We start from the raw sequence: 144,179 nt of genomic DNA, 5'->3' as shown, positions 1-144,179 counted from the left end.
AGTATATTAAACATACCAAGACCTGCATTGTCATGTTAAGGTAGCCCCAAACAGTGAATGAAGCCAGCTCGGCTCTAGCTGATCACACACTATAGCTTTATAGCACAGTCCAAACACATTTCCTGCCTCAGAGAATTCTGGGCACTGTAGTTTGTTCAGGGATGCTGGGAATGTTAGCTCTGTGAGGGGTAAACTACAGTGCCCAGAATTCTTTGAGGGGAAGATTGTTCTTTAAACATGCTTTAAACATGCTTTACGCCCATGGAGAAAAGGTCAGTTCACACTGCATTCACAGGTTGTGTACACACTATACCTTTAAAGCATGTTTAAAGAACAATCTTCCCCTCAAAGAATTCTGGGCACTGTAGTTTACCCCTCACAGAGCTAACATTCCCAGCATCCCTGAACAAACTACAGTGCCCAGAATTCTCTGAGGCAGGAAATGTGTTTGGACTGTGCTATAAAGCTATAGTGTGTGATCAGCTAGAGCCGAGCTGGCTTCATTCACTGTTTGGGGCTACCTTAACATGACAATGCAGGTCTTGGTATGTTTAATATACTATATTAAAAAACCAAAGCCCCTTTTTGAAATGAGAGGGCTGCACTTTTCAGCTCTATGGAGTCTGCACCCCACCCCTCAGCTGCAGAGATGGTGGGAAACTGTGACATTAATGTACAGTCTTGGAGCAGCATCACTCTTGCAGCAAGTCAGGCAATGCACTTTGAAGTCCTCACTGAGTATACAACTGGGGAGTCACCTGGCGAGGGATTTATTCAGGAATTTGGTATCTATATTATCGCAGGATGACTATCTGTCGTGAATAAACTTTTGTTTCGGCAGGAGAGGGTTGACAGGGTCAGAAGGACTAACGAGAATCATTCAGTCCTGGCCAAGCTGCAAGCTGCATCTCTTGCAGGAGGGAAACTGCAGCTAAATACCCTCAAATCGCTAAGAAAGAGCAAGAGACACCTTTGAGGGACATGATTTGGCCACCCTGGACTCATGGGCCAAATGGGGAGGTCTGGTGAGCCTAATATAGCTCACAGGTCACACATCCTACAGCACCAGTGCCAGATTGTGCTGAAGCCTAGGGCCTCTAAATCTAGGGGACCTCGCCAGCCCTCTCGCTCCCCAGCAGGCAGTCTCTCCTCTCCCAAAATTGCAAGCCCTATACTTCATGCGAGGGCAGGGCAATTCAGGCCTCTAAGTCTAGGGGGCCTCGCCAGCCTGCCCTCTCCCCAGTGCCGCAGTCTCCCCTCTTCCAAAATTGCAAACCCAAGACTTCGTGCAAGGGCAGGAAAACTCAGGCCCAGCAACTATGAGACTCAGGGCTAGCCAGTGGGGCCCAATTTGAAGCAGTGGGGCGCAACTTGGTTTTTTTTTCTTTTGTAGGGCCCCAGTTCACAGCCAAAGTCTGCAAAATCTTATGGATATAAATAAAATCCATCTAGATTGCCCTGGTGCCGGGGCCCCCATAGGAGCGGCCCGCGGAGCCCAATTTGGCCCAATTGCTCCAATTGCCTTAAGGTCAGCCCTGATGAAACTGTGCAGGGGTTGGATTGACAAGCCCTGCACCTTCTAGGTCCCTGGTATCACCATTCAGAGTACAGACTCAAGGACTTGTTGTGGAAATAAAGGGGGGCACTTATTGGAAATCAGTTTTTTCACCTCTTTCCCTGCAAACCCCGAAACAATGAGCCCAGCCACCTTTTTATTCACAGTCGCATAAGCACTACACTACAGCATGGCCATAAACTTGTACATTCAACCTCTGAAATATACACCCAATATGTAGCAGTGGAGATTTATGTTATTGCTTTATGAATGAACACTGTGTTTTATGAATGGACTCTGTATTTTGTGAACTACCTAAGAGCCACCAATAGGGAGCTGTAGAATCTGACAGCTAACCAATTGGGTACTACCAAACAGTGACCCCTATTGCTGAAAGCAGGTAACCAGCAAGGAATGCTTCAGCTCAGCCTTTGCGCTGTTGACTGAACACCCCCTGCTGTGCAGATAATGGAGAAAGCTCGTAACTTGTATCCCTTCTGACATCCTGGCCAACTCTCTTACGCTGGTGTATACCCTGGTGCACCAGAAACCCAGAATAGCAGCAAATAAAATCTGCTCATACATCATCAACTGATAAGACTTGTCAACCAGTTCTTACAAAGTTTTCCTAAATTATAAGACTCCAAAATACAGGCCAAAAGAGAGTAGGTCTGGGAACAGTGAGGCATACAATGGGCACCACCAGTGAAAAGGCCCTGCTCTGTGTAACTCCTGCCCTATCATTTGATAGGGTGCCCTATCATTTGATAGGGTGCCCTATCATTTGATAGGGTGCCCACTTGCCCTCCTTGACATGGAATGCTCTCTATTGGAGTCTCCAGGTCCAGTACAAAGACCATAAGAAGGGAGAGCAGGGACCTTGAAGTTCCCAACAGTTGTTAATCAACCAAGCAAGCACACAGGTCACTTTTGTCACAGCACAGTCAGGATGCCTATGTCCTGGCCAGACCTGCAGCCAATCTTGTTTTTGTACAATCTTGTTTGTCCTCAGTAACAAAAATTAAATTATCAACCTATACAAGCAGAAAACTTGTTTTCCTTCATTTGCAAGGAATCATACAAAGCAAAATGGCACTAATAAAGAAAAGTTCCAGGGTGGCAACAGAAAGCAAACTAAAAATGCTTTTGCAGTTCATCAAAACTATCCAGCAATATCAAATTATAGGAAAACTGGTGCTATTAACAGTAATCCTTCTAGTTGGTTAATTGGTTCGGCAAGTTCCATGCACATGACGTGTGATGCTAATTATTTTCCCCAAGAGTTAAATGATAGCTCTCCTGTAGCTGCCTCTGATTAGTTATCAGATTCAGATGAGGGTGAGATGCCTTGTCAATCCCAGCAGGTATATAAGAGGACGACCCAGCCTGTCAAGGCCTGCAGTCTGCCCAGCTTCCATGGGGTCCAAAGTTTAACTTCAGAGGATGCTGAGCCATGGTTAAATGCCATGAAGGCTGAACTTGATTCCTTAGAGAGGAACAAGGCATGGGAACTAGTTCCGGGCCTGCCTGGGCCACAAAGTCACAAAAACAAACAAAAAAGAGCTGCAAAAACAAAAACGCAAAATAAACAGCAAAAACAGACAAACCTCAGCATAACATGCAAAATGGAAGTGTAGCACTCAAAACGGAGCATGTTCAGCTTCCAAAAAAAAGTTAGCAAACCGGAACACTTACTTCTGGGTTTGCAGTGTTTGGGTTCCAAGTTGTTTGAGTACCAAGGCATTTGAGAACCAAGGGTACAACTGTATATTTTATCTTCAGGGGGTTTTCCCGTAGGTATGGGGATAACTATGTTTCTTTGTGGGCCGTCTGCACTGGATGAAATGCACATTGAATTCTGACACAGAGTTCAATACAACATTCTGTATTCCCACAGCACACACACACACATTGATTTTTTTTCAAAGGAGGAGATGATAGGCCTTTTCCACATTTCTCCTAGCAAATCCCAGAGAACTATTTCAGTGTTAGTTTCCTTTAGGATTGTGGGGAGAGGCAAATGTTTGATGCATATTAGCCTTTGTTTGTTTGTTTGTTGAACTGATATACCGCCCTATACCCACAGGTCTCAGGGCGGTTCACAGGGTAAAATCAGAATACAAAACCATGAAATACATAATCAAATGCAACAATATTTAGCATTAACAAGTGAATACAGCCTTGTAGCATTGCATAGTGTCATTTTGATAGGAAAGTCACGTGCAGATGATCCCCACCACTTACTAAATTGTTTATTGGGACTGTTGATCAATTCAGGAATATTGAGTTGATCAAGCAGATCTGTCTTTTAACCTGGAAATAAATCTGCCTCTTATCAAAAACTTCAATACAAGTGCCTTTTGAAGCTACTGAAGACAGCTTGCAATTTAATAAACACTGACATTCATTTGGGGAGGAACAGCCACCTCATTTCTCTCTCCTCCTCCCCTTTAAAAAATTCCTTATTACAGTTAATCAGCCTCAAAAAATAGACAAACAATCCACTAAGTTAAACTGTTCTGTAGTCAAAAATTGCCCTCACCTGCTAAAATTTGTTTTAGATTATTAATATACTGAATGTATGAAGTTCTATTTATTTACCACATTTCATAGAATCAAAGCGTTGGAAGGGACCATGGAGGTCTTGACCTCAAATAAGATATTGTAGAGCTGGAAAAGGTTCAGAAAAGGGCAACCAGAAATGATCAAGGGAATGGAGCGACTCTGCTCTGAGGAAAGGTTGCAGCAGTTGGGGCTTTCTAGTTTAGAGAAAAGGTGAGTAATAGGTGACAAAACAGAAGGCTATAAAACTATGAATACTGCATACAACACTAATGTCTCACAACAAGTGTAACTGATCTGTAGAAAACACAACCTGAAAAAAGAGAAAATGCACGTACAGTGGTACCTTGGGTTACAAACGCTTTGGGTTACAAACGCTTTGGGTTACAAACTCCGCTAATCCGGAAGTAGTTGCTCCAGGTTGCGAACTTTGTCCCAGGATGAGAACGGAAATCGCACGCCGGCAGCGGGAGGCCCCATTAGCGAAAGTGCGCCTCAGGTTAAGAACGGTTTCAAGTTAAGAACGGACCTCCGGAACAAATTAAGTTCATAACCCGAGGTACCACTGTACTTTTATTTTATTTTATTTTATTTATTTTTACAAAAGTGACTAGGGAAAAGGCTTCCTCCCTCCAGTTGGACTCCTCTTAGTCTTATCTAATCCAACCCCTTGCTAAATGTCAAACCTGGCAAATTTACAAGTCAGAATATTGACTATTCCCAGCAACGAATCCCGCAAAATAGCAACCTAATTAACAAACAAACAAAAAACCAACCACCCCAATTGCTTCCATAATAGAAATACACCACCACCCCTGATCATACTGATTTGTTGAGAATCCATTGAAGTAAATGAAGAAGGCAACGCTTGCTGAAGCTTCATGTATAAAAAGTACACATGGTGCTCTGGACTGGAGCATTCCTGTTAAAAAATCTCAGAAGAACAATGCAGGGGGTTGAGATCCCTTTGGGTCCCTTCCAAATCTGCAATTCTGCGATTCTGTGATTCTCTGATTCTTTGCAATCAGCTAGTTTATCTCATCCTGTGCTGTGCCATTGCTTTGCCCTTCTATACTTGTTTTCCTGGTCACATGAGTTGTCTCAGACCTCTCAGAACATGTGCTTGCAGTAATCTCACGTTGCCAGGGTCAGGGTAGTGACTCACCAGTCTGGCCTCGGCACTCTAAGCTACAGAAAAGCAGCCCCTTGAGGATTTTGATTATTTGGGATGTGAAGGGAGAAATGCAAGCTGCTGGGGAATTCCTGAGCTAGAACATGCCAAGTGACTTGTCCAAGCTAGGACCATTCAGAAACAGCATAGGGTCGTTGAGGGCCATTGACGATGCAAGAGAACTGTCCTCCCCCCTTGCCCTGAAGCGTGAACAGGGACTGGGGGTTTGGAAGGTTGCCAGGGTAACTAGGTGTGGGGTGACAGGAAAAGAGAATTTTAAGCAAAGTGTTCTGGGAAGGAGAAGGAAGAAGAAGGAGTGGGATCCATCTTGGGCAGGCTGGCTGAAGGCAAGGCTGGGAGAGATGCCTTGGACTCCATGGCTGCACTGCTGTGGGGGCCAAGCCTCTCTTGAAATGACCACTCTGTAAGATCTGGACCCCCTTCATGCAGAATGAAGGTATAAATAGGTGAATAGACCATATTTCTTAAAGCTATGACAGTCTCTGCCATTTCTCCATTCTCCAAAGGAACACAGACCCTGGGTGAGTGTCTGGAACCCCCAGGAATCTTACAGAGAGTGAGGGGTGGCACACAACTTTTGTAAGAGTATTTTATTGCTTCTTCACAAAGTTGAAGCCAAATTTGAGTTCAAACTTGTCCCTTGGTGAACCACAGACTTGGTTTCTCCCTGGATTTTAAAAGAAGAGGGACTTCCGGGTCGGCGCCATCGCCGAATGGCGGACTCCCTCCGAGCTCCGGAGGGAGTTGGCTGGGTAGGGGTCGGGTCCTGCCGTGCCGGCGACGCGGGGACCCTCAAAAACCATGGGTGGAGATGCCCATGGACTTGGTCACTCAGCGGGCACCGTTTGCGCTCCCCCAACCCGCGAAGGAGCCTTTTTAAAGGCTGCAGAGCGGGTGACGGGGTGGTGGTGCTGTGAGTCCAATGCTTCCCCTGCCCAGCGAAGCCGCATGCCATTCGGCGGAGAGCAACGACTTCTTCTTTGAAAATTTCGGATTTGGACTAAAAGGAACAACCCGTGAGTAAATTGATTGGACTTAAAAGGGAAATTTGATCTTTGAATTTGGAGCGAGCGGGGGGAGTGCAAAAAGGAAGTCCGCCCCCCCCCGTTGTAGATGGCTCAACGCAAGGATTTGACAACTAAGATCGAGAGATGAACTTGTTTACCTGAAAAAAAAATTTAACTTCACGAAGGGAAATTACAATAATTGTGCTGGAGGAGAAGACTGATTTGTGGGAACTAAAATGCAACCCCCCCGGGAACCGGGAACGATCCGCTATGAGAGACTGGTGAAGAGACACAGAAACTTTGACAGCTGTCAAAGTAGCTGTCAAAGCAGGAAAATAAAAGAGAACTTTGTTACGATGGCTTTGCTGGTTAGATTTGTTACAATTTGGACATAAATTATTGGAAATAAAGGCAACAAGTTATTTGACTTTTGGGTCTGATTTTGAAAGAAATTAAGTTACCATATTCCCTCTAGAGGGAGGCTGGGACATTGCAACAGTAGCAGCAAGTGGAAAAATACTATGAATTTGAGCAGGATCTGTTATCTCTTGGGAAAGCTGCAAAAACGAAGCATTATTTTGTCTACAGAGGTTTCTATACTAAAGGAGACAATGGATTTATCTATTGAAGAAAGGAAGGGACTTGACGCAAGTTATGTTCCTGAATAACAAAAGCCTCTGTGGAGAACAAGAAGTTTCTGAATTAGAAGGTTTCTGCAGCAGAACAGGAAAAAGCAACCTGAGGAATAAGAGCTGGACCAAATTTGAAGCCGGAGTATTTGGAACATCCAGACTTTAAAAGGACCAAGAAATAGAATTTAAGTTAGACTCTTAAACATAGAGGTCTGGATGGAAGAACAATGACTTTTTCTGAGAGTTTTTTCGAGATTGGACTTTCTGAAATTAAAAGCTATCAAAAGACGGCAAAGTGGAGTTGAGATATAGACGTGGATATACCAGGCTGGCAGTAGACAATGGATGAACTTTGGGGATTGGAACCGGGGAATGGGGGGGGGGAGAGATTTGGAATCCAAAGGCTGTAAAATTATATATTATTTCTTTCTTTTCTTTTTTCATGTTTGTTGTTTGAAAATAGGGGAATTCGTGGAAGGGAAATGGGGTCGATCTTAGGGAATTATATAAAATATAAGGAGAAATGGTTCATTAAGATAAATAAGATAAATTAATTTGGAATAAATGGGTTATTTAAAATTACAAATAAGGTTTTAAAATTTGGGGTAAGAATCTGTGAAATCAATTTAAGGGAAATGGAATACAAGAGGGGGAGGGGGGGAAGTCCGGGAAAGATGCCACTGAAACCAAGTGTAAATCATATTTGTTTTTTCTTTCTTTCTTGCTATCTTTCCTTTTTATTCTGGAAAATTTTTAATAAATATTAAAAAAAAAAAAAAGATTTTAAAAGAAGAAGCCCCAGTTCTGCGGCCTCATGGTGACATGGTTGATCGTATTTCTTAAGTACTTTATTAGCAGATTGATTTGTCTCCCTCTGTTATGAGTTACTGGCCACAGCCTTATCTGGATGTGATCAACAGCCCCCAGTTCTGTAACAAAACTGAGTACCACCACCGAGACTCCTTCAGCTCAGGGTCCCTGTATACAGTCCACTGGCAAAACCTCCATCCTATGCATCTCTTTTTCTTATTTTCAATAAACACTTTCACCTTCTGGTACCTCATGAAGGGAGGAAAGCTGCCTTTAAAAACCAACAACAATTTGTCCATTTCCCTTGCTTGGTATTCCCTGAATGGAGCATTAAAGGACTGGTGATGGATTCCTCCGTAGAGGCCAAAGACCATGACAGCAGCAATCCATTCCCTTCATAGTCCCGGCCCTAGTTACGGCAAATGACTTGGCAACCAGTCGAAAGGATGATGACTACAAAGCCAGACAGTTACCACAGCCCAAACAGTATCCAGTTACACAGCTACAAAGGGGCAATGAGAGAGGAGCCTCTGTGAGAGATTATAGGAGGACTTCAGATGGGAGAACTCCAAGGACCCAGATGAGATCAAAGGCAACCAGCCAGGGAAAAAGAAGAGGCTTGAAAAAGCAACAGTTTTTTTCTTCCCAGGAAAAAAACATTGAGAGAATGACTGATCCCGCTTCCCAAGGGAAAGCCACTTCCTAGCAAAAATCCACCAATCCATTTCCTACTCGTTATTTTAACATTCTCCCACCGTTTGTTATTTAAAATACGAAAGAAAATAAAGAGGCCTGCAACAACAGCAAAAAGTGTGATGTAGAGTACTGCTGCTGTTCAGTTGTTCCATCTCTCTCTCTCTCTCTCTCTCTCTTTCTGACACCCCCTTCACATGCTCAGTCTTCACTGGTCTATTTTGGTGTGTGTGTGTCCCACTTTAGTTTCCCCCCTAAAGAATTTGTGTTCTTCTGCAAATTTCGGGTTACCCTCACCCAAGCCCCAGAATGTGAGGGTTATATTTCAGTTCTCAGATAGCAGTCTTCATCCATGTTCTCAGAGCCTCCAAGTCTCCCTCTTTTCCAGGGACAGTCCTGGATTTACAGAAGACATCCTGGTTTCTGATTTTTGAATGCCCCACTTTTCCTCAGGACATCCCTATTCCCATCAGAGAAATGTTGGAGGGCATAGGCACCAACTCCCTGGGGCCCTGGGTGGTGCCCAAGCACCCACAAAATTCCCCATGAAGGGGCTGGGCACCCACAAATTTAAGTGCCGGGGCCATGCATGCTGCATGGCACCCATGGCTTTGGACACCCATGGTTGTGGGACCAAGCTGGCACTCCTGTTGGAGGGAATGGAATAGGGTGCCCCTAGGGCTTCCCCCCCCCCACCAGAACTCAGTTCCGGCACCTCTCCGGTGGGCACCATTGCCATTTTAAGAGAACAGGAGAGGCATTCATGGTGAGTTCCGGCACCTCTTTTTCTATAAAAAAATAGCACTGGACATCCCTATTTTCATCAGAGAAATGTTGAAATGTGTTCTCCTCACTCACTACATGTGGTTACACTTTAATATATAGTGGTACCTCGGTTCTCAAGCACCTTGGTACTCAAAACAACTTGGAACCCAAACACTGCAAACCTGGAAGTAAGTGTTTCGGTTTGCAAACTTTTTTTGGAAGCTGAACATGCTCTGGTTTGAGTGTTATGCTTCCAATTTGAGTATTACACTTCCGATTTGAGTGCCACACTTCCGTTTTGAGGGTTACGCTGAGATCTGTCTGTTTTTGCTATTTATATTGCATTTTTGTTTTTCCGGTTCTTTTTGTTTTGTTTTTGTGACTGTGCGGAACCCAGTTCAGCTACTGATTGATTGATTTTGTGACCTCAATACATTGTTTATTGCTTTCATTTTATGGATCAATGGTCTCGTTGGATAGTAAAATTCATGTTCAATTGCTGTTTTGGGGGTTGTTTTTAAAAGTCTGGAATGGATTGATCCATTTTGCATGACTTTCTATGAGAAAGCACGCCTTGGTTTTGGAACGCTTTGGTTTTGGAACGGACTTCTGGAACGGATTAAGTTTGAGAACCAAGGTACCACTGTAATTTGCACTGGAAGAGGCTGCTGCTCCACTTTCAGGCATGATTTGAAGTGATGTATCAATTTCCAAACCCTAAATGGGGCACCAAGGTACGTCAAGGACCACCTTCTCCCACATAATGCAGCCTATCTGTTAAAACAGGGATCCCCATCCTTTGGGGGCTTATGAGCACATTTGGCGCCAACATGCTGTGAACACCACCACAAACACTGCCATAGGGGCATGCCCAGTCGCAAAATAACTGCATGGCAGAGGGATGGGCAGCTAGATGCTAAGGATTATTATGAATTGGCAGTCTTTTTGCATGGGAACTCCCCATCCCATAGTTAAATTAAAGCTTGCACTGCTGTCTATAAGATGGCAGTAAAAAACCCACAGAACTTGTGCTTATCGGCATTGCCATGGCACAAAAACATGGAATCCAGGCAGAGTTTGTAGCTTTTACACTGGGCTGCCAGCAAAACAGAGGTGACCTACAATGCAATTAATGGGTTTTTTTTAAAAAATAAAAAATAAAATCGCAAATTGCTGCCAAAATGTTGCAAAGTGCATTGAAGACAGGAGCAGAATGAAGAAACTGAGAGAAAAGAAATGAATATATTCTTCCTATTCCTACCATTTCTTTGTTTATTTAAGAATCACCTTTTGCATGTAGCTCAAGGTGATTTACAGACAAACCATAAAAGCACCTAAAAATAGTTTTAGAAATAACACAAACATGCCTGCACAGGAGCAAAAGCTGGTTGAAAAGCCTCCAGTCCTATGCAAACTTTGTGGTCCCTGGACCAAACGTTTTCACAAGCATAATGAGCAATTAGAATGGGTTAAAGCAGTCCTGCCATATGGAAACAAGCAAGTTCATGAGAACAGATCCCTCTGCAGGATTCCCTTCTCTATGGCTCACTCGAGGTGCAGAATCAGCCTCCATCTCATTTATCAGGCTGCCACTCCCACCCAGAGCTTCTGGGGGCAGAGGAACTACCAATCTCAGCACTCGACAGGGTCAACAAAGGATGAGATGATCTTTCATATATTTAGGGATTTAACCTCTAACACGAGCACCTTGAACGGGGCCTGAAAATGAACCAGCAACTGGGTTATTTGAGATCTGAAGGGAACCCCATCCAGTAATCTGGCCACTGCATTTTGGACCAAGTTTCCAAATTGGAATACACCCAACTAAAGAATGTGCGTGCGTGCATGTGAGCGCACACACACACACAAACACACACACACACACATAACCATCAACGGGAGGGCTCAGCCACAGCTATGGCAATCTTTCTTTAAAGAAAAACCTTTGTAATTATGTGTGTGCCTGGGATTTTTTTAAATCTCATGTGAATTTTCATTTAAGCTATGAACCAAGTCTGTGTGATCCCAGTTAAGTGGGTCTTACCACAAACCGGCAAGGTGCTATTAGTACACAATGCACGCTCTTCACTCTTTTGCTTGAACTGGTAGGCAGTCTTGAAAGGAAAATGGACCTCACCTAAAAGAGTACACACTCAGTTGCCTTACTATGTTTAAAGGTATTTATTTGCCCGTGTCATTTTCTTACTACAATGTGTGTCAGCAGCCCCTCCGGTCCCTCCCATCCCTTGGTGGGCTTCTGAATTCCTCGGGTAATGCACATATTAGATTCTTCTCCGCTAACAAATGACAGAAGAGTTCAATCTTTTAATCACACTATTGGCATATTTTAAAGGACAAGAGCTAATGCATGCAAGATTGGGTCTAAACTTTTCACTGGGAAAGAAATGTGGCAATGATTTGCCTTTTTGAGAACAGAAAGAAAGAGTGAGTGCCAAAAGCCAGACGAAAGGGAACGGACATCTTTTAAAACCCAGGCCCTGCTTTTAATTTCAAATAATCAATGAAACTTCCCTGTGTTATCTGGGCTGCTCTAGCTTCTCAGACGTTCCAGCAGTCCCACTGCTGACAATACTTGGGAATCTCATTAATAAGTCATACAATGAATGCTGTTCAATAACTTGCAATTTCTCATTAGTAAATCAGAATCTGCTGTTATTCAGGCCCAAATGGGAGGGGAGAGAGAAAGATCCAGCAGCCTTTAGCGCATAATTCAGGCCACGCACCCAGAATGAAACCTTTAGCAGCTGCCACTCACACAATTAACATTCTGCAGTGTGCCAAAATGGGACTGTCTGGATGCCAAGGAGCAGTGGAAGGCACCAGCTTGGGGAACCCCCAAGCAAAGAAAGCTCAGAGCCAGGGGATTGGTGGTAGGACAACAATGAGTGGTCAGAGGGAGAAGAGGGAATAGACTGGGAGGAGGTAGTGTCAGAAGCTGAAGAGGCAACAGGGTTTCGTGAGCAGGAAGAGGCTGTGGCAGAGAGCAGTCCAGAATCAGAGGCAGAAGTGGAGGCTGGAGAGGAGGGGGCAGAGACTGGGCAGGCTGCCGAAGAAGCCAGGGAGTCTCTCCCTTCTGCTGTGACCAGCTCCCCTCCCCCCTGGTCTTGGGTTGCAATGAGAAGTTTGAAGCAGGACTGTCATTGAGATGAAGAAGGAATTTGGCGAAGGAAATATTCTCATCAGCCTTACATATAACACAAAACCCCATAACGTATCAGAAAACATCAAGATGAACATTTTAAAAATGGCAAGTTGCTTTTTTGGCTCCTGCAAGCACAGGATTCTGGATTAGTTGGGCATTTGGCAAGATCCAATAGGACTCTTCTTCTGTACTTGTATGCAGACCATGCCTCACATTCAAGGAAATGAGACGTGCTATTTCAGTGCATCGTCTTGTCACAGAAAAAACAAGTAAGGAACTTTGCCATATGCTATCCTCCTACTAGGGACGCGGGTGGCACTGTGGGTTAAACCACAGAGCCTAGAACTTGCCGATCAGAAGGTCGGCGGTTCGAATCCCCGCCATGGAGTGAGCTCCCATTGCTTGGTCCCTGCTCCTGCCAACCTAGCAGTTCAAATCCCCGCCACCGAGTGAGCTCCCATTGCTTGGTCCCTGCTCCTGCCAACCTAGCAGTTCGAAAACACAAAGTGCAAGCAGATAAATAGGTACCGCTCTGGCGGGAAGGTAAACGGCGTTTCCGTCCGCTGCTCTGGTTCGCCAGAAGCGGCTTAGTCCTGCTGGCCACATGACCCGGAAGCTGTACGCCGGCTCCCTTGGCCAATAAAGCAAGATGAGCGCCGCAACCCCAGAGTCGGTCACGACTGGACCTAATGGTCAGGGGTCCCTTTACCTTTACCTTTATCCTCCTACTAGCTTGGGTTGAACTGGCCCACTTCTGCATGTTCGCTTTGAGCTCAACAATCATGAGGACTAGCATGCAAAGAAGAATATGTGTTACGTGGGGCTGCAGAAGTGCAAAGCCCGAGAAAAAGGGGAACAGTGGGGGCTGGGTGAATTTCACAGCGCTGAGCTCTACTCTTAAAAGCTTCCTTAGCCTTTTTCTTTACTGATGCCATCATCTTTTACTGTAACGTTGCTGTAACTTACGAGGCATGAGAAAAACATAAAAGTTACTGTGCGAAATAATAATGGGGAACTAGACAGGCATATCTATAACATTAGGCTTTTGCGTGCTCATAACTTTCTGCAGACACTGATGTTACTGTGCTGTTTGTTTCTACGGTCTGTCTTGCTTATATATTGCCGTTCTGTGCCAACATTCTGTCTCCCTGTTGTGCTCCAAGTGTGACAAAGAAATGGAATACTTGGGACTGGTTGTAGGAGAGAGGTGATGCATTTTATAGCCTCCCATCCCAGGAGCTGGGTGAGAGGGAGGGGGGAAAGAATTTAGGGAGGGGGGAGGGATTAGGATTATGGGTTTTTAGTAGCTAATTTTCGAAGAATGAGTCCTGGATCTGTGTAATCTTAAATTCTTTTTTAAAAAGTGCTGTCTTCTTTTCATTGTCCCTCCCTCCCTCCCTCCCCACCCATCCCATTTTATTTTTTGTGTTTTATCTACTAGATTGTGGGCCTGGGGGCAGAGACTGCCTTGCTTTTTAATCCCTATGCAGCATGTAGCAAGTTGTAGGCAGTTTATTAATAATAACAGCAAGTTTGGGCTTGTCCACATTTGAGCATTATTTAGCTGTTAATCTGCTCCCCGCCCCCATTCGAATTAGACCAGAGCAGTCCACACACGCACATTTTTAATTTATATGAGAGGAGCAACTTTGGTTTTTTTCCATTCATACCAGTTGGCGTTCTCTATTGCGCATGCCCCTGCCTTCTGATTGGTGAAGTCTGTTATGCAAATTCAGCACAGTCAGGGCATGTGCGCAGATAGCTACAGGCACACCTAGTTTCAAATAAAAAAATTAAAAATCCTGGCCAAGGTGGGCAAGAGCTCAGCCAGACAATTGTAAATTTGCTTGTGCGTGTTTCTGGTTTTGTGCAAATCTGGGGGGTCAAACTGTTTGTGGGGTGTCTGAGAGTGGCTGTGGGTGGGTGTCCCCTGCCCTTACTAGCACACTAGAAAATAAATGAAAGCAATTGTAAATTCTCAGCACACACTTTTCAGACTTTTGCCCATAACATCTGGTGTAGAAACTTTCAACTATGCTTTGCTCATGCAGTTTTGGGGTTCTGCGAAAATCTGAATGATAGAAATTGGGGGTGGGGGAGGACCATTCAGGAGCACGCTAGAAATAGTTATGAGCACTGCCAGAAAAGAAATAAAAGCAGTGAGAAAGTATGGGTATGGAAAGGGGACTCCCTCCGCGCAGACTGAAGGTGTAAATAGGTGAATGAACCTGCTATGTACTCAGTTGAACAGGATCCAAAAGGCAGCAGTCTGATTGGTCTTAGAACAATAGGAATCAGAATGCAGCAGTCTGATTGGTCCTAGAACAATAGGATCCAGAATGCAGCAGTCTGATTGGTCCACAGGAGCCACCCAATCCAGCTCCAGGTGGAAGGGAATCCACAACCTGATTGGCCTACAGGAGCATCCCAGAATTAGCCAATCACGTGGGGCCCATTGCGTAAATAATGTATATAAGGCAGATATTCTGGGGGAACTTCCATTCCTCCTCACCACTATGAGCTGAATAAAGAGCATGAAAGCCACTCTCAACTCCAAGTATATTTCAGAACCATACTTCTTAAAGCTATGACAGTCTCCGCCGTGTCTCAATTCTCCAAAGGAACACAGACCCTGTGTGAGTGCCTGGGACCCCCTGAAATCTTGCTGCAGCTTGGCAGAGAGTGGAGGTGACGCCTGACTTTCGTAACACTATTATATCTGCTCTTTCTAAATTCCCCTTGGTGAAAGCATTCACTTTGGCTAGGATTCAGCAGCTGCCACCAGCAGTTTTCAAAGGACAATATGATAATACTCCATTCCGTTGCCTTCATTGTATCTATGGAGATGGTGGTGCTCAGAACATTCCACAATACAGGTTCTGCCGCTTCATTACTGAGGATATATGGATTGTTCTGTCTTCATTATTGGCAAGATTATGTAAGAGTATTTACTTGAGGATATAGAGCAAGCAGAGTAGGGAGGGAGGGAAGGAAGGGTCATTCTCAGCATGGCCAGTTTCACTGTGGTGGCTGCAGAATGCCTCCAGAATTACTCTGACAACCATGTTGTGGTCTGCAGACCAGATTATGGATGCTTTCTAGTGTAATCTGCACTATTGTAAACTCTTGTTATTTTTGGTATACCTGTTCTAATTTTAAAGATAATTTGTTGTAGCTCATGGGTAGCCAGTGTGGTACCTCCAGATGCTGTTGGACCATATCTCCCATCAGTCCCAGCCGGGATGGCCGATGGTCAGGGATGATGGGAATTGTACTCCAATAATAACTGGAGGGCACCATACCGTATCTACTACCTGTTACATAGCTCATATTGATGATGGAGGAAGATGTTAGTGAGGAGGGGGAAAGGGAAAGCAGTAAAAATGAGAGAAGGCAAGGGCAGGAGAAGGATAATGGACAAGGGAATAGCTGGAGACCTTCTTCCACTTCGCCACTGAAATTTCATGAGTCTGTAACTACTATGTATGTATATTATAAAACCAACATTTAAATTTGTGGTCTATTAAAATGGTGATTTCAGACTGCATTTCAAAATCACTTGTAAAAAGCAACATGAATTGCCAGTAAACTTACAGATAGCTTCCAAGAATGGCAGGAAGTCAAAGCAAGGAAAAAGAGCTTATTCCAACCCTGTAGGGCTTTGTAAACATTAGAGGTGCCACCCCTCTCCCGTTGCCTTATCAAGATTCAGCTACAGTTCATTGGCCGTCGTGCAGCCCACCACAGCATCTGAGCACTGACTCAGGACTTGCACAGTGACACCCGATTCAGATGATACTGAGAAAAGGAGTTGGGCATTACTGGTGTACTGATGCTGCTGCCCTTCAAATTTCCTAATGGCCAACAGCTTCATATAGACGTTAAGTAGCAACAGGGACAAAACTGTGCCTTGCAGCACTGCAAAGCATAGCTGCCTGGGGGCAGGGGGGGCAAGGCAACTCTCTAAAATCAGTTCTGGCAGATAGCAGTGGGACCACTGCAAAACAGTGCCCCAACCCACGGACTTGGACCTGAAGTATACCATGGCTGGTGGTATCAAAAACTGATGAGAGGTCCAGCAAGAGGGTCTCATGAAAGGGTAGAGCCCAATGAACACTGAAGTGGGGGGAAGGGGTGCTAAAAGGTAAGACACAATTTAATGCCAGGTGAAAAGCAGCCTGCTCTGCATTTTGGTACACTTCTCATGGAGACCCCAAAATGGAAGCTAAAATCCAGAACCTCTGTTAAGTTGTGGGTAAACATATCAGACGACACAGTGATTCTTCAAACAGCTCTTGTTTATTCACAGGCCAGAACAGAACTGAATTGAAGGGTTCAGCCAGCCTGCTTATATAGAGCTCCACTACAACGCAACAGTAACCATTTTCTGTAACTACCCAATCACTGAACTTTCGATCCCTTATTTGCATATGTGGACCTGAGTGAAAACTATCTGCAGTATCCCCCTGCTGGCCCAGGGTGAGAACTTCAGTACATAACAACCTCAAAGTGTCCCTATTTTCCAGGGACAACCCTCCCAGTTTCTGATTTGATCCCAGAATGTCCAGCTTTTCCTTAGGACACCCCTCTTTTCACTGGAGAAATGTTGGAGGGTATGGAGTTATATGCCCCAAGCTGAGGAGATAAGTATGCAACCTTTAGAAGACAGCCCTGTATAGGGAAAGGGTTTTTTAATGTTTTATTATGTTTTTATATATGTTGGAAGCCACCCAGAGTGGCTGGGGCAACCCAGATGGACTAGGTATAAATAATAAAATTATTATTATTATTATTATTATTATTATTATTATTATTATTATTTATTATTCAGGACATCCCTATTTTCATTGGAGAAATGTTGGAGGACTAGATGATGCTCAGGATCCCTTCCAAATCTACAATTTTATGAATCCTGACCTCCCTTTTCACCTCCCCACTGAACTCTGAAACGACGTTGTCATGCATATAGATACAGACCAGGTGACATTACTTTCAGGGCACATTCTCAAGCTGCGAGTACAGTTTTTGCCTTAAACATCATCCACAGACATTTAACTGGTGTCAAAGCACATGAAAAGCAAAAGAACATTGCCTCCATCGCCAGCGTGCTGCCAGTCTCTCATTGTCTGAATGACAGAATTCACTCTCTGTGACTGCTCTCACCAAACTGACTCCATGTGCCACAGGAAGGGGGGGGAGCATCTACTCTTCCATGAAATTTCATGAGCAGTCAAGCAAGGAGACAAGTGTCACCACTGGAATGATGCCTCAGTGGGTGCCTTGATTTTTTGTTTTTGTCTCTCCTCCTCGCCCCCACCATTGAATGGATGATACCTTTGCTATTTACAAAAATATTTTGATTGAGGCAGCCGAGCTCCGTGTAGCAAAACTAGGAACTGCTTTGGGTGCCTTCTAGGTGGAAATAGGATTGATACATTTTATTAATAAAATATGGGAAAGTTGAGTAAGCTTCATTTATTGATGTTTTGTAAATTCCACTTTAACCCACAACACGGGTGGCGCTGTGGGTTAAACCACAAAGCCTAGGACTTGCCAATCAGAAAGTCGGCGGTTCGAATCCCCGCAACAAGGTGAGCTCCCGTTGCTCGGTCCCTGCTCCTGCCAACCTAGCAGTTCGTAAGCACGTCCAAGTGCAAGTAGATAAATAGGTACCACTCCAGCGGGAAGGTAAACGGCGTTTCCGTGCACTGCTCTGGTTCACCCGAAGTGGCTTAGTCATGCTGGCCACATGACCCGGAAGCTGTACGCCGGCTCCCTCGGCCAATAAAGCGAGATGAGCGCCGCAACCCCAGAGTCGGCCACAACTGGACCTAATGGTCAGGAGTTCCCTTTACCCCTTTAACCTTAAATTCCATGTCAGACCCCTGTACAAATTGCTCTATTCCATTTTGGAAACGGTTTTATGTGTTTTAAAATTGTAGCAATTTTTATCTGCTTTTCCATTTTTTCTAACCCATTGTGGGACCTCACGGGGAATGGAAGGTAATACACAGTGTTAGAAACTGAGATATGAAAGTCAAGATCTAAATGGCACCTTAAACCTAGGTTATGGGTGCAACAACGGAATGTCTAGGCATCCTTTTTTTATAACAAGAATACAAAGCTGCAAATGAATGAACAGCAGCTAAAATCTTATATTTGTTTTTCACATGGTCTAGTCCTCATCTGCAGACTGCAAAAAACAAAGCCATACTTCCCCTGCCCACCCCCCTAATATTCTTAAGAGGGTCTCTTCTCCAGTCTTCAGAGAGTAGCTGGAAATAGGCAGAAAAAGGTCCTCCTTTCCTTCCACTCTGCAGTTTTAATCTGAAATCTTAGGCGCAGTACTGCGCCCAGAGCTTAGATACTGCTCGGGCTAATGAAATTCCCTGTCGCAAAGCACGCCTAGAACAATGGGAGTTTCGAATGCTGGCAATACATCTTATAAATAAACAAAATAAAATAAAGTTTGATGGAGGCTTTTGTTGAGCAAAATCCCATGGATAGCAAGAGATTTATTTAAGCAACCCTTAAGAATGCAGGATATAAAGTCTTTATGTAAATCCTCACCTGATGAGTTAGGACAAATGTGGTTGGTTGATTGATTATTTAATTTCTATACTACTTAATATTTTATAAATACCTCTGTGTGGTGCATGGTGCACAAAAAAACTAAAACAACAACAGACAATGTCAACAAGATATTACAAAAATAAAAAGGTAAAGGACCCCTGACAGTTAAGTCCAGTCGCGAACGATTCTGGGGTTGCGGTGCTCATCTCGCTTTACTGGCCAAGGCAGCCGGCGTTTGTCCGCAGACAGTTTTTCTGGGTCATGTGGCCAGTATGACTAAGCTGCTTCTGGTGAACCAGAGCAGCGCATGGAAACGCCGTTTACCTTCCCACTGAAGCGGTACCTACCGGTATTTATCTACTTGCACTTTGAAGTGCTTTCAAACTGCTAGGTTGGCAGGAGCAGGGACTGAGCAATGGGAGCTCACCCCGTTGTGGGGATTCGAACCGCCGACCTTCCGATCGGCAAGTCCTAGGCTCTGTGGTTTAGACCACAGCTCCACCCGCGTCCTGATTACAAGAATACACAGTTACATATAAAAGTGTTACATTAATACAAATATACGTGTGTGTGTGTGTGTGTGTGTTCATTTTCCAAAAAAACTCTCATCTTATCCACCAAAGTCTCACAATGAGAAGAGTTACTGGAAATAGTGGACATCATCTTTGTGACCTCCAACATCATTTTGACCTCCAACAGATTCCTAACAGAAGCCTCAGGACCTGGAACAAAGGCTAATGAGAAACCCAGGACTGTGGGAGCACAGATTTAGGACCTTCCTTGGTTATAAAAGGAAAAGAGGTGTTCAACATCAGCTCCTGTGATACGTTCACAGTATGAGTCACCTGGATTGGGCAAGCTTGAGATAAATGATGGCCCATTGCCTGGTCAGTCTCCTGTTGTATCGCCTGCCCTCTTGGGTTCCATCTCTGCATCAGTACTAGACCTCCATGGACATTAAGCTGGAGAAACCTTTCCAATCTAGACTTTGGTAGAGCAGCCAGTGGCAGGCAAACATAGCATGGTGTTGTTTTCTTCCTGGGACAAATCCATAAATATTTTCCAAACAGTGGCATAAATTTTAGGAAAGAGGTGTATGCCTCACCCTGTAGTAAATCCCCAGTCGCTCTTCAATATAATTTTATGTAGTGATAATAATGTTGAGATAAGAGAGAAGTTCAACTCTGTACGATATAGTGTTCCTGAATGCTGAGAAATCTTATTGCTTTATGGGGTAAGCACATGCTGCTCTTAAAATAAATTGGTTTTATGTCTGGCAATACACTGTTTCAATATTTGGGTCATCATTTGTAGTAATGAGAAAGGACAAGCACTAATAAAATGTGGTGTACATCATAAATACTGATTAGCTTTTCGACACATTAATAATAATGACATTGCAATGTTACCTCTAGTACCATCACAAACTTGCACACACATAGCAGACACACACTCCACAGAAAACCAATCCTTTACCCTTTTTTTGTTGTAGACCACCTCCTTATGTATGATGTTTTTAGGGTGGTCTTTGGCTAGGGGAGATGGGACGTGGGTAGCGCTGTGGGTTAAACCACAGAGCCTAGGACTTGCCGATCAGAAGGTCGGCGGTTCAAATCCCCGCGACGGAGTGAGCTCCCTTTGCTCAGTCCCTGCTCCTGCCAACCTAGCAGTTCGAAAGCACGTCAAAGTGCAAGTAGATAAATAGGTACCGCTCTGGCGGGAAGGTAAACGGCCTTTCCGTGCGCTGCTCTGGTTCGCCAGAAGCGGCTTAGTCATGCTGGCCATATGACCCGGAAGCTGTACGCCGGTCCCCTCAGCCAATAAAGCGAGATGAGCGCCGCAACCCCAGAGTCGGTCATGACTGGACCTAATGGTCAGGGGTCCCTTTACCTTTTGGCTAGGGGTAGGGCAATGTCAATGGGACGCAGGTGGCGCTGTGGGTTAAAGCCTCAGCGCCTAGGACTTGCCGATCGAAAGGTTGGCGGTTTGAATCCCTGCGGCGGGGTGCGCTCCCGCTGCTCGGTCCCAGCGCCTACCAACCTAGTAGTTCGAAAGCACTTCCGGGTGCAAGTAGATAAATAGGGACCGCTTACCAGCGGGAAGGTAAACGGTGTTTCCGTGTGCGGCTCTGGCTCGCCAGAGCAGCGATGTCACGCTGGCCACGTGACCCGGAAGTGTCTCCGGACAGCGCTGGCCCCTGGCCTCTTAAGTGAGATGGGCGCACAACCCCAGAGTCTGTCAAGACTGGCCCGTACGGGCAGGGGTACCTTTACCTTTAGGGCAATGTCTAAAGTATTTAAAGGGTCTTGCACACCTTTGTTCTGGGTTTCTCTTACCTCCTTTCAAAGGGGGGGGGGGACAGAACTCTGTTGCAACAGAAAAATAAAGATCTGCCTCGCTTTCTCTGGATCCGGCCTCTATCCATAATTCTCTGACCAATCATGGACTTATGGGACTCAGAGTCCCTTGGGGAGTTGGGCATCAAAAGCCACCCCCCAATTTTTCTACAAAGTCAAATTGGTTTGGTGGTGTTGACTGACATACTTTTATTTACTGGTGTCCAGTGATGACAACCTATCAGTTACGGTGTTCTGGCATCATTCTTTTTTCACTATGGGTCCTTTCAGACTGGTGTTTATTGGGAGATTGCTGCTCCTCATTCATGCATTAATTTTTGCAACCCCCCCCTCCAAGAGCACATTTACAGCCCAACCTTTCTGATCCAAAACAGGGTGGGATCACCTATGTTACTTATTCAGGTAGGAGGAATTTTGAGGGGACACACTGGCTCAGAGGAAGAAGAAACAGCATCCACTGGAAAATCACTTGCAAAAGTGAATATTCACACCACCTTAAGTGGTGCCCGGAGGGGGCGGGGAGAAGTTGCTCTGTGGAAATCGCTAACTTCTCTCTGAGAACTGAGGTTTATGAAACCTGGTATAGCCCTCCAACACTCATTATTCAGTCCCCCCCCACACACACACACATTTCAACCCATGTTTTCTGAAATCGAAAAACAAGTGTTTGTCTAATATTAAGACAATATCATCCTAGCAAACATACTGTATGTGAGCATATCTATAGCTGGACCATAAAGAAGGCTGATTGCCAAAGAATTGATGCTTTTGAATTATGGTGCTGGAGGAGACTCTTGAGTCCCATGGACTGCAAGAAGATCAAACCTCTCCATTCTTAAGGAAATCAGCCCTGAGTGCTCACTGGAAGGACAGATCCTGAAGCTGAGACTCCAATACTTTGGCCACCTCATGAGAAGAGAAAACTCCCTGGAAAAAACCAGATGTTGGGAAAGATGGAGGGCACAAGGAGAAGGGGACGACAGAGGATGAGATGCTTGGATACTATTCTCGAAGCTACCAGCATGAGTTTGACCAAACTGCGGGAGGCAGTGGAAGACAGGAGTGCCTGGCGTGCTCTGGTCCATGGGGTCACGAAGAGTCAGAAACAACTAAACAACTAAACAACAACAACATCCTGAATGTGATTTGGTTTATTTCTGGCCATTTTACCAAGGCAGGCCTTTCTAGCCTTGTTAAGTGCTTGCTTGCATCTAATTTCACATTGTGTGTGTGTGTGTGTGTGTGTGTGTGTGTTAGTTATCTCTTTTTTCCAGTATGATGGCTTTCCCCCCTTTCTTTCACATCCCTCTCCATTGGTTCCCTTCCTACCTGTTTGACAAATCATTCAGTGTATCCTGCTATAGAATGATTCCCCCCCCCTCCCCTCACCTGCTCTTTCCCATTGGGTAACCCACTTGGTGGGACTGTCACTCATGCACAACAATACTGCATCATTTATAAACTGATGAAACCCATTTCTTTTTCTCTTTCACTTTCTCTGCACCTTTCTATCTGCCTGCCTCATCTCCATTTGAATTGTTAATTTTGGTACCTTAACAACAAGGGAAATGTTGGGGTTATCACAATCACCTTTTTCTCATTGTATGTGAGTTCTTTTTCACATCATGGGGGATGTTTTGATCACTGCCATTGTCGCGAGACACCTGATGCTATTTTAGATCAGAAGCATTGTCTCTCGCCACTGCAACAGCCCATAACTTACATTCCAACCCTGTATCAAGTTGCCCAAAGGCAGGTAAAAGTGAGGCTACCTTTGATCAGCGAGCCACTGGTCCATGGCTGGTGGAATTCCCCAGGAGTCACTAATCTCAGGGACACTTGAAGGGTCCGCTAGGTAAAGGTAATGGGACCCCTGACCATTAGGTCCAGTCGTGACCGACTCTGGGGTTGCAGTGCTCATGTCGCTTTATTGGCCGAGGGAGCTGGCATATAGCTTCCGGGTCATGTGTCCAGCATGACTAAGATGCTTCTGGCGAACCAGAGCAGCGCACAGAAATGCCGTTTACCTTCCCACCGGAGCGGTACCTATTTATCTACTTGCACTTTGATGTGCTTTTGAACTGCTAGGTTGGCAGGAGCAGGGACCGAGCAACGGGAGCTCACCCCGTTGTGGGGATTCGAACCGCCGACCTTCTGATCGGCAAGTCCTAGGCTCTGTGGTTTAATCCACAGCGCCACCTGCGTCCCAAAAAAACCAATATAACCTATAAAAACTCTTTAGAATAGACTTTTACACATATCCATAAATGTGAGCTTGTCTGGACAGTGCTACATAAATAGTAATTATTGTGGCTTTGATAAATAGACTTGGTTTTACTACCCATTAATAATTTCGCTAAGCTTTCATGGTACATCAGCTTTCCCCAGCCTGGTGTCATCTGGTTGTTTTGGACTACAACTCTCAGCTCCTGATGGAGATGATGCTTTCTAGAGCACCTTAAGCAAAAGGGAACAGATCCAGGTCCAAGGAGCTTCCAGCCTAAATTTTAGCACTGAGGTCTAGATTCAAATCTAGATCCACTTGGCCATGAAGCTCACTGGGTGACCTTGGGCCAGTCACTGATATCTCTCAGTCTATATTACCCCCAGGATTGTTGTGCGGATTAAATGGTGGGGGAAGAATCCTGTACACCAAGGAAGGGGAAACTTGTGGCCTTCCAAGATGCTTTTGGACTACAAATCCCATCATCCCTGGCCACTGGTCATGATGGCCAACCACACCTGGAGGGCCACAGTTTCCCCATTTCAATGTATGCCATCCATAGCTCCAAGGGTGAAAGGTGAGATAGCTTATCATGCAAAGGTCCAAAGTTGTCTCCGGGTACAGCTGGGAACGATTCCTGCCTGAAAACCAGAAAAACCAATGCCAGTCAGTGTAGACAAGACTGAACTAGTGTCAGACCAACGCTCAGATCCTGTATAAGGCAGTTTCTTAGGTTCCTAAATACAGTGGTACCTCTGGATATGAACGGGATCCGTTCCGGAGCCCCATTCGCATCCTGAAGTAAACGTAAGATGCGACTGTGCGACTGAGGGTCGTGTTTCGCCACTTCCGCACATGCGCATGATGTCATTTTGAGCGTCTGTGCATGCGCGAGCAGCGAAACCCAGAAGTAACACACTCCATTACTTCTGGGTCGCTGCAGAGCGCAACCTGAAAATATTCATTCTGAAGCTATTTCAACCCGAGGTATGACCGTAGCTCTGTGTCAGGGACTGAGGAGGAATGGTGGGGACCGCACCGCCCCCCCACTTCTCAGAGAAGAAGGAGACAGTGGTTTGCAGACCAGGTCACAGTTCAGAGGCTGCAGAGGGGAGAAGCTGGGAAATATTGGAAGAGCAGCAGGAAGAAGAAGAAGCGCCAGGGGAGAGACAGCTGACAGACGCAGTGTCTTTAGAGAGCATTCCAGACACTCCCCCCACCCCAAACTCGGCGGGCATTGAAAGTAGGAGATAGAAAGCTCAGAGGCAGAAAGCACAGATCAGCCAACATAGGGATGACGTATAATAGGAGATACAGAGGGGGTGGGACTTTACTCGGAGCAACGCCATTATCCGAGAGACGGCATTTCTACGTCTCTCTCTGAATATTGAATAAAATAACCTTGGTAAGAGCTTCTTGTCTTTCCATTACTGGCAGCCTGCCGTGAAGGAGGGGGATCAAATTCCCGGAAGCCTGACACTCTGGTTTGTTGCTGTGCAGAAGTGTCAGGTGACCCCCAAGATGGGGGACCCTGGTGCATGTCATGCACTGTGTGCATGTGACAACGCACACGCGACGGAGGAGGCCGAGCGCTCTGAAGGAGCTGGCTACTGGACTTGCGACATGCATTGAGCATCGTGCACATGTGTCATGCACGTGTAATGCACGCAGGGCCACCTCAAGATTGAGGGGGCGGCCCCGCCTGCTTAAAACAAATACTGAGGGGGCCAAGGTACCTTTGGCCCCCTAGAGTTGGCACGCCTATTGCTGTGTAATGTGTGAAACGGCCTGCAGGTATCGCAGCACCTGATCCAGATGTGGAGAGGCAGCACCTTTGCCTCGTTGATGAAATACATAGGCACATATAAAGTGAATTGCTAATGGGCGATCCAGCAAGTAATCAAATTTGATGAGGAATTTCAGGAGCACACCCACACCCACACACCCCACCTTGGGGATAAATGAGACCCTATTGTTAAAGACAACGGAAAGTACACAAAACACAAAAGAGTTTTAAATATTACAAGAGCAGCTGGTGAATGCCACGGGGAGAGGATTACAAGGCGCGAGAGAAGAGGAGGATTCAAGAACAAGAGGGAAAAGGTTGAGGTCACTGTGCTGATATTTAAATCACAGAAACTAGAAACAAAAGGCGGAAAAGAAATGGGGTTATTTGTTCTGGAGAAGGGATGGAAGGGTCTGTCTGTTTTGGTTCGCTCAGTTTCTTCTTTTTCCCATCTTAAATTTGCTTCTCTACGTTGCTGCAGCAATTTGCTCTTTTTTAAAAATCTGGGAAAAAAATCTCTTCAGCATTAAATTTCTTCCAATACACATTTTTCTTATGCAGTTTTGACTAATACACACATTTTTGCAAGCATTTTCTCTCAGTATGATTCAATTTGTTACATTGTGTTCACTAATACATTCTTATGCACACTTTCCCCTAACACACACATTTTTGTAAAAAAAATGTTTGGTTGGAGAACTGCCTTGCAAAAATTGGCAAAGCACAAATTTTAAAAGATAGCTGTGTTTTAGTTCCCACATGGTTTCAGAAAGTGCAAAGTCGATAAGAGTCAGCTTTAAATGATAACTGAATAGAATTTATCCTCCATCTTGAGTGAATACTATTAATTGCTCTTGAAAACACCATTAAGAGGCATCGCTGATCACATAACAAAATTAACTAGCAGTTACGAATTATGAAAATAGAGAACTTTATCAGGGCATTGGGAGGGCAGCTGTGGAAAAAGAAGGCTTGCCAAAGCTATTTTAAGGTGAGGATCACTGTAGAGCTGCTGTAATAAAATGGCAAAACCAGGAAGTCATGGGTTCAAATCTTCTCTTAACCATGTGTTTAGTAGCTTTAGATAAGCTGCTATTCTCTCATCCCGCCCTCAGCAATGTGGAAGACACAATGCTGACATCGTTTACATAGTGTCTGTAAAGATATTTGATATAACATACAGTTATAGATTTTAGGGGTGGGACCCCACTAAACCCTAGAAATTAATAAATGGTATAGTTTTGATTATTTGTAGTGCTGAAGGGAAGATTTCAGGCCTGTGGAAAAATACAAGCTAAGCTTTCTTTCCAAACAAGGATTTCACCTAAGTCCTAGGATAGTGCCATTTACATGACCAAATGTGTTGATGGCACATCTGAGAGGAATTCTTGGGCCTGGGCAGACAGAAGGTTGCCAGGGTAACTGGGTGTGAAGTGACAGGAAAAGAGAGTATTGTGCAAGGTGTGCCCGGAAGAAGAAAAGGGAGGTGTCCATCTTGGGCAGGCTGGCTGAAGTCTTTGACTCCACGGCTGCACTGCTGTCGGGAACAAGCCCTGTTTGAGATGACCATGCTGTGAGAGCTAGACTCCTTCCATGCAGACTGAGGGTGAAAATATGTGGATAAATCAAATTTCTTAAAGCTATGACAGTCTCCGCCGCATCTCTTTCAGCTTCTGCCTTCTGGAAGAAGGTACAGGGTTATAAAGACTAGGACTAGCCGCCTGAGAAACAGTTTCTATCCAAATGTGATTTTGGTTTTAAACGCAGTGTAAGTTAGTCTCTATGGGAGTACATTGTATTTACCGGTAATTATGGGGTATCAGAGTTTTTAGGGGGCTAACCAGGCTGGGATAGCTGGGATAGCAGGCTTGTTGGGTTTTGAATGTCTGATGTAGATTTTTCCAATTTCGCTGTTCTGTATGGGACAAAGACAATAAAGATTATCGTATCTCAATTCTCCAAAGGAACATAGACCCTGGGTGAGTGCCTGGAACCCCCTGGAATCTTCCTGACACTCGGCAGAGACTAGGGACGGCAGCCAACTTTTGTAACACTAGGTAGAGGGTTTTGTGTGCTCAGGTAAAGATAAAGGGACCCCTGACCATTAGGTCCAGTCGTGGACGACTCTGGGGTTGTGGCGCTCATCTCGCTTTACTGGCCGAGGGAGCCGGCGTACAGCTTCCAGGTCATGTGGGCAGCATGACTAAGCCACTTCTGGCGAACCAGAGCAGTGCAAGGAAACGCCGTTTGCCTTCCCGCCGGAGCAGTACCTATTTATCTACTTGTACTTTGATGTGCTTTCAAACTGCTAGGTTAGGAGGAGCTGGGACAGAGTAATGGGAGCTCACCCCATCACGGGGATTCGAACAGCCAACCTTCTGATCGGCAAGCCCTAGGCTCTGTGCTTTAACCCACAGCGAGTGCTATATAAAAGCTAAGTAGTGTTATATAATGTGTAGGCTGCCTTTTACTTAACGAAAGCTGGGCTTCATAGAATCACAGAATTGTAGAGCTGAGAGGAACTCTGAGAGTCATCTGGTCCAAGCTCCTGCAATGCAGGAATCTCAACTAGATCAACTAGATCAATTCAACCTCTGCTTAAAAACCTCCAAGGAAGGAGAGTCAACCACATTCCCAAGGAGCACTGACACCTTCCCACCCACCCCCAGATGTTAGAAGTGCAGCACTCACTGTAACAACTTCATCCTAAGAGCCAGTTCCTAGAAGCCAAGGTCCCTTTGCCCCCCCCCCATAAAATATTTGAGTGCCCAGGCCCCCAAGTTGATGGGCATTGCCATTCAAATGGTGTGTGGGTGCCATGTCTTGTGATTGATTAAGTGGAGTGGGATTCACCTGGCGCCCCTATTTTTTATTCTGGTTGGCACCCCTGAAATGCATAGCAAGTACTGAAACCTTTTCTTCTTAAAAAAAAAAAAAAAGCACTGGAGTTATTCCAGCCACTACAGTGGTACCTCAGGTTACATACGCTTCATGTTACAGACGCTTCAGGTTACAGATGCTTCAGGTTACATATGCTTCAGGTTACAGACTCCGCTAACCCAGAAATAGTACCTCGGGTTAAGAACTTTGCTTCAGGATGAGAACAGAAAGTGTGCTTTAGTGACACAGCAGCAGCAGGAGGCCCCATTAGCTAAAGTGGTGCTTCAGGTTAAGAACAGTTTCAGGTTAAGTACGGACCTCCGGAACAAATTAAGTTCTTAACCCGAGGTAAAGGTAAGGTAAAGGTACCCCTGCCCGTACGGGCCAGTCTTGACAGACTCTGGGGTTGTGCGCCCATCTCACTCAAGAGGCCGGGGGCCAGCGCTGTCCGGAGACACTTCCGGGTCACGTGGCCAGTGTGACAAAGCTGCATCTGGCAAACCAGCGCAGCACACGGAAACGCCGTTTACCTTCCCGCTAGTAAGCGGTCCCTATTTATCTACTTGCACCCAGGGGTGCTTTCGAACTGCTAGGTTGGCAGGCGCTGGGACCGAGCAGCGGGAGCGCACCCCGCTGCGGGGATTCGAACCGCCAACCTTTCGATCGGCAAGCCCTAGGCGCTGAGGCTTTTACCCACAGCGCCACCCGCGTCCCACTGTATAAAATGGAGCAGGCATCTCAGATACCAAGAAAACAAGGAGAAATGGGTCACTCATTCAGTTTATGATTTGGTGGGTGGGTGGAGGGGGAATACTAGAAGCTGGAAGAACATGCCTGCAAACAAAGCAAGGGTTTGTTCACATGTTAATTGCAAGAAGGAAAATGTAGCTACGCAGAGAGAAATTGTGGCAGCAAGGAGGAATGCATAAAATAGTTCAAAAGAATGGCCTGGGGAGGGGGGAGGGGGGTGCTTAGGAAGTTGATAATGAGATAAGAAGCCTTTCACCTCTGGGTCTCTGCCTTGAGCACAATCCTGATTGGTAGAATTGCTCCTGAGCAGATGCTCAGTGACCTGTACATCATTAACTTCTGGCCTTGAGGCCATGACCTTGCATTGCTGAAGTCGATAGATCTGCTGTTGACCTCTGTGACCAAAATAAGATACCCCAGTGGAGCCGACCCCCACCTCATGAACCTGACCATCCTGCTTTGCACCAGTTCAGATGCCTACTTTAGATCAGGCCAGCCCGCCTGCATTGTGTTAAGCCGTTGCCATCTCTTAAAAGTTGGCTCTGTAGTCTGCAAACCGACCAGGAAGCCATGTACAGGTGAATCTGAGTCTTGGAAAATCTCATCTGTTCAGTGCTCAAAATCGTGTGCTTTTACATCCTCTGTATTAATAATTAAGTTGCAGTAATGTTTAACCATAAAAAAAAATTCATTCACAGATGGTTTCTGGTATTAAATATATTTCTTTTTCCAGCTAAAAGGTAAGAGGGGTGAAAGTGTTTCTGTGTTTCACCAAGTCAGACCATTGCTTAATTTAGCCTAGTACTGTTTCCTTTGGTTAGCAGCAGCTGCTGCTGTCCAAGATCTCAGGCAGAGAGGCCTTTCTCAGCTCTGTTCCCCAAGATCCTTTGTTCCACTGGGATGCCAAGGATTCAGCTGAACTGTGGACCTTTTGCATACAAACCCTGATTGACCTCAGTTCTCCCTTGCTCTCTCTCTTAAAGGTAAAGGTAAAGGTACCCCTGCCCGTACGGGCCAGTCTTGACAGACTCTGGGGTTGTGCGCCCATCTCACTTAAGAGGCCAGGGGCCAGCGCTGTCCGGAGACACTTCCGGGTCACGTGGCCAGCGTGACATCGCTGCTCTGGCCAGAGCCAGAGCCGCACATGGAAACGCCGTTTACCTTCCCGCTGGTAAGCGGTCCCTATTTATCTACTTGCACCCGGAGGTGCTTTCGAACTGCTAGGTTGGCAGGCGCTGGGACCGAGCAGCGGGAGCGCACCCCGCCGCAGGGATTCGAACTGCCGACCTTTCGATCGGCAAGCCCTAGGCGCTGAGGCTTTAACCCACAGCGCCACCTGCGTCCCTGCGCTCTCTCTCTTACACACATGCAAAGTGCTTTTACTGGCCTTGCACTCCTGTGTCTTTCCGCAGCAGAACCACATGCAAAATCTGAGGCAGGCAGTAATTATTAGCAGAGCTAAAAGTAACCGTAGCTCAGGGGCATAGCATCAGTCTTGCTTGCAGAAGGGTTCCTGGTGCAATCCTTGGTGTCTGAAGATAGGGCTGGGCGATGTCCTTGTCTGAAACCCTGGAGAGCCACTGCCAGTCAGTGCAGTGATGACTGGCCTAGATGGACCAGTGATGTGATTCAGCCTCCTATGCTGGCTTGATAAGCGGCCAAGCTCCCCATCTATTTATTATGGCGTAAGCAAAAGCTCACGTTATCTGTGGTGCAGAGAGTTGCCCTGACACTGCATCACAAATAGCCTTAAAAGTACAAGTGTCAATCCCTATTTCAAAGATTATCTCCTTTGTTTAGCCTGAGCTAGTGAAGCTCTTCTTGACGTAGAGATAAAGAAATGGGAAGAAATGCAAGGCCGGTTGCTGATGCGCACAAAGACCTCCATCTCCTGTGATATCTTAAATACGTACTTCGGCGGAGGGGGAAATTCATGAATGCATCCCCATTGCAGAGGCTTAAGAGATAACTCTCTAAATCAGGAGTTCCCAAACTTTGGCCTGTGAGCTTCGTTCAGGGGTCCATGGTGTGTCTGTGGATTTGTGCCTGAAGACAGGACGTGACCACATCCAAGTCGTTAAATATTCACAATGATTTTTAACTGTATTTTTACTGCATCTTTTATTTTGTATAATACAGTCGTACCTTGGATCCCAAACGCCTTGGTACTCGGACATTTAGGCTCCCAAACACCGTAAACCTGGAAGTGAGTGTTCCAGTTAGCAAACGTTCTTTGGAAGCAGAAACGTCTGACGGGGCTTCCACGGCTTCCAATTGGCTGCAGGAGCTTCCTGCAGCCAATCAGAAGCCACGCTTTGGTTTCCGAACGTTTTGGAAGTCGAACGGACTTCTGGAACAGATTCTATTTGACTTCCAAGGTACGACTGCATGGCATTCAAATTGTAAGGCAATAAAATACAAGAGGTGGGGGGAGGATTGTTAAATGGTCCATGAAGACTCTCAGCAAATTCTTCTTCTTCTTCTTCTTCTTCTTCTTCTACTACTACTACTACTACTACTACTTCTATTTTTTAAGTTTCAACATTTTTAACATAAACAACCAAAACACAATTTCATCTTTTCTCTTATTTTTGTTGTCTCCCTACCCCGTTTTTCTTGTTTCTCTCCTTCTACTGCACCCTATCTTCTATTAAATTATAACCTCAACAGCACTGCTATCTAACTCTGGGATCAGGGAGCTGGAAACCTCAGCTCTGAAGACTGGATGTGCTCCTCAGAGCTCTTCCCAGGCCACACACCTTCCCAGTCCAGAAAGGTAAGAACCACACCTGTTGCTTCACCCACCTTTGCCTCTGTCCCCATCCAGCACTGCCATAAGAAGGTGTGACCCCCCCCCCAGGCTGAAAAAGCTTCCCCCATCCTGCTCAAGACTGTGGGGTTTGGGTCGTCTTCCAAGTGATAAGCCTCCATGCTCAGCCATAGTAACCCAAAGTGTATCCATAAGGGACACCTCTAACCAAAATACGGTATATTGGAACGAGAGAGACAGATGGATTCCTGAAGCACCTCATTATATCACTGTAATAGACACTTTTTTTCTTTTGGCAGAATGCGTAGGAACCTGCATTTTGACATAGCTCACTGAACTGTGTTCACTACCTCTTGTCATTACAATGAGGCTTCTTGCGTAATGTTTCTGTTTAAAAAGAAGCGCTAAATATGAAAAGTCATTTCGCGATCTGACTGGCAATGGTAACTTTGGCTTGTAGCTGCTGAAGCTGTATCTGCACAATTCAGAGCTCATTAACCACGGCACTAAAACACCAAGGCATTAAAATAACATTAATGAGTGCAATAACAGACTCTTGCATTTTTCTCACTGACTGACCATTCCATTAAGGTATGCCTATATTACTTAACATGAACAGAAACACTGTGTTGAATGCTTACAGCTAGAAATGAACTGGCATTCCATAACGAACTTTATGCAGGTAATGGTTCATTCGTTCGTTCATTATATTTCTACGTCACTTTTCACTCGTACGAGCCACAAAGCGGCTTACAAACCATTGTTAGTTTAGTGCTATGGACAGGGCCAGCCCAAGACATTTTGGTACTTGAGGCAAATCACAAAATGGCGGTCCCCTCCCCGCCAGGAAAGAAGGGGTGAGTGAAAATCTACATCAGGAACAAGGTGAGAATAAAGATCTGTATTAGGATCCACTGGCCCTATAAATCTTGTCACCTGAGACGGTTGCCTCAACTTGTCTCATGTATGATCCAGCCTTGGCTAACTGTAGGACTCATTGTGGAGTTAGAATGTTCCATTGCGCCTTCCCAGGATTGGTGGACTCACCTAAAATAGACACATGGATGTAGGCAATGTCTGAGGCAATTGCCTCGCCTCTGGGTGGACTGGCCCTGCTGGGCACTGTAGTTGCTGGAAATCGTAACTATGTGGGGGGTAAACCATAGTGCCCATAAGTCTATGAGGGAAATAATGTGCTTCAAATGTACATTAAGGCAATGGTTCCTGACCTTTTCGGTATGGCATCCCACAAGTCCAAATTTACTTGGTATGGTGACCCGTTGATTTATTGTCAACTGAATTTTGGACCTTAGGGCTCCTCTGCTGCCAGTTGCAAGACAGCAGTTCCCAAGTGTTAAAATAAAATGCATGAGCCTTTCTAAGATTCATTTACAAGTGTCAACAAAGCATTACAGTATAGCATGCCAAGAAAGCAAGAAGCTGTAAGAGGCATTCATCACATCAGTTAAGGATTACAAGCAATAATTTTTCTGGGTCTACTTAGAGAGCCTGCAACCCACTGGCACAGACTTTGTGACCTACTCACAAGTAGGTTCAAAAATGCTGCTTTAAGGTATAGTGTGTACACAGCCATTTTGTCTAGTTCAGGCCTAAGACACTTGAAGGGGAGATTGTTGAGATCAATATCAAGAAGTATCTTAAACCTGGGTCTTTCACAACACTAGCGCCCATCCTGCACTCAATGTTGTGTGCCTTGCCACAAAATGGGGTTGTTGTGGAGGCCACACCCCTGGAATCAGGCATTGGTGTGGATGCATCAAGTGACAAAGCCCATGTACAATCACACATGGGCTTGCACACAGATGGGGCACCCACACAATTAGGCAGAGGCTTTGTCAGTTCAAAGGGACGCAGGTGGCGCTGTGGGTTAAAGCCTCAGCGCCTAGGGCTTGCCGATCGAAAGGTCGGCAGTTCGAATCCCTGCGGCGGGGTGCGCTCCCGCTGCTCGGTCCCAGCGCCTGCCAACCTAGCAGTTCGAAAGCACCTCCGGGTGCAAGTAGATAAATAGGGACCGCTTACCAGCGGGAAGGTAAACGGCGTTTCCGTGTGCGGCTCTGGCTCTGGCCAGAGCAGCGATGTCACGCTGGCCACGTGACCCGGAAGTGTCTCTGGACAGCGCTGGCCCCTGGCCTCTTAAGTGAGATGGGCGCACAACCCCAGAGTCTGTCAAGACTGGCCCGTACGGGCAGGGGTACCTTTACCTTTACCTTTACCTTTGTCAGTTCAAATGGCTTCCAATGTGCTTGATGAACAGGGATGGGACCAACAGGGCAGCCCCGCTCTGTAATAATTGTGCAATTTCCCCTCTTGATGTGATTCATAAGTGCAGGGCAATACTGAAAGCCTTGATCTTGTTAAGTTCAAAGTTATTTTGGCATTGGGGAGTTCTATTATAACTGGAAATATTTCATATTATAAGATTTGACAGGAAAGTAAGAAAGGTTGTCTATCTTATAGAGGATGGCAATTCTTACTTATTACCTTTAAAAGCTATAGCATGCTTAATAGACACGCTGTATTCTTCCTTCAAAATCCTGCAGAAGACTCCTTTATGGAGACTGATTAAACTGATATTCTGGTTAAAAGCTTGAAAGTTATTTGATTCCTGTCTAGGTAGATCTCATTAAAAATTCATTCCGTTAATGAATTCGTAAGTTTCACTAAATATCCACCACCGAATAAAAGCAAGCTGTAATGTTAGGGTATGCTACTAAATCTAGTATTAAGGCAATATTTTGGCAACAGATCAGGGTAATTTAGTACACTGTCACAGCCTAGCCAAACATTTCAGTTTTGTGTTCTTAAGCAAAATTAACTGTTTATTTTTCAAGACACCTTTTCTGATTGATTTTGACAGCGGAACAGGGCATTGCTGAACTAATTAAACATCTGGGATTATCAACTGAAAATTAATCTTCATGTTCAGACTCTGCATTGGTTGTGCAACCTCCGGAGACACCACAGAAATCCCAGTGGCCATTCCAAGCCTTAGAAATTCCAGACTCTGAAGGCAACTAATTTGCCTGACAATCGCAACAGTGTCTGAAAACTAGTATTAACTAACCAATTAAACAAGCCTAATTTATTTGGAAAATAAAAATAGATCAATTTTCTAGCTCTCCCCCAATTCACACCACCATCTCTATGAAGCAACCAATCTCTTTCTAATCCCTTTTATAAAATTGTATTTATTAATCATTTTGCTTTGTGTTAAATCTCAGTTTGCATGACTGTTCTGCAATATAGGGGGAAGACTGAGAGGAACTTCCAAGTAAATGTGTTTGGGATTCAGGCATAAAGTTCAATGGTTTGAATGCGTTGTATAGCTGCAGAGGAATTTGAGTGTGACATAGGATATTCCCCAAACACAGGTATATACAGCTGAATCCTCTCCATGTTTATCCAGAAACAACTCCCACCAAGTTCAGTAGGGCTTACTGCCAGGTGCAAATGTCTGCAGCCTGCCTTAGCAGGAAGTCCCATAATTCCAGTCCTATGCACTCCCAGTTATGTGCCTGGATGCCCCCAGATTCATGCTTCCAGACAGCAGCATTTGAGCAATGAAGGCCACATAATTAGCACTAGTTTTTAATCAGGGCTTTTGGGGGGCGACGGGGCTACTCAGGAAGTATTCAAGCTCCTTCCCAGCGCTTGTTGTCGGCGGCAGGTCTGCAGCATGGTTGCCAGATGTTCCACCCATGAAAGGGCTGTCCAAAAACCATGACAGCCTCGCGCAACGCACTTGATTCGTCCTCTTGCGAGGCGCAACCCTCCCCCTTCTCTTCCTTACAGGCCTCCGGAGCGTCCCTTCCTCTATTTTTACGTTAAACCCGCCGCCAAGGTAGAATTTAGCAGCGCTGGACGGAAAACACACTGCGCACTAAGGTTTCCTTTAAAAACACAAACAGCTGGGTCGTGCGCCCAGGCGTGCGCAAGCAAGCAAGCAGACCATCCAACGAGCAAGCAATCGGGATCGTAAAAGCTCCTTGTTCGCGTTAGGCAGAGTTGCTGCTCTCTTATTATTATTATTATTGCTATTCTTGTTGTGAAGTTGCGGGGAGCCCAGATCAAGATTCGTGATTGACAACCGCAGTGGCAAGCTGTGGCCACGCCGCCTGCAGTCCCTGGAGCTGCTCTGTGCTAGTAAATAATAGATCCCTCGATTTCTCTCCTCCTCCAACGTCCCCCCCCCGCCCCAATTCCTCCTCCTCCTCCATCAGTCAGATCCCCAGCTTTGTCCGGGCAGCTCTTTCATCCCCTGCTTCCCACACTGCTTCCCCTCCTCCCTCCCTCGCTGTCCTCAATGCATGATGGATGGAGAGCCAGCCCGGGAGCTGGAGCGATCAAGCCTCGTGCAATCGCCCGGCCGTCCAATCGATTGCACCACCAAAAAAATATAAATAAAATAAAATGCTATTTGTTTCACTTCCTAGCACCGGGGAGGACGGCTTCCCGAAAGAAAGCGTGTCTTAAATTTAAAAGGAGGCGGTGGGCGAGGGCGAGAAACAGGATCCATTTCCTCGCCAAGTGCGCACCAGGAAGGAAATTCGTTGCTATTAATTAAGGAATTGCAACGAAACCAAACACCCCCAGCCCTGTCTTTCCTGCTTGCAATGACACTTTGCGCTTCCTTCCACGAAAGGAGAGCCCTTTCCTTGCTGAAGAAGTGCCAGAAGGCCAGCAATGGGGCAGATAAAGATTTATTATTTTTTTCAAGGCCCCCTGGTTGCTTGCGTTCCCCTTCCCGCCCACTCCTCCCCCTAGATCGCCTGGAACAAAGAAGGGGGAAAGCGTCTGGGAGCTGGGGGGGGGGGGTTGAGGATGATTCCGGGTTTGGCTCGTCGGGTCTGCCTGAGGCAGAGCTCTCCAGCGCTATTGATCTCTGCACATTTCACCCCCGTGGTCGCCAAGAGAGGTTTCCTGTCTCTGTGGAAACTCTGTCTCCGGATCCCATGTGTCAGAGCTCATCTGGGAGAGCATTTCTTCCTCGAAAACGGCATCAGCTGGAGAGATGCGAGGCCGCTGTTCCCCAGCCTCTGACAGTTAACTCATTTCATGCAGCCGTGCAATCAGTCACATGCACGGGTGCAATATAAGACCATCCCCCCCTTAATTATGCAATGTGCGGATAAACACACACCTACTATAATAATATTAAATAAATGTTCTGTATTCCAGTCCATTATAGCCACGGAGAAAACACAGCGACCCTCGTTTCATTTTATTTTTAAAAAGCAACTCTTAACAAACACGTGCAAGGAGGGAGGAGAGAGGCGCTCGGTTTGTTCCCCTTCTCTGCCTTACAGTACTTTCGGCACAAGCTCGGGGTTTTATAATCCGAATTAATTAATCCGGAGCAAGTACCGCCGCTTGGTTCCGTTTACACACTCGCAAACGTGACTGTCTTCACTCCACCCATACTTCTCCGTTGAGAGTGAGAAATATCCGCTCTTGCAGCAACCCTGATGATGCACCGGGATGAGTAAAAGGGCGTTAAGGGCCGGTCGGAGCAGGTGATGCGGATTGTGCGCCCTTAGTGGTTATTGGCAGAGTTACAGAGCTGAATAAGTCACCCTTGCCCAGTCCTCACACAGCATCTGGAGGTAGGAAACAGACTCTGCACTGCAGGGTTAGTTTTGTGGATGTAGGAAGCCCCTATAACAGCCAGATCCGGACTCTCTTGGCACCTAGGACCCTTTAATGTCTGGAGCTGCTAGTTCGCTCGGATGCAGTTGCGACGAAGAAGAGGTGCGGAAGAAAGGAAAATCGGGAAGAGGTCGAAAAGGCGGCTATTTCCATAGGAAGGGGAACTGCACGCGGGCGCAATCGATCGCCGTCTCTGCATGAGTCCCTGTTCTGATACAGTTCTGCAAACACGCCGTTTCCTGTTTCTTCCAAGCGGACGGGGCTGGTCCCGAAGTGAGAAAGAAAAAAAATAAGAAGCTTGTTGACAACAACAACACCCCCCCCCCCATTGCATAGTTTACGCGGCGCTTTTGAGGCCGGCGTCAGCGGAGCTGGGAGGGAGGGAGTTTCTCATTCGGGGTCTGCAGTAGCAGTAGGCGAGAAACTTCTTTTCCCAGGGATACAAAAAGGAGACGGCGGCCGGCACAAAGGCAGATCCCGATCTTATTTCTTGCAAACGGGCGCGCACGCTCTCTGCTCTCCGCCGCCTCCCAGCTCCACACCGGATGTGAATCGGGAGTGGATTTCGCCGCTGTCCCGCCAGCATTTTGGAGAGGAGGGCCCAAGGGTGTGTGTGTGTGTGTGTGTGTGCGCGCGTGTTTAGAAATCCGCTGCGTGGGTGCCCTTCGCTTTCCCTCCCCCTGACGGCGTGCTGCTGCTGCTGCTGCTGCTTTTGCAAAGAGGCGGTGCTGCTGCTGCTGCTGCTGCGAGCAGCAGCTGCGTTTCCTGGGGAGATCGGCTACCTTTGTTTTTCTCTTGCACCGAATTACACCCCCACGAGGAACACGCTCGTGGGCCGGGCGTGGAGGAAGCAGTTTGGGGGGGGTGGATACAAGCCAGGGGCAGCTGCCGCTTCTCTCTCTCTCCTCCCCTCCTCCCTCCCCTCCGCTTCCCTTCCACCCCCCCCCCCCGGTGTACTTTGCTCGGCTGCTCCTCCTCCTCTTAAGGAAGTTTCCTCCCCCTCTTCTTCTTCTCTTCTTCTTCCACGAGCGCCGCCGCCGCCGCACTTCCCCATATTTCGCAGCCTTGCCTAACCGCCCGCCCCAACTACTCCCGGGTTGGGGGGGGAGAGAGAGAGAGAGAGGAAGGGCTTTGGCCGGCGGACCCCCCCCCCCCTTTCCTCCAGCGCGGTGGGGCTGAGCCGGGCACCGGCGCCCCCCCGGCCCCTTCGCGAGGCCGAATGCCGGTGGCAGCGGCGGCGGCGGCGGCGGCGGCCAACTCGCACCCCCGCGCGGCGGTGCAGCAGCCCGACGCCCGCCCCTTCGCCGCCTCCGTCCGCCTCCGGGACCGGGACCCCGCCAAGCAGCACCAAGGCGCCGAGGAGCGCCACGGCCAGGCCGCCGGGGAGGCAGCGGCGGTGGCGGCGAGGGCAGCCGGCGGCAGAACGGCGGCTCCTTCCGGCGCTGCTTCACCGCCCGCCCTGCTGGCTTTCTCGCCGTCTTCTCCGCCGGGCCCGCCGCCGCCGCCTGAGCCCCCACGGACTCGCTCCCGCTCCCGCTCCGGATTCTTCAGCCTCCTCGCCATGAACGGCGGCGGCGGCGCCACAGCCACGGCAGCTGCTGCCGCCGCGCACTTCCAGCCACCGCCGCCGCCGCCTCCTCCGCATCTCCATGGGCCGAGCCTGCCCGAGTTGGGCGCCCGCAGCCAAGGCAGAGGGAGCCCCGCTGGACACGGGCACCCCAGGGCCCCGCCGGGAGCCAGGGCGCCTGCGCCAGGTAATGGCGGGGTGGGGTGGGGGGGTTGGGCGAGGGAGTGTGGGGCGCTGGGGGGGCGGCGGCCATGTGGGAATGGGGGGGGCGGTTGTGGGGAGTAAACATGGGGGGGGGGTCTCGGGTTTGGGGGGAGGAAGAGGCCGGCGGCGGAGCGGGGAGGCAGCCTCTGAGGGAACGGGAGGTGACAGGATGTTTGTGAGGTGACTAATAAGTGGGTGCTGAGGTGAATTCCGCGTGAGGCGCCGAGCAAATGTTCCAGAAGGCGGGGGCCGGGAACAAAAAAAAAGGGGGAACACCCCACAAAAAGGGGAAAACGGGGGGGGGGAAGGATAATAAAACCAAAAACTTGGGAATGCCTTGGCCCAGCCTTCAACTTTAATCCTGTTTACTTGGGAGTTGAAGTCCCACCGAGTTCAATAGGGCGCAACTTCCTCGCGAAGTGCGCTGAGGATGCCCGCCTCGTCCAAAGAGCGCTGGCTTTTAAAAGGATGCCTTCATTTGCCAGCTGCGGGGTCTTCTAAAGAGAAGCCATAATAAACCGAGGAAATGATCAAAAGCCAGAGACAAAGAGTACCAAAAAAAACAACAACACCCCCCCAACCACCAAAAGCACCCCCCCCCTTCAACAACATGTGTTAGGCAGGATGGAAATGGAAGCTGCTTTTCCTCAGAGGGGTGGGTTGGGGGGCTGAAGGTCCACCCCCACAAAAAAACCCAGCATTTTGATTTCCCACAAAAGTTGTCCCATTGAGCGCTACTTCTCCATCACCCCTTCCGCTTCTCAGTGGTGCTTTGCTCTTCCTCTGTGTGTTTGTGGGTCCTGTTAAGTGTGTTAGTGTGTGTATTCTCTTTTAATATGAAGAGCATTAAACATGCTGACTTTTTTTGTGCAGAGGGGCAGAGAGAGAGAGGGGAGAAGGCCTTGGACATTGGGAGGACTTTTCTTGTGCTTTGGCGACACATGTGCATCTTCTGGGCAAGAGGCTCCTGATTCTTTAGTAATAAACTTGGTGTAGTAGCCTGTGAATTGGTGTGGACGATTGTCGATTGTGTTGTCCCCTGGAATTGGAAGCTGGGAGACTGTCTTTGGAGGGAAATGGCAATAGTGTACATATGGAGATGAGAAAAACCAAGTTGGCTTTGGGGGGGAGAGAAAGCTCACAACTAAATAACTTCAACAATTTTGCAGCTGGTGATTTTCAGAACAGCTAAAACTTTTAAGTGCATTGAAGCTAGAAATAATGTGACGAAGTTCAGTGTGGCGTTGAACCTAACAAGATGCTGCGGTGGGAGATGAGGGGGGGGGGGAACTTTTCACCTTTCACAGATATCAGAATTTGTGACTCTGGAAGACCTGAAATGCCTGCCAAAGAAAACTCTAGACCCGTGGTTCCCAACTTAGGGCACACACCCCACAGAGGGGCAATTTGATTTTTAAGGGGGGCAATTTGGAAGCTTGTTTAGACCAAGTTAATGGCCTTTTAGGCTTCCTCCATGTGAATAGGAGTTCACTTTTTGAATAATAAGAATTATATGTCACCGGGGGGTGGGGGCATCAGGATTTTAGAGATGCTTAGGTGGGGCATGGCCAAAAAAAGGTTGGGAACTACTGCTCTAGACCCTAGAACAACCACTGTCACATAACATGCACTATATTATACAATAATATCAATACCAAGTAGATATCTGTACAGCAAGTATACATGGTATATAATTTTTTTTTAAGGGAGTATTCTGGATTTTATTGGTTCCATAGAAAGAATCATATCATTGACAGGGGAACTTATAGTTGCGAGTGCCCATCTATTTGTAAATTAATTAAAATATTTTTTTTTCCTTTGAGCCTGTGATTGTAATTGCTTTCTTGACTGTTCAAAATCTTATTGGTTCTGCTTTTGACATGAGGTGTTCAAACTATCCCGTGGCTTTAAGAATAATAACTGATACAGAAAGGCATTATTTTCAGGTGTTTCATGACTAGTATCACTTTATGAATTAATAGTTTGGAATAAATTAGACGTGCCAGAGCTTTAAGTCTTCTTGGAAGTCACTCCCTCTGCCCTTGATGATCTTCCTCCTAATTCCACATGTACGTGGGCTGGTTGTGGTTACTCACTAGTGAAGGAAAGGCACTCTACAAGTTGCATTGCTCATATGAGCACTTCTTTAAAAATCAGGTATCAGGTATCCATGAGTTCAGTATCAGATCAGGCTCTTGAACTACATTGTGATAGGTTCAAGTTTTGTCTAAATTAAGCAACTTTTTCTGGGTGCTGGAGATAATAATTTTCTGCACTGCACCCACTAAGTAATATAAAAATGATCAATGTATTTTATTAAATGTCAACTTTCACCTCAGTAAGATAATCTTAGATATGATTTCTATTTAAAATAAGAGTTGCTTGTTAATACTTGAGGACATGAATTCTATTGCTCTCCTGAAAGTTCACATGTAATAAACCCCCATGAATTTGCATTTGTGGGGCTGGTATGATCTGAAAGATACCTGGTCCTGATTTCTTCAGAAACCTGTAAACCTAGTATGCTGATGAAACAGCAGAGAAAACAGTACTTGTGGGCTGAATGTGTATTTCTTTCAGCTGGGCAAAATCTTTTATTTATTTTTTAATTGTGGTAGCTGAATTTCAGATAACCAAAAAAAGTTAAATACATCTTCTTTTATTGAATTGCCTTTGTGCTGAGCGGCTAATACCTGATTTTGAACGTTAGGCCGATGTCCTAATGCAGGCATAGGCAAACTCGGTCTTCCAGGTGTTTTGGGACTACAACTCCCATCATCCCTAGCTAACAGGACCAGTGGTCAGGGATGATGGGAGTTGTAGTCCCAAAATATCCAGAGGGCCGAGTTTGCCTATGCCTGTCTTAGTGTAAGGGATTATTTACAATAGTATTCAATGAGAGATACATCTTTTTCTGTTCAACTTTAAGAGCTGCAAATATTTTTAAGAATCTCAATTCTAAACATTCTGGCAGACCCTTTGTTATTCCATTTTTATTTAATTTGAATACTTTTGAAGTCATTAAATGGAGTAATGTGGAATAAAGAGCAAAATATGTGACATAATTTGTAATGTATAGAGAGCATGCTTCAGTACTAGGTTATTTTTAATGTTTAGCTAAAGTGACTGATGTAGTCCTGGGGCAGAGCCAGTAATGATGGTACATGTAATACTTTCAAATAAAGTGTTAGTTTTACATTGGGCTGTAGTAATTCAAAATGGTTTCAGTTCTTCTTTTCATTAGAGTTATTTCTTAGACCTGAAAAATTCAAACTTGCATATTTACACCTGTACATGATTACTCAAGAAAACCCACTGAGATGATGGGACTAGTTTCAAGTAAGTGTGCATAGGAATTGTCATAGGAAAACATAAAGCACTCCCATTACATCTTGGAGACAAGTATTAGACTTCATTGCATTTTATTTTATTTTTAAAAATAAATGGAATAGACTTCCAATTAATGATGTCACTCTAAACCAAGAAGAGGTTAGTTGTAGATTATCAATCCCTCCTTTTTCACACAACAGTGGCTTATCCTCGCATAGTTCTGGTTGAACTATTGCTTCAATGGAGAGTAAAGCAATTGGGAGTTCATACTTTGGCTGACCTTTGTAGCAAGCCATTGTCATCATTGATACAACCTTTTACCTTCCCCTGTCCTCTTCCTATGTGTGCTCTGCACAATCTTCAAATCTGCTCTGAGGGGTTGGGGGAACCCTCAAGACAGATTTAGGAGGCACATTATTCAGTTTATTCAGTCATTGAATAAACTCGTTATATAAATTTTAAAATCTGTGGTAAGCTTTCAAGTTATCCAGAACTCTTCTTCAGGCAAGATGGTAGACAAAGCAGGGGTTGAAGGTGGGTGGGAGACAAAGGAAAACAAGGTTCAAACATTAGGATGATGTTGTAGCTGTGAGGTTAGCTTGTTCTAAGATTGCAGGCTGGATAAGTCCCTCTCAGGTGCTATAGAAACCAGGTTACATATGTAGAATTCTGGGATAAAAAAGCAATGACTGCTACTCATTTCTGAGAAATTAAGGTCTAATTTGTAACCCAGATCAATCCCAAACCTTAAATGGAACACACAGGTTGCTGGGTAGGCAGAGACCAGAAGTAAAGGGAAACATGGCAGCCTTTAATTTAGCAAAGCCACTGATTAATTTTGATGTACTAAGTAAAAAAACCAAATGAAGCCAAATTGTATAGTATTACCAAGCGCTTTGAGGGGATGTCCTTGGCTGTGCTAAATTAAAGAGACCTTGTGTAACACCTTCCCTGATGAAGAGTTCTAGAGAACTCAAAAGCTTGCCACACTTTGGTGACATTTTGGCTGGCCCTACTAAAGGCATTGCCCAGCTGTGACTGTTGGGTAAGTGAGGTGTCTTGTATCATGCTGGGCTTGGAGAATTTGGGAGAGGAACAAGTCTGCAGCTGCATACATCTTACCATTTATTCTGAGTATAAATCTGTATTCAAATGTTGTTACTAACAACCCTGTACTGTAGTTCAAAGCTTTCCAAACTGTGTCATAACATATTAGTGTGTTGGCTGCAGTGTGTAGGTGTGCCACGCACACACCATGTTTCACCAATATGAAAAGTTTAGAAAGCTCTGCTGTAGTTTCTTTAGAAATACTGCTGTCTGATGCTTTTTCTCTCAAACCAGCTTCAACCTGGAAGGAAAACTTAAGCCACATTCACTTTGCAGTTAAGCTGAGGTGTGCACATTGGAGACAGCCATTGTGCATGTGTGGATGACAGCTTACGCACAGATGAGATCTTCATGTTTTGGGGAAAAGGTTGCAGGGGCAAGGAAACCAAACAGGTAACATGCATCGGTGAAGACATCCCCACATCTTCTGTAGTGTGCACATGCAACTTGAAATGCAGCAGGGGAAAACTTATTTCACTGTGTTTTAAGCTGCTAATGTGCACATAGCCTGACTGTCTTGTCCAGCAGAAGCTGAGAGACTCCTCCCTTCTCAGATTTCTGTGATAAGGGGGAAGGGGGAAGGGTCTCTTGCTTTGTGCTGGGCTGCCAGCAGAAGATGATCGTCAGTAATAGACTTGTGGTCATTGCTGTTGACCACACAAATGGGCCTCTGTAACCATTGCTGTTCCTCCCTACTTTGTTTCTATGCTGATACGATGGCATAGTGGAGGTTCCACACTCGCTTGTATTGTGTGTGAGGGTGTAAGTGCTTTTGAAAAGGGTGTTTCAGTGTAGAAGAACTAATTTTTGTAGTTTCAGCTTCTCATGCTGCTGGAATTCCCTCTTCTACACAACAGTTGATGATAAAAAGAGTGTTGTCCTCTACTGCATCTGATGGTATTCCTCTCCCCTTCCTTAAATAAACAGGTGGGAATCCTACTTGTGGATTCTCCTGATCAATACTCTATCAAACTATTTCTGCCTAGAAATAGACAGACTTACACTCTCCTTTCAAATCACACTGTCTAGCTATTTTAAGCAGCCCAGAGGACACAGTAGTAAACTACTGCTGGTCAAGTACAAACTGTACAGTGATTCAAGCATGCAGTAAACCAGTAGTATAGTTGTAGGTTGAGCATATCTATATGCAGCTGGAAATTGGTATCTTTTGTGGGGGTTATTTTTAAAAATAAAAGATTGAATTATTAGCATTTCAGTTGTGCATCTTTTTAAAAAACCTGGTTTATGAAATTTAAAAATCTAACATATTTTAAAGCCTATATTCTTCTAATCTTAATCTGTAATCATGATCCTTTATCACTCAAATTGAGTTGAAGTCTGCTTTTTCTGTAAAAATAGAAAAAGAAAACCAGGTTAAAAAAAAGACATCTGAGTCAAACATAAAAATATGACCTAGTTATATGACTGTTATTACTGTGGGCTTTTTCTTGAACCAAAAAACAAGCAAACCATCAAACCTGCTAGGATATAGGATCCAGGAGATGTAATTCTGTATTTCCCTAGGATCATCCACTGGACCTCACCTGGGTGAACTTGTTTTTTCGTTTATGCCTTGTAACTCCCTGAGATCTGCAGTGTGTTCAGTTCTGAATATTTTATTACTTTACTAACCAAACAAGGAGGATATTTACTTTTGATTTCATGAAGAAACACTGTTTTGCTCACTAACAACCAGCAGTTTTTGGAAAGTGATAGGCACTCAGTGATCTTGCTTTGTGTCCTGCATGTGGACAGAGACAACCAAACAGAAATCTTGTCTGTCTGTCTGTCTCTCTCTCTCTCTCTCTCTCTCTCTCTCTCTCTCTCTCTCTCTCACACACACACACACACACAGAGAGAGAGAGAGAGAGAGAGAGAGAGAGAGAGAGAGAGAGCGCGCCAGGGGTATCCAATGTAGTGCATGCCAGATAAACTACATTTTTCATCAGCTCCAGCATTGGTCAGGGATGATGGGAGCTGAAGGGTACTATCTAAGCTTAAAATAACTATAGGAATATCCTCTTATGATGGTTAAGGATGTCTTTATTTACAAATCAGTGTTTTACTATTTTATAGTAGCCAGTTAGTATGCAAGTGTACTCAGGAAATGTATGAACTACAGTTTTACCTGCTACTGGTGCATCAGGTACAGCTATTCCTAGTCAGGGATAGCCTGGCCATGGGGATCCATGCTTTCATAACCTCAAGACTTAATTGTTCCAATGCACTGTATGTGGTGCTACACGTGAGCCTAGTCTGGAAGCTCCAGCTGATGCAAAATGCAGTGGGCAGATTTTTTTAATGGGGATATGCCAGCACATAACTGAGGTGCTTAAAAGCTTGCACTGGCTGCTCATATGTTACCAGGACAGGTTCCAGGTTCTTGTATTTTTACAAGGTTTTTAACAACTCTGGTCCAAGATATCTTAAGGGCCACCTGATCTCTTTTATTCCTGCTTGAGTACAAAGAAATTTGGGGGAGTCTCTTGTTTGTGGTTCCCCACGTCTCAGATTCACAGCTTGCAACTACTTTGGAAGCTGAGCATTCAGTGTTGTGCTGGCCTAGTCCTGTGAAAGTCCCCCCTGAGATTAGAAAGACACCCTCCTTACTGAATGTCAGGCACATGACAAAGACTTTCTTCTTCCACCAGGCATATTACTGTAGTGTTTGGCTTAGTGATGCCTTTTTATTCTCTGTGTGGTTTATTTTTACTCTCACTGCTTAGAATTGATAATGATCAAGCGGTATATAAATGCCTTAAATAAATCTTACAATATGGAGTAATGTCAGATTGTTACAGTAAAGGCAAACTAATTTTGTGGCACGTTAAAAGACAAATTTATTGTGGCATAAGCTTTTGTGGGCATGAACCACTTCATCAGATACATGGGAGGTGTGATTTAAATTGGTCCACCATGCCTCCGTATTTGGAATGTCACTCTGTAGAGAGTAAAAATAACATTGAAAGTAGCCTCAAAATATGCACCTGTCCATATCAAAATGACATAGTTTAACTCTTGATGGGGTTAGACTCCCTCTGAAGTGGGCATGTAGCTTGTGGGTATATCTGGATCCTTTACTGTTGCTCAAGGTTCAGGAGGCCTCAGTGGTATAGAGTACCTTCCATCAGCTTTTGCTTGTGGCCCAGCTGCACCCATATCATATCCGGACTGGGATAGCATAACTTAGGTCATCTGGCAACCTCTAGCTTTGATTACTGCAACACATTATATGTGGGGCTGCCTCTGAAGATGATTCAGAAACTTCAGCTGGTGCAGATTTGGTGGCTAGGTTGCTCACTGGGGCAAGACAGCTTGAGCATATTGCACTAATCCTAGCCCAATGGTTCTGGGTGCCAGTTAAGTTAGACCAATAAAAAGTGCTGGTTTTCGACTATGAAGCCCTAAATAGCTCAGGAACGCAATACCTCAAGGACAGCCTTTCGCCATATGAACCTATCCTGTGATCATTATCTGAGGCCCTTTTTCTCCACAAGAGGTCTGAATGGTGGAGACACAAGAACAGGCATTTTCTGCAGTGCTTCCCTGTTTGGAATGCTCTCCCCAGGGAGAGGCCATATCTTTAGATGCCAGGTGAAAATGTTTCTCTACAATCATGTGTTTAGCTAATTAACATTTTATGTGGAAGGGAATTTATTGGTTTGGTTTTTTAAAAAATGTATTTTGTATTTTTCTGTTGTGAACTGTCCTGGGATCTTTGTATGAAGTGCAGTATACAAATTAAATAATAATGATAACAATAATAAAGTTGACTCATTGTGTGTTACGTTAACATTGGAGGGATAGGTGGGCCAAAGGAGTGTCAACATGGTATTTTAAACTGTTGCTCTTTATAATCCCAAATAAGGTAATTCATTTAGGCTGCAATCCTATGCACAGTTCCCTGGGAACAAGTGCCTTCCTCCTGAATTTTGAGAACCTATATCTAAGACTAAACACATATAGGATTGTGATACTTGCAAGGGAACTATAAATATCTGGGGTGTTAGAAAAGTATAATTATGGAGTTTCCGCATTTAGAATTGTTTGGGCCAGATCTTCAGAGTGCTCTTTATTTATTGAAATTGGCTATCACAAAAGTACCGGCGAATAGTAAGATGGGACAGTGAATTTCTGTGCTTAATCCCCCCCCCCCTGTTTTATCAGCAGTCTTGGCCAAGTAGAGTTAAAGTGTTCTGTGAAATTTATTAGTCAAACCTTTTCCCTATTTCCTCACTTTTTAAAATGTAATCTGAGATCACTACACTTAATACATGATTGAAGTGTCACTGTGGTTCAGTGTTAGAAACTGAGATGAAAGTCAGGAGCTAAATGGCACCTTAAACCTAGGTTATGGGTGCAACAATGGAATGTCCAGGCTCCCTTTTTTATAACAAGAATACAAAGCTGAAAATGAATGAACTGCAGCTAAAATATTAAGTTCATTTTTTACATGGTCTAGTCCTTCCCCTGCTCACCCCCCTAATATTCTTAAGAGGGTCTCTTCTCCAGTCTTCAGAGAGTAGCTGGAAGTGGAGAGGCAGAAAAGAGTCCTCCTTTCCTTCCACTCTGCAGTTTTAATCTGAAATCTTAGGCGCAGTACGGCACCCAGAGCTCAGAAACTGCTTGTGCAAATGAAATTCTCTGTCACAAAATGTGTCTAGAACAATGGGAGTTTCGAGCACTGCTGTGGTTTAGAAATTAGTGTTCCCAGTACTGACTAGGCAAATCTGGATTCAACTCCTGTTCATGAATCTTCTGGATTGCCTTGAGCAAGTCATTCTGTCATCCTTGGTATATCTATGAAAATGGTATTGCTAAATACCAAGTTTAAAGGACTGATGTGCAGTTTAATAAAGTGAAAACACTTTCCCCAGATGAAATCAGGAAGTAGAAAAAACTGTGTATGTCAAATGTTATGAAAATCATTGAGGGGGTATATACATTTTGTTAAATAATTAAAATAAATGTTTGATATGCATAATTCAGTTTTTCATCAGTATATTCATAATTAATGCCAAAGATACGTACCACAATTTCATATGTATGCTTATTTGATGGCGAATGTGCATAGGATTGTAGCCATAGGTTGTGTACATACTGACTTTGAAGCACATTCTTCTCAAAGTAATCCTGGGCACTGTACGTTACTCCTCACAGACTTACAATTCCCAGCAATCTGTAGCAAACTACTGAGCCCAGAAAAAATGTTTTTAGAATGCTTTAAAGATAGTGTGCATATTTGGCCTTAGTCCTTGAATTAGCAAAGCAATATTGGGATGGGACATTTTGCTGAGCAACTTAACTTCTCTTTCATACAAGGACTAGATACTAGAGACACAGAGGCAAAATGAAGAGGAAAATAGTCTTTAGCCATATCTCTGTCTTGTAGGAGATAAAGAGGGGAGCAGCTTGGGCAGGTTTGCTCAATATGTGAGCCAGCCCATTTATTGTGGCCTGCCAGTAGCTTGCAGTCACTATTCGCTTCATGTTTTGCTGTCCTAGACAGGCAGAAAAAACCCAGGAGGTTTACCATACATAACTGCTGGTTGCATTTGGCTTGGTGAGTCAGAATTTGTACAGGCCTTGGCTAAAGACAGGTTTCTCGGTTGGGGGGTGAGATCTTCCTTGTAATGGAACATTTTAGCTGGCGAGTTTATTTATAAGTAGATGTTTTTGGCTTTATTAAGGGAAACTTTATAAAAATAAGTTTTGAATATGTCAAGGCAGTTTTTGGGGTACCCTTCCATGCTTGCTAATACCTCAGATCTCTCATGGTATTTAGGATTGTTTTATTAACTGTACTAAGATCTTTAGGGTTAGTCTTCAGCATGCTTCAGTTTCATTTTTTTTTAAGGCAGTAAAAGTGTTCATAATCAAAAGGCACATATTCACCAGTTTTACCATCAAATACTGTGATGAGAGGTTATGAAAAGCTGTCTTCTAAACTGCTTTAGTTTGAAAGAATTCAGTCTGAGGGATCTACGCCTTTTTTTTGAATATGCAAAATTCATCATGTGAAGGTTATAAACCATGTAAAAAGCAGTGAATGAAAAACCGCTAGTTCACAGCAATCTTGACAGATGTTGTACATTTTCAGTAGTGTGAATCTTGAATTGGCACAATATTTTTTTAAATTGTTTTAAAGCAGTATGTTTTGCCTTGTAATTGAAAAGCATGTACTGTAGCTTTATACCAAGTTGTATCCTTAAAATTGACATTTCATGATACCCTTAAATAAAAAAAATTCAGGGTTTTCATAAGTTATTATGAGCAAGTTCAATAGTTTCTTGGCAATTAAAAAAATTGTGATTGATTTTTGGTAGATGAAAACTGGGCTTCCATATTTAGTGTGTGCCTCATTTTAATACCTTAAATTAGGTTAGTCTGCAACACATCCTTAATGAAAACTTGGACAGCAGAGGTTTACAGTATTTAATGGAGTGCAAACATGCAGAAATAACTCAGTACCTCTGCTAAGTGACATTTCTCTTGAAGCTTCTGAATTAATTACTAAAGACTTGGAAAGTACAGTTAATAAAGGAATTAAGTCTCAATAAATAAGTAAATATATAAATGGCAATATTTAATAGCCAGAAGCACATAACTTAAACATTTCCCCATTTCATGTAGCTGTTGAGAGCTAATATTGGACTGGGAAGAACTTGCTCAGTGAAGTTTACTGGGTGGCATGGAGTTGGTCAGTATCTATCAGCACAAAACCTTCCTCATGATGGCGGCTGTTTGAAATAATTTCTAGACCACCCTTTATTTTTTTAAAAAAATCCCAAAGCAAAACACATCTGAAAAAGACCATGTGACAAAAATGAACCCATAACCTAAGTTTAAGGTGCCATTTAGCTTCTAGCTTTCAAGGTGGTAGGATGCTACAGTAGATAGTTCTCATTTAGCAAGTCTAGCAAGGTTCTTCCTATAACTTGTGTGAGTCAATGAGTCCTTAGATAGAACTTTCATATGTTCTCATGTCACCTCAAGAGACACATACACAAAAAAGAAATACAGTACAATACCCAAACTCAAAAGTAAGCTGAGGTACAGAAATATGTATGCATAGAAATGTGTAGATTATACTCCCCCCCAAAAAATATGCATGCATGCACACATGCAGCCCCCCTTTATGCGTGTTCAATATATTCACAACCGTGCATACATGTATTGTGCTGAACCTGGAAGTGACCTAGAAACGTCATAAAGATGTCACTGAAACATCACTAAAAAGGCGGAAGCCTGTTTGCAGGCTTTTTCAATGGGCTTCAGTTATACACGATTTCACTGATGCATGCAGTGCCTTGGAACATAACCCCCATGTAAACGGGGGCCTGCCTGTATAAAATATTCATATTAAAATTTCTGACAAAACTGAAAGTCTTGGTCTGAGGGAAAAAATATTTACAGGAAACTTACCTATCTTATCTGTAGAAAATCTGAGTACATATGACAAGTCTTGAAATATGAAGGTTGATATGAAGGTGTTTTTCTAGTGCCCAATTTGTAAATATAGATAATGCCAAATTCACCTCATGTCACTTTAAACATGATGCATTTCAATTGAGTTGTTTCACTCATTTTGTTATTTGTCAGCTGCTGAATAATCAAATGATGTATGAGAATATGTGAACTACATCAGTTATCTTTACTGGGAACTTATCTATCCACCCTCGCCCCCCATTTGAATAAATTATTGTAGCATGAAGAGCCTGGGTGAATTTAGTTGCATTAACTAAACTTTGTAAAGGATTATTAAGGCATGGAATAATATTAGGCCAGAGGTTTGCAATGCTGCATTTTTAAATATGAGCAAAACACTCATGGATGAAAGATGGCAAATGGTTGAAATAATTTATAAGTTCATCTCATGTATTGCTAATCATGTTACCAGTTTTGAGAGCATACTTCTGCTAATGAAAGTCTGCATCTGAGACTTTAGGCATTTGACAGATGTAACATAAATTGCACTGTTAAACTAGCTGTGTCTATGAATAATAAAATCTGCAGACAGAAAAGTATTTCATAATTGAGGGGAAGATCTATTTCTGTATGGTATATTAATATGAAATACTGGAGTGAGAGTGAGAATTGTTCATTTTCACTCTGTATATATTGGGATATTCTCCCCCCCCCCCCCAAATACCAGCTGAAAAAATGTGAAGAGGTTCTTCAAGCAAGGGCATTTTGAGTCTGCAGCTCCTATTGATTTAAATGGGAGTTTAGTATCCATTAGCTTTCTGAATCAGCCCTAAGGCAGTTGAAGTACCAATGTCCTATGTTATAAGGTACAGGAACTGACATCTGCATAGCCAGAGTCCATCTGGATATGGCATAAAGTCAGCAATGGCTTAGCTAGAAATGAGGTAGAGAAGATTTGGAGATGTTACTCTCTACCATAACCTTTATGAAGCTGACAGCAGACTAAAAGATTTAATTCCATCTTTTCAGAAACAGACATAGTAATACACATGCCAGCTGATTATTTATCAGCCTTAGCAATATATATATGCATAAAGTGTCCAAAATGCAGTCCAAGGCACATGTGTAAATTGATTTAATGACAGATATTGGACTTAATTACAAATTAGCCAAGGATTTTGGCATTCAGTAAACCCAGGTTTTTTAAGCAGCTACTTGCCTACGGTGAGCAAGAACAGGTGATCAAGAAGGGAAGCTTTTTAATATGGGATTGAATGCTTGTTTCAGGTTTCCTGTGCCATACAAATAACTAAAGCAGATATTTGATAAAGTAAGCTAGTTACAGTTTTGGTGGGTTGTTGATTTGCAGGAGCGAGTTGCCAGCTGCCCCTTTATTGCCTCCAGGTGTACAGCAGATCAGCAACCATTGTAACTGGAAGCAGAATACTGTACACTGCTGACTGGATATGCTGTTGCAGTATTTTTGCATTACTCTCCTTATTTTGTAAGCACTGGGAAGCAAAACACGGCCACACTGCTTATGACTCCTTTGTAACTGTCCTGTGATACGCTGTAGTACTCTGGAGTAGTTTGAGGTGGGGGGAGTGACACTTGGTGGGGCAAGACAGACCCCTTGATTAAAAGCCTATTTAAACAATTGTGTGAAAGAGGCAATGTAAAAGAAGTTTGGCAATGGTGAAGGAAGTGGCAGTAGTGTGAATACTTAAGAGTTATATTTTCCATATATAGAATGGCTGAGTATGGAACTGGCCATATGTGATGTAGCTAATTTATATTAAGATGATAGAAGTGTGATTATCAGTTCAGGGCTGCTGTGGACTATGCAGTGTCCACATTACGTTCAGCATCAGTATGGCAAGCCGAGGTATGCCAGATTGCCCAAGGAGAAGTGAACTGGTCCTGGTTGGATACGGAGCAGGTAAAAACTCCCATGCTAATTAGTAGTGGGACTGCGCTTGGGAATAGCTGCTGTAACATTACCTGGGCAAGGCAGTGAAACCCAGAACTGTGATTACTTTCAAAGGGAAAAAAGTGAATAAAGGGAAAGGGTGGCAGTAGTTGTGGGGAGGGCAGTACATGTTTGGTTTTCAAAACCATACCCACCCTTTTCTCTTCCCTTGTTCACATTTTGATTAAGATCCTCCATAAAGAACAGTAGTGGAAAGCTCAGAAGTTTGTTCATTACGCTGTGAGAGTTTAGCAGTATTAATAAAGTTGTTATCCTACTGTGACGTTCAGATTTTTCTAATGGACCACTGTGGGTTACCTATGCTTTTTGTGCTCTCTGGTGTATATCAAATTTTGTTATCCAAAAGAGCGGTCTTAATAGTAGAAATAAATTTATCTACTACCACCTGAAGATGAAAGATTACTTTGAAGGGGTTGCATGCCTGCAACCACTAAACAATATTCTGCTTGGCTGCTTTGGACTATTTTTACCTGGTGCTTCAAAATTAATCTCTAGCTTGGCTGATATAAAAAATACAATGTATTTCTTTACTTAATTTACATCTGCTTTCTGTCTCACAAGAGACAGTGCTCTACTTGGTGCTGGTGAAAGGTCTGAGTGACTGCTGGCTTTAATAGTTTCAGTTTAAAGACTACAGCCATTATTTTTCTTGGTTCCAGCAACACTTAGGTCCCATCTACATCATACATTTAAAGCACATCTTCTGCAAGAATCCTGGAAACTGTGGTTTATTTAAGGGTGCTGGGAATTGTCACTCTCTCCGGTGTAAACTATTTCCCCAGGATTCCTTTATTTGGGGATGGGGCTTTGGTGTATGGTGTGTATGCACCTTAGCATGACCTTGAAGCTGTTTTGCTCCAAAGGGAGACTTGTTTAATTAAGGCTGTCAAACACCTGCATTATTTGTACAGTTCATCTTAAGGCACTGCAGACTTTGGGCCTTAAATGTCATACTACTTTCCCCCTCTATATCCCATCCTCATTTTTCTTAACATCCAGTCTGATAAAGTGTTGTGGAGAACTTGAAAGATGGTTCACTATTTGTAACATTTTTGTCGCTCCTAATAGAACCTGTAGAAGGGACGCAGGTGGCGCTGTGGGTTAAAGCCTCAGCGCCTAGGACTTGCCGATCGAAAGGTCGGCGGTTCGAATCCCTGCGGCGGGGTGCGCTCCCGCTGCTCGGTCCCAGCGCCTGCCAACCTAGCAGTTCGAAAGCACCTCCGGGTGCAAGTAGATAAATAGGGACCGCTTATCAGCGGGAAGGTAAACGGCGTTTCCGTGTGCGACTCTGGCTCGCCAGAGCAGCGATGTCACGCTGGCCACGTGACCCGGAAGTGTCTCCGGACAGCGCTGGCCCCTGGCCTCTTAAGTGAGATGGGCGCACAACCCCAGAGTCTGTCAAGACTGGCCCATACGGGCAGGGGTACCTTTACCTTTAATAGAACCTGTATTAGCCTGTTTTTGAATCAGAATTAGTGTCTTAACAGGTTTGTGTTACAATGCCTCTGCCCCAAAACAATAATCCTAGCAAAGAGATGCCCTTATGCCTGCAGGTCTTGTTCTCAGTCCACTTTTAAAGTTCACTTTATTGCATGCACAACACAAGTTATTTTTAAAAACACATGCCATTGCCACTTCAATACAAACTTATCAAAGGAGCTAAAATGTGAAGAATTAACTACAGCTCCCTCTTAGATTGGGAACAAAACATCAAGCTGTCACAAGCTGAATGACATCCAAAACTCTTTAAAGGGATATTGTCAGGGAAGAGAGAAGACACAATATTAGAACTAGTCGTTTTTTGAGGGGGGCAGGGAGAGTGAACTTAAAGCTATGTACAAACAAAACGTCAGTGATGGAGCCACTCTGGAAATACATTTCCTGCATTAATGTTTGAATTACTCTCTAGTGGAGCTTGGGGGGAAAACATTTCTTCAAGTTTGCCTTGGAAAACAGCTGTGTCCAGTGTTGTTTGGCTGCTGACCTTTGATGTCATGAACCAACCTCCCCCTTTTCAAAGAAAAAGAGATTGCTTTATAAGAACACATGAATGAAAATTTAATTGAATAAATGCACATGTAAAGCTTCAGAAAAAAAGAAAGCACACAACCTGTCTAAAAAAAGGGGGGGAAGAGGCTGAACTCCTAACTGAATTAGCATTTATATTGCTGGTAGGTCTGTCTGTCACATACCTTATGAAGGTGGGAGGATGCCAGGCTCACTACGGGAGAAAAATCCTGCTGAGACCCCTCCTTTAACATTTCATTTGTACACAGCTTTCAAAAGCATCATTTTAATTACAAATTAACTGCTTCCATTTTTGCACCTCTCTCTTCATCCTGTGTTTACAGAAAGAGCTGAAATTTCACTTGCAGGATGCATTGTTTTCTCTTGTATGTTTTTTTAAAAAAAATCTTTTATTGATAAAGCAGCGATTTTGTAGCTGTGCTTCATTCTATCACACATCCAGGTATGGGTTTTCTCAGTGTCCTTTAATGACTGAAGAGGCAAGCAAGTATGTAGCTGGAATGAAAGGGGCAATAGGGATGTAGGCAGCAAAGGGAGAGGAAAAGATAACAGCTGGTGATGTTCATTAAAGCAACAAGGTTATCCCTGTACAACAGGTTTCTCAGACTGAGGGTCAAATAAGACAATACTTTAAATTGGCTAGTGCATTTAGTGTTTCTGATTTTTCATATGTGGGAAGGGTTGGTTACCACATTATGCATACGGGTTTGTGTTTCTTTAATGCTTTTTCTTTGCACTGTTGTCTTGTCAAAAACTAACCTCTCCTGAAGCTGTTTATTGCCTGCAAGGGGACCTTGGAGCTATATAGCAGGTTGTATCTCAGAATTAACTTTCTGAGATAAACTGTTTTCCAGGACCCTGGAAGTTTCTGGTGTGTGGTGTTAGTTTCCCAGCTTGAAATAGCTGTAGTTCCCTCTTTCAACTAGTAGCAATGGTATTTCAGGGAGTAGGAAATTGCTTGTGATGTAGGTTCCCTTTCTGTGGTACTCTAATCAGGGTACAGAAGTAGCAGCTACACTTTTCATCCCTGAACCACCTTTGCCTCCAGATATCTTTCTGTAGTTGTCTTCATTCATCATTGGGCTCTGTTACATTCGCCTCTTTACTATATTGTGAGTGTATACATAAACTTCTGTGGAAAATGCAAGGCAAAAACTTACGTAGAAAGTGTAGACAGAAATCCTCTATTCCAACTGCGCACTAGGGGTGGGCAATATCAGATTTTCAACATTATCCCCAGCCAAACATCGCAGGCTGGTGATATACCACGATGTTGAAAAAACAAGCTGCATTGGCCTCAGCCTGCAAGGCACCAGGTGAAATTGCCATAGCTCTCATCGCAGGAGCTGAGGCAGTTTCACCCCAGCACCTAGCAGGCTGGGACAACACAGCTTGTTTGTATGGCTAAGCTGGGCTGCAGGAGGGCTCCCGATCCCCAGGATGAGTGGGGAGAGCACCGGGGCTCCTTTGCGTGTCTCTGCTGGGGATCAGGAGGGCTCAACACCACAGAGCCATCCCTGGTGTCCCCGTCCCCCCGTGTCAGTGCTGGGCCGGGGGATCCTTTAACTGCTTGGAAGTCGCTAGCAGAGGGACTCAGGAATGTGGGGGTTTCACCAGCGATAAACCGCTGAGTGAAGCCAGCATCATGGTCTGCTCCTCATACCGGTCCTGGGTGAAATATTGATATATTGCCCAGGCATACCATGCACCAATTTAATTGTTTAATTTCGAGCCTGTTTGAATCTAAACCAAGTTGGGCTTCATTTGTAGCTAGCTGGAAAGCAAGTAAAAGGGCTTGATTTTGAGTCAGTCTATGTAAGTGTCAGCTCCGTGACACAAGGTTTATTACTTTACATCTGTTCTGCCTGCCTGCATGCAGACAAGGGAGAGAAGTTATATTGTTGTCTTGCCCTGGGCTGTTTTTCATTGCATTCCTGTGACTAAAGCCTGTAGTGTGGGAGTGTCTTTCTGCCCATGAGTTAGACATGGGATTTTTAACCTAAGTCAGTTTCAGAATATCTCTGCCTGACCAGTAGATTTAGAACAGTTTTGCCCTGCCTTTTCATAGAGGCTCAAAGTAGCTTTCTAGTGTGCTATTGTAATCCTTTCCCTGTAATGATTTCTAGCCCCTAGTGGAATAGAGTGTTTCTGGAAAGGAAAATCTTAAATTAGCCTTCAGTGTTGTGAATAGCATAGATATTTGTAAGTAAATTGTGGCTTCTAGCAACATGATGGAATGCATTTTGGGGAGGGAACTCCATGACATGTAGCATATTGCCATAATTTTAGACATTCTTTTGTGAAGTGCCATGCTTTAATGCACACATATTGCTCTATTGCATTACAAATACACCCCCTTAAATGTGCAAATTTACACCCTTAAACATGAAAGCTGAAATGGCAGGTGGCTATTTCCTGATTTATCATTCAGATATACAGGAGGCATTAAATACCTTTATGTGGCTTCAACTGGTATTTCTTGTTGAAAAGATTAAAATGTAAGAGGAGGGGTTGGTGGACTGGCATTGCACTATGATGAGTGTGACTAAAGGAAGAAGTGAACTGGAAGTTCTCATGTGCTCTGAAAGTGGATGGAAGATGTGCAGGTAGATGAAATGAATGTAGCAGAAGTAGTCTCATTAAATGAGAAATCATCAATCTATTGTTTCAACAGTAGGTCACAACAGAAAACAAAAAGTAAATAATTACAGAAATAAAACATTTACTTGAACTGACATTTGTGCAGGAAAAATAAAAAGATGATGTGCACAAAATGCAGGAAAGAGCAGCGTGCTGGGGAAAAAATGGCCAAATTTTGATAATTGTATATGGATGATTTTTTTTTAGGATAGTTTGTATATACAAATCTCAAAAGAATGTAGTTTTTTAGCCTAAGATCAAAGAACATATTCTATCATAAAGGTAAAGGTAAAGGTACAGGTACCCCTGCCCGTACAGGCCAGTCTTGACAGACTCTGGGGTTGTGCACCCATCTCACTTAAGAGGCCAGGGGCCAGCGCTGTCCGGAGACACTTCCGGGTCACGTGGCCAGCGTGACATCGCTGCTCTGGCCAGAGCCAGAGCCGCACACGGAAACGCCGTTTACCTTCCCGCTGGTAAGCGGTCCCTATTTATCTACTTGCACCCGGAGGTGCTTTCGAACTGCTAGGTTGGCAGGCGCTGGGACCGAGCAGCGGGAGCGCACCCCACCGCAGGGATTCGAACCGCCGACCTTTCGATCGGCAAGCCCTAGGCGCTGAGGCTTTAACCCACAGCGCCACCAATTGTACCAATTTGTATCTCAAATGTGTTTTGAAAACAGTTGCTGGAGATGGGCAGAGCAATCCTATACAGTATACCAATTATGTGGTGATGGGAATATTGTGGTGGAACAGCTTGCTGTATGTGTTCAGCCTGGGAGGAGAAAATAGTCGCAGAATACAAAAAGGCTTAAAAATAGCAGGCATCCCTGGAACGCCCATCAATAGGGGTGTTGGCTATAACATACATCCCTTTGCTGCCCACATTTGGAGCGAACCAGTTAGCTTATGATGACTGAGACACATGTCTTTGCATCACCATGCAACACACATGGTGATGCCAGAGCACCCCCAATCCATCAGCTTCAGTAGCCTGATCAGCAAGGAAATGTTACTGGTGCCCTCTGTAACCACTGGTTTGGAGCAAAATGTGCAAAGGGAAGGAAAGGGAGCTCATACAACACAACATCTGAATAGATCTCTGGGCAGGTGTAAGTGGTGTCACCTGAGTGCTCTGCCTGTGAACATGGCTCTGCCTGAGGAGGGGACTGTAGTGACTTGTGAGTATCCATATCCCTTCCCCTTCGGAGTTGCATTTGAGGTGTATGTGCAGTGGTAGTGATAGTTTGTTCTGTTCCATGCATCCTAGCTTTGATCCTGCAGGAAAAAAGCATGAGCATTTGGCTAGCAATGACAGTGAGTGGAGTGGAGTGTGCAGCTTGTACCAACAGAGAACTTACTCTGTTGGGGTGGGGCAGGAAGTCTGTCTCCTTTGTGTGGGAGAAATACTTCTCCCACTGTTGGGGGTGGGAGGAAAAAGCAATGCTTCAGACAAGAACATAAGAATAGCCAACCTATGGGAAGTTCACAAGAAAAACCTGAGCATAACAGCACTCTCCCCACTTGTGATGCCCAGCACATTGACATTGAGAGGCATACTGCCTTCAACAGTGGTGGTAGAACACAGCCCTCATGACTAGTGGCCATTGATGACAAAATACATACGATGAAGGGGATGGGCTGAGACATAGAAAATAACTGCAGCAGTTATACTTGATGGTATGATTGCCCACTTTATGGGATGTTCTGTCCCGACACCCCCAATTGCAGGAGTAGGGGTGTTTGTTGGGTATTTGGGTCTGGTTTAGTAAAATAGGGGTGTTTTCATGGCAGTGACATATCTGGTGGTGTGGTGGGGGGCATCTACCATATCTTATAGCCTCTCAGCCATGGCTGCCATATTCCAAACAGTAAAAATCTCGACAGAAAAGTTGTTGGGCTTTCTTTTTTTGAGCTTTTGCAAAATCACATAAAAACCTGCTGTTTGGGGACTATTTTTATGGATTATGGGCAAAAATGACTTCCGACATGGGCTGCCATACGTCCAGATTTTCCTGGACATTTTACCAACTTCCGCCCAGACACTGCTGCTGACTGCAGTATTCTGGGATATTCCAGGCGTATGGCAACCCTAGAAGGATTGCTATGTTCAGAAATAAGAAAGAAATGTCTGTGTTCTTACAAGAAAGTACTTTGGAGATTTTTAATCTGAAGGTGCCTACATTGCCTTTCTGGGCTGTGATATTATTTTGATTCTAGATGTTTACCTGCTCTTGCATTTATATATTTACTTAGTTAGATTTTATTTCTTTCAGACTGAGGGCTATACAACAGCATAGCTGTCTGCCCAGGCTGTTTTCTCTTTCTCCTCTTCTGAATACCATTCTCCCCCTGCTGCCCTGCACAACAATATTTGTTGTGTGAATGGGTTATTTGTTGTGTGGATGGGTTACTGTTGCTGAAAAGGGAAGTACAAAGGCTAAAATGTGGTTTGGGCGTTTGGGAGTGTATGTGGACATGACAATATGGAACAATTATCTATAAACACTGGTGTCTTCATTGAGTTTTGTCTGTATTGCTGCAATTTGTATGATCACAACAAAAGGGGCTTCTGTAGTTAAATTAGAGTGACCACCTATACATTGTAGAGGGACCAGTTCCCATATCTTTGTGTGGGAGCAATCATGAGTGTGAGCAGAGTTAGAGAGAGAGATTGTAGTCTAACTCTCTTCCTGATGTGTTAAATTTTCTATTCACAGGTGTTTTATGTATGAGGGAGCATTAAAACATGCAGTTTGAAATGTGTAGTCCCTAGAGGGGTGACTATTCTGTATCTGGAGATCATCTCTAACGGAACAGGGGAAGGGGCTGCAACTCAGTTGTAGAGCATCTGTTTTGCATGCAAAAGGTTCCATGTTCAATCTCCAGGTAGGGATGGGAATGTCCCCTGCCTAAAACATCAGAAGCTGCTGCCAGTCAGTCAAGACAGCACTGATCTAGATGGACCAATGGTCTGACTCAGTATAAGGCAACTTCCTACCTGTGGATTATACATGTCATCTTCTTTTGCGAAGATGAAAATTGGCTAACTGCATGTGTCCCATCCAGTCTTGTGTAATTGTGGATAGGAATTAAAACATAGGGTGGTACAATAAATGATTAACATGCCGTCATCAAGTCAGGAAAGAACATAGCTGCTGGATTGCTGATGACGTTGAGGGTGGATCCTTGAACAATGAAATGCTTACAGCCAGGGGCATTGAAACTGGGTATTGCCAGATGGATTCAGTAACTAGGAGTAAGAATTCGAACTGCATTAACTGCTAAGATTCTCCTGTTCAAATTGGTACATCTACCAAATTATGTTCCTTCTGTTTGGTAGTCCTATCTAAATAGTTCTGAACTTGTCCATATAATTTGGTACTAAAGGAGGCGGCGGCACAAGGAGAGTGAATCTCATGTGTTTATAAAATATGCACCAGACTATTGATTCTATATTGTAACTTCACAAAAAGGACTTCCTGCTGTCACATGGAAATTTGATGTTGCAGTGTTTTGCCTCAGATGACAGATTTGGCAGCCTACAGCTATTTGATAATTTCGCGGTCTGTATTTTTTCTCTTGCACTCTTATATAAGGGGTTTATTTTGCCATCAGCAGTCTTCCTACTGTGCTAACTTTAGGGTGCACCAAGTCAAATGTAAGTGAAGGTATGAGGTGGGGAGCATGTGAACGGCTTAAATTGAGGGGATGGAAGTCCCCAGCTATTCCTTTTTGATTATCAATATGATGAGCTGCTACCTAGTGAATAATTTAAAATCTGTCTGTGGGCATGTTTATATTTCTGTATAAATGTATGCTGTTTACATTACTGACAGTTCACTTGGGTTTGCACCAACTCATGTAGGAAATAGGAGGGGATGGAACTGAACTGTCAATGTAAGAAAAAAAGGGATTTTACAAGTGTTTAGAATCCCAAGATAACAGTAGGGGTAGTTTGGGTGTGCTTTTATCTTGCTTAAAAAGTGTAATCCTTAAAATTGCTGAGCTAGATGCACTTGACACTCATTTTTTGAAACCCTACCCCCCCCCCCCCCATGTTCTTGATTTGGTCAAATCAGGTTGCAGTTTTTTCATCCAGGTCTTCATGGTTGAAGCATTTTCTGCTGGGAAATAAGTGTCAGTGATTACCCTTAAACTAGAACATAGATTTCTTCATGTCTCTCTCTTTATATGCTGTCTTCCACTTCTGTACAGTTTCTGTTTTCCTGAAAATGTAAATTCAGATGTAGTGGCAATATGAAGATGGGATTGAACAAAGCTTTTGTTGCATCAAAGAAGGGTTAATAGGATTCTAGAACGCATCAAAAGCAGTATTATCAGAAAGACATTGGAAAATACTACAGTATTTTACAGAACTCTGGGGAGACTTCTGCCTTGGGCTATAGCATCTAACTTGAGGATGTTCATCTCCTATAGGGATAGACAAAATTAGAATTGTGCGACTTACTTAATTGGTGGGTTATTCAGTGCCTTGACTGTAGCCCTCAGAAAATCTGAAATCCGTATAGTTGGGAGTTTTATTCCATTGTGTTGTGTTCTTACAGTGAATGTATGATTAGTGATGTGTTTTAACATTAACAGTATAAGCTACATGTTCACATTCTTGGTCACTCTTCTTCAGCCAACTTTTCCACCTATGTAGTGCTTTTGCCTTATAATCAAGAGTGAATAATGATAGATTTCCTGCTACAGCAGCATGTTTGTTCCCGTTTTGTGTTTCTTCATTTGTGCACCATCCGTTGCCTATCTTTTCTTGTGAATTACCGATTACCTGTCTTGGAGGGGGATGTGCTAATGGACTGTGCTGGTGCAGTTCAGCTTTATGTGCATCATTTGCATTGAAGAAGAATATTGCTTGACTTGTCAGTGACCAAGTCCTAAATATTGTCAGCAACATGCTGAGCTTCCAACACACTGGATCCAGCATAGATTATGATACTAACATTAGCTAGTGGTGGATGTCTGGAAAGGCAGAATAAGAAGAATGGATATGTCATCAATGGTATTGTACAACCCAAACTTTAAAAGCCTCAGAAATAGGACTTGGATCAAGGGCTTAACATATATGGCAGCAGTGAGGTAGCTATCCTGACTTCAACAGGAAGGAGTTTGTACAGCTTAGGGACAGTCATCGTAAAATTCTAATTCTGAGCTGTTTGCTGCAAATGGGTTCATAATGTCAGTTGCACAGCCAGTATAGAAAGGGTGGTGTACTTTTAAAGGTTTTTAAAACAGTGGGCAAAAGCAGTATGTGTTGTGGTTCACCACCTCCTCTTTCTCCGCCTCTTCATTTTAAATGAAAATGCATTAAAAGGAAGGAATCAAGGCCACTCTTATGCAGAAAGATTCCTTCACTTCAGTAAAATTATGTCAAATGGACAATACCCAGGATTTTGACATTTTCCAACTAATAAAGTAGTTGAAATAATTTAATGTGGGTATCTAATACATGTCTGCCTTTTAATCCAATAAATCTCAGGTCTGTGTGTCTGAGAACAGTTATTCTGCCCCCTCCCCCCTTTTAAGGGTCATCTAAGCCGATAGACTCTTAAATTATCAAATACAATACTGCTTGAGGTTCTTTGTGTTGAAATAGGATGACTGGGTCAGTCTTAATCGGAAATAACCATGACCCGTATTACTATATTGTGACTTCCTCCTAACCCCCAACCCCAAAATCTCTTAAAAGGATTTCCAGAAATAAGAGCCCAAAGCGTAATAGCTTATGAGAGCCAATACAGCACAGAACTTCATGGATGATATGGACTGGAAATTGAGAAACTTATGGGCTGTGAACTCTTACTGATATGTTACATACATGGTTTTTCTGTCATTCAGAAGCTGTCCTTTAATGTTTGAAAGTTTTATGTGATGTAGGTTGCTATTTGAGTTCTGTAAAAACTAGTGTGACACTGGAACACACTGGAGACTGAAGTTGGTTTTAGACAGGCTACTCTTCCCCATCATGTGCACATAGTTTATCAAATAGATGCCTCTGGTCAAACAGATTTTGGAACCTATATAAAAACTTGCAATATATATTATCAAAGGTTGAAGTTGGATGAGTATACACATGAGCAGAGATCCTTCCTTAAAATTGCCTTTGAGTCCCTGAAAAGGTGACTGAACTTAAGCTGTAGTGGGAGAGAGAAACTGATGGCGGAGCACATGGGTGTGGGCAGGGGGGCAGCTGCCCCCCTAGATCAAGTAAAACAATAGAAATATTTAACTAGCTGACCAATCATGTCACTACTGCCCCCCAAGTCCTGCCCCCCCCAAAAAATATACTGGCTATGGAGGAAATGGGCATGTGGTATTTCAAGAAAGGCATTTCTATCTTTGCAGCATCATATAAAATACCAAAACACAGTGGTATTTTGATCTCTGGTGCTTTTTAGAGTTAAGCAAACAGTTTTCATATGAGAAAGGAGGCAAAAAGATTATTCTTTACACATCTCTATCCTACAGTCTCACTGTAGAATTCACTTAGTATAGCTCTCCTCTGGTCTTGAGACATGACCCTTGGGTTTAGCAAACAGAAACTACCACAGGGAAAGAAAAGCAAAGGGTAGTGTGCTGAATGAAAGATTGATATCAATAGGTCATAGGGCCATTGTTTTGCTCAAAGGCTGCTTTAAGTATGCATTTACATTTCTGTTGAATATTCAGTAAGCATTTTTCCCTGCTATTATGTGTGTGCTGCTAGCATCCTGGTGCTCTGAAAGAAGGGTTAAGAGTTCAGAACATAAGCAATTGATGATAAATTCCAGCCTCTTAGGGGTCTGGGTCTCCTTTCCTTGCATCTGTTTCCATTGATGCATTTGCCGCTAGAAATGAATGTATCGTGGCACACAGAAGCATCTGCATATATTTGGTTTCCCCCTACGTTGCAACCACCTCTGAATCTTTCTGAGTGTATATTTTAGTTTAATGATAGTCATGTCTCTTGACTTCTAGTCACGTGAACACATTATTTGAGGACAAAGTAGATGTAATACAGAAGATTGGTGAGTAGTAGCTCCCCAAGTGCTGAATTCCTAATATATTCTCTCCCTGCTGTTGCTCTTGACACTTATTCAAAAAACGGAGATCTAATGAAGAATTTCTTGCATCATGTCTAGTAGGTCCATAACAGAAAGGGTGTATGTGTGTGTTGCTGTAGAAAAGTGTAAGGTCTGTGGAACTTTCATCTTGGCATGCATATGCTTTTTTTAAAGTTGTAAACATAAATCTGAAATTCTTTGTGGGCTGTAGGTGTTATTGCTGCTGATTATTATTATTATGGTCAAAGAAGCCTCACTTGTTTCTGACCTCGTTGAAAACACCTACATGTTGAACTGGGGTTTGCATTTGAAGCAAAATATTCTCCTTGATTTGTACATCCACTTTCATTCATGTCTCAGGATTTTTTATGTCTCAGTGTAAATTGAGCTGTGTTCTGTACAGTATTTTCCTTCCCTGCTTAACTGGGTACAGTAGCCAAGCTGACATTCAGACAGAACTCTGCCAAAATAAACAAAAAAAGAAAAACCAGCCATCCATGGAATTGCACCCTGGATGTTTATACCAGGTTTCATTCTAATATTGTAGCCATGAGGTGTGAAAAAGAACAACATAAATATTCAGGGGAGAAGGAACATTCTTCCTCAGGATTTTTTCAGAATCCACTCCTCTCCCCTACCGGGAAACTCCCATGAAATACTTTTATCTTTTGACATGAGTTAAATGCTTTTTGAGACAAGTTTGTATCTATATAAAAATGTTTGTACCTCATATTTTGGGAAAGGCAATCTACTGTGTTTAAGAATGATAATGTGCTATTGAAAAGTGTTGTTATCCAGATTAAATTTGACATGCAATATGCTGCTGGGCTCTTAGTAAAAGAACAAGTGCAATATTCCCGTACACACACACACACACACACACAGACACACACACACACACACACATTTTAGTATGACTGTATAAGACTGCTTCTGTCGCCGGATAAAACACTTTCTTCCAGTGCATGGCTTTGCTTCTATTTCCAGTTCAACCCTCCTCCCCTCAAAAAAGCCATTTTCAGATGGCAAAAGCTAAGATACATTTGCTTAGGTAGCATAGATACAGCCGTGTGTGTGTGTGTGTGTGTGTGTCACTTGTATTGAGTATATTCACAAGTTTGCTTAGACAAAACTGAGACATTTGTTCTTTGGAGACTGCAAGCCTATAGCGTTCTTGCTTGGGAGTAAGCACCACTAAACAGATTAGGTCTGTCTTCTGAGTAAACATGCATAGCATTGCTCTGTAAATTTAATAAATTTGCCAAGTAGGTATAATTATAGTATGCTAACTACCTTATAAATTATGCAATTTATATTAAAACAGTAAGACAAATATAGGTTTTATAAGAAAGGAGTGTATTTCAATTTCCCTATTTCTGTTTTTCCTGTGGCTGCAACAGTGTTACATCTTTAGTTGTAATGCTAATGTTTATTAACAAAGTGTCAAAATGGTGAGTTAAACCAAAGGCCTTATGTCACTAGGCCAATAAACTGTTTCAGCCTTAACAAACTGCCTTTTTCTGCCTGCCCCCTTTCCCTTCTTAGAATCTTCTGACATTGCAGCTTTGCAAAGTCCCTTCTCCACTTACCATGTAGCACCTGCATTTCGTCTTGTCAGACGCATGTACAAGCACATACACAAATACAGTCATTTGATCAGCTGAGGCACTGGGGCCATACTTATCTGCTGCCCCCACAACTCCTGCTCCTGCTCTCTCTCCCCCAGCTTGTTTTGATCTTCTGCAGAGGTGCAATGTGATTGCTGTTGCTGTTTGTTTGTTTATCACATTTATATACCACCTTTATCTTCCAAGACTCTCAAGGTGGTGTGCATGGTTCTCCTCCCCATTTCATCCTCACAACAACCTTGTGACTGGCTCAAGGTTACCTAATGAGCTTCATGGCTGAGTGGGGATTCAAATTTTACTCTCCCAGGCCCTAGTCCAACATTCTAGTACTCTACACTGGTTCTTCAGAGTGCTTGGGACAGTGTAAATGGTCTCATATTATCATTGGAACAGCCCCATGAACTAGGCTAGAGAGGAGAGATGGGGATTTGCCCAAGGCCCACCCTGCTTCAGAACTGGTAGAGTAGAGTGGGGTATGGGTCATCACAGTGGCGTAGTGTGGGGGGTGCAGGGGGGGCTGGCCGCACCGGGTGCAACATCTGGGGTTAGGGGGCGCAAATCCACGGGTTAGGGGGCGCAAATTACTTGCCTTGCCCCGGGTGCTGACAACCCACGCTACGCCACTGGGTCATCACTCTCCCATTTAAAAGTCTGATCCACATAATCTGTGACACACTGACAGACATGGGTTGAAGATGGGGTTGCATTCACTCTGTGAAGATAAGCCATGACCACCCAAATCTTTCTGCAGCATCATAGCTTCCTTGTCTCTGTGTATATTAATAACTTCAAGTATGCTAAGATAACAGTTTGATTTGGGTTGGAATCATTTGTGGTGGGAAAAATGTAGTATTATAGCTTATGGAAAGTGTCTGTACTTCTGAAAAGCACGCCGCCAAGAATGATCTGTTAGGAAGGAAGGGGAGAGAAACAAGAATTCACTTTCAGTTGAGCCAACTAGGATTGTTTTGTTGTTACTGCTCTAATTTATGCTCTTTGTAAATTTTGAAGTGCACCTAAACTGGGAGGCCGTGTTGTTGTTTATATACATATACAGATTCCAGTATTCTTGTACTTCCTTTCAAACCCAGCCATTGTATCTGTTAAAATCTGGCTTGAGTCAAACTGAGCCTCTTTGCCAAAATTCCTATCCAAAGGAGCCAAGTTTCTCCCTTTTTTTTTTTTGGTAAAACTTCTTGGTAATATAGTTTTACAGTCACAGCAGTTTACAGTTTCAATCCTACTGTGATATTTCTTATAGCTCTATTGGCAGGATTGGGAACCAACAGGAGAGTTACCCACAATGAGAGTTGATAATATAAAAATAAATTGGGTGGGGGGGGATTACAGCTTTGTCTATTTGTCAATCTGTTTATGTCAAAATACTCCTGCCACTGTTTCATAAGCAGCAGTATACTAGTTGCTGATAAAATTCCTTTGTGATCCACTGCCCTTCCCTCTCATAGTGCCTCAGAAAGAATTACAGTGCCAAAGGCAAGTCAGTGGGGCTGGTAGCTAAGTGGTAGAGCCACTAGGATCATAGAATTCTAGAGTTGAAGGGTACCCTGAGGGTCATCTAGTCCAGCCTCCGCTATGCAGGTATCCTGTCCACAGTCGTCCCTGGGTGAACTCGAACCACCAGCCTTCTGGTTAACAGCCAGATTTACTGACCCATTGTACCACAGCATACTTTGCATGAAAGTCTTTGGATCATTCTGCTGTACGTTTTATGATGAAGTCAAGTACAGGGCATTGGACATTAGAAAGCCATTGCTGGCCCCTTTGCTGCAAGGGGCCAATGATCTTCATAAGGTAATTCCACATGCTTAGCTATTCCTTTTTTTTTTTTAATGGCAGTTCAAGGATCAATCAACATTATATCTGCACTAGCCTTACGTGTAGAACAGTAGGAAGCAATACCCTAGTAGGATAAACGGACTGATTCAGACATTGTGTTAAAACCATAGTTAAGGTTAAAAATCCCTGCTGCACTTTTGCTTTCTCTCTTTGCTTGGGTAACAAACGAAACAGAAGCTGGCTTTGTGTGTGTTTCTCTCCAAACAAACCATGAGTGGAAGCCAAGGCTTGCACTTTGCTTATTACTTAAGGTTTGTTTTGGAGAAACAAACCAGGAGAGCCGGTTCACAAATAACTCAAAGACAGCCTGTGGTCTCTTTCTTCCCCAATGTGCCAATGGAAGCAACAGTGGAAGAGTGTAGCATGGACTTTTGAGCAGTGTACACCAACATACTGCTTGTTCACATTAAACCCCAGTATAACCTTAACTATGCTTTAAAGTGATGTCTGAACCTGGCCATTAATCATGCTCCTAATAGGTCAGGCATCTGATTATTCTATTTTCTAGAAGAGAGGAAATAATGAATTGTAACTATGTAAGATGTGCCAAAATGATTCATTGTCAAACTGAAACATGTTAGGTACAAACATACAGTTCTTCTGGGAGAAAAAAGCTAAACAGTTTAACTAAAATAAAAGAGCATTCTACTCATATTTAGTGTTCAGCTTGATATTAGCTTTGCATTAAATTATTTCTACGTGCAGTATTTTTTTTAACTTAATAACATTGTGGCAAATAATTGATACTGTTTGAGCAACAGTAGAATAATCCTGTGTATGGAAATGAGTTTCAGGGTGTTGGGGATTTCTTGGGTTGAGTACAAACTACCCAGATGAATACGTCAGAAGACTGTGGCTTAGTTTGCATGTATAACACTAAGCTAAACCATGGCTTAGCACAAACCAATTAATGTGTGGGTTCCCATAGCAAAGATTCCAGTCATTTTGCTCATTCTCAGGTTGTCCTGCTACTATTTTGCTGTAAGTCAAGCCGGATTTTGTCTTTGCATTATGTCCAAACCTGGGCTCACGGTTTATCTCCTGTAGACAAGCCATGTTCAGTAAGCCATAGAACAAACCTTGGCTACAGCTTGTGGTTTGGCAAGAGCAAGAGATATCACAAGTCCAGGTTTTGACGTATCACTAAGCAAAATCATGGGTTTACTCACAGAAATATGGGAACAGCACGATCTGAAGCGACCATTATTTTATGTCCAGGAAATTGCTCATTTAGGCTATGCCATGGTTTAGCTTAGTGTTACATGTGACCAGGTCTGTGTGCCACAGTTGTTGTTGTTGTTTTAGTCATTTAGTCGTGTCCGACTCTTCGTGACCCCATGGACTAGAGCACACCAGGCACTTCTGTCTTCCACTGCCTCCCGCAGTTTGGTCAAACTCATGCTGGTAGCTTCGAGAACACTATCCAGCCATCTCGTCCTCTGTCGTCCCTTTCTCCTTGTGCCCTCCATCTTTCCCAACATCAGGGTCTTTTCCAGGGAGTCTTCTCTTCTCATGATGGCCAAAGTACTGGAGCCTCAGCTTCACAATCTGAGCACTCAGGGCTGATTTCCTTCAGAATGGAGAGGTTTGATCTTCTTGCAGTCCATGGGACTCTCAAGAGTCTCCTCCAGCACCATAATTCAAAAGCATCAATTCTTCAGCGATCAGCCTTCTTTACGGTCAAGCTTTCACTTCCATACATCACTACTGGTAAAACCATAGCTTTTACTATACAGACCTTTGTTGGCAAGGTGAAGTCTCTGCTTTTTAAGATGCTGTCAAGGTTTGTCATTGCTTTTCTCCCAAGAAACTCCCAAGAACACACTGTGTGCCACAGTGCTACACTTTAAAAGTCCTCATGTTTTTGAAACACCCTTCCTCAATAGATGACATCGCTGTTAGGACTGGGAAAGCTAATCTTTAAGGAGAGTGGAAGCCTCCAGAATGCTGGTTCTCTCAGACTTCCTTGGGTTAGGTCATTTGAGTAGAAAACATTCAACATTTTCTGCTAAAAACTTCTGTAATTCATTGATTTGTGTGTATGAATATTAAAATCTGAATTAGGATCTCTATTAAAATAAAAGATACTTATGGGTTTCTGATTCCATTTTTTTTTTTTGCCTGCATATTTTTTGAAAGTTTGTGATAGTACATATTTAAGTTTTTGGCAGCAGCTGCATTGTCCATGTTTGAAGTGAAAACTATTAATCTAAGCAGCTAGAAATGCTAAGGGCTAGAAATGCTAATGGAAGCTAGGATTCTCAGGATTTTAAGAGCATCTAGGCTTCAGAAACCAGTTTTTTTGGTGATATAAATTGTTGCCCTCCCCCAATTAGTCGAATTAACTTTCAGTATAGTGTTATGTGAATACTGTTGCCCTGAGTCCCTTTCAGGTACTTGTTTTTGGAAAGAAGATGTCTTTGCAGGTCTTGCTTTATTCTTAGCCTCTCACATTCTGAGTGTACTACCTTGGAGTTTAGTTAAAATAGTGAGGTCTGTTATGGATAATTTCTTTGCAATTGGCCATTTTAGCTTCCTGGATTTGAAATGCCGAGGCACATTTGAACTTGCAAGAACTTACTGGTAATTGTTGCAGCATTTTGACTACAAATATTTATTACAACTGCCATTCCTTCCCCTAAAGGAGACTGGAAATAGTATTTCAGGGCACTGGGAATTCAGTGTGCCCCATAATCCCTTCTCACAGAACTACAATTCCCAGCGTTTCTTGTGGGAGGAGAAATGATTCGACTGTTAAACCAGCCTGTGCAGTGTTTATACTTTCTAGTTCATTGCTCCCATTTCCCCATTGCTTAGGCCTCATGTGACATCTTAAGGTGGTTTGTCTAAGATGTTACATACCACACTTAGATATAGTTTTCTTGGCCCTTTCCCTTACTCCCTTGTGATAATAATTACACAAGGCCACTAATTACATGAGCTCAGTATGTTGACTATTAGAGATGAAACAGGATACCCCTTGTTGGATATTAGAAGAAACGGGATACCCCATCTTTTAATGAAAATGCAAACTATATTGTGTTAGATCTATTATTCTAATAGATACTCATACCTTTTTTGCCTCTATCTTGAATTCTGTACCAGTACACAGTGAAAGTTTATATGTGGCTTTGAGGTACGTTTCTGCATAAAGCCTAAGGTATACTTGGACAACCAAACTACCAACATCAAAGCTTATGGAATCCTTACCATTTAGTTACTATATTGATTGCTATTTTTTTTTAGTCTATTCTTTGTTTTGTTTGTAAGTAGTCCAGGGAATATTTTTTGGTATTAGAATCATAGAATTGTAGAGTTGGAAGGGACTATGAAAGTCATCTAGTTCAACCCACTGAAATGCAGGAATCTTTTGCCCAGTATGGTGCTTGAACCCACGGCCCTGAGATTAAGTCTCATGCTCTACTGACTGAACTATCCAACGTTATTTTTTGTTGGCATCAGTCTGTCTTGAGAGACAATGGAGTGTGCATCCAGGGGTGAAGACAAAGCAGTGGAGAATCGAAGTGCCTGATGTGGCTGCAGAAACCGGTAACTCACAACTACATTGATTTGCTGTGTTAGCGGCACTGACATGACCTCTCTGGGGTGCAAGCCTGAGCAGTGTGTATGGAGGTCCTGGGTTGCCCAGAAAACAAGACCTCTTGGCCTCACCAGTGTGGTGCAAAGGAAAGCAGAGCAATACACTTGGCACCAGCTTGGCTGTGGGAGTTGCCAGAAGGAGGCATACAAGGTGCCATCAAACTGCCTAAGGGACTCCACTGGATTTGTGTAGGGTTTACTTGTTACCTTTTTCTTCTCCCGAAGATCTCCTGCAAGGCAGCGGGTATGGATTTTTTCTTGGGGATTATTCATAAAGCCTTTCTCACGAATGAGTATAGCCGCAAGGCAGCAGAGGTTTCAAATCAGGGTTATCCTTCTCCTAGATGGGCTACTGGTAATCGTGGGTTTGAGCCCCACATTGGGTGAAAGATTCCAACATTGCAGAGGCTTGGTCTACATGGCCCTCATGGTTCCTTCCAACTAGCTTCCCTGGTTGATGAGCCCCATATGCCCCTCATTTCCCTCTACAGCACATGAAGCCAACATTAAATGACTAATAAATAAATACAGTACTACAACTTAATAGAGCTACTGGACATCTGCCCTTCAGATATTCACATTAACATTAGATGATTTTTTAATTATAAGTTGAAGCCTAATAGTGCATTCCAGAATGTATTGCCACTTATACTAACTTTGCTTAGGTAACAGATAAAATTAACTGTCTAAAAAATTATTGCCATGATTGCCATGAAATTCACATCTGTATAATTGATTTTAAAATAGTTGGCTCTTGTGAGCCAATGAAGCAATAATAGATTTTTTTTTAAAAAAAAAAAAAAACCCCACAAAAAACCACACATTGGGCTTTGTTCTACACGGAGGGAGGGCAGCCAGATGGCACAAGTTTAAGGCCTTAGTGAGATTTGATCCAGGGATAGGGTGGGGGGTTGATTATGTATCATTTCCAGTGTCTTGGGTTGCACTTCATTTGCATATTTTGAAATGGAGCTAGAGAGTCACTTTGTGAACAGTTTATTCAGCAGAATACTGGGATTGGAGTCCTAAAATCAGAACCCTGAATAATGAAATCGTAACTACAGCATACAGCTGTAGTTGTACCTTGTAGAAGACGAATAATTCTGCAGATTTGAGAAAATAAGCTGTACAGTGACTTGAAAGATGCAAGCAAATTATTGGGGGGGGGGGTTAATACAATGAGTGAATTTGAGCTTTTCATTGATTCATTCATTTGTTACATGAATAATCCCACCTTTCCTTCATAAGAACTGAAAGTGGTGTTCATGGTGTTCCTGGGCAGTGTGCAGTATGGGTACAGACAAGAACCAAACCTATTTGAATTTAGCAAGGTGGCTATATCACATGTCTTCCGACCAGCAGGACTTTTTATATAGAAATATATACAGTGGTGCCTCGCAAGATGAAAAGAATCCGTTCCGCGATTCTCTTCGTCTAGCGGTTTTTTCATCTTGCGAAGCAAGCCCATAGGGAAATTCGTTTTGCGAAGCGCCTCCAAAACGGAAAACCCTTTCGTCTAGCGGGTTTTTCGTCTTGCGAGGCATTCGTCTTGCGGGGCACCACTGTATCTAGAACTAATCTGTAATATTAAATAATTAAGATTTTTTTTGGGGGGGGGGTAATAGAAAGTTGAACAAGTTAGAAAATATTACCAGGGTATTTTGCAAACATGCTGGCAAAAGTTTCTAGTAGCATTCGTAATACTTTGAAAACGTGTAAGTGTATATAATATCTATATAATATAGACAAAAGTAAATGCTGAGCTTGAATATTGCCCTTCATGAAAACAAGACTGGGACAGATGCTCACTAATTGGAGCGAGACCAAGACAGACAGGGAGAGTGAAAGTTAATTTATGTTTGACGGGCCATGAAATAACTTTTTCATTTTGGCCCTAGCATGTCATTCTGTCTGACTATTAATGTGAATTGCTGTACTAAGCACTTCCATCTACTATAAGATCCTCAAGGCGAGGCAACATAATCCTGCTTGATTTTGCTCATATATACTTCTGTTTTAAGTCACCTTGTAAGTTTACCTACTTGAAGTCTGTTGTGAAGAATTCTGCCATCTGTATTTAAATATTCTGCAGTTGTCGTGAATAAGCACTTGGAAAATTGATAGGTGTTCAGTATTGGTGTTGTATACCTGAAGGAGTGTCTCCACCCCCATTGTTCAGCCTGAACACTGTGGCCCCTTTCTGGGGGTCTTCTGGCAGTTCCCTCACTGTGAAAAATGCAGTTACAGGGAACCAGGCCTTCTCCGTCGTGGCGCAATCCCTGTGGAACACCCTCCCATCAGATGTCAAGGAAATAAACATCTATCTGACTTTGAGAAGGTATTATAAGACAGGGAGGTTTTCAATGTTTGATGTCTCAGTGTATTTTTATATTATGCTTGAAACTGCCCAGAGTGGCTGTGATATAAGTAATAAATTAATAATTAACAAGATGATGATGATGAGGATGATAGAATCTTCAGGCTGGCCACAAGTCATTGAGAATGGCAAACTATTTTTTGTTGTAGGCTACCACATTTCTGTGCTAAAAGCAAAAAAGCTTAAGCAAAAACCCATCAAGCATGTACACAAAAATAAGGGGTCTTGCCGGGGGGGTGTGCTTTTTGTGCTGCTGAATATATAATTTACACTTACATGACTAATACTTAAACACTGATTTGTGAGAATACTTGTCATAACCTAAGGTTTTAGTCAAAATATTGTGGGCAAAATGAATAAAACATTTTGGGGAATCAGAAGTGCAGGATTGAGGGAGAAAATTCATCTAACCTTATATATATTCACATTATGAGAAGTAAAGATGCATTCAGCTACATGGGCTGCTGTGCAGACTGACATGAGCTAGTATGTTACAACTAATGGGCTTCTTATATTCATGCATTGTTAATGTTACGCTCAGACATGTGCAGCTTATACTGCAGTCTAGCATGTAAAGTTACTATATGCAGAACTGAGTATATCTGGTAACTGATTATATTGGAGGTGGGTTTGCAGGTCTCACAACCTGTCAAGGAAAAATGGTACATGATTTTGGAAACCCATGTCTTATTCTTAAACAATATCCTTTATTATAAGCTTAAAAATGAACACTCCTTCATTGTGGGACTTCAAATATGGCATAGAATGGTCTTGATATTGTGGAACATCTAGAGAATTGTATTAACTTTAAGGTGAAACCACACATTCTTTAAGATCTCAGGTGAACTTCCAGAAAAATTATTATGGACAACAGGAACAGCTGGTTGCCTGGTATTTTTATTCTCTGGGGCCAATATGGCAATAATGATGCCAACTGTCTTATAATGAAAACAGTATTCACGTAGTTGGCAGTTTCCAATTAGTTGCTCCGTTTACTGGAAAGAACAACTTTCAACAGCCTTATAGGTTTTATTTCACTTGGCAGTAATTGGAGTAGGTGAACAACAACCGGCTGGAGTTTACAATGCAGGGCTGGCAGAGAGGCAACTGATATGTGAACTGGAGAAGCAGCAAGAAGAGCATGATCAACTCTGAGAACAGCAGCAAAGATTGCATATTCTAGTTTCAGAAGTGGTATATATCCATATTCAGACAGATTATTTAATAAGATTTCTTTCCCATCCTCAACAGAAGATCCCAGGGTGGATTACAGCAATAAAATACACAATTTTAAAAAGTTGAAAACATTGCACAGAAAATCATTCCAGATGGAACAAAACTGTATAAATTCAACAGAAGAGGTGTGTCCCACAAAACAAAGGTGAGAAATCCATACAACAAAACTGCTTTGTAGACAGGGTTCCACAATGTAGGGGCTGCCACAGATAAAGCCCTCACCTGGGCTGCCATTCCCTGCACTTTTGAAGGGTGCTGACACTACCAAAAGAGCCCACTCTGCTAGGCCTGTGTGACATATCAATATATTGTCCAGGACAGGCATGAGAGGCAGACCGTGATGGTGGTTTCACTCAGTGGTATATCACTAATGAAACTGCCATCACTCCTGTGTCTCTCCAGTGCCCAGCACAGTAAGGGAGAAACAAGCTTCAGCTGGCCGCTGGAGGCAGAGAGACTCAGAGCCTTAGCTGTTTCAACAACAATATACCGCTGACTGAAACCGCCATCATGGTTTGCCCCTCATGCCAGCACAGAGTGAGACTCAAGATGCATCGGCCCGGCACTAATACAGCTTGTTCCTCCCTCCTTTTTAAAAAAACTTCTTGACTGAGGAATGCACGGCTGCTCTCTCCTCAGCCAAGCAGATTTACAGAGCCCCTAACCCACCACTGGTTTGCATGAGCCCGGGATGGGGGCTCCGTTAAACTGTAACTGCTCCAGGCTGAAGAAGCCCCGATCCTTCTCCTGCTTGCACATGAGCAGGAGGAGGATCTGGGCTCCCTCAGCTGGGGAGCAGGAGGCTTTGCGCTCCCCGGCTGAGGTGCGCAAATAAGCCCCTGTCCCTCTGGCATGCGCACACACCAGTTGGGGACCTTCCTTGGCTGGGGGGCGATAGCCTTCATGCTTCCCGGCTGAGAAAGCCCTGCCAGTAAAGGCAAAGGGAGCCCTGGTGACAGAACCTGTAGCAGCACTCTCCCCATCTGCGGGCAAGAGAGGGGGTGAACAAGCAGCCTCTTTCTCCCAGGACGAGGAGGGCCTCCCCCTTGGGAAGCTGTTAAGTGTCCACTTCTTTTTCACCGGTATATTTTCTTGTTGAAGCACCTACCACGATGTCAATAAAGGTATGGCGATTTATCGCACAGCTCTAGAAGGAATGGAAACCCCCTATCTGATAGTGGCCAACCTGACTTCTGAAGGCATGGACAACTAGAGAAAGATTGGTTGGCTTAGTCAATGGGCTTGTATGGGAGAAGGCAGTTCTTCATTACCCTGTCCTAGACCTTTTAGGTCTTTGTAAACTAAAACTAGCACTCTGAAGTATTGCCAGAAGTTAATGAATATCTAAAGTGGATCTCTAGATAGGCAGGGAAAGATTGCTGTCTAAAGTCCTGGATAGCCACTGCCAGTGCATGTGTAGACAATATAGCTAGATAGACTAATGGTTTGACTCTGTATAAGACACTTTCCTATGTCCCTTGAGGCCCTCAGTGTTTCTGCAGCTGGAGTAACATCCACATCAGTTCTAGCCTTCAGTCAGTTCTTTTTACCTTACACCAGTACTTTCCTGATTATTTCCTTGCATCATAACAATGTTCACCCATTCCTCTATTTTTACATTGATTTCCCAGAGTCCTCTGGCCTATTTAAAATACTTCTCCCTCCCCCATATGACGACCCTATGTCTACAGTCGAAGTAAATTTTGCCTATGAAGCCAATTCTAGCTGTCCACATTTGGGGAGGTTTGTAGCTTGTTTTCTGAACAGGGTTGAATTGCTATTATATGGCAAGTTACTTAGAGGTCCCCTGAGCTAATGTTATAACTGCTAGAAGGAAAGTCTGTATGTACTGATAAAAATAATTGTCAGTTTCCTGTTTTGAACTGTGCATTCTATTGCTATGGCATATTTTGTCTGGGCCACTTGACCAGGACATTCCTTTAACAGAAGAGGCTCCTCTGTAGAGTTTATTATGACAACGATCAAGGTAGTGAGATGATTCATGGGAGCACAGAGCATAGTTTTCTGGATTATTATTTTCTGCCATTATTAAAAGAGGCAGCTGGTTAAAATGTAAAATATGGGGCGTTTTCAGATATACCATATGAACTCCATGAATGCATATGAACTTGCATGAATGAATGCTGGAGTGGTCTGGTTCCCCAGCTGCATCCCCCCTCTCCCGTTCAACATAAATGTACATATAAGAAGGTGCTATTTTGTATTATTATGTTTGACTGTATTCATCCTTTCATTGTTAATTTCTCTTAAAATTAAAACTGTAAATATAAAAATTAAAAATATCAAGTGGAGACAAAATTCTAAATAGTATAAACTTTTTCTGCTCACCTAAATACAGAATGGTTGTACAGCAACTTAGATGTGGCTTTCACAGATGGTGCATGACAGCTGAGTTGTGCACATGGGCAACAATACAAATCTGTTTCCTCACCCTGTGTGAATGTTTGAAAGTCAGAGCATTAAAAATACATTTTGATCAGTATAAGTGTACTGCAGGGGAGTTCTGTTTGCTAAATAGGAATCACCCGTCGGAAGGTAGTTTCCCAAGTATTTTGTGGTATGAAATTGGGGTGGGGGGTCTGCTGTTGACAAGATAATGTCAAAAATTCCACTGAGGATATGTAAGCTTTGATCATGTCTAATTTAGCTCTCTCTAGTTCAGCCTTCAGTTTCTCCTCTTCCCCCTACCCTGGCAGCCACGCACACACACACCTACATGCATAACTTTGCTTATGCTGTTCTAAAATCCCCATTCTCCTGTAGGGGAGAAATGTGATCCTGCGTGGGTTGTCACCGCCCATCTCTCCACTGGTTAGAAAGTATTTCTGTACCATCATCATAACATATCAGTGTTGTGTACAACATAAAGACATAAAATACCATTAAAAACAAGACAAATAATAATTTAAGTGATTAAACTACTGGGTAATCAAAAAATTATACAACTACTGTTATAAGAACAGCCTTCAAGAGACAACTGAAAGTCAAAAGTAAGAGTGCCTGCTGAATCTCTTTTGGAAGAATGTTCCACAGCAAATTTTATCCATATTGAATATAACTGGGGGGAAACTGCTCATTTTGCTACACCCAAATCCCTCCCTCCTTTCTGCAAAATGCCTGCAACGGGGTGCTTTGAAGAAGCAAAGGGGGACTACTGCAGACACTTTCTCCCGCAAACTTAGTTGCCTCTCCCCTCCTTTATCTCTGCCAGAATTCTGACTCAGTTTCAAGCCACTAATGTGAATATATCACTAATACGAATATATGTGAACAGACAATAAAATAAATAAACTTTTGGAGTGCATTGAAATAAAAGCAACTGTTTTGTAGCACCTCACAGGTTTATGTGTCATAAGCTTTTGTATATCCAGAGTCCATTTCATCGCAGACCTAAATTGGTAAAACTTCTGATGTAATTTGTCAACACGAGACAACTCTCTTCCTCTTTTCACCTGACTTTTTCGTAAATATTTGTCCTGTCTGGCTTTGTTTCATGAACCAAATTCAGAGGAGGAGGAGCGATCGGACAAATCAGAGCATTTTTTAAAGTTTTCCCATTTGTTTTTTTGCTGGGGGGGGGGGGGTCAAAATTCCATGGTTGGGAATCAGTTAGAAATAGGAAATTGTCAACTTCTTATGTGAACGCTTGCCTAACAGATTATTTCCAGGGAAAGCACTGTTTTGGTAAGCCAGACCTGCATGTACTGACCTAGATGGTCCATTGCTCAGACTCACTATAAAACAGCTTTCTATGTAAGTCTTCAGAGCAGAGCTAACAAAGAGAATCTGGCTACAAAATAAGTATCAAATGTGACAAGGAACTTGCTTAATCATAAGGGGAAAGTGGAAGGCACCACCCCAAACTGTGGAATGCCCTCCAGGAACCACTGGGGAACTAGTTTCCTGTAGCCTGAATGTGAAAAATGTTAAGTATTCTGAATGGAAAGCTGTAACATTAACTTATAAATAAGGTGGAACCACACTCCTTGGAAGACAGCAGTCAGGATCTAGAGAACATTGAAAGTGGCTTTCTGCATTCAAGGGGGCTTTGGACATTTGTTTCTCAAACTGCAGCCCTCCTTGTTGGACATCAAGCTTTGTTCCTAATATTGAGGGGACTTGCAAAAGCAGCTTGTGATACAGCATGATGGGAATAAGCTGTTTGAAGAAAAACAAGGCCAAAATCCCACTGGGCATGTGCAAGCTCGTGGGCTTGCCAGAAGCAGCTTGTTGTGTCCCCGTATATTTTGTGCAGCCATGACGAGAACTGTGCTCCAGTAGCTGTGGTAAAGCCAGCCAGTTTGCTAGCGAGGTGGCTCAGGCTTCAAATGATGTGAACTGGCTGTAGTCCATGAACAAACAACATCCAGAGGCCAAGTACTGGGTAGGGCTGGACATGTTTTTACTGAATGCAGAATAGTGGCTTCATAACAGAACACTGTTTTTCCATACTTCGTGCTGATCAGGGAGGAAAGGGGGGGGGGAGAGCAGTGATGTGGGGAAGGGAAGGGAAGGGAACTCCAAACCAAAAGAATTTCTGTGGCATAATGCGACTAGTAGCAATTGCTGCTGGACGTTCTACAAGCTATTTTTTCAGCTTCATGGGCTAGCAGTGGCATTTCAAGTGTATGGGTGGAGGAAAGCATGAAGGGCTCTTTTAAAGCATCGCGTTTCTTTTCCTCTTCAACAGTTAGGTTGAAATAGTTTTTTTAAATACTTGAAATTAAATGAAGTTGAAGAAAACAAAAATGCACACCAAGTGAAAGCCATGCTTTGAGAGAGAGACTGCTCAACTGGAAAACTCATGGCAGTGTACATAATAAAATGATTAATACAGTGGTACCTCAGGTTACATACGCTTCAGGTTACACACTCCACTAACCCAGAAATAGTGCTTCAGGTTAAGAACTTTGCTTCAGGATAAGAACAGAAATCGGGCTCTGGTGGTGCGGTGGCAGCAGGAGGCCCCATTAGCTAAAGTGGTGCTTCAGGTTAAGAACAGTTTCAGGTTAAAAACAGACCTCCGGAACGAATTAAGTACTTAACCCGAGGTACCACTGTACGTAAAATCATCAAAGCTGTTCACAAGTATACATAAATTAATTATCATCAAAATATGGATAAAATCAGAAAATCTTTTAAAAACAAACATGGATAACTAATTATATGTCTGGGGAGGTTTCTGAAATACACAAGGAGGTTTTCAGCAGGGATCTAAAACAATATAGTGAAGGTGCCTATATAGGAAGTGTCTGTAAAACAGACATTATTTTAGGTTTTGGGAGGAAGGATACTGTACTTACTTGGAAGAATGTTCTGGTAAAATCTGTTTAGCAGTCTGTATAATTTTCAGTGTGCTGGGAGTGTAAGCTTTCATGTTACAGGGAAATTCTTGTCAGGCATAAGTATTCAAAGCAAGAAGAGTGGCTTATAGCATCTAGATTTAAACATTTTGATACAATTTGAAAGCTTATGACATTAGGTGGTCCAGGAAAAGACCACGTCATTTACACTATGGTTTTGGGGAAACCAGCATGGACACAAAACTTTAGTCTCTAAGAAGTAGATTGTTACAAATCTAGTGTTAAGGATATGACAATCTAAATACTTTGTTTTAAATAATACCTTGGCAACAGATTCAGTTCAAAGAAGCCATATCAATGACCGACTGGCTATGTTATGCCCACACCTCTTAATATTTATGCAGTTGTCCTCATGTTGATGGCTTTGGGGTTTGCTGTTCTGTAGTTGAGTGAGTGAGTGAGTGTGTGTGTGTGTGTGTGTCTGTCTGTCTGTCTGTCTGTCTGTCTGTGTCTGTGTCTTCAAGGGATGAACATACACATGCAGTTCAGAATGGTCTAACTTCTCCAATAGGTTTTTATATGTACAGATTGCCACAGAGAAGAAAGTGTGCTTCAGTATTAAAGTTCTATGTTTAGTATTATAATAAAATTGCCTATCCTTCTAGTTACTATTCTCCCACACATTTGTAATCTCTGTTAAGAGCTGGAAGGGATAATCTGTGAAAGGCCCCTTGCCCTCTTCTTCTTTCTGCACCACCCCTTCTATCTTCCTTAGAGGAGGAACAGAGATCTGAATTTATAAGCTAGCATAGGGCCTCTGAAATTAGGCCAAGGACTGCACGAAATCATATTTAGGGTCACATGAACACCCCCATCTATAGGACTGCTCTAAAAGTTGGCAATATGCTTCTTCCTTTTTGCATAAGATCAGCCCAAGGCAAGTGGCAATAAGATCTAATGAAAACACATCATATGCTGGAAGGCTATAATAGACAGTTATGTACATCTTGTGTGTTACACAGGTCAGGTTAGATATTTAACTGAAAAAAGGTTGCTCACCTTTGCTGTTGATGTCTACTCAGATGTAAGCCTCACTGAGATCTATAGTACTTACTATCGGGGGTGGGGGTTGTGATTTTATCCTGTAGTAGGTTTTTTGTGTGTGTAAATAACTTTAATTTTAAAGAGAAAATACAGTATCAAAACACCATGCTTTTTACATGCACAAAATATTGTTTTGAAAAGAGTACAGAATAAGAAAGGAAATAAAAGAAAGAATTGTTAAAACAGAAAAACCAAAGGGTACTGATAAAAGGCATATTATGCAATTCTTGAAGAGTAAAGCATTCTACATTACCTTTATGTATTGCTTGCTATAAGGGGAAAGGAAAGTGGAGACAGTATCCTGTAGGATTTTATATTTAGTCATTTCAGAAAGTATACATTGTATTTTTAAGCAGCACAAGTTTACCAATACTGTTAAGTGCATATATACACATAGAATGGGGATGCGGGTGGCACTGTGGGTTAAACCACAGAGCCTAGGGCTTGCTGATCAGAAGGTCGGCGGTTCGAATCCCCGCGACAGGGTGAGCTCCCGTTGCTCAGTCCCTGCTCCTGCCAACCTAGCAGTTCGAAAGGACGTCAAGGTGCAAATAGATAAATAGGTACCGCTCCAGCGGGAAGGTAAACGGCATTTCCGTGCGCTGCTCTGGTTCGCCAGAAGCGGCTTAGTCATGCTGGCCACATGACCCGGAAGCTGTACGCCGGCTCCCTCAGCCAATAAAGCGAGATGAGCGCCGCAACCCCAGAGTCGGTCATGACTGGACCTAATGGTCAGGGGTCCCTTTACCTTTACCTTACACATAGAATAAAAGCATACATTAAAATCAATGAAGGTATTTTGTTTTGCCTTGCCATCCAAGCTGCTTTAGGGTCTGTTTAAAAAGCAAATGAGCCTTTTCCCACCACTGCATATATACGTGTATCTTAATGTATTGGCACACACACACACACACACACACACCCCGTTTTATTACACAAACACCTTAGAAAGTGACAAAGGAAACAGGAGAATAGACTTTTATCAAAAAGCTGAGGGAGAATAAATGGCAAAGGTTCTGTGCTCTTTGGCTCACTCTGGCTTAAGTAGTTACATTGAAATTGTCAATTGGAAATGAAATTGGCCACTGTTAAATTTATAGCAGTTTGAGAAACTCACAAGAGGCATGACACTTGACTATTTATCTTCTAACATTTGTACTATATCTTCTAAGAAGCCCATATTTGATGCTTTAGTCTGGCAACAACTCTGTGAAGGTAGACTGATGCAAGGAGGCAATGGTAACTTTCCCTTAAGTCCTCTCCATTGAGCCTTAAAAGCTGAGCAGATTCTCTGAACTAGGTTACCCCGCATCTCAGAACTTAGTTCTGTAATCATTGCACAAATGTCTTCCTTAACTTGTGCTTGTGTATTCTTGGAATACAAATACAGTATTAAGTCAATGAACAAGTGCACATTGTTAATCTGGAGAAAATGTTTTGGCAGTTCATGAAGAAATGTCTTCCTCCTGTCCTAGAATCACAAAGACAGAAGCCACGATAGCTAGATTTGAGTATACAGTCTGTGTTTTCAAATGCATTTTTTCCCCTTTCTTTACTTCCAGGTGGTGTTGGTGCTTCCTTCCAGTGCCAGTTAATCCATCAAGACCACATCTGTACTGATGACAGTGACAAGGTAACTGAATTAAATGAGTTTCCTACAGGTATTAAAAGTGTCAATTTTATGCAATTGAAAGTCTTGTTTAGCTGAAGTTTTATAGCAAAACTGCTTATTTGTCTCAAGAGGATGTTGCTCTTTATTAAAAAGGTGTACTTTTATGTCAGTTGTTTTGATTTTTCTATTGACACCACCCCCATGCGACGATGGGTGATAACTTGTACACAGAGAATTTCTTTTCTTCCTCTCGCAAAGTACAGCTTCTCTCATTTGGTTACTTTTGCCTTGCAAAGTATGAAGGAGTGTTGTGTGTGGGAATTTTCGGTTTCTGTTATAAATATCCCTTTGATTCAGAAAAGGTTTGGGTCTCCTTTCCTTCACTCCCAAAACTCACTTTGGGCCCACCTCAAACACTGAGATCACATGTTTATGTGGTTGCAATGCAGCGTCGTGGGTAAAATGTGATAAGTTGTTTGTGTAAGCTGCTTCCTATTATGTAGATTTTAACTATACTGATGCTACTCTTCAAATATGGCAAATGTGTGGTTAGCATAAACTGTTGATGCGGAGCTCTTTTCAGATTATAAATTAATGCACACTTTTCAGATTATAGGACTAATTTCCTTGGCTTCCTGAGCTTCACAGGAAGGAGAAAACAACTACAAACTATTGAATAAGTCAGTCACAGGAGAAAATTGTATGCCTCTATAAGCTCATTGCAACTTGGAAGCAGTAGAGAGGATAAACTGCATAGGTGTCTCCCTTTCCACACCCCATGCCCTGGACCTAGAATGAGAAGGTTCTCTCACCAGCTCTTCTGGCTACTTCAGGCTATGACAGGTGAAATGGTCTTGTTTTTAGACACCTTGGATTATATGTACAGCAAATTCTGAAGTTGAGAAGCTTCTCACTTAGAGCTGTAAATATTATTCTGTGCGTCTCTTCCACTCAACCTTTCAAGGGAGAGGGGAAATGTACTTGCTTCAGAGCTAAGGACTTTAAGAGGATGTGGTAGCTACCTTCCCCCACTGCTTGCCATTCAAGTTCTTCTGATGGATAGGGAAGGTGACAGTTCTCTCAGGTTGGAGCAGGGGTAGAGGTTCCAAAAGCTATGAAATCACTTCGGGGGGAAATTGAGTACTGTGGGTTCAAGGAATCTCATGACAGAACTGAAAGAGGGTTCAGATCTTAGCTTAGTGATGAATAGGGTGACTTTGCAGGGAGGGATTGCTTTCTCTGCTTTAGTTGCCCAGTTGTAAAATGAGGAAAATAGTGCATAAAGCTGGCTGTGGGGAGAGAGAGATGCATGGAAAGCACACCTGAATAATCACATGCAATATAAGTACTTAAAAGAAATTACTATTTGAGAAGTGATGCTTTTGAGTTTGCACTTTTTGTGCCTTGTTTTTAAATATGCTAATATGCATTATTTCACCTTTTCCTTTTTTAAATTTCATGTTTGGTTTTAAGAGCAGTTGAAGTAGTATTTGTCCTCCATTAGCGATGGTGGCATTTTGTTTTCTTTAGGGAGGGTGTTCTCATATCACATTTTGTGTGGAAACTGGCCACAGTTAGACTAGGTTTTAGAAAGAAGAATGAATAGGAGGTACAAGTCCTGGTCATCTATTTATAAATGCTTTTTCATATCGGTATGGAATTCATTTGTTGTAAACCAGGGTCTAGAATGTAAAACGCATGGCAAAAGAGTTTTGAATAACATCAGTCCTCATATTTCCACTTAAATTTATTGATTTTTCTTTCACTTGTACACTGGTGGTGGCGGTGTGTGTGTGCATAGACATTCACTGCTGATTCCATAGGAAAGATATGTGATTGCACCCACCCATGTGGTTTGATCATGAGATAGTCACCCAGCTGCTAATGGATAAATAGATCTCTTATTGTTAGGAAGACATATAGATATGATCTGAGATCAGCAAAAAGCGAGAGTTAGGCTTTTAATGTGTGGCCTTAGGAGAATATATGTCTGAAGCATCACTGATACTCATCAGAATCTTTTAAGAGTACCACTGATTCTTCAAGACTTTGTGCATGTTTTCTAGCTGAAATCTGCTTGGGCTTTAGGAGCCAGTATATCTGAACTTATCTGCTGTAATAAAAAAAGAGGTTTGAAAAACTGCTGCTTTAAGTGCATCAAGCAAAACAGGTAACAGAAAAACTTCACTTCTGAGTATTGCCTTCAGTTTCTTAGTGTGATCGTGACTTCACATGTAACATTTTTAATGTGCTATTTTAAGCGTTTTCCAGTTTGCAGCTCCCTTCTCACTTATTTTGACTAACCTTTGTTTTAAATCCAGTCATTAGTTATTTTCTATTTTTGGCATCAACAACACAAACTTTCCTGCAGAGTGTTTTCACTGAAAATAGTGTCTAAAGCTGAAGTGTGCCCACCCCCACCCCGCATCTTATCACTCATTCTCTTTGATTTGTGCTTCACTTCCTGGATTCTCCACAGGAAAGTGTGTTTCCTGTTAAAGAGCCGCTTACCTATCAGTTTATTTAATTAGAATTTACCATATTTCAACATCTTGCAGCTCACTAGCAACATCCCTTCAGTCGCCTTACCCATGCGAATTGTTATGTACTGACAGGTATTATGCTAGATAAACTAGAGTTGATTAAAGGCAATGGGTTTAGGGCTGCTCTGGAACACAGGGGGGAAAGATGGTGATGATGATTTTAGACTAGTGGATTTATAAAGTTAGGTGAATTTATTTGAATATATTTCTAGATTTGGAAAGCTCTGCAACATATTCTACAGATCATACAGAGGCAGAGCCTAGAAAGGCACAAATATAACTGCATTTTAAAGGCAATTCAATAACATTAGAATCTGATTTATGCTGCTTTCTTCCTCCCATTACTGTGCTAGATAACTGCTCTGCAGAATGTTCTTATCCCTGTGAAGTAAAACAACAACATACAAATATTCTTTCTTTTTAGTTTTCTTCATTTTTTCCTTATTTTGTGGTGTTTACCAACTTTGCCCTTTAATATTTTAAGTTCTGGTTTTTATAGCCACCTCTTCATCCCTATCCTTTCTATTTCCATGACAACTCTGAAGACCTTCTATTGTGGCACCTTGATTTGAGCGTGCTCCAGTGAGTTTCATTGTTGTACCTTACTCTAATTCTGTGCTTTCACCAAAAAGTTTTTACTTTTTAGTTGATATTTTAGAGCCTCTTATTAGCATGGAACTGATTGAAGGATTATTAATATTGATTTCTTGGTAAAAGGTGCCTAGTTTTAATTATGATATTACTTGGCACCTATTTCTCTCAAGGATAGTTTTGTGGCTCTGTTGTTACTTTATCAAAGTCAACCAAACTGCCCATTTTAATTTGGATTAGTGAGGCCCAGTGCTTCAAGTTAATATAAGTTAATATAAGTATTGTTTGGAACTTTCCCCTGATATTTAGGAGGAAAACAGCACTATCTGGAAATTGAAATGTGTCACTGCCTAAATATTTTCCACACTTAAAATACTTTACTTTGATTCAGGAAGGAGCACAGTCAGTATGATTTAAGAAATCCTATAATCTAGCTTCCAGTAGTGATAGTTTTTTCTTTTCTTGCATTCTTCTGGTGTATGATTCCTAAACTACAGGATAGGTTGAAGAAGAAATTTTCTAAAATGGATTTTGTGTTTTTGTTAATGTACCCCCTTCAAAGCTTGCAAAGGGAGGGGAGACTGCTTGGGGGTCTATGACAAAAGGCTTGGGAAATGAGCATCTCTCCTAACAACTGTAGCTTCCTGCACTGTGTATATTCACTTGACTTAAGAGTTCTGACATTTCAGCACAGTACAGAACTGAACTATTATTGCTCCATAAAATAACTTGGAACCTGTAAATGAAAATACTGGTGTGCGTATCTTTTTAAAACTACGGTAAATGACATTTCTGTGCCAGAGAGGCATGTTTCATTGCTTTCTAAAAGGCAAGGAAGTTGCAAAAATGCTGTTTAGTAATGTTCCCCGGAGGTAAGACCAGATAGGAAATAATTTTATAGGGCTAGTGAAACTGCATTTTGTGTATTTTTTTACATCAGGCAGAAGTAAGTGTATATCGCATACAAAAAAGAAATGTTGTCAGTGGTTGCATTATTCTGCTGTAACGCACATACACTATATTTTATTTTAAAACATTTCTCAGCTGCTGCTTTGAAGCTTAAGGTGGTTTACACAATTAAAACAAAAATGAAAATACAGAATAGACAGCAACTGGGGGGGCAGGGGGGAGAGCAAGCCAAAAGCCAAACAGAATAGATGTGCTTTACAACCCTTCTTAAAGGCTAATATGGAGTGGGAGCTACACCTCTTTGGGAGAGATCATGCCCATAGCATTGGGGAAAATGTATATTGATTGCTTCTAGCTGCAACAGTTTGCACTTCATGTGCAGAAGGAAGACAAAGCAGGGACTGATTAAATGACTGAAGATGGCATGGAGAGCTATCTAAACACAGAATCCAGATCAGACAAAATCAGTGTGCCTTTAAATCATTTAGTTCACAAAATGTTTTCCAGGAAACCCTGTGATTCTTTAGAAGCTCCTAAATGAGATCAGAAATGATGAGGTGACTTAGGAGATCATTTGCCTGCCCACCATCAGTCGTGTGTGTGTGTGTGTGTGTGTGTGTGTGTGTGTGTGTGTGTTATATGCCATGCACTCAGTTGATCTTTGGTGATGCTGAGGCCTGAAAGATATGTCAGCTGAGCATGCAACCTAGAACATGCCTTAGCGGGAAACTCATTGTGTAGCGTAGACTCTGAAAGTAAAGCATTGAAAAACCACAGGCACAACTTTACAGCTGAAAAATTATACAAAAAACTCCTCCTCGACATTCTTCAGTGTTCCCCGGCCCCAATGTATATTATCATCTTTTTATGTTTTTCCTTTTCTCTCAAACTGCTTCTTGCTACATTCCTTTTAGAGCTAATTATTATTTTGGTCCTGTTAGACTGAAGCAGAAAGCAGGCTTTTAAAAAAGAAAGGCCTCCCTTTCTTTAGGCAGTGTTTTGTAACTGGCTACATAATTTGTTTGGGGCTGTTCTCTTGGAAGAAGGTATTGCTTTGCTTTACCTCAGGATATGTACTCAGCAGATGCAGAGAAGAGGAAATGACAACAATATTTATTATTGGCATCTCTTATTTGCTTGCTGTCTATGAAATGTGAGAGAGACTTTTAAAAAAAAGGTTCAGGAGAAAAATAATGTTTTCAAATTGTTTATGATTATATAGAGCATTTCCTAATTAAGTCTTTTTTTCTGTCTGCTGCATTTTCATTACTGAAGTTAGCCAAATTCAGCAGCACCCCAGCAAGACATACCTTGAGGTGTACACGTGTGGAAGAGTGATAAGGTCTTTTTAATTTCTTTATAATGGTGTAGCATCAGAAACAGGGCAAATGTGAGTGTTTGATGCTCCTCATGTGAATGTCATAGGCACTGATCAACAGGTGCCTGTAATAATAGTGCAGTCGTAGTAAAATACCTTTGTCACAGATTTGTACTTGATAGGGCAAGTACTACAAATTTACCAATGAAACTGCTTTCTGAGATGGCGTAATGTGTGCATGCACATATGTGCCTGCCTATCTGGTAATCATCCACATCTGGAATAATCCTAAATCTTTCTGAATGAATTATGAAAAACTACCAGTGGAATACCCCCTCCGCCCATGCACTAGGTTGGTGTTTAATCAAAGGGAGAACTTCCCTGGCTTTTTCACACCACTGCCACAGTGCAGCAATGTCTGATCTTCTTGACTTCTGGTCTTTCCCAGTCTATGCTATCCACTACAACTTATTTCCACCTGAACTAATATAGCTGTTTGTGGTTCCCATGGTGACTGGCAGTTGCATTAGATAATGCCATGTTCTGTTGCAGCTGCCAACAAAAGCCAGGCTCCTATCCTGGTATTTTTGGCTTGCTCTCTGCTCTAGTGCTGGCTGCTATTATGAGGTATGCTTTGTGCCACATGTTTCAGCAGTTACATAAAACGTCCCAATTTTTTTTTAGGCGTATTAAAATTGCTACTGTAATTTTTGACTACTTGTGTACCAGGTTTTCTCTTGTGGAATTACGGCAACAATTTTGATGTCCCTTTGACTTGAGTGAGTTGGTGGGGCAAAGAAGTATTTGTGTGTTTGTACATTTTCAATGCACAATCTTCTATGGTTCATGGCTGGTAGAAGAGGTGGCCTCTCTTTTGGCAGGGAGGTGTTTCTGACAACTGCAAGCGCTCCACTGCCATGGAGGCTTTGCCCAGGCAGGTGGAAGCCTACTGATGGCAATAGGAAGTGTGGGCAGGCAACCAAAAGCGTACCTAGACTCCTTTGCATCCTTGGCACAGAGCTGTATTGGCACCTCTGAAGCCAGAAGAGACCATGGACAAGAAACTAAAAAAGAAAGGTTGTTTTTTGTCTATTGCACTCCACCAGTGACTTCCTCTGTGGGCATTGGGGTTGGCTCCACACTGCTCCGCCTCCCTCTCCTCCTCCATTGGTCTGTCTGCCTTCCTGCCTTCCTTTGGCGGCCCATGCCAGCAGCCACATTCCTATGCTGAGGTGCCTGGAGGAGCCTGTGACCCTTGCTTGGCCACTCAGAGAAGCAGAGGAGTGGCCCCAGAACACATAGATGGGTGGAGTCCTAGCCACTCCGAGCCAGAATAGAAAGGCACAATTTATGTGCCTGCCTGGGCCCTTAGTGGGGGCCAACCTAACCAATCACTACGTATGCTCCTGCCAAAGCCCCATGGATCCATGAAGCTGGAAAAGAAAGAGAAAGAAAGAAAGAAAGAAAGAAAGAAAGAAAGAAAGAAAGATCAGAGCAACCACCACCCACCATTTTTTGCCCTCACTGGTGTGAGCCAGAAGGGCTTGGGATGTTGTGGTGGATCTGCTACTCTGCCTCTCCCCAGTCCCAATTACGGTTGTTATCAAAACATATAATTTCAAAACTCTGTGGTCTTAGTTAAAGATACAATATATGTATGAGTCTTGGTTTGTTTTTTGGAGCAATGTTGAACAAATCTGTTATTTTATAATGTTTGAGTGTTCAGTCTTTTGACCTATGCTATATCTATATACATTTTCATTCTATTAAAATCAAGTGAAACATCCAAGTCAAATTGGGCAACTTGCTTTAAAAAAATCTATCCCCTTTCAACTCCCCCATTGTGTGGTGGTGTTGTTGTTTGCACTTCACTGCTTTCAATCTGTCATCAGCCTTGTATCCTCATGAGTTTTGTATTGGTGCCTCTCTTGGAGGGGGCAGCCACAGCCACCACTACTTATTTGCATAAAATAATGTCACTGTGAAAATTGCTGATTAAAAATTGCTGATTAATTAGCCTTGAGGTTGAGCTTTAAAAATGCAGCTGGGAAGCAAATACAGCAGCCAAAGTACTTCGAAAAATAGACAGACATACTATTGTCAGCCAAAGTGATTGGTTGAGCCTAGCTCAGTGGAAGAAAGTATTGCAGGAAGGGAAATGGAAAAGTATATTTCTCTTCTCTTCAGTCTGACTCCTTTTTTTTATATAAGACCCTGCATGAATTTTGCCTCCCAAACTCTTCCCCCCCCCCCCCAGCTCACATGGGACCAGCGCAGATAGTTGGGTCTGGTGTATTGTATATTTTGATTTTAGCCGTCCTAGCCGGGGAGGGTGGGGTATAAATAATTTTTTAAAAAATTATTCTCCTGTGATTTTACTAGTACCCTCATTTTTTTAGTCAAATGTGACTGTGTTGAATTATTATTTTTTCAATTGGCCATTTATATGTACATTTAATTTAATACCACAATGGTAATGGCTCCCAGTTGGTTTGACAGCACCAACTATCTTACACCAGGTCTTGGGCACCACTCAAGCTGAAATCCAAGTTGTCGCCTCTCAGGTCGGTACCAGGACTGCTGTTCTAGGGCTTAGTCACTTAAGATATCTAGAAATTTTTATCTCTTAGTGTTGGAACACATATGTTGCCAGTCCATGTGAAGCTAGTTAAAGGCTCCCATTACTACAACATTTCCTCTTTTGGATGCTTCATTGATTTCAGCTTTCATCTCAAAATCTCTGAGCATTTTGATCAGGAGGATAGCATGTTCACATTAATAATTTTTTGGGACCTGATATCACTACCCACAACGCCGGCTCCCTCGGCCTATAGAGCAAGATGAGAGCCGCAACCCCAGAGTCGTCCGCAACTGGACCTAACGGTCAGGGGTACCTTTAGCTTTTATCACTACCCACAACAATTTTATGGAAGAATCTTCCCCTTTTAGAATTTCTGGCTTACTAGCCTTAGTGTCCTTTCTGACATACAGAGCAACAGCACCTCCAGTGAGTCCTTTCTGCAGAGTTCTCTCCATTCTACCAGATTTCTGTTATGCCCATTATATTAATGTTGTCCTATAAGACCAGATACTCCCATTTACCTATCATGGCTCTGTTGGTTCTTGGGTTCACAGAAGAAAGCCAGTCTATGATCATGTAACACCACCCCCTTCCCCCCATACCCTATTTATAATAGGTTAGAACTCATAAAAGAATCAACAATAGGATCTAATTTTAAAGAGTAAAATACTTTTAAATGTGACTGTTGTTTTTTCCCCCAATCTATGGTTCTTAGAGTGGTTATTGTTTTGTAGAGTGAACCTTAAAACTTGGTGGAATCGCTATTGGCCGTACAGTATTACCCTAGTGTCTTTCTGATGCACTTACCCAACAAGGGAAAGTGTCTCTTTCAAAATAACTTTTTGAAAGGAAAAAAAATCGCTTTGAGAATCTTTGCCTCTCAAAATATGGTGCTAGGCTTAGCAACAGTTGCTAATCTAGGTCCACCCAATGAGGAAATAAATTCTGAAATTGGCCTGCCACATCTTGATAGTAATTACTGTACTATGAAAGCAGATGGGTTTTTTTGCCTTCCCATTAAGACAGTTTGCCCTATGTTTATTTAATCGGTTGCCTAATCAGATTGGTAGGATGTTCTGGTGTTTTGAAGCATGAGGCAGGTTTTGGGGGGCTAAACAGAGCTGGGGGTTTGCTCTCTTGAATTCTGAATTTATCATTTTAAGCAGCTCTCATTGTCGCACTGTCAATGTCTCTCTTTCTCTTCCCCCCTCCTTTCATGTTTACTGTAAAGACTGAGAATTACTGTGTACTGCACTATAGCCTTTTTAAAATTCGGTTTTTGAGACTTAAGGCAGAGTTTAGTGCTCCCTCCGCTTAGATTTCAACCCTCGCCTCTTAAGGCAAAAGGTTCATGTTTCCAGTCAGCCGCCTCCTGCCTGCTCAGAAAACAGCCCACGAAGGAAGCAGAGCAGCTGTTAACTCAAAGCTACATTGCTGGCAAATAGAAGGGGAAGAAATGGAGGCAGTGAGATATTTTACTTTCTTGGGCTCCATGATCACCGCAGATGGTGACAGCAGCCACGAAATTAAAAGACACCTGCTTCTTGGGAGAAAAGCAATGAGAAACCTAGACAGAATCTTAAAAAGCAGAGACATCACCTTGCCAACAAAGGTCCGTATAGTAAAAGCTAAGGTTTTCCCAGTAGTGATGTATGGAAGTGAGAGCTGGACCATAAAGAAGGCTGATTGCTGAAGAATGGATGCTTTTGAATTCTGGTGCTGGAGGAGACTCTTGAGAGTCCCATGGACGGCAAGAAGATCAAATCTATCCATTCTTAAGGAAATCAGCCCTGAGTGCTCACTGGAAGGACAGATCCTGAAGCTGAGGCTCCAAGACTTTGGCCACCTCATGAGAAGAGAAGACTCCCTGGAAAAGACCCTGATGTTGAGAAAGATGGAGGGCACAAGGACAAGGGGACGACAGAGGACGAGATGGCTGGACAGTGTTCTCGAACCTACAAACTTGAGTTTGACCAAACTGCGGGAGGCAGTGGAAGACAGGAGTGCCTGGCGTGCTCTGGTCCAGGGGGTCACGAAGAGTCGGACACGACTAAACGACAACAACAACAGACTGCTGTCGACGTTGGAGGCTCCATCTGGAAGAAGGGGAACTGCTGTACTCGCAGCCCAAGCAGAAAGTGGGCCTAGCAGGGAACTGCTGCGAGGAAGCGGCAGCTACAAATTGAAACTAAAAAGCGGCCTCGGCTCCGCCTCCCTTAAAGGAAAGCTCCGATACAGGAAGGGCTGTTCTGTAACCACGTGCGCAGGCGCCGCAAAAATCCCAACTTGTTTTTTTTTTTATTTACATACAGCGCGTGCGTGTCGTCGCTGCCTGCGTCATCGCGTTGACGTAAAGCAGACCTACCCTGTGCGGTGGTCTCCGCGTAACTGAGCTAAAACAAAGGAAGACGCGGGCGGGCGGGCGGGGGAGGGGGGGAGAGAGAGGGGGGGGGAAAAGGAGGCGGAGCCCGAGGGCTCGCGGGCGGGCTGGGCAGCTTGGCAACCGCGATTGGTAAGCCGGGAAGTCAATTCAGGTGACGTCACTGCATCCCTGCTGGCCGAATGGTAGGTGGAGGGGTTCCAGAGGGAGGGGGCGGGGCTGGAGCATCATGGAGCGCGGCGGCGGCGGAGGTGGCGGCGGCGGCGGGAGGAGGGGACGGCTCCGGGAGTGCTGGCGGCGGCGGCGGCGGCGGCCGGGTCCTCCCTGCTTGTGATGGGCGGATGGAGTCCCGCTGATTATCCCGGAAGCCATTGCAGGGGGCGGAGGAGGAGGAGGAGGAGGTGGTGCTGGTGTGGAGGGGAGCCCGGGCCTGCTGCTGCCCGCGGTGCCCGCCGCCCCCGCCGCCGCCCCCAGCCCGGAGGAGTTTCCTGCTGGCTCCACTCAGGTACCTGTGCCTGCGTGGGGAGAGCGCGGAATCTGGGATCGGTTTATCTCTCTCCCCTTCCGCCTCCATGCCATCAGGCTCTGCCCTCCCCGTCTTACAGATAGCGGGTTTTCTCTCAAGGCTGATCCGGGAAGGGGATGATACGCACTTTTCCGAAACGATCCCGGCCGGGGGGAGCTGTCTGCCTGACGCTGCTAACCTCTGAGGGGCCTTTCCCGACGGGTGGGCGGCTGACACGTCTCCAGTTTTGGCCGGGGGGGGGCGGTGTCCCGATAGGTAAATCAGCAAAAGGAAGGAACAGCAGAAATGGATCCAAAATCGCACTATGAATAAAGGGCGGCAGGAGCCACTGAAAGCAGTGGCCCCAAATGGCTGTGGGGAGCGGTGTGTGCTTGCTTTGATTTCCCCACCACCACCACTTTCCCGAGTGGAAAACGAGTCTTGCCCCCATGTGTCTCCTACCCAACTATCAACAACCCTCTATTGTGCATTGTTAAGTGTTTGCAGAGGGCATATTGATTTTTAAATGAAACACCCTATCCATTTGCCTTTGTTTTAATTTATATATTATTTAAAATGTAAATGAGCAGAGTGTTTTATAGGGCAATTTAATCAGCACACCCCCTTCCTTGCCCTATGGAACTTGTCATCTGCTCAAGCAGGGGAGGACTAGGCAAGGAAAACTGCACTGTTGTAGGTGACTTCTGAGGGAGAAGTGAATGGCTTCTGAGTGCTTAGAAGTTAACCGAGTCATCTTTCTTTCTTTTTTTGGAACAGATTTCCTATAAATTGACCAAATATAGATAATCGTGTTACTAAAAGAGTTTGTACAAAGGAGTATGGCAAACTAAGCCACAGTGGCCACATATGGGGTAGTGTAGTAAATCATTAGAATCAGTATTTGCTAGTGCTGAACGATGCTTATAATATAGCTGCAAAACATTTTTCCTAGTATTGTGTCACAAGAGATTTTGTTAGTGCTTTAGGGATATCCTTTTATATAAATGGGTTTATTCTAGTTACTGTTATATCCTCCATTCTTTACTCCACCTCCCCAAAGTTGTTGCTGCTATTTTCAAGTGCTTTGAGAATAAACATGTAAAGAATTCAGTGTGGTGAGATGTTTTTTTGTGAAGAACTTGGGATTAATGCACCCTTCACATTTGTTAACTTGTTCTAACTTTTTTAGTAGCAGTTTTAGTCCAGGTACAAAAAAGCATTTATATGTTGTTCTTCTGAAATAGGTGGAGTGGACAGAGAAAACATTGGAAGGGAGAGGAAAAAGTGTTCAGTGAAGAATGAAAAGAAAGGTTGGTGTGACAGCAGTGTAAGGAATTGTATGACAGTGTCTACATGGATTATTGAAAAGCTATACAATTTCTTTAATTGCATACTTAGCAGTTTTCCTGAAGACACATTGCATACTTGTGTAAAATTAGTCCACTTGCTTCCATAGTTGTGCATGATTAGTGTAGATAGTACTTGTAGGGCAGATCTGGGGGTTTACATTTTGGTAAACAGGAGTGTTTGCCATTCTTTCAAGAATGGTGTCAATGTGAGTTGTGCCGTTTCTCTTACATCGTATGGTTAAAAATATATTTCAAAATTACCTTTGTTGGGAGAGAGGCGGGAGGACTATGGCCCTGTTAATTCTCCTTGATATCTCAGTTGCTTTCAATACTTTTGAGCGTGGCATTCTTTTGGAGTGGTTGTCCAAATTAAGAGTGGGCAGCACCACTCTTTGTTGTTCCATTTCTGCTTGGATGGTCATTCTCCAAAAGTGGTGCTTGGGGAATATTTTTTGGCCCCATGGAGCCTTCAGTGTGGGGTTCTGCAGTGTTTGATTTTACTCCTATTCTGTTCAACATATACATGAAACTGCTGAGTGAGGATCATCTGGACTTTGGGGAGTGCATTGTCAGCAATGTGCTGATGACACGCAACTCTCCCTTTTCTTTTGCATGCGCAGGTGTGGCAGTGGATGTGCTAGGTTGATACCTTGCCTCAGTAAAGGGTGGGATGAGAGCCAATAATCTGAAGCTTAACCCAGACACATCTGAGGCCCTGTTAGTGCGTGGTTCCCTAGACTGGATGGGTGGGGTGTGGCATAATCTGGATGGCATTGCGTGCTCTCTGAAGGAGGAGCAGGTACCTAGCTTGGAGGTACTTTTGGATCAGTTACTGTCGCTTGAGACTGAAGTGCTTTCAGTGATGTGGAATGCCTTTCATAAGCTTGTTTGATGGCCCAAGTGAACGCTCATCTGGACAGGGACAGCCTAACTTCTGTTGTCTACACTCTGGTAACTTCAAGTTTAGACTATTGCAATGTGTTACATATATACACTAAGTCTATACACTTACATATACTTTACCTTTTACCTATACTTTACCTATACCTTTTTTTCTTTTTTCTTTTTCTCTTTTTTTTTTTCTTTTCCTTCTCCTGCGATGAGGCTACATTTTAATATTTTAATGTTCCATTATTTTAATGTTGTATTTTATTTTTGTTTTTAAGTTTGTAATCATTCATCTTGTTTTAATTATTGCTTGTAAGCCGCTCTGAGCCCGGCCTTGGCTGGGGAGGGCGGGGTATAAATAAATTATTATTATTATTATTATTATTATTATTATACACTAGGTCACTCTTTGAAGTATATTGTGGGCCATTGTGAGAAAAATGGTTGCTTTTCTGTTCTATAAGCATTGCTTTATTGTTTAAAATGCATACATGCAAGTCCTTGCACCTGGAAAGAAATTCTAAATGAGTAGAACTAAAAGTGTACACTAAATATGTGTACAGAAATATATATTTGTGAGGAAGAGAGGTTATTTGAGAGGCATAATAACTTTAGATATCCAGAACACTCTTTAAAAGCTTATGAACTGCCGAACCTATAAAAAAGCATGTGTTGTATCCGGTGGTTCACCGTCCCCTCTGCGGTCTTCCCATCCCGTCCCCCTCTGTCTGGAGCCTCATGCAAGACATGCCTGTGCAAATTTGACCAATTCCTCCCCGCCCCCTTCATGATGGAGCCCATTCTGTTCAGAGGAATCCTCAGAGAAGGAGGGGAGAGAAAGATTGGTTCTGTGAGGAGTCTTCCATTCACACAATTGTTGGATACAACCCCATGTAATTAAGAACATGTTGGGATTTGAACTAAAACATTCTTTTTTCTGTACTCCAACAAATATTTTTTCCCATTCATTTTTAAACTACCACTACTTGTTTGGGGTATCTTTATCTGTGAAAAAACTTAATTCAAAACAACCTGGCACCCATGTCAGATCTGTGCAATTCACATATATCCTGATAACTGCCTGTCCTATATACATCTGAAGACCTGGAAACTGGTTATTTGAAGAGTTTGACTCCTATTGTATTTATCCAATATTATAACAGAATAAAAGGCTGTATTCAGTGAAGTCCTGTGGGTGTAAGAACTTCCTCTCTCTTTTCTTTGTGTGGCCTTGCACATGCTGTCAAATCTGTTCTGGGGGTTCCCCAACCCTCCAGAGCAGGGTGGTTGTTTTTTGGAGGGCAAACAAGGAGATGGCGAGGAGGTACTGTGTTGCAGGCACTGTGTTGGATTATATTTTTCAGTCAATTTGAGTTGTACAGATTGACGAACTACAGTAAATTATTGGAGGGACGTTTTCTTGCACTGTTTTGAAAACAAAAACTGTATCTCCTCAAATGTTTTTATTTTCTCACGCTTCCCAATCACAACTTTTTCATAAACAAGTAAAATACGTTAGATATGCCAGAATGATATATATCTATAGACTGGTTGAGTAACACATAACCTTTAAGCTATGAGAGAACTCCTAGGTGGCCAACTTTAATTGCATTTAGACAAGCCCCAGCCAGAGGAAAACATAAAATTGAATGTGTAAATTAGAGTGATCATACCATTCTGTTGCTGAAGCTTAAGACATCTTGCCAGAAAGATCTAACCAATGATCAATACCATAATATGTGAGCTTTTCTAGTGCCATATCTCCTGTATTTCTAAGATGAAATCACTTTAGGGAAGAAACTGACTGGTGCCTAATGTGTTTTGTAGCAGCCTTAATCTGATATCTAAAGTTGACAGTTTATTCAAAGTTTGATTTAAAAATAAATAGATAAAAAAATAGATAAAAAAATATTTAAATTGCTAAGAAAAATCAATTTTCTAGTGATTTGCTATTTCCTGAACAAGGTTGCTATAAGTACTGGTTTGCAGCTAAATCGAGTTCCAAAAACAACGTAGAAGTATAATCCAAAATCTTTTGAACATATAGTCCATGTACCTTTGAAGAGTTACCTTATTTGACACATTTTGAAGTCATACAAGGACACTACACAGGATGCCTTACTGTAATATTTCAAATAGGATTGCCACGTAAGGAGGATCTAAGACAGTACGAGCATCTGGACCAAAAATAATTCTTAAACAAATGCTGCAGCTGCATATATTGTCACAAGTATTCTGGCTCTAAGGATTGCTGTTGCTAATAAAGTTGGAAGAATGTCCTTGTGGCCCACTAAATCGTAGCATATAACCAAGGTGGTTCTGTTTTATGGTTTCCCCTCACATAGGAAATCTGAATTAGACCAGTTGGGGGGCAGGAATAGATATGGAACAATTGCTTATGTTACTGATTTAAAAGTATTTAATGATGAAATGTTTGGGCTACATGGGGCTGCCTTTTTAAAGGTAGTCTGGAAACCGATTGGTTCCTACATACAATCACCAGTTGCTAGTAGGGGCAAGGAGGTTTGATGTATATTATAAAAAATTCTGCATCAGTTACATTGGTTGCCACTATGTTTCCAAACGCAGGTGGCGCTGTGGGTTAAAGCCTCAGCGCCTAGGGCTTGCCGATCGAAAGGTCGGCGGTTCGAATCCCTGCGGCGGGGTGCGCTCCCGCTGCTCGGTCCCAGCGCCTGCCAACCTAGCAGTTCGAAAGCACCTCCGGGTGCAAGTAGATAAATAGGGACCGCTTACCAGCGGGAAGGTAAACGGCGTTTCCGTGTGCGGCTCTGGCTCTGGCTCTGGCCAGAGCAGCGATGTCACGCTGGCCACGTGACCCGGAAGTGTCTCCGGACAGCGCTGGCCCCTGGCCTCTTAAGTGAGATGGGCGCACAACCCCAGAGTCTGTCAAGACTGGCCCGTATGGGCAGGGGTACCTTTACCTTTACCTTTATGTTTCCAAAATTAATTTTAAATTGCTTATGCTACCCTTTTAAAGTCCCCAAAGGCCTAGAAACAGTGTACAAAGGACCAACTGCACACAACCTACCCAGACTGAGCTTCAGAGGCCCTGCTGTGTCTGTTCCATAGCTAGTGAAGGTTAGGTTGGCATGTGAAAGAGAGAGAACCTTTTAATTGGTGACTACGCTATGAAAGTCTTTTCCCCAGGTGCTCCATCAAGCTCTCTTCCTCTCTTTAGGTACATGTTTATATTCTGAAACACCACTATGGGGTGCTTTTATGTTTATTGTATACCTAATCCAGCTGTGTAATGGTTCTAGGGGTTGCTCGTGCGTAAATCGGCACCACGCTTGGCTGAGTTACCTGGGTGAACCCTTTCTGTCCGGACAACCACTCACCCGTGGCTGTCTCAATCGCTGGCAGAATCCGTCAGTGGGCGTTTCTTGAACTTCTTCCAGCAAAGAAGCTCTTTGACGCCTACTCTCCGCCTACTCTCCCTGTGTGGAAGCCTTCTGCGCAGGGAGGGTGTGGGCAGCGGAGGACCCGTGCTCTCCCCGCTGGTCTCCGGCGAAGAGTCATGGAGCCACCTCGCCGATTCCCCCATTGCCCCCCTTCTCCACTAGTGTTACGCTGATTTCCTTCCCCAGAAGATGGGCTGCTTCTCTCCCTCCCGGTACGCTCTCCGGAATCCCTCTGGAGCCCTCCCTCTCCCTCTGGCTCCGATGGCAGTTCCCTGACAAGCTGTTTTTAAATTTTGTGTTTGTATGTCTGAAATATTAATTGTTCTTACTTTAACAAATAGTTGATGATAAAATTGCTGCTTTGGAAATATACAAAAAGGTTGTAAAGCCTGCAAATTATTTAGATGTGTGACTCTCATGTGTGGTCTAAATTGCAAAATATTCTGTTTGGGCATATGGTGTGCAAAAATGGATGTCCTTAGCCTGCACTAATACACCCTTCTGTAGAGGTATCATTTCATATATGTTGCTATTTATATGGATTCCAGAGATATAAGGAGATTTTAAAAACCTTTTTCAATAAATTCAACATGTAGGTTAATACAGCATAATCTGCATAAAATTGTAACTTGTATTGATCTTTATTCTTGCAATCAGTAATTTCTTGATCAGATCTAATTTGGCTTCTAAGAAGTTCAGATTTCTACTGTAAAGGAGACAGCTTTTCTGAGTTTTATGGTGGTATTTTGAGTAATCTCAGTTCCTAAATATGCAGAATTTCTAGTTTAATATTTGGTGCACCTTCTTAGGTAACGTACTAGAGAAAAAGAAATAGAAGAAATTATGTTTAAGGTTTTTCCAGTACCAGTAGTAAGGAGGTAATACCTGGCACAGAATGAAAACATGACAATTTGGTGGCGGAAGAAAGAGTTGCTTGATCTCCTGTCTTCCTGCTACTTTTTTCTCCTCCCTGTATGTGTCTTGCATACACACACACACTTTTTATAATATTTTGGCATATGCGGTCTTTTTTTCATACAATGATAGAGGTGGGCCACATTTTTAGAAGTCAGTAGTATATAGGGATAGATGCTTCAATGGGTAGCTGGGAGAAAGCTGAAGTTAGAAGACAGTGTGTGTGGTGTAGCATTTATGCCACAAAGCATTGCATAATTGCCATATTTTTCTGTTAATAAAGCAAGCATTGCTTTTTAAAAATATTATAAAGTCTCTAAAATCTATAGAATCAAAATATTCACAAATAAGATGGATTTCATCAAGGGGTAGGGTGCTGCACAAGGGAAGCAAGAGTGCATTTTTGCTCCGTCTTTTCTGGTGATGCAGTTATTTGTGTACTTATATTAAGTCTTCATGGAGAAAGTTGTTGACCTAGAGCACTTACTGTGCCATTACTAACTCAATATTAGTTTGAGTAAGCATTGTGTTCACAAGTGTTTGGAAATGACTTGGGGGAGGCTGGTGGATAGTGTGTGCAGTTCTGGTTGAAAATATTGCACTCTAAAGACTAATTTCTTTTTGGCTTGACAGTATTGAAAATCTTTAATAGGGGGCTGCAGCCATAGAGGTAAGGCATTGTTTGTGTCCTTGTACGGAGTAGGGAAGCACAACCCAAGGGCATAAGTAGGACTGGATTGTTTGACTTTTATAGTATCTGCTGCACTATCAGGCAGTTGGGTGACCCAAGAGGGGAGCTCCAGCCTGGAGAGCGAGAGAGACAACAGTGCAGGTAGCACCCAGCTGTTCTGGTGCAAAATGATTTGTTCCCTTCATAAATATTGTGTCTTTTAAAAGCTTTAGCTGTTTAAATGCATGAGTTTTAATGGTGCAGGACGTGGGCTTGACTTGGTTTATTAATGTTTGATGTTTGGAATGGGTCAGATTTTGTTTTGTATCAAAGCAGATTTTAAATTGGGGGTGGGGAGCTTGGCTTAGAAACAAGTGAAATTCTTGAATTCCTTTCTGTTACTGCAAATGAAGCGTTACCACTGGGGTGTTCCAAATTTTGTCCTGAATTGGAGTCTTTGATTTAGAATTAAAGTGGTTGCAGTGTGCCCATCAACCCCAAAAGCCATTGACATCCAGCACTTAATACACAATAGCATGGAGTGTGTAGATGCCCTAAATCTGGTAATTTGCAGTGAGTTTATTGTATATAATCATAAAAGAAACTTTGGTAAAACTAATCTTACTATTTTTCAATCTAGATTTTTCCCATGGTTGAATTTAAGCTTTGTTGTTAATAGTATGATAGGTTGTGAGGAACTGATTATTGGAAATATATCAGTGCCTCCAGACAGAGCCAGCATAAATTAAATGATGAAGTGTCTCACTTCCGATGGGAATGGTTTGTGCACATTCTCTGATGAAAGCTAATGGGGTTTTTTAAATACAGATTTTAATTTGGATATCTCTTCTTACAAAGAAATTTATACGAATACGGTGATAATGTCAGTGCTTGTACAGTGAATGTCTGGTGTTGCTGCAATTTTAAGCAAACTTTCCTAGGAGCATGTCCCACCGAACTTAGGTATAATACATAATATTGTGTTATACATGAGCTATAAGCTTTACTATTTCATGGTCTTGTAACTTTGAGAAAGTAACTTAGATGAAAATTTGTTTTTAAAATGAGGAATTTGGGATGAAGATGACACGAGTCTTGGGCAATCTGTGTGTTTCTTAGCCCTGCTGCCTTCACCAAACATCTCTCCACTCTTGTGTCAAAATCTCCTGTTGCTTGTTAGTCCCCATTACCATTTTTGCAGTCTTGTCATCACTTGAGGGTGGTCTCACAAACCCAGTATGTGAAAAACGAGGGGGAAAGTTGTGGACCCAAGTGCTGATTTGCACGTTCAGGATGCCAGCACTCTGCTTTCTTTCCTTCTGGCACAAGAGAGGGGTTGGCATTGATTTGAGAAGTGTGCACTAGGATACTTGTTCCCAGAAAGCCAAAGTTTAGTTAATTGTAGCTTTCCGTTAATTTGTGAACAGCTCAGTTTTGACACCTAGACAGTATGAACCACAGAGCTGGAAATTCTTGGGCAACCAGGAACTTGAAGTAGTATCTGAGCTGTGCCAGTAGAGGAGTGTTTGCAATAGCATATATGAAACTTGAGCATTTTCTCATGCTTTGATAAATACTGAAGTCAGTAGTCACCCAGCTTATCAAATTTGCAGTATGGGACTCTGTGCTTGCCCACCCCTTTCAATTGCCTTTCCCCCACCGATAGATAGATAGATAGATAGATAGATAGATAGATAGATAGGTGCCTCGCAAGACGAAAAGAATCCGTTCCGCGATTCTCTTCGTCTAGCGGTTTCTTCGTCTTGCAAAGCAAGCCCATTGACGGCTTAGCGGATTAGCACTATTAGCGGATAAGCAGATAAGCGGCTTAGCGGCTTAGAAAAAGGGGGGGAGGGGGAAAAAGTCGGAAAAACTCGCAATACATTTTCGTCTTGCGAAGCAAGCCCATAGGAAATTCGTTTTGTGAAGCACCTCCAAAACGGAAAACCCTTTCGTCTAGCGGGTTTTTCGTCTTGCGAGGCATTCGTCTTGCGGGGCACCACTGTAGATAGAGGAACACCTGCTGTGGGTCTCAGCCCCACTAGTATTTATTTATTTGTTGCCCAGCCTTTACTGTAAGGTCCTAGGGTGGGTGGCAACATCAAAACACAATATGAAAAGCCAGGGTTGTATATATTTCAAAAGCCAGGGTTAAAGAGGTGTGTCTTCAGCTGTCTGCAAAAGCTGTGTAATGAAGGAGCCAGATGGACCTCTGTGGGGAGTGAGTTCCACAGCTTGTTGGCCACTACAGAGAATGCCCTCTCCCAAGCTGCCAGCCCCCAAGCCTATGACGGAGGAGGAGGAACTGCCAAGGGCTGCCTCTGCTAATCTCAGCAACAGTAGGGGAGGGGTGGTCTTTCGGATTTGGGGGCCTAGTTGAATATGAATAAGGGCTGTATTAATGGCATCCCACATAGTCACCATGAAGTCATCCTTTACAGGTACATAACTGTATATTAACCTAAAGGTGGGTAGTGTTCTGTTTCCATAATTTGTGTGCTGTATTTGTCTTTTAAGCTGCACTGACCTGTCAAAGATAATATCTTTCAGATAAATGAAAACTAAATACATACATCTTAGACGCTGTAAATACTATATGTATTGGAAAAGTAACTTTAAATAAGCTATCAAAGCTAGCTCAGCAGACCAAAATTTGGCTGCAGTGTAAATCACATACCTAGTGGGTGGTGAGTGCATTTGTTGAGCTGCAACTCCATCTGTTTGTAGCTCCTTTAAGAATTCACAAACCTAGAGCCTATTGACATGAAAGTTGTGCTTAAGCAAGCATATTTCAAAATGGGTATACCATAACCCTTATTCCCTTATAACAGTTCTCAGTTTGTACTCTGTTCTCTTCATTTCCCCCAGACATACGAGAAAAAGTTTAGAGAGAATATGAGCAATAAACTACAATATTTCCGAAGTTGTGAAACATCTAGACATTTAATCTCCGATTTGTTCTTTGGAAATGTGTAATGCCTAGTTAATTTTTATTTTTTCCCCAGAAACGGTTGTTCTAATAAATGACGTTCTAAGTTACCCATTACTGTTTGATTTATTTATTTTGTTACTCCTTGCCCCGCAGAGTGAAGATAGTCCAAGTCCCAAGAGACAGCGCCTTTCTCATTCAGTCTTTGACTACACAGCAGCATCACCAGCCCCATCACCGCCAATGCGACCATGGGAGATGACATCAAATAGGCAGCCTCCTTCAGCTCGACCAAGCCAACATCACTTCTCAGGGGAACGATGCAACACACCTGCACGCAACAGAAGGAGGCAAGTATAATAGATGGACAATGGCTGTTAAGGCAGCCTTCCTGACGGAGGATTGGAGCTGCTTACATATCAAGCTCTTAATTGAACAGCTGTTTTCTGAGCTATCAAGTTTTATTACTATTAGAGTTAATTAAATAGTTATTTAAGGAGGTAGTGGTGTGTCTACTTTCCAGGTGTACATGTTTGTGGGTGATAGTGTCCTGGAAGTCATGAGAACTTCACCAAGAATGTAGTGTTTTGTATTGCGGACAAGCGAGTCTTATCACCTTATTGTACTGGTATTGTGAGAACTGATGCCTACTACTTAGTAAATAAAAGCTTATTCTTTTTGATTTTTGACTGCCCGTGTTTAGTTATAACTAGTTATATCAAGGAATGCATTGTGTTTCCCACCCATCCCTTGTCTTCACAATAGAAATGAGGAGCGTTAGGCTTAACAATTGCACCAAATCACCTAAGAAGCTTGACAGAGATGCCAACTGCAAAATAAACCTGAACAAAACTCCAAAGGAATATACCATGTCCGGCTGCTCTTAGTAGTATTAACTTATTTTGTTGTGGTGTGAGTCGTGAACTTCATGGAGCTAAAATTGTACTGTTTCCAGGAGCGTACAAATGATTGGTTGTCTCCTAATTTTTTTTCTTTAAATGCATTATTATTATTATTATTATTATTATTATTATTTATTTTGCTTAATGATTGGAGACAAAACTGAGGACATCTTTATAGCATTTGCTATAAAGACTGATGAAAATGGATCTTCTTCGTAGGGTTTCCAGTAATGGGCGACCAGGGTTTTTTTCACCTGTGTAGATTCCCTCCCTTCATGTTTGTATCTCATCCTTTCTCCAAGGAGCTCAGTATAGCATACATATGAATTATTCATTTATTGCCACAACCCTTTGATGTAGGTTTAGGCTGAGAAATAGCATCTGGGCCAAGGTCATTTCGTGAATTCATAGATGATCAAGGAATTGAACCCGCATCTCCATGATCAAAGCCCATCATTTTAAGAATGATCCTGTGGTAGAAGCAGTTTTAGATTGCCCCAGGCTGACTTTTCCTTGCACTGTAATGGGCTTAAAAGATTACATGAAAATCTATCCTTCGCATGTCATGTCATGTCGCATGTCATGTCATGTCCTACAGCATTGGTTAGGTTTCGTGAAACTGCTGTGTCTTTGATGTGAAAGCCAGTCTTGGGCTGACCAATAACTGGCTATCACTGTGGTTTATAATATATTTATGTGCTGGTTTTAGGATGAATCTCACAAAATGGCTTACATGAAAATAAGCATCAATTAAAGCCATATAATAAAACAGGAAAGAATAATACTTTTTTGAAAGCTAGATTTCTCCTCTGAAGAGAAGGTGGTCCTTAGGTAGTCCTGTCTTAATATTGGAGAAGGAAAGCTCACCGCAGCTGGAATTGGGGAGCTATGAGGAGAGGAAGAAAGCAGTGAGAGGAAGTCTCAAAAAGAAGAAGAGTTTGGATTTGATATCCCGCCTTTCACTCCCTTTAAGGAGTCTCAAAGCGGCTAACATTCTCCTTTCCCTTCCTCCCCCACAACAAACACTCTGTGAGGTGAGTGGGGCTGAGAGACTTCAAAGAAGTGCGACTGGCCCAAGGTCACCCAGCAGCTGCATGTGGAGGAGCGGAGACGCGAACCCGGTTCCCCAGATTACGAGACTACCCCTCTTAACCACTACACCACACTGGCTCTCAAAGGAGACTTTTAAAAGTCACGTGAATGAACCCAGAGCTTTGGAACACTTCTTGCTTGCCAATAAATTCACCTTACCTACTACCGAGTTCTGCAAGAATATGCATTAAGATTGCAGTGTGGAAGAAAAACCACCACATTTACATGATGGTCACAGAAAAGTTTGTCAGTTGGCAGCTGTCATCACAGGGAGAGTTAGTTACATAACTTCCAACTCATGTGATAAGTTCTGCTTGACCTTCATTACTGTTAACTCTGAATTTCGGGGAGAAAGGGGCTAGGTGATAGCTTTGGTATTATTATTTGGTTGGAAACTACAGATGACTGTAATCCATATTTTCTTATAGCTGCTAAGTTTTTTTTAAGCAGCTGCTGTTTCCCTTCTGGTATTCTGTTTACTTGATAAGAAAAATGATGTTAAGTGTTTACAGATCCATCTGATTTACATAAATTTGGGGATGCAGAAAGAAAAGTACAAGTTTGAAGTTCATAGTCCATCCTTGAACAAAGGAGCTTCAGGGGGATTAACACTACATATATTAATTGGCTTGCTAATGCCAAGACTTCTGTGTCATCAACTACTGTTTGTGTGAATAGCCACTGTTAATTAAAGCCGTTATTACTTATTTCTGCATTTCATATCCTTCTGACCTCTGATTGTAATCCTTTCCCCTGCATACAGTCATGTGTGTATGTACTAGCGACTCAGATTAACACTTCATGCAGCTGATGGAATAGACTGTAGTCCAAGAAAGCTTAGGCCATAATAAATTTGTACGTCTTTAAGGGTCCAAAAGATTCTTTGTTTAATCTAGAAGGGAAAGGTGTGTAAAAAAATTCTTTGTCCAATTTGATTATTTGCAGCCCTCCCGTTAGACGCCAGAGAGCAAGAAGAGATCGATTATCTCGACATAATTCCATTAGTCAAGATGAGAACTACCATCTTCCCTATGGACAACAACAAGCAATAGAAGAACCCCGAGCCTTCCACCCTCCGAATGTATCTCCCCGTATGTTGCACCCAGCTGCTCATCCACCACAGCAAAACGCAGTGATGGTTGACATTCATGAACAGGTATTTGAAAGGATGGAGCAGTGTGTTCCTAACTCCTGGTAGATAGGTTACACTTTGTGATTTAAAATTGGAGGTTACACTTCACTTGTGCGCCAAAAATGTTTTTTATTTTCTAATGTGTAAAGATAACACCCCTCACCTCACTGTTTTGGGTGTGCAGCCTCTGATGCTAGATAATGGTTTTCTGTTCAGTGGCTCTCAATGCAGACAGTCTAATCACAGCTGCTGCAGAGACATGGGGGGAGGTCTGTAATAAAAGCCCTGCTTGATCAGGCCAAAGGCCCATGTAATCCAGCATTCTCACAGTGGCCAACCAGGTGCCTGTGGGAAGACCATAAGAAGAACATAACCCAGTAACACTCTCCCCCCTCATGTTCCCTAACAATTGGTACCTAGAAGTATACATCCTCAATACTGGAGCTACTACACAGCTATCATGACTTACAGTCATTGAAAACCATAGCCTTCATGAATTTGTCTAATCTCTTTTTAAATCCCTGTTTGGCTAAAGGCCACACATCATCTTCACATTGAGAGTAGTTGTCTCTTACATTTCACACTATTCTGTTCCCATTGTCCACAAGACAAATGCAGTCATGTGAATGCATGAATTCAGAGTGGCATGGAGAACAATACATTGGGCATCCCTGCTTTACAGAAAGAAGGGTGCTGGGGGGGGAGGCAAAAGATAGTAACTCTTGCCATTCTCAATTGACTTGATTCAATTTTTAGAAGGTCAGTGGTGACTTGCACAATGGTGACTTGCACAATTTCACTATAGGTAGCCAGTTGACAGTATTTGTGAACAGTGTCCTAACCTGGTTACAGTGCATTTGTGGAAAACTGGAACTGAGTCATCTCGAATGTTTTCTTATATTTTGTTTCTAAATCCTGTCTTTGTTGCGTTTTGAAATATTTACTAATAGTCTTTGTGCTGTGAAAGAAAAAAATGGGAAAAGTTGAGCATCCTTCTGAGGTTGGTAACTAAGCAGACCTGCTGAAAGCTCTTTGCATTTTTCTTTGCAGATCCACCAGGGCACAGTCCCTGTTTCATACACGGTGACCACGGTGGCACCACATGGGATTCCACTTTGCACAGGTCAGCACATACCAGCTTGCAACACACAGCAGGTCCCTGGGTGTTCCGTGGTTTTCAGTGGACAGCATCTCCCTGTCTGCAGTGTGCCTCCCCCAGTAAGTATTATCTTAATCTTAATTTCGAAAGCAAATGCTTCAGATGACTTTGGAGGTTGCAGAAGACCAAATGAATTTACTTAGAGCTGAATTTTCTCTATATTTACTTGGAAATCACGTATTACTTAGGGTGGTGTGACTTCTGGTTAAGTGTAAAGACGATTTTAGCCTTCATATAAGAATACTTCATCAAGATTTTATGTATATTCCACAAACTTTTAATGATTTTGTCGGTAGAATTTTGTGGGGTGGAGGGGTTGGATGAGTGTTAGCCTTCTGTGCTCTGTAAAATAACTAGCACACTGAAACTCTTGAAAAAATCCTAGATTCTAAAACATAATCCCTTTCTATGCATTAAAAAAAAATCTGAACCCAAGTAATCCAGATTTATGGTCCAAAGAGAGATGGAGCCTCATCCTCTGTGTTCAGATTTCAACAACTTCTGTCTTACTTTGCATAATTTATTCGTTTCTGCTAGGTGTGGAAAGGGTCCATCTTTTCCATGGGAACGCTATTCGCTATAAATTGTGCTTTATTCTTAAGAATGTAATGAGGAATCAAATACTATGTGTTGCATAACGTTTGTGAATGTTTCTTTTCTTTTTCAGATGCTTCAGGCATGTTCTGTTCAACACTTACCAGTTCCATATGCGGCATTCCCACCTCTCATTTCTAGCGATCCGTTTCTTTTGCATCCTCCACACCTCTCCCCACATCATGCTCCACACCTGCCAACGCCAGGCCAGTTCGTTCCCTTTCAGACACAACAGTCACGGTCGGTAGGTATCTCTTTAAAAAAACACACACACACAACCCCCCCCCCTTTACTTCCTCTAGTAGTTGGTTCTGGAACAGTGAATTTAAGGTGGGATGTGTTGGTTGGCTGCCTGGAAAAGGAGTCAGCCAAAAGTCATTAAGACTTTTGCAAGTGAGAGCAAAGCTTCTAGTATAGAAGTCTGTGAACTGCAAAATCTGATCTACAAGCTGAAAGCCGTAGCTGCTTTAATTTCCAGTCTGCCAGAAAAGCAGAAGCAAAATGGAATCTGAGTGTTTTCCAGCACTAGTTTCAGAGAAACTGAACTACAGAGAAAAAAGATGGAGCTCTTACTATTTTGAATGGCCGTGTTCCTTTTTGAGCCTTAAGTGCATCTGGAGATTGAGAGCTTTTTTTGAAAGTTGGCATTTCATATTTGCAGCCCATGGTGTGCGTTAAATTTCTTTACATCCCATACTATTAACCATTGTTATATGGCACACATAGTATTTGAGAGGTTCGGATGGGCTTTTTCATCTCACTTGTGGAAAAACGTGATCTCCTGGTGCTTCCAAAAAGGTATTCGAACTGAAACTCAAAGCAGATCTGTAGGGGATTCTGTAATTGTGAGACAGATGCTGATAATTTCTCTCTGAAGGAAAAGTGGGCTATGTAGAATGGAATGAATGATGATATAGTCCTCTCTGTCCTTCAGCAGAATGAGTGCCTGTTCCTTATCATTTTAGTTTTTCCTATCATCCAGAAATAGAAGAGTACAACTGCAGTTGTACTAACTGCAAGGAGAGTTAATGTAGAACAGAGTTTCACAAAATGGGATTGCCTGACCCCCTGCTTTCCCAGGGAAGGGGCATTGCATGTGCATGAAATTGGTGGGTCACCCTGTAACATTAGAAATCTGATGATAAGTAACCTGATAGGCAACCAGAGCAGCTCTTGAGTGGACTGAATGCGCAACAAGATGTGGCCTTCTCAGCCCCCAGGTTTAGAAGTGGAGGCTAGCACACAGTCAAAAAAACCACCCGCTCTGAAAGCCTCAAGCTAAGGATGAAAAAGGTCATTTTGCATTCTAAGCAACCAGAGTGTCATCACGTATAGATACAGATCCTGGAATGAGAACAAGTGAATGTTCTCAGTTATGTGGTAGCAGGAAAAAGTGGCACAAGATCATAACATTTGTACTGAAATAGGCAGCAAATATCTAATTCCAATTTGATACATACTTAGAATGGAGTTATTAAGCATGAGAAATGTGAATTTCTGGCAAAATACACGGTGAAAACACACCAACTGAATAAAAGTCATACTTCAGTGCAGTATGAATATGCTTTTACTGTGTAGTATTAACTAGATAAACTTTGACAAACAACTATTTTTGGCAAACAACTGTGGTAAATTATATGCTTCACAAATGTTCATGCTTTTTTTTCCTCCTCCCGTAGCCTCTTCAGAGGATAGAGAACGAAGTAGAGTTGCTTGGAGACCATCTTCCTGTAGGAGGTTTCACCTATCCGCCTTCAGCCCACCCACCAACATTGCCTCCCTCAGCCCCACTACAGTTCTTAACGCATGACCCTTTGCACCAAGAGGTGTCCTTTGGAATAGTAAGTGATGGCTTTCAGCATTTTGCTGTGATTTTCACTAGGCGTTTATTTCACATTATGATTCTACTAGCATGTTCTGAATTGTTTGCCCCCTTTGAACATGCACATTTACTTATTCATTTACACTAACCTCAACATGTGCAACTGTTGGAAACAGAAAATGAATGAGCCTTGGTTGGGTAGCGAGATGCTCTTGTGGGTGGAAGGAAGGGAAGGTGATCCATGCTGATTTCCTATCTTCAAAGAAGCTACCTCTACCCCCCCCCCCAAAAAAAAAAATCAGTTCCAGAGGATTCTCTACTAGATTTGACTTGGTTTGTATTCCACAAGTGGAAAGAACCCTTCTTTTCATAGATCAGCAGGTCTGAATCCAACTCTAGAATTAGGACCAGTCTTTACAAGAGTTTTTCATCAAATTTTCAATAAGCCAGAAATGGAATTGTTTGGTCAAGGGAAGATTCACTGTGGTGAAAGCACTTCTGAAATGTCAAAGTATGACTTTTCCAGTGCCACCGTGGGCTGATGGACTGCTGAAATTTCCCCCCTGTTTGCATTAGCCTTACCCGCCTTTCATGCCTCGAAGACTCGCAGGACGCAGCAGATATCGATCTCAACAGCCAATACCACCACCTCCTTACCATCCCAGCCTATTGCCATATGTGCTGTAAGTCTCTTTGTCTTTGTAGCTGTCCTTGGTAGCTTGGCTTTAGGATGGATGACACCATTTTCTGAAAATAGCAGCCTAGAGTTGCCCCCCCCCAAAAGGGCACCCTCTGCTTCAGTATATTTTTATTTGTAATTAGTGTGGATGCTGTAACACGATCCTAAGTGCTTCAAGTAAAGAGTGCAATCCTATGAGAAGTTCTCCAACCCATCTCCATTATGATGAACTGTGGCCTTACAAGAGCAGCACTGTGTTTGCATGCTGCTCGCATTCATTGAAATGAGACTTGGAGAAGTTGCTTGCTCTGTTTCCCTCCTCTGTACCCTGCCACAAATGAGAGCGGTCCCTGCCTCTCAGCCAAACCCTCTGGGTGTGCCAGAGGACAGAGAGGGTACAAGTAAACCAAGCCTTGGTTGTGGTACAATCTTCATATGAAGGATGTGGACTTTCCCTCTCAGATAAATTATTGTGGGCCAAACCATGTTTAAACAAGGCTTTTAAGTCCAGACCCAAGGCCACACCATGGTTGAAAAACACCATGGTTTGTACGCCAACAATAAACCATGACTTCACATCATGCTTTGTTTCCAGAAAACAAAACATGGTTAGTTTTCCGGGTTAGCCAAACTGGACTTTGACTAAACAAACCATGGCTTGGCATTCTATGTGAATCAGGCCACTGTATAAGCAGGTGGTATTATGTGTTTTAGAGTAGCTTCAGTGCTTCTGTAAGTGAACTTGTGACGGAGAAATGTTTTTCCTTCTGCTGCCCAATTCACAATTACTTAAAGCCTGCCTGTGCCTTCTGAGGTGTACCAGGTGCCTACAGGGGAAAGGGTCTTGATGGTGGTGGCACCTTGACTGGCGATGTTCTCCACAGGGAGGCTTGCTAAGCCCTTGTTGCGCTGTGATTTTGACACTAGGCAGAGGCACTTAGTTTATTGTAATTTTAACCTTTTCTAAGCCAACCTGGAACCCATTTAAAGGGCAAAGCATAAATCAAATATCAAAATGAATAATAAGCTAAGTTAAAATACATTTTTTAAAACACCTGTCCAGCTTGCCTCTCTGGAAGCATGGGCATATGTAATCCAGTGTGTAAAATGGTAGGAGAGCCAGCTTTATACAGATTAGTAAATAGCATGACCTAGTACTGAATTGGAACCAAATTAGAATTTAAATTCTTGACCAGTTTTGAAAGCCTCTAGGGAGAGACCCAAAATTAGCAGCTCTTTCTCTGTATGTGTATGTGCACAAGTAGTAAATCTTGATGCTCACTTCCTTTTTTTCTGCAGATCAATGCTTCCAGTGCCACCTGCAGTTGGCCCAGCCTTCAGTTTTGAGCTGGATGTAGAAGACGGCGAGGTGGAAAACTATGAGGTTGGTTACAGATTCCACATTTATGCAAATCACGAGGCTTTGAGTACATTCCTTAAATTGGTTCCTAAATATGTTGCTTATTAAACTAGCAAATTGCATTTTGCTGGAACGATACCAAAAAAATGCAGTAGCTGCTACCAAATCTATGTTTCGTGAGGACATATACTTACGCTGAACAATTTCTAGGATTTTCTTCCTTCCATGCGAATGCTACATAGTGCTGCATGTTGGGCCTCTTGATTGGGCCTGTATGTAGCCCCAGGCAATTCAAACGTTAAACCAAGAGCAGTTGCCTTATGATGCAAGTTTGCAAGATTTCCCAGTTTTACACTACTGGTTTTGCTTATCGTCCCTGATGATAATGTGTTATGAAGAGTGCTTGAGTAAAGTGGGTGAGTTTTTAAAAGGTGACCTTAAAAGGGCATCTTTCTTTCCTAGGCACTGCTGAACTTGGCCGAAAGACTGGGAGAGGCCAAACCGAGAGGACTGACGAAAGCAGATATTGAACAACTTCCATCTTACAGATTCAACCCAAATAACCATCAGTCAGAACAGACTCTGTAAGTTCTTTTGCTCCTCTCCGAGGCCTTGGTATGAAGTTGTTTGACCCTGGATGACTGAAATCCAGCACAGCAAATAACTGTAACATAACTAATAAATGCATTCACTTGTCTTCCTTTTTAATAGTACTTTCCAGCTTCAAAATTATTTAACTGGTAGAGTAAGGGATTTTTTTAAAAAAACAAACTTCCATTTATTGGTGAGCCTTATTAACAGTCGGGTTAGAATATTAAATACAGATTTCCCCATATTTTAATACTTTGATTTAGACAAATATTGCTCAGTATTTAGACGAATATTTAGACGAATATGCAGCCCAGTGAGCTGCACAGCTAATGATGAGTTTGCTCCTCCATCTAATATTACTGGAGTCACATAGGAATGGCAGGGATGATGTGCAGAATCTGCACATCTTATCTTAACATGAAATCAGTGCTCCTTATTTTTCCAAAAAAAAAAAAAAAAGCTCCCAGCTCCACATGCTACATGGCTATCTGCTTTTATAATAGGAAAGTTATAAAATCAGATTGCATTGGGGCATGATGGAATGTTGCTTTTTGAAGAGAAAAATGAAATGCCATAATAGGCACACAGAAACAAGAAACTTGGATGCATTGATGTCACTATTCACATGAAACTCAGCCTTTTACAATTCCTGTTATGACATTTCTTGCAAAGTATCTAATACAGAAATCTGCCATTTTAATAATAATAAAAAAGGTCATACAATTCTCACTGAGACATGAAGCTTCCTTAAGAAGAAATATAAATAGGGTTTTTTGAGGGGAGGGAGGAATGTCTTCTAAACAATCTCCCAGTAGTCCTGCTAGATTTTGGGTGTGAAAAGTAACTACCAAGTGTTTGCATTAATGGGAAAATTGAATTGGGAGTTGGCATTTGCTACACAACAATAAGCCCTAAGCCCTCTTCAGGCTTTACAACAACAGCTTTTAAGTTGCTCATTTCTAAAATAATATTAGAAATGGATATTGGCCTAGAAACAGCATTTTCCTTAGTAGTCACAGGATCTCTCCACCCTCCAGTCCTGAAGTCAGACTCTTTCGGCTGCCAGATAGGATTGTCTGCCAGCTTTCTCTGCAAAACACATTTGTTTTAATTTCTACAGTGCAATCTCAAGTGGTTTGCAAATGGCACTCCTGGGAGAAGCAAAGAAAACTGTCTTGCGGATATAGTTGGGGCTGGTGCTCAAAGTATGAGTTGTGAGCTGGGGAGTCCATGGTACAAATTTTCACCCCAGGTGTAGAATCATTAGGTATCCTCAGCTGACACCTTTTTCTTCCATCCTTGGCTCTTCACTTTCATTACAGGGTGGTTGGTAAGGATTACTGTCATAATACATGTGTGGTGCTTTGAACACAGAGCACTATATAGATATGCACTGTTAATAGATAAAATATTTTGCTCTGGATTGATAGTTATTTGTTTTCCTAATCTTGCACTGTGCAGTCAGTTAAATAGCTATGATGCATTGGGCAAGGAATATAGGACATAACAAATTGTATGTTATATTCTATTACATATTTATAAATAAAACACACACACACACACGGACGCGGGTGGCGCTGTGGGTAAAACCTCAGCACCTAGGACTTGCCGATCGCATGGTCGGCGGTTCGAATCCCCGCGGCGGGGTGCGCTCCTGTCGTTCGGTCCCAGCGCCTGCCAACCTAGCAGTTCGAAAGCACCTCCGGGTGCAAGTAGATAAATAGGGACCGCTTACCAGTGGGAAGGTAAACGGCGTTCTGTGTGCTGCGCTGGCTCGCCAAATGCAGTTTGTCACGCTGGCCACGTGACCCGGAAGTGTCTGCGGACAGCGCTGGCTCCCGGCCTATAGAGTGAGATGAGCGCACAACCCTAGAGTCTGGCAAGACTGGCCCGAACGGGCAGGGGTACCTTTACCTTTACCTTTATATAAATATCAGTGGCAAACCCAGCACCTCTATATCAGCAGTTGAGCCTCAGTGAAATGTACTGCAGTCACTTTATATTTAAAAAGTCTTTATTTTAAAAAGCAAGGAAATGCCTACGTTTTCAGATAAATAAAACCAAACTGTTGTTGCTCTTTCTAAATAAGGTATTCTGCAATTTTCTCTTCTAGGTGTGTAGTGTGCATGTGTGACTTTGAATCAAGGCAACTACTTAGAGTTTTACCGTGTAACCATGAGTTCCATGCCAAGTGTGTCGATAAATGGCTTAAGGTAATAATAATAATAATAAATAATAATACATAGTTTTAGAAATGAAGTGCAGTAGTCTAGATTTGTACTGCATGCCATCACTTTTGCCACAATATCTGTCGGTATACCACCATTAAAAAAACCAACTTGTTAACTGTCCATCATGTGACTTATATTTATTTAAGATGAAGCTTTTTTTGTCCAAAATGTGTCTTTTCAAGAATGACATTGAATGTGAAATATAACCTAATTTGTTTTAAGGTTGAGAAGGAACCAGAAGCAGCAAAAGCAGTATGATGACAGACAGTGTACACATGATGCAAAATATGGAAGTATAATTGAAGTAGGAAATTAATTATGACTTTCAGAAAATGTACTGAATTTCCATTGTGTCACTGCAGTGGTAAATCCTAAAACATCGAGACTGCAGAATATATGACTATTTGTACAGTGAGGTCTATTAACTTTAAATTTGCCTTGATTGTCCATAAATCATAAGGTTGTGGCAAATGTGAGGATTTTCTGCAGCTCTTAATTACAACCACTAGGTGCCGTCATTTCCTTCTGCATAGCACAGAAAAGAGCTCCAAGTAGCAGAGAACTGTAATTATAATGACTAGCGGTTTTCGAATGGTGTTCATGGCAACGTTATATGTTGTCTTAAATTCAAAGTGCTCTGTGCAAGAAGAAAGGCACTTGTGCAAGGGAGGAAGGGGGTCTGATTTTTTGTTGTTGCTGATTCCCCCTTCCGGTTGAAGCCCCCTCAAACCATGTTACATGATGTTCTTGAAGGTCTCTCAACACTCAGAACCATGTTTTCTTCCGGGGGGCTGGGGCAGGAGCAACAAGAATGAAGCCCTGCTCCATGTGCAGAACTTTGCTCATGAAATATAGGATCAAAACCACCATTTCTGAAGAGTTCAGAGATGAAAGTACATACCTGTGAACTTCAGAAAAGGTTGCGGGAGTTATAGTCATTATGGTGCATGGTTTTTGCATACTTAAAAAATCCACTTAACCATGTCAGGGAGAACACACAAACTAGTATCTCACCTGCTAAAGTCACCACCAGATGATCTTTTGTTGTTGTTGTTGAGTCGTTTAGTCGTGTCTGACTCTTCGTGACCCCATGGACCAGAGCACGCCAGGCAGTATGATCTTTACCACATCATTAAATGAGAGCATCACAGTTCCACTGTAGTAGTTAATGCAGGGCATGATTAAAATGCGACAGCAGCGTTCAATGCTCTTAATTTCAGAAGCTAGAGGAGTATATGCACAAGAGGCTCATAGATTACTGGTAGAACTTGAAGTGTGTTTAGCAATAAATAGTAACTCCCCTGTCCCCTGGCACCTTATTTGAACCCTTTGGTGCTATTTGAAAGAGAACCCAGTACAGTTTTCTTGATTTTAAAGTTTGGAAATGTGTGTGTATTATTGATCTCTGTGTGTGGCAGGCAGCTGAGCACGAACTAACTTAGCCGAGAAGCATTCTATTAGAGTTACCACTTGAAGTCTGCACATTAATCATGTGAAGGAGACGTGAGCAGCTGATGAAAGTTCTGACTGCCCTCATCAGGCTGCCCTTACTGATTCACACATGCTAGCCATGATGCCTCTGTTCTGCCTTCCACTGTTGGAGGCAGTATCTGTCTGAATATTAGTAGCTGGGAATCACAGCTGAGAGTGCTGTTGTGCTCAATTCCTGGTTGTGGGATTCCCATGGACATCTGATTGGCCACTGTGAGAACAGGGCGCTGCACTAGATGGGACTTCAGCCTTATCCAGCAGGAGTCTTGCGTTCGTCACTTCCTGTTTTTGGAGCATTCTGGTCTCTCCACGGTGACTAGAGGAGAAGCGCTTTGTTCAGCGTTTGTGATGCCTCTGCTGATGGAGACACTGGTAGCAAACACTGTGGCACTGGACAGAGCGGTTTAAACCCCAGAGTGGCTGGGGCAACCCAGGCAGATGGGCCGGGTACAAGTAATTAATAATCATCATAATAAATTAGCCAGCCATTTTAAATTATTGGAAGTCAGATGCTTGATCTCTTTGGACATGTATTTACATGAGAATAAGATAAAGCTAAAGTCAGTCGATTTCACTGAAATCTGAGTTTTGGTGCAATTCTCTTTCCTCTTAATTATCTTGCTAGGGATGTATGGTTCAATGTAGTGATTTTTATTCTATTTTATTTTATTTTTGCAACTCAGTACATTTTCTTTAACAGTCTTTTGTGTGAGATGATGTGCAATGCATTAATGCCTGTTTTTATTCCCCAGGCAAATCGTACTTGCCCCATCTGCAGAGCTGATGCTTCGGAAGTGCATCGTGACTCAGAATGACCAGTCTAAGAGCACAATTCTACTTTGGGTGTTCCTAGTCACATGTGTATATATATATATGAACTCTCCATTGAACTTAACCCGTGTGGCTTCCAGCCTTCCCTTTACACAAAAGGGTCAATGGACCTTTCTTTGCACTGTGTGATTTAATCAACTATAAAGCTTATAATTAGTCTTCACAATTATGGGATTGTTATACTAACTGTGTGATTGGAACTCCAAAGACTTTTTTTTTCTTTTAGCTTAATTTCGTGTGTGCACTAACATTCCCTGGTTTTTGTGTGATCATTCCGAGTGTTGCTGCGAGATTACAGTGGAACGTGATCTTCTAGCATGTGCTTTTATATTAAAAAAAGAAGAAGTGGTAGCTCCAAACAATATAGCAATCTACCTTATATAGAGCCTTCAGATACTGTGAGTGGGAATAAACGGTGCGGGTGGGTGCGTTGATCGCAGGGTGTTTGTGTGTGTGTGGGCGAGCAAGTGTTTGGGCGGTAGTGTATGAGAGGACTTATATACCAGCATGTACTGAGGATGTATGTGTGTAGTATTAATTATGCTGCAATGTATAATCTTGTGTGTTATTTAAACAGTACTAGTACTGCACACTGGTTTCTTTCCTTGCGTTTGCAGTTGCACACTGAATGCTATAAGGGTGCAGCAGTTATAGACATTTGATATTTCATCCCCGCCCCTCTCCAATTGTATTTAATAGTACAAAAAGGCCTTTTTGCTTTTATTCAGACAACAATTATGCTTCCCTTTAATTGGAGATCCTATGTCTGTCATTATACAGCATATTGCTTCCTCAGTTACTACAAATAACAAATGAGCCTTTTCTCTCTTTTTTAAGGCTGCGAGAATTTTCCAGGTTTTTGAGATTTGCAGCTCATTGCTAAATTTATAATGCGTTGCAGCATTGCACAGCCAGGTAGCAATAGTAAAAATTTCTCAACTGGTGATTGGAAGTTGATGCTGTCCTCTCTTAACTTTCTAAAAACTCTTCCAAGCCAACATTGGTTCTTTTTCTGTTCACTTTCAAAACTGGATTATTATTATTATTATTATTATTATTTGAGATACTGAAGATATCATTTCGTTTGTTTTCCAGTTTTGTCCATAGATACAGAAATGGAGAGGATGTTGGAGTCTGTGCAAATGCTCCTTGTATTGTTGGCAATATACTTGCTTAAATCCCAGTTTAGCTTACAAACACTGGCACTAAGTCACATTCCTTGCCATACGCAAGCAAACATGTACAATTAAAATAACTTTAAAGGTATCCATCTCTCTCTTTTCCTTTTTAAAAGCCTCAGTCTCATGAACAAAATGAAATCCTTAGCACTTTCTTCAAGACAGAGTACAGTCGTACCTTGGATCTCGAATGCCTTGCGACTCAAACATTTTGGCTTCCGAGTGCCACAAACCCAGAAGTGAGTGTGAACGTTCTTTGGGAGCCGGACATCCGATGCAGCTTCTGCAGCTTCCAATTGGTTGCAGGAAGCTCCTGCAGCCAATCAGAACCCGCGCCTTGGTTGTCGAATGTTTTCAGAAGTCAAACGGATTTCTGGAATGGATTCTGTTCGACAACCAAGATACGACTGTATATGATTTTCACCACCCTAGCCATGGTACCGTGTTAATATTTTACTGCCTGGCAAAAATGTCACAGGATACAATTTCTTGCTTGCTAAATTTACTTGGTGGCAGGCTTTTGTGTGGCGTTGAGACATCCTCAGTGTCCTATTAGCATGAGGAATATTCATGTTCAAGAATGGGCTGATACACAAAATCAAGGAAACAAACAAACAAACAAAATGCTGTGAATTTGGAGTTGATCTCCTTTCAACTGCCTTCTGAATAATTTTGTATTTGGGGAAAATTGGCTTTGCTTAACATTTCAGACTTGGCAATTTTACACTTTCTTTTTCAATACACAACATGGCTACCGTAGTTCTCACAAGAGCTGCACATTTCTTTGTGGATCCTTTGTATTTCTCTTGCATTCTGTGCGCCATAGTTTGTGGTCGCAACAGCACAAGCGCCACATCTAGCAATATTGCTGCAACCTGCTGCCAGTTGGCTTTAAGTTTGTGCCCTTTTTGATGCTTTTTTCTTCTTTTTTTTGGTATGCTGCTATGTGTTAAGTCTGTTTATTCGTCCAGGAACGGTGTTGGTTGTAAATCACCCTTCTTTCCGAAGGCTCTGCTGACCAATCGCAGCTTGTGGTTTTGCAAAACTAAAAGCACAATCCCCTCCACTTTGTTTCAGATACTGTTTGCCTCGGTTTAGTAGCTAGGCACCTTAGTCTATCCATAGTGTCAAGAAATCAATGTTAACGAAGCAAATGGAACAGTTTGACATACTGTGTATGACAGCTTTACAATTATTAGTTCCCCCCTCAGTGTGTGCTATAAGGAATCGCCGGAACATGTCAAAAAGGTTAAATTGCACATAGTAAACTTTATTTTTTTAAGCAAACAAAATCATGGGTTGGGGAGATTGGGGAGAAGCATTGCCACACATGTTTTACAATACTTTTGGGTCTTTTTTTATATTGCTGGACAAAAGAAAAGATTTTTACCTGTACAAATCGAATCGTAACACTACCCCACTCTGTGTCCACTGTCAAAGCATAGAAATAAGGCACTTTCTCTGTAACAGCTTAACAAGGCACATAAACACTAATTCTGAGAAGGGGGGACCTGGGCGCTGAATCTGGATCCATATTCCAGTGGGGCATCTTGTCCCTCGATTCCCAGTTTCATTTGAGCGAGGCTGTTGGCGGAGGAATAGGGCTGCAGTAGGGACTACTCTTGTAGTATACTGAACTTAATGATTGCACTCCTGTGGCTGATCTCTTCTTTGAACGACTTTTGTTTGCATGGGACTCTTGCAGATGTGTGCAGATATGCTTCCTGTGGTTAAGTGTCTGTAAGACACACATGTGCATGTGTTCTCAACCAGCTCTGGCCGGCTGCAGCGGAGTTCTTAACCCATTGCTCCCGGCAGAAGAGAAGAGGATTCATGCTCAGCCGTTAACTGCCATGCATAACGCACCATTTGTGTGTGTCTAATTCCACAGCCCTCAGTGGTGCCTAACAGCACCAAATTGTTTTGGGTAGCCTTTGTCCCCTTATCCCTACCTCTCCCACTAAAGGAAGAAAAGTTGGCTTTATCATGTTGGCACTGCTGGGGTTTTATTTGCATGAATTGTCAACTTAATTTGACCTTCTGTCTTTTTTAAAACAATTTAAAAAAATGGGTATAAAGGCCTTATGGATCTCTCTAAGGTCTCACTTTGTGGCTTTCTTTACAGATTTATTTTGTGTAAAGTAATTTCTTTTGTATAGAGTTTTGTACAGTCTCCAGAATGTGATATTTGTCGCCGCTGTTAACATTTACACCTCTTGTAATATTTGGGATTTACCAACTCCTTTTATTTTGCTTTCCAAAAAACACCTTGCAATCTTGGTTACTATTAAATGGCCTAAGAGAGCTGTGGATCTCTCTCACCTTCTCTCCCTTCTTTGGTACCTTCAGTTACCTCATTTTGCTATTTTGTGTTGCAAACCTGCTAATGATTATGAAAGCTTATGGGTTTTGTTAGAATCATATTTGTCAAGTGTTTTCTTCAAAAAATCATACTCCATTGTATCATTTAACATGTAGTTTTAAATGTATTATAAATATCTGTAACCAAATCATTTGAAGGCTTGATAAATTTTTAACAAAATTTGTACATTTTTTATGAGAGTTACTAGTAATGCTTTACTAAGTAGTGCAATGAATTTTTATTTTTAATCCCTGTGCCCAATTTTGGAGTTGAGAGGGTTGTTCAGTAATAAATGTATGATGTACACTTATACAACTTTGTGTTGCTTCTTCTCACACTCGAGTACAGTGTTGGATCTCTGTAGCTATTGGTCATGATTTAAGCACAGAATATTTAATTCTGTTAAATTACATGATTCCAAATGGAAGCAGGTATAGAAACCACATTAACATTTGCCTCTGATTACAAACTTTTAAAAGTCCCCGTTAAGATGGAGCTACCCAAATTGTACTCAGTATTCAAAAGGCAGCCACACCGTATTTTTTTATGAAGACATCATACCAGCTGTTTATTTTTTTTAATTGCTTTCCTAATTCTTCACACTGAATTTGCCATTCATTGCCACAGCACACTGAGACCATGTTTTCATTGTGCTTTCCACTGAAAATGGTCAAAGTAGAAAGCATAGAAAAATAAAGAAAATCTCTTCCAGTACTAAGCTAGAACATGAGAAGTTATATTTCTTGCTGGTGTGAGTTTGCTACATGTAGAAATCCTATCTGGTTGGCACTTCAAAGTACAAAGTACAGTTCAGACTTATTGCACCTCACCCTGATATAACAGGTAGAATGGCTTTAGCCAGTGTGAAATATCTGCTGGGGGCAGAAGCAGAGATAGCATCTCGCTGTATCGGGCAATGATTCTGAATGAAGAAAACATCTATATATGGTCAAGAAGTATTGCCAATAGTGTAGGCACTTAGATTTTGTGTGTCATGCTACTGCCCTTACATTTAGGGTTGTAATTACGTTCTCAAAAAGCAACCTTGAGTTGCATGTGCTTGAACATGTAGAGAGCTGGACTTCAATGTTTTAAAATCTTTGCTCCCTTGGGGGTTGGGCAGGGGCTGCACACATGCTCAGAGGCAGGGTGTTCTCTCAACATTCTTCCCTGTCTGCGTGCCCAGGGCCTTTTGGCAAAGGGAAGCCTCTCTCAACCCTTTCACCATCCACTCTAGCTTTCCTACATTATCACACTGTGTGAAGGGACTGAGTCTTACTGGCCTCATTTCAATGTGGATCTGGCCGATCCCCCACTGCAAGATCTTGGGATGCTAACCATATCCTTAAACCCAGAGGGCGAGGATCAAGTATGGTTTCCTTTTTTAAAAAGCACTAAAAGTAAAAATTGTAGAAAGATGTCTTGACTTCGGGTCAAAAGAAAGTAGTTTGAAAAAAAACTTGAGACATTTCATTCCGAATCTACTTTGTTGTTTAGTCGTTTAGTCGTGTCCGACTCTTCGTGACCCCCTGGACCAGAGCACGCCAGGCACTCCTGTCTTCCACTGCCTCCCGCAGTTTGGTCAAACTCATGCTGGTAGCTTCGAGAACACTGTCCAACCATCTCGTCCTCTGTCGTCCCCTTCTCCTTGTGCCCTCCATCTGTCCCAACATCAGGGTCTTTTCCAGGGAATCTTCTCTTCTCATGAGGTGGCCAAAGTCTTGGAGCCTCAGCTTCAGGATCTGTCCTTCCAGTGAGCACTCAGGGCTGATTTCTAGATAGAGCCAAATAGAGGATGACAGGTGGGTGTCCTGCCCTTCTAACAAATCCTGGCTACGTCTAATGCTTTCACTCTACAATGCTATGATCCAGCTGGTGGACCAATTCAAATCCTGCCCCCACCTGCTGCGTCCACTCTCTTCGTGAATCTCCCCTCTCTATGGGCATAGCCAGGATTTTTCGGGCGGGGGTAGAACCTCAGTTCGCTATGCATTTTTATTGATTTATGGGGGCAGCTGCCCCTTCTTACCTCCCCCCTTGGCCACGCCCATGCCCATGGCCGGATTTAGGTTTGATGAGGCCCAAAGGCAATGGGGGCCCTTTATATGTTCAGCTGCCCTTTGTCAGCAACAAATTCTCGCTGTTTTTTTGTGCTGAATATATGCTATATGGTAATTTATGGACCTAATGGGTATCTAAAGCCCTTTGCACATGTTTCCATGCAACCAGTCCTTGTAGAATGTTGTTGTTCTTTAGTCGTGTCCAACTCTTCGTGACCCCATGGACCAGAGCACGCCAGGCACTCCTGTCTTCCACTGCCTCCCGCAGTTTGGTCAAACTCATGCTGGTAGCTTCGAGAACACTATCCAGCCATCTCGTCCTCTGTCGTCCCTTTCTCCTTGTGCCCTCCATCTTTCCCAACATCAGGGTCTTTTCCAGGGAGTCTTCTCTTCTCATGAGGTGGCCAAAGTATCGGAGCCTCAGCTTCAGGATCTGCCCTTCCATTGCAGAATGTAGGCACCCTATATATAGAAATGAGCAAACCAGTGATATTTTAGGAAGCAGAATTGCAGGCGGGGCCCATTACTTTAATCACACAACATAAAACACTGTTGCTGTATGTAGGTTTTATTTTGTTTTTTATCTTATATTTTGGAAATGTACATCCAGCTCTTTTTCCCGAGGCCCCCAAGAGAGTGGGGCCCTAAGCTATAGCTTGCTTAGTTTATACGGAAATCCGGCACTGCCCATGCCCCTCTCCACGCCCGATCTCCCTAAGTTTCGCCTTCCCATTCCCAGCTGTCGGAGGAGGCTGCCCGGCCCCGCTCCGCCCCCCAGCCCGCCTCTCTCCTTCCCGCCCGGTTCCCTCTGGCGCGTCCTGGAGCCGATGGCCCGGCGGGAGCAGGAGGTGGTGCCGGCGGGAGCCGCGGTCGCGCCCTGCGATCTGTGCGCCCAGGGCGCGCCGCGCCGGGCGGAATGGAGCTGCCTCACCTGCCTGATGTCGCTGTGCGAGGCCCACGCGCGGCCCCACGGGGCGGCGGACGGGGAACCCGGCGCGGCTTTCCGAGGCCACCGCGTGTGCGCAGCCGGCGAGGAGGCAGCCGCGGAGTTGCGCGCCTTGCGGGAGCGGGAGCGCTGGTGCGCCGAGCACCGCGGCCGCCCTCTGGAGCTGTTCTGCGAAGAGTGCGCGCAGTGCGTGTGCGCGCTCTGCCCGGCTCTGGGCCTCCATCGCGGACACCGAGTGAACCTCATCGCCCAGGCGGCGGAGAGCAAGCGGGTAGGCGGGCACAAAAGTTTTTCCGTGTTCTTTTTTTGGGGGGTGGGGATTTGTGTCCTTTCAGACGTGATCGCACTCCGACTCCCATCAGCTCCAGCCCTTAGGCCAGGGATGATGGTCCGTCGACATCTGGAGAGCCACACCCATTCGCTCGTAAGATTTCCCATGGCTAAGCGATTCCAAGAGTTGCGGAGAGGAAGTGTCGTGACACTTTTAAAGATGACTGGATTTATTATAGCTTAAGTGGGCATGGGGTCTCAAGTCCACTAAAACGGTTGCCATAATAAATCTGTTAATCCTCTTTAAAGGTGCCAAAAGATTATACAGTGGTACCTCTGGATAGCAGGGACGCAGGTGGCGCTGTGGGTTAAAGCCTCAAGCGCCTAGGGCTTGCCGATCGAAAGGTCGGCGGTTCGAATCCCTGCGGCGGGGTGCGCTCCCGCTGCTCGGTCCCAGCGCCTGCCAACCTAGCAGTTCGAAAGCACCTCCGGGTGCAAGTAGATAAATAGGGACCGCTTACCAGCGGGAAGGTAAACGGCGTTTCCGTGTGCGGCTCTGGCTCGCCAGAGCAGCGATGTCACGCTGGCCACGTGACCCGGAAGTGTCTCCGGACAGCGCTGGCCCCTGGCCTCTTAAGTGAGATGGGCACACAACCCCAGAGTCTGTCAAGACTGGCCCGTACGGGCAGGGGTACCTTTACCTTTACCTTTTTACCTCTGGATATGAACGGGATCTGTTCCAGAGCCCCGTTCGCATCCTGAAGCGAACGCAACCCGTGTCTGCGCGGGTTGTGATTCGCTGCTTCTGCGCATGCACGTGATGTCATTTTGAGTGTCAGCGCGAGCGGCAAAACCCGGAAGTAACGTGTTCTGTTACTTCCGGGTCGCCGTGGAGCGCAACCCGAAAACGCTCCACCTGAAGCAACTTCAACCCGAGGTATGACTGTATTTGATGCTTACTGTAACAGACTAAGCTAGCTATCTATATGGCTTTTATTAAAATGGTTCTTGGCATCTGTCTGCCTTGAGAGACACCTACCGGGGTGAAGGCAAACCCCTGGGTTAGCAGCACCAAAGCAACCTCCCTGGGGCGCAAGCCTGGGCAGTGTGGATGGAAATCCTGGGGTATGCTGATGACCAGACCCCTCTCTCGGCCTCGCTGATGGGGTCCAAAGGAAAGCAGAGCAATACATTTGGCACCAGCTGGGCTGCAGGAATTGCCGGAAGGAGGCCTACAATGAGTCATCCTTAGGGACTCCAGATTTGTGTTGGGTTTACTCCTTAACTGTTTGTTTTCCCAAATATACAGCGGTACCTCGCAAGACGAATGCCTCGTAAGACGAAAAACTCGCAAAACGAAAGAGTTTTTCGTTTTTTGAGTTGCTTCGCAAGACGGATTTCCCTATGGGCTTGCTTCGCAAGACGAAAACGTCTTGCAAGTTTGTTTCCTTTTTCTTAAAACCGTGCATTCACTTCGAGGAGCAACTCATAGCACGCGCTGTGGTAGCCTTTTTTGAGGTTTTTGAAGACTTTGGTGATTTTTGAAGCTTTTTCAAAGTCCGTGCTTCGCAAGACGAAAAAATCGCAAGACGAAAAAACTCGCGGAACGAATTAATTTCGTCTTGCGAGGCACCACTGTATCCTGCAGGGCAGTGGAGCTTTAGGTTCAGAGTTTTCCTTTTCAATGCACCAGAGCCCATTTCTGCATGCAGGTAAAGACCCTAATTCACCGAAGGTTTGAGCCTCATCGGCTAACCTCAGCTGGTTTAGCCAGCCAGCCGAAGCTGATCCCAGGGTGTAGCCGCCGTTGCATGCAGGATTGTGGACAAACTACCCCAGAAGAAGCACAACCCCAACACCCAGTGCACCCCAATTTATTACCACAGTTCCTCTAAACTTTAGGTAGCTCTTCTGATACAGTTTATTTCCTGTATTAGGGTTAACGGCTTGTTTCACAATGTCTCAAAATGTGTAGTATGTTCTCAACCAGTTCTGCAAAAAAGTGGGTGTGAGGGTTCCTAACTCCTCTACCAGCCTATAGAGGCCTTTAGCAGCAGTTTGATCTCCAGATGATTTGTACTGTCATTTATATCCCTGTTGAGAATATATTCCCTTCGCTAGAGCAAGCTGCTGTTAAAGGCAAAGGAGCAAGCCATACAGTTTTCTTTCTGGTCTGTTGGCAAGCTTAAATAAGCAGTCATCCCACTTGCAACTATTGTTATTGGTTAATACTTATTAGATTTCTTATCTGCCCTTCACCATAGGTCCCAGAGCAGATTACAGTAGTGTAAAATTACAATATTAAAATCAGTTAAAACTACGTGGTGCTTGGTTAATATCACCTCCTCCTGGCAACCTTTCCCCTCCTTTGCCTGCTAATTTTTGTGTGCTGTCATGTGCCTGAGAATTCTGGGCCGGGGTCCTTATTTTCTCTCTCACTCTTATACCACAAAATGCTAAGTGCCACATCTCTGCAGTGTAATTGGGATAGAAAGGTGCCTTTTGCTAGAGCATCTCGGATTACAAAGAGGCGTGTTGGGGCAAAAAAAAATTACAGAAGAATCTACTTTGGGAAATGCAGAACATAGCAGACACAGCCAAATCTTTCTCTAGCACTAATCAGAATTCACTTCTGCTCTCTTTTCCTTTGCAATGCAGAGGATAGTGGAAACAGCAGAGACAGTAGACAGGGGAAGAGCTAACCAGAAAGTTGGCACCGTGTTTTTATTATGTCTAATAAAGGTGGCACTTTGATCTCTTCCCCCTACTTGCTCATTCATAGCCAATTATTTTTTATCTAATTATTCTTCAGATGTGGGACGCGGGTGGCGCTGTGGGTTAAACCACAGAACCTAGGACTTGCCGATCAGAAGGTCAGCGGTTCGAATCCCCGTGACGGGGTGAGCGCCCGTTCCTCGGTCCCTGCTCCTGCCAACCTAGCAGTTCGAAAGCACGTTAAGTGCAAGTAGGTAAATAGGTGCAACTCCGGCAGGAAGGTAAACGGTGTTTCCGTGCACTGCTCTGGTTCGCCAGAAGCGGCTTAGTCATGCTGGCCACATGACCTGGAAGCTGTACGCTGGCTCCCTCGGCCAATAAAGCGAGATGAGCATCACAACCCCAGAGTCGGTCACGACTGGACCTAATGGTCAGGGGTCCCTTTACCTTTACCTTTATTCTTCAGATAGTGTAATGCAGTTTATTGTCTTTGTGCTGTTGACAACCCTAAGAGGTCGGTCTAGTATTCTTCCCATTCCGTAAATGGGGAACTTAAAGCAAGGCATGTTCCCCCAAACACCACATTTTGCTTTTTGATACGGTTCCAAAAATGTCCAGGTTTACATGGCAAAGTGTGTGGTGCTGTCGGCTGTGAGTGGCGCATGTGTGACTGTTAAATTGCCAAGCCCTCTTCCGAATCCCCACATGGCTCCCTGGAAATGGGGACACAATTCTTTTTGCTGTTTCAGTATCTTTACTGTACAGGGAGAAAGAACGAGTGGCACTTTGCACCAGAACTGAATATGCAAAGTGGAAATGAATCCCTCTAAGATCATCCTGGAACTGAAGAACACACCAGCTCCAAAGTAGCTTCAAAATTAACTCTTAGCCTTGCTAATTAAAATTGGTCGTCCCGCCCCCTCCCCGGAAGAGAATTAATCCACGTTAACTGGAAGAAAAATGTGCAGTGAATAACCGTCATGGGTGACTGGTATATATGCTAGCAGAAACACTCTGGTGAGCTTATATATTTTGTGGACTTGCTTGCAAAGCTGAATCTTTAGTTGAAGAATCTACTTGTTGAACAGATTAGAAGTTGCAACTGAAGGTCTGAAGTGGTCACCATCAGTGATGTGTCCTTTTTACACTGGGTAAAACAGGAAATCATGAGGTCGTATTTGAAGCAGTTGACCCTGAAGAAGAAGCAGGAAGTTGACAACATAAAACATATAGAAGAAGCTACTAATGAGCTTAAGGTAAATCAAGATGTGCTAATCTCCATAATGATGGTACTATTTATTTGTATAGTGTCCTTGGGGGGCCAAATTGGACGGGATCACAACGATGTCAATGAATAGGGTGCTTCTAAGTTTGCATATGAAGTACAGTGGTGCCTCGCAAGACGAAAAGAATCCATTCCGCGATTCTCTTCGTCTAGCGGTTTTTTCGTCTTGCAAAGCAAGCCCATTGACGGCTTAGCGGATTAGTGCTATTAGCGGTTTAGCGGCTTTTAGCGGCTTATCAGCTTAGCGGATAAGCGGCTTAGCAGCTTAGAAAAAGGGGGGGAAAGGGGAAAAAAGTCGGAAAAACTCGCAAGACATTTCGTCTTGCGAAGCAAGCCCATAAAGAAATTCGTTTTGCGAAGCGCCTCCAAAACGGAAAACCCTTTCGTCTAGCAGGGCACCACTGTACAGTCTTATCTTAGAAATCAAACGGAATCGGTTCCGGAAGTCCGTTCGACTTCCAAAACATTCGGAAACCAAAGCGTGGCCTCTGATTGGCTGCAGGAAGCTCCTGCCGCCAGTCGGAACCTCCGGAAGCCCCATCAGACGTTCAGCTTCCAAAAATAGTTCTCAAACCATAACAGTCACTTCCGGGTTTGCGGCGTTCAGGAGCCAAGACGTTTGAGAACTAAGCTGTTCGAAAACCAAGGTGCGACTGCACCATGCAGCCTCATTAACTTCCCTTTCCCACCCCATGGGACAGCTATGACAGGTGGCTGTGGCCCGGGTGTCAGTGAACTGCTAGTGATCTTGTGACTGTGCTGGATCTCAACAAGAGATTGCAGGTGACAGGGTGAAGTGGGGAAAAGGAAGTTAGGCATGATATATCGCAAGGAGGATGCATTCATCCTCACCAAATTCATAACGACACCCAGGCTCAGTTTTCTTGCTAACTAAAATGAATTCTGCTGCATGCAAAGCAGGCTGCTTAAGCGATTGACCCAACCCGAACTGGGCCACTCCTTGGCCTGTGGACCAAAGGGCAGAAAAGCTGCAGGTCATCAGAGCCGCAGGAACCTCCCCACCCACAATGTTTGAATTGGCTGACTGCCACTTATTATGCCAGGCTCATTATTAGCATTAGAATAGCAACCTTCTGGATTCAAGGCTGAACTGCACATGGGTGCTGCTTTGGGAGGTTATTTATTTCCCCATTTCAGGGACGCGGGTGGCGCTGTGGTCTAAACCCCTGAGCTTCTTGGGCTTGCGGATCAGAAGGTTGGCAGTTTGAATCCCCTTGACAGGGCAAGCTCCCGTTGCTCTGTCCCAACTCTTGCCAACCTAGCAGTTCGAAAGCACACCAGTGCAAGTAGATAAATAGGTACCGCTGTGGCGGGAAGGTAAACAGTGTTTCCGTGCACTCTGATTTCCGTCACAGTGTCCCGTTGCACCAGAAGCAGTTTGGTCATGCTGGCCACGTGACCCGGAAAGCTGTCTGTGGATAAACGCCGGCTCCCTTGACCTGAAAGCCAAATGAGTGCCACAACCCCATAGTCGCCTTTGACTGGAATTTACCTCTTGTGCATTCCCCTCTGGAGTTTTATCCGCTCAGAATCACACCTTCACAGGTTGCTTGCTCTCTTGAAACCTTCCCCCCCCCACCCCCCTGAAAGGTACAGCTATCTTAAGGAATCTCATCAATGCTCAGCTCAAACCTTTAACACCTACACAAGTTCTGTGTTTTCTTTTAGGTAAAGGTAAAGGGACCCCTGACCATTAGGTCCAGTTGTGGCTGACTCTGGGGTTGCTACGCTCATCTCGCTTTATTGGCCGAGGGAGCCGGCATACAGCTTCCGGGTAATGTGGCCAGCATGACTAAGCCGCTTCTGGCGAACCAGAGCAGCGCATGGAAATGCTGTTTACCTCCCCCCTGGAGCGGTACCTGTTTATCTACTTGCACTTTGACGTGGTTTCGAACTGCTAGGTTGGCAGGAGCAGGGACCGAGCAATGGGAGCTCACCCCGTGGCGGGGATTTGAACCGCTGACCTTCTGATCAGCAAGTCCTAGGCTCTGTGGTTTAACCCACAGCACCACATAAATGCTGTTCTTCCTTTAGAAAGCCCTGGGCATCATACATGGGGCTCCAAGTGGCCTCCCATCCATCCATCCATCCATCCATCCGGTCCACATCTTCTTAACTGTAAATAACCTTGCTGAAACACTTGGTGCCTCTTAGGCCAGCTTTTGGCAAAGGATCAGGCAGGAAATGGGCCAGAGTTTGAACAGCCTTGCTGTTTGAAAAGCAGCCTCAGGAGGCAGATGGTTGCTGCGGGTGAATGCTTCACCCTTTGTCCTCCCACTGTTTGCTCAAAGCCACGCTCTGCAAGAGACTTTTTTCTCTGCAGGAGAAAAGAGATGGGACTCCAGTCTCCTTTAACTGGGTGTGAGAAGGGCAGGTGCTGGATTTTGAATGGGAAAAGAGCGAAAAGGAGATAGCTCATGATCCAGCCCTCTGACAATGTGCATTAGAGCCACAGTTCCCAAACTCCCCACCCCATGGAGGACCAACCACTCAAAAAACGCCGAGGGTCTTACTGTAGCAATTGGCATGTGCTGTGCTAGACGCTGTATGATTTTCAATTGTATTGTTATTGTTTCTCTTATATTTTATTGCACTGCAGCTTTAATTCTGGAATTCAAGGCTGAATACAATAAAATGTAAAAGAAACAATAAAAATACAATTGAAAATCAATATGACTATTTACTGCAATGCATGTGGCATCACCTTCTTCAACCACAAATGTACGAACATGCCGCAGACCACCTGAATGAAACTCATGTATCACAGTTTGGGAATCCCTGTTTTGTGGGGGAGAACCTTGGGAGCGTACTATTGAACAATAATAAATAAAATGTTCATAAAATTAACAAAGTTTTTATACTGCTTGAATGTAATAGAACCCTCTAAACTGTTTACAAGAAATACCAAGATTACCGGTAAAAACAGATACAATTAAAAACATTTTAAAATAATTAAAATTAACAGTCAAAAAAGATTAAAACACAACAACATCTACATGTCTGGATAGGCATGCCTAAACAAAAATGTCATAAGCAGGCGCCAAAAAGAGAATAGCAAAAAAGAATACAGTGGTACCTCGGGTTAAGTACTTAATTCGTTTAGCTAATGGGGCCACTTTAGCTAATGGGGCCTCCTGCTGCTGCCGCGCGATTTCTGTTCTCATCCTGAAGCAAAGTTCTTAACCCGAGGTACTATTTCTGGGTTAGCGGAGTCTGTAACCTGAAGGGTCTGTAACCTGAAGCGTCTGTAACCTAAGGTACCACTGTACAACGAAAAGAGAGAGAAGTGTAAATTCTGTACATTTTCCAGTTGTTTTTCTACTAAAAAGAAAATGGTTGCATGCTTAAGATCAGAATAAAATATGAGAGGAGAACTTTGTGGGCTGCACCAAAGGTGTGGGGAGCCTGTTGACCTCCAAATCTTGCTGAATTATTACAACGCCCCATTAAGGCCTTGGCAGCTTGGTTGTCTGAATGTAACCTTTCCACAAAGGCTTGTAAGCGCTTTCTCTTTTCCATGCTAGGCCCCTGGAACATTTGTGTTTGGCAGCATTCTAGATTTGATGCTGAGGTTTTGTTTCACCTGCAGGCACACATGTTCGAGAGCAAAACCTGGCTGGCCGGGAAGTTTGCTGAGCTCCGGCTCCTGTTTGCCGAGGAGGAAACTTTGACCAAGAGATACATTGACGAGAAGGCCCAGCATACCTTGATGGCATATGAAGAACAGGCAGAGGCTTGTGAGGGCCAGATCCGGTTCATAGATGGCTTCGCAGACAGGATCAGGCACATGCAACTTCAACCTGACCCCCTTCTTTTGCTCAAGGTACGAAGATGCTCTTCCTGGTTGAAAGTGTGGAAAGGCCCTATTGCGGTTGCCCTATCATGAAAAATCCACCATTTTCTCCATGGTGTGATTCCTACTGTTGCTACGAACTAGTTCCTTCAGCATGCCTGCTGCTTTGTAAAGTAATGGAGGCAAAACAGGCAGGTCCCCGCCCCTCCAAGCCTACAATCAAAACTTCGACAAAAGAAAGAATAGGTGCAGCACATTTCTCTGCCTTGATGTTTTTTTAAAAATTGATTTACGATTATAGGGTTGATTCACACAATGCCCTGGCATGGAGCTTATGCACCCACTGGTCTTGCAATGTGGGTCTTAGGTTCACACACTCCTCACTGCTATCAGGAACACAACCTTGAATGGGAACCGGAATTTCATGCTGGTCGATTACCACATCCTGCTTGTGTGATCTGGTCTCTGCCACAGCAGCAAGAAAGTGTGGCAGTTCTCCAGGACAAAGCCTACCCACAAGGGCAGTTCCATAGGCGTGGGTGGTGCTGTGGTCTAAACCACCGAGCCTCTTGGGCTTGCCGATCGGAAGGTCAGCAGTTTGAGTCTGTGCGATGGGGTGATCTCCTGTTGCTCTGTCCCAGCTTCTGCCAACCTAGCAGTTTGAAAGCACGCCAGTGCAAGTAGATAAATAGGTACCACTGCAGTGGGAAGGTAAACGACGTTCTCTGGCTTCCATCATAGTGTTCCATTGCGCCAGAAGCAGTTTAGTCATGCTGGCCACATGACCTGGAAAGCTATCTGTGGACAAACATGGCCTGAAAGCGGACTTCCGGAGGCGGCGCGAAACAGCAATAGCGGTCCTCTTCGTGCTCTGAAGAGGGGCTCCGCAGAAAAGGGTCGTTCGCTGCGGCATAGCGGCGACCCATCAAGAAAAACCACGGGCAGAGTGAGCTTGTGGCCGTGGGACTCGGCGGGCGCCAGAAGCCCCCCCAGAAACGGAGAAGGAACCCCGTAAGGGGCTCCGGAACGTGAAAGGGGGAGCGGCGCTGTGAGTTCATCGCTCTTTCTGCGGGAAGCAAAGCTGCGCGGCTGCTGCTGATGAGCGCCGACCTTTCTTCTTGGAACATCAAATGTGCAACTACAACCCGTGAGTAAGGGGACTTAAAAATTATCGGGACTAAAGTATTTAATTTGGCTGAAAACGGGAAACGTAACCAGGAAGTCCGTTTCCCAACCGTGCTAAAGAGATCAAAGCAAAGTTTGACAAGCGGGAAGCGCTTTGAAAGAACTATAAAAAAGATTGGATTATCGTGCAGACTATTGAACTTTTGGTAGGGATTAAAAGAGACAATTTCGGAGTATCTATGCTGATTTTCTGACTGGATCTTCCTTCTTCCTTTGGGATTTATAAATAATTGAAGAAACCAAATCCGTGGGCTGCCAGGGTAAAGAAGAACTGTCAAACTGCCAAACTGCTGATATTGTTTTTAAGGTTGAAAGTGTTGCATGTAAACGTTACACCATAGAAGAAATAGGGAAACTGTTTCTTGCACCCTCTCTGAGACTTTGTATTAAGTTGGGAAAAGCTTAATGCTAAAAAGAAACTAAAAGACCTTTTAGAACTTCAGTTGTTTCTTCTTTGGATTATTGGGACTGTAAAGAAGGAAAAACCTCTTTCTTTCGGTTGAACTTTATTACTCCCCCTAGAGGACATTGGATTTATAATTCTCTGGGAACTACATTTTGTTTTGATTCTCTGCTGCCTGGTTGTTTATACTTTGGAACTGTCTCTCTCATGGGAACACATACAGTCTGACCTTGATACACAGACGGGATTGGAATGAGTGATGCAGGGAAAACAAGGCTGGCTAAAATAAAGGCAAAACAATTGGTACAAACAACTTTGACTTCCCAACCACGTAGATCATCTGTCCCAGCTGTTCTAGAAATACAAAAAGGGGCTGTTGAGCAGACATCTACAGGGGATATGGCTTCAGGAGGATCTGAAAAAGTTTTAAATCAGATCCTAGAACAACTGGCAATTCTAAATAAAAAGGCGGACGAACATTCGACTAAAATTGATCAAGCCACATCCTCAATAAATAAATTGACTGACCAGGTGGCTCAACACACACAAGCAATTGGGAATCTTCAAGAAGCAACAGCAGAGAATCACAAACTGGCTGAGGAAGCCAACTTGAAAGTTGAGGCATTAAAGGTGGAGGTGAAGCCGTTGCATAAACAGATTAGTGAACAGCAGGCCTACTGGTCAATGACTGAACTGAGAAATCGGGAAAGCAATCTTAGACTTAGAGCTATTCCAGAACTTGAACAGGAAGATCTGATTGGTTATCTGACATTAGAATTTTCAAAGTTCTGGGGTATTGAAGAGGATAAGGATTTTAAAATTGTGTCTGCTTTCAGATTGGGAAGAGTGACGAGGAGGGATAAACCCAGAGACTGTTTGATCATTTTAAGATCTAAGCAAGAGAGAGATAAAATATTAGGCCTTCATTTTGGAAAATCACTTGACATCCACGGCAACAGAGCTGAAATTTACAGAGACATACCAAAACAGCTTTTGGATCTTAGAGCGACGTATATAGAACTTGCAAAATTACTGAGAGGCAACTCAATTCCTTATAGGTGGGAGTTTCCTCAAGGACTATCTTTTAATTTCAAAGGAAAGAAAGTTAAAATTAGAACAGCAGAAGACCAACAAAAGTTCTTGAACGACCACGAAGAGGATCTACAGAAAGGGACAACAGGAGCCTGGCCACCGCCACCGCTTACACCTATACTGGCACCTACACCCTCGGGACCAGAGGACCAAAAGAAAGGGACGTCACCACAGGACCAATAGATTGACCCAGGATGTCTCTGCAGCTTCTTAGTTGGAATATAAATGGCGGAAATTCCCCAGAGAAAAGAAGAAGAATTTTTCATATATTGAAAAAAGAACAATTGGACATCATCTGCTTGCAGGAAACACATGTGACCAGGCTCCATAGAAAAGTTTTGATTAATAAAAGATTAGGCCAAGAATTCATCTCATCGGATAAAGTAAAGAAAAGAGGAGTGGTGATTTATGCAAAGGAGAGCCTGTCACCAAAATTTTTATTCAAAGATGAGCAAGGAGGAGTTTTGGCTATTGAAATACAGGCCGAAGGAGAAAAATTTTTGCTATTAGGAATTTATGCACCGAACGAGGGGAATCAGAATTTTATAGGAAACTGCATGAGACAATCCTGGACTATTTGGACTACACCAACATCATTATGATGGGAGATATGAACGGAGTGGTCTCTACAAATATGGATAAGTCACAAGACCTAAGTCTAACAAAAGATGGCAGACTACCCAAAACTTTTTTTGAACTAACTGACAATATGGACTTAATTGATATTTGGAGGACTAAGAATCCCTTAGGTAGAGAAGGAACTTTCTTTTCTGAGGCTCATCTGTCATGGACAAGAATAGACCAAATATGGACAACTAGAAGGCTGGCACCTATGATTAGAAAAGTGGAAATCTGCCCAAAAACTTGCTCCGACCATAATGCTATGAAAATGGAATTAAGACTTACTCCAATCGGCTCCTTTAGATGGAAAATGAATGACACCCTATTAAGAGATCAGGAGATTGTGAAGAAGGCCCAAAAAACCTTGAAAGATTATTTTGAAATAAATTTGAATACTACGGTGGAAAGGAGAACAATCTGGGATGCAAGCAAAGCAGTTATGAGAGGGTTTCTGATACAACAGAACACGATAAAGAAAAGAATCTGGAATGGGAAAAAAGATAAGATTTTAGAGAAGATAAGAGATGGAGAGAAAAAGTTGAGATCTAAGCCAAAATCGAAGGAGATCTTGAGAGAAATTAAATTTTACCAAGCACAGTACGCGAAATTGATAAATCAAGAAGTTGAGTGGAAAATTAAACAAATGAAACAAAGATCATTTGAATCAGCTAACAAGTGTGGGAAACTATTAGCATGGCAATTGAAAAAGAGACAAAAATTGAATACAGTCACCAATCTAGAGATTGAAGGGAAAGATATCCAGAAACCCGAAGAAATTAGGAAGTGTTTCCAGAGATATTTCAAAAAGCTCTATACTCAAGGGCCACAAGAGGAGAAGGAGATAGACCAATTTTTGAAAACAAATGGTTTACCAAAACTTGCCCAGGAAAAGAGAACAATCCTGAATCATAAAATAACACAACAAGAAATAGAGGGTGCCATCCAGAATATGCAACTAGGCAAATCTCCAGGTCCGGATGGGCTTACCTCCAAGTATTATAAGATATTGAAAGATTATTTGATACAACCATTAATGGAGGTATGCAATCAGATTTTGGAGGGGAAGAAGGCACCGGAATCGTGGAAAGAAGCCTTCATCACATTGATCCCTAAAGTGGAAACTGAAAAGACTCAACTTAAGAACTACCGTCCCATCTCACTCCTAAATGTGGATTACAAAATTTTTGCAGATATTTTGGCAAGTAGATTTTAAAAAGTATTAAATGAAGTAATTCACAAGGACCAGGCAGGCTTTCTCCCAGGAAGACATTTGTCTGATAATACTAGGAATATTATTGATATTTTGGAACTTTTGCAAACCAACATTAATACAAAATCAGTGTTAATTTTTGTTGATGCGGAGAAGGCCTTTGATAACATTTCTTGGAGGTTTATGAAGAAAAATTTGGAAGGGATGGGAGTGGGACGGGGGTTTGAAAATGGAATAGAGGCAATTTATTCAGAGCAGAAAGCTAAACTGATAGTAAACAATGTGGTGACAGAAGAATTTAAAATTGAAAAAGGAACACGACAAGGTTGCCCCCTATCCCCTCTGTTATTTATTTCTGTTCTGGAGGTGCTTTTGAACATGATTAGGGGAGACCTGTTGGTACAAGGAATACAGGTCGGAGTGAAACAATTCAAATTGAAAGCTTTTGCAGATGATTTGGTTTTAACACTACAGGAGCCAGAATCTAGTACGAAGAGAGTGTTAGAATTAATTTATGAATTTGGTCGGGTAGCGGGGTTCAAACTGAACAAGCAAAAAACCAAGGTTTTGGAGAAAAATCTGACACCTTTGGAAATAGATGGGTTTCAGAAAGAGACAGAGTTAAATGTTGTTAAAAAGGTAAAATACCTAGGGGTAAACTTGTCTGCCAAAAATTTGAATCTATTTAAAGATAATTATGAAAAATGCTGGTCAGAAATTAAGAAAGATTTAGAGATCTGGTCAAGATTGAAACTTTCCTTGTTGGGTCGAATTGCAGCTATAAAGATGAATGTATTGCCGAAGATGTTATTTTTGTTTCAGACCCTACAGATCGTGGACAGAGTGGAGTGTTTTGGGAAGTGGCAGAAAGATATTTCTAGGTTTGTCTGGCAGGGCAAAAAGCCCCGAATAAAATTTAAAATATTAACGGATGCAAAAGAGAGAGGGGGGGTTGCCCTGCCAGATTTAAGGTTATATTATGAAGCTGCGGCTTTCTGCTGGATGAAAGATTGGTTACTCCTTGAGAACACTGATGTCCTAGATCTGGAAGGGTATAATAATGTTTTTGGATGGCATGCATATTTGTGGTACGATAAGGTAAAGGTTCATAAAATGTTTAAAAACCATATTGTCAGGAAAGCTATATTTATGGTCTGGACAAAATACAAAGACTTATTGGAAGGTAAGACCCCGAGGTGGTTATCACCAGCGGAGGCCAAGGTTCGAAAAAAACCCAGTATGGAGGCCGCATGGCCGAAATACTGGGAAATAATAGAAAAAATTGGAGATAATTGGAGGCTGCAGAGCTTTGAAAAATTAAAGAATAGGGTGCAAGACTGGTTTCATTATGCTCAAATTCAAGAGGTTTTTAAGTCCGACAAAAAAATAGGATTCCAGGTGGAAAAATCGAAATTAGAGACAGAACTGTTAGAACCTAAGACCAAGGCGCTTTCGAGAATGTATAACTTGCTGCTTAAATGGAACACCCAGGATGAGATAGTCAAATCAGCCATGATAAAATGGGCTCAGGATATTGGGTACAACATTATGTTAGAAGACTGGGAAAGGTTATGGACCACTGGAATGAAATTCACGGCATGTAATGCCCTGAAGGAAAATATTATGAAAATGATATATAGGTGGTACATGACCCCAGTCAAACTTGCAAAAATATATCATCGGTCTGATAATAAATGTTGGAAATGTAAGGAGACTGAAGGGACATTCTTTCATCTTTGGTGGACTTGTCCAAAAGTGAAGGCCTTCTGGGAAATGATCTATAATGAGTTAAAAAAGGTGTTTAGATACACCTTCCCTAAGAAACCAGAGGCCTTCCTCCTGGGCATTGTGGACCAAAAGGTGTTAAAGAAGGATAGAACTTTTTTTATGTATGCAACTACAGCAGCAAGAATACTCATTGCAAAATATTGGAAGATACAAGACCTTCCTACGCTGGAAGAGTGGCAGACGCAGTTGATGGACTATATGGAATTGGCTGAAATGACTGGCAGAATCCGAGATCTGGGAGAAGAGACAATGGAAGAGGACTGGAAGAAATTTAAGGACTATTTACAAAAACATTATAAGTTGTATGAATGTTAAGAATCTGCATGACTTGGAAATTTTAGCTCCTGCAATTAGATTAGGAAAATAGAAAGTTAAGTTATAAGTAAGAAAAAGTTGAAATTTAAAGTTATTTTATGTATTATCTTAAGGTATAAATATTTGACAAAAGGTACTTTAAATTTAGAAGTAAAACACTGAAAGATATAAATAAGATACGAAACAAGGTAATAATTTGCTGATATGTTTATTGTAAAGAATGCAGGGTGAGGGAGATGTGGGGAAGTCCAGTTGGTAACCTAAAGATGTATTTTGAAATTTGGATTGTTTTTCTTTCTTTCTTTTTTCTGGTTTGTCCTTCTTTTTCTTTTCTGTAAACTGAAAATGTAATAAAAATTTTAATTAAAAAAAAAAAAAAACATGGCCTGAAAGCTAGATGAGTGCTGCACCCCATAGTCAATTTTGACTAGAATTAACCATCCACGGGTTTTTTACCTTAAGCACTTTAGCTTACTGTCAACATTAAAGGGTGGTATGGGTGAGGCCTTTGTCTAGTGTGTTTATTGTTATACTTGTTCATTAATTGGTGAGGTCACTAGTCCTCAAGCTTCTGAGATAAAGAAATACAAGTTCGTCCTTTTGACGCCAGATTGATGCCAGCCTCTCCTGCCTCACAGAACCCTGAGGCATCATGCAGCTCCCACACAGATTGTGCCCATGGAAAACCACACACTGCCCCATGGAGGCTAGGGATCAGAAGGCAGGCATTTAAGAATTCATGTCTTCCTCTGCAGGGCTATTGTGCAGCAGAAAATGAAATAGTGAAGCAGTTGATCCCCGCAGAGCAGCTGGCTCCATTGCCCATGTCGTTTGAACACGTCACAAACCACTTCTTGCGCTTTCTTGAGTTCGTCCAGTCCATCCTGCAGAAACCACTCAAGGCTCGGCTCAAGGAAGGTACATGAATGCGTGGAGGCAGAGCATAGATATCACTGATAGCCGTATCCCACCAATAGCCATGTGGGAGAAGATTCCATAGTTTAACCATGTGCTGTGTGAAGAAGCATGTCTTTTTGTCTCTTCGGAACCTCCCCAAATTCTGCTTCCTTGAACATCCACGAGTTCTAGTATTGCAAGAGATGGAGAAAAACGTTTCTCTTGGTTTGGATTAGTGTGTCAGATGAACCGGCTGTCAGGTTTCGGGGAATCAGTTCCCTCCCATGGTGGCAGCCGAGAATAAGAGAAACGATAAAAGTTCTTACCAAGCAATTTACTCAGTAATTCACAGAGAGTAACAAAGGAATGCAGTCTTCCCTAATTAATGACATTGCTCCAAGTAAAGTCCCACCTGCTTTCATCTCCCCTATTCTACGTCACTCCAGTGACAGCTAATCTGAGCTATTTGCCTCTGAGCTCTCTGTTCTCCTACTTTCAATGCCCGCCTGGTCCGGGGGGGGGGGGTCAGGAATGCTTTCCAAGGACACTGAGTCTGTCAGCTGTCTCTCCCCTGGTGCTTCTTCTTCTTCCTGTTGTTCCTCTTCCAGTATTTCCCAGCTTCTCCCCCTCTGCAGCCTCTGAACTATGCCCTTCTGCAAACCACTGTTCTAAATCTATACTGTCCTCCTGTTCTTGGGAAGGTTCAGAAGGGGGGTGGCGGTCCTCACGATTCCTCCTCAGTCCAGCCCCTTACACCAGCTCGTTGTCTAAATAGCATCTTTGTTTTGACTTTTTGTTTGCTCAGATGTCTTCAGCAGCCTTAACAGCACCTTGAAGAAGGACCCTGGTCTGTTGTTGAAAACAAACTCTTCTGCCAATCGCGCGCTCTTCTTGAAACGTACGTATTTCCTGTGCGGGTGGTGGTTGTAGGTTTCCCCATCTTGCCAGCCAGGTTAGAAACCCCCATGTTTGACTGCTCAGCAAACGGTGTCTTAGAACAGTTTGGTATTTGAATGCTCACCATTTGAAATAATCTTTTCTCTTGAAGGTGACTGGGAAACTTTGACCGTTCCAAAATGCAGAGACCAGATTACCGACTGGAGTTGCCTTTAGATCTCATAGCAGCTGTATTAAAACAGCTGCTTTGGCTGCCAGCTCATTTCTGGGCCTAATTCAAGATGCTCACACCTTAAATGACTTAGGCCCCTGAAAGACCATCTCCATCCCTACAGACCCTCTCAGGTGTTAAGGTCAGGAGAGGAATCCTCTTGGTAGTTCCATAGCCCTCAGAGGTTTATGGTGACCTGGGAGATGGCATTCTCTGTGGCAGCCTCTCAGTTGTGGAATTCCCTTTGCACAGATGTGCATCTAGCACCTTCATTGTATAGCTTGTCATATGCTGAAGACCCACCTCTTTAACCCCCCTCCATTGCCCCCTGAGTTGGGAAGGAGGGACTTCCTGAGACTGACGTTTGAGTAATCGCCAATCCTGTTGTATAGACCAGGCGAGGGCGGGGAAGGACCTGTGACCATTCAGCTGTGGCTGGACTACCAATTCCATCATCCCTGACCATGCTGACAGGGGATGATGGGAGTTGTAGTCTAAGCACAAGTGGAAGGCCAGAGGTTCTCCACCCCTGGGCTTGATCCTTCATACAAACAGCTAAATCAGGCATAGGCAACCTATGGCCCTCCAGATGTTTTGGACTGCAATTCCCATCTTCCCTGACCACTGGCCCTGTTAGCTAGGGATCATGGGAGTTGTAGGCCAAAACATCTGGAGGGCCGAAGATTGCCTATGCCTGAGCTAAAACTTGGGTTGCATTTCTTATTCTGCAGAGTAACATAAGCAAACAAGGGAAAGCTGGTTTTAAAATCAGAACTAGGGACGAGATACAGTGGAGGACTCAGAGCTGTTTCAAAAATAGCACTACTGAATCTGTACCCCCATCATGGCAAGGTTCACTGGTCATCATCCTGTTTTCCCCTCTTCTCATTCCATCCTTATCATTGGCTTCTGATGCAGACACCATGATGGTATTGTGTCCCATAGGAAGTTCCACTGGTCCCTGATGTGGATAGGTCAATCAATATAAGGCTGCTGGTTTTAACAGCTTGTGTTGTGGCTATTTCCTTCCTCAACTGTTGTTGCTGCCGAAGATGTTTCTCTGCAATGTGTTGCCTATGTTTCCCCCCCCCCCACAGATGCAAGATCCCCCACGCTAGAGATAAATAGTGTGCACCCCAGGTTAATTTTATCAGAGGACCGTCTTTCAATAAGCTACAGCTGGAGGAGAAGACTTTACTGCTCAAACCCAGAGAGATTCGACACTGTCTGGCAAGCCTTGAGCAGAGATTCTTTCTTTGCTGGAAGCCATTACTGGGAGGTGGATGTGCTACAGGCCGGGCAAGGGTGGTGGATTGGGGCAGCTTACTCATCCATCAAAAGGAAAGGAGACTCTGAACTTTGCCGCTTGGGATGCAACCGAGTTTCCTGGTGCATCAAACGGTTTGACTTTGAATACTGGGCGTTCCAGAACGGGGAGAGAGTCCCTATTCAGCCAGAGGATGATCCTGAACGAGTTGGGGTTTTTCTGGATTATGAAGCTGGGATCCTGTCTTTCTATAACGTGACAGATGGGATGGCACATCTGCACACATTCCACTGCAAGTTCACGGAGCCAGTTTATCCAGCGCTGAGGTTGTGGGAAGGGACGATAACAATGTGCAAGATAACTTAAAAGCTGATGGCACAAGGATGTGGGGGGAGACCCATGCTTCTCATCCGTGTATATTGTGATACGTACTTCAGGTTTTTAACAGAAAAAGACACTTTATGATACTGAATCATTTCCTAATGGCGACACATCACTCCAGGAAATAGCTGTCTATATGCCATTTTTGCACTTTCAGTAGAAGTTGCAATCTACCTTACAAAGTTACCATGAACTGTGAGGTAGGGGAGAGCAATGCAGAGGATCTAAAGCACTTGGCCAATTAAAAAAATGCTAAAACAATATTTGCCTTGTAAAGCTTTCAGACGATAATGGTGTGATTACTGAAGATTGTCTCTTAACCTCATCTGTGTATTAAATTCTTTGGGGAAGGCTTTGTGCCTCTAGGTGTATATCCAATTTGCACTGACTTTCTGGGGTCTAATCCTGGTTGCAAGGTGGCTCCTGTACAAATAAATGGCAAGCATTGCTGCTTTTTCTATAATGGTAAAGTTATCCTGTGTGTCTTTGAAAACTTATGATGATGACGATGCATCTTGCCTTGGAATAATTTGCAAAGCAAGCCTGCTTAGCAGACAATAAAGTATTTTTGAACTGGTGAATTGCAGCCTGCTTCTTAATGATGTGGAATCTCATTCCAGAGAGCCAAAAGAGAGGCAGAAGAGTACCTAAGCTTTCACTACTCAGCTGTAAATATTTGTAGTAGCAAAGAGAATTGGTGCTGGCTGCCAATTTGTTATCAGGCTATGGTCAAGGTGCAGTTATTGGAATTTAAATCCCTAGGCTGCTTGGAACCAGGCTATCAAAAAGAGTATCTTATGCCTTATATAAAAAACTAATTTGGTGCCTTTTGAAGATCTTCCATTTTTAACAAGCCTTTTAGGAAGTGGAGATTTTTATCGCAGTTTGCATCTGTCTCTGGCTTGAAAGCGTTC

The 144,179-nt window shown here is 43.2% G+C and overlaps 2 protein-coding genes across 4 annotated transcripts; both read left to right on the top strand.

Moving 5' to 3' along the window:
- Positions 1-38,590: 38,590 nt before the first annotated feature.
- Positions 38,591-118,534, top strand: RNF38 (ring finger protein 38). 3 transcript variants are annotated; one of them, XM_079959410.1, is made up of 12 exons: positions 38,591-39,140; positions 83,435-83,505; positions 104,641-104,834; positions 107,424-107,634; positions 108,661-108,828; positions 109,437-109,607; positions 111,043-111,204; positions 111,762-111,868; positions 113,164-113,248; positions 113,687-113,808; positions 115,929-116,028; positions 118,290-118,534. In XM_079959410.1, the coding sequence occupies exons 1-12, from the start codon at positions 38,606-38,608 to the stop codon at positions 118,350-118,352; spliced, it is 1,989 nt and encodes a 662-aa protein (XP_079815536.1). In that variant the 5' UTR covers positions 38,591-38,605; the 3' UTR covers positions 118,353-118,534. The 3 variants fall into 3 exon arrangements, with proteins under 3 accessions (XP_079815536.1, XP_079815538.1, XP_079815537.1); XM_079959412.1 differs by lacking the exons at positions 38,591-39,140; positions 83,435-83,505 and adding an exon at positions 93,974-93,991; XM_079959411.1 differs by lacking the exons at positions 38,591-39,140; positions 83,435-83,505 and adding an exon at positions 95,561-95,621.
- Positions 118,535-124,642: 6,108 nt separating this feature from the next.
- Positions 124,643-143,846, top strand: TRIM14 (tripartite motif containing 14). Its single transcript, XM_079959518.1, has 6 exons — positions 124,643-125,185; positions 129,060-129,155; positions 132,795-133,028; positions 140,368-140,530; positions 141,315-141,407; positions 142,715-143,846. The coding sequence occupies exons 1-6, from the start codon at positions 124,658-124,660 to the stop codon at positions 143,248-143,250; spliced, it is 1,650 nt and encodes a 549-aa protein (XP_079815644.1). The 5' UTR covers positions 124,643-124,657; the 3' UTR covers positions 143,251-143,846.
- The last annotated feature ends 333 nt before the right edge of the window (positions 143,847-144,179 follow it).

The sequence above is a fragment of the Podarcis cretensis genome, assembly GCF_951804945.1.
Source record: "Podarcis cretensis genome assembly, chromosome: 17".
In the NCBI taxonomy this organism is placed as follows: Eukaryota; Metazoa; Chordata; class Lepidosauria; order Squamata; family Lacertidae; genus Podarcis; species Podarcis cretensis.
This window is presented reverse-complemented; position numbering and strand designations above follow the sequence as displayed.

Excerpts from the sequence above, each read along its gene's own strand:
- RNF38 (XM_079959410.1), top strand. The coding sequence starts at position 38,606 with ATGCCGGTGGCAGCGGCGGCGGCGGCGGCGGCGGCCAACTCGCACCCC. Across the intron at positions 109,608-111,042 it reads AGACACAACAGTCACGGTCG|CCTCTTCAGAGGATAGAGAA; the intron begins GTAGGTATCTCT and ends CTCCTCCCGTAG. Across the intron at positions 111,205-111,761 it reads AAGAGGTGTCCTTTGGAATA|CCTTACCCGCCTTTCATGCC; the intron begins GTAAGTGATGGC and ends TGTTTGCATTAG.
- TRIM14 (XM_079959518.1), top strand. The coding sequence starts at position 124,658 with ATGCCCCTCTCCACGCCCGATCTCCCTAAGTTTCGCCTTCCCATTCCC. Across the intron at positions 129,156-132,794 it reads AAGCTACTAATGAGCTTAAG|GCACACATGTTCGAGAGCAA; the intron begins GTAAATCAAGAT and ends TTTCACCTGCAG. Across the intron at positions 133,029-140,367 it reads ACCCCCTTCTTTTGCTCAAG|GGCTATTGTGCAGCAGAAAA; the intron begins GTACGAAGATGC and ends CTTCCTCTGCAG.